Genomic DNA, 143,815 nt, shown 5'->3' on the forward strand with positions numbered 1-143,815 from the left:
ACATGGCAACATCTACTTACTGCTAATAGCTGAGTCAGTCTCTCTCGCTCTTTCTGCTGCAGGTGGTTGCTAGCCAGGGGAGCAAGCTTAGCCAGTGTGTTGTGTTAACTAAGAATGCCAGGAAGTGAACGTCCTGGCAGCAACCCTCAATGTCAGAGGGCAGGTGGAGGATAAACGCCCAGCGTCCCAGCTCCTCAGTTGGGTTAGCTCTTAGACAGAGTCTATATCACCGCTCACAGCTCCCCTCAGGGACTGGGCTCCGGGTGCCTGGTCTGGTAACCCGCCCATATTTGCTCCGCTCACTTTCTGTCTAACTTCCGCACTCCCCTCCCAGTGTTTCCTGGGATCTCTTCCCACAAAAACTACTTGCATTCAAATCTTTATCTCAGGCTCTGCTTCTGGGGGAACTCTAACCCAGAGCAGAGTTTAGGGAAAGCATTAAAAGGTGGTGCAGTGGCCCGAGGCTAGTCACAAAAGGAATCACTGCCTTTCAAGAAACGGGCAGGAGGGAAGGGTACGGTATGGAGAGGACCTGCCAAGAGCTGTGGCCCGAGAGGCACCGTTGACCCAGTGATTGTGCAAGGAGAGAGGGAATAAACTTCCTGACTTCTCCTTCCTCCCACCTTCTGATCTCCTGCTGGTGCCCACTATCGGCCAAACCCAACCAGAAGCCAGAGGGCAAGAGAGCCCATTGGTGTTGCTGCAGTGGTCAGCCTGCTTGACACAGAGCAGCGTGGAGAAGGGCAGAGAGTGTCTGGAGGGGCAAACAGGAGATTTGCAGCACACAGCCTGATTATTTTCCTTTGGGTTTGACCTGCTTGGAAAGCAGAAGTCCAGGATCTGGGAAGAGGCTTTTCCAGGTGTCAGGATGGAGTAAACTAAGGTGCAGGGACTGGAGGGGCTGGGGTGGGTAGGAGCTAGCATTCCTGTTATTCGCTGCTGCATAACAATCTACCCCAAGACTCAGTGGCTTCAAATAACCACCATTGTCTTATCTGTCACAATGTTGTAGGTCAGGAATTCGGGCTGGGCTCAGCGGGGTAATTCTTCTGTTCCATAAGGCATGACTGAAGTCACACGTTCAGCTGTCAGCTGTTCTGGTCTGGAGGGTCCACCATGGCATCACTAATGTGTTTGGTTTCTTGGTAGGGATGGCAGAAAGGCTGCTCCCAGCTGGACTGTCAACTGGAGTGACTACATGGATTCTCTAGTGTGATGGTCTCCAGGTAGTTGGACTTCCCACATGGCGACTCAGGGTTCCCAGAGAGAATGTTTGAGAGGCCTCGATGGAAGCTGCAAGGCTTCTTATGACCTAAGCTCCAAGTCCAGGAATGTCACTTCCACCACGTTCTATCAATCAAATAAGTCACTCAGTCCAGCCCAGGTACAAAAGGAGGAAAATTAAACTTCATCTCACAATGGGAGGAATAGCAAAGAACTTGTGTCACCTTTAATCAACCAGCAAGTCTCCAGGTTGACTAGTGTTTGGGGAATGTGCTGGGAATTGGGGGGACTGACGCTGGAGAGGGACTTGAATGTCACAATGCGGGGTGGGGAGACAGTCATGAGGTGGGGAGTGAAGGTTCTGGAGTCAGATTCAAATTGGAATCCCAGCTCTGCTACTTACAGCACATGCACCAAACAGGCTGTTTCTGTCTCTGAGCCTCAGTGTTCTCATCTGTAAAATAGGAGATCAGTTCCTATTTCATGGTATTGCTGTAAAGATTAAATGAGATGGTGCTTATAAAGCCCTTCTTAGAGTACCTGGCTCCAAGTATATCTCAATAAATGGAGCCATTCTTATTTATCCTGAGTAACACAGAGAGCCAGGCAAGGGTCTTACAAAAAACCTCTCTGGCTTCCACATGTATTGGAAGAATTGTTTTTGACCTGCTCTCTCCCTCACACACAAATACAACCCAAACCAAGTCCAGCTGATTTTATCTCTTAAATGTACCTTGAATCCAGTGTTCCCCATCTCCCCCACTGTCACCACCATCTCCACCCGGACCACTGTGGTTGCCTCCTTCCTGCTTCCTCTGACCCTCTGTAATGCCTTCCCCTCACAGCAGCGAGCCCAGGCTTAACCTGCAACGTGCACACAAGCCACTGGGGATCTTGTTAATATACAGATTCTAGTTCAGTAGGTCTAGGGTGGGGTCTGAGAGTCCGCGGTTCTAATCGGCTCCTAGATGATATCAATGCTGATGATTCCCGGGCCACACTTTCAGTAGCTCGAGAATATTTTTCCAAACAAAAGTTTGATCCTTTCATGCCTCTCTTTTCCCCTTATTGATTTGTTAATTTATTTGTAATATAATGACATGAAATAAAACCACCGTCCCACCCAAGTACTGGAACATGACCAATAACCTGAATGTACCTGTATGCTCCTCCTCCCTCCCTCCTCCCCATCCCTCTCCGTTCACCTGAGATAACCATTCTTACCAAATTTGTGTTTATCTTTCCCTTGCTTTAAAATTTTTTCTACTGATGCGTGTGTCTAAACATGCATATTTTTGGTTTTGCTTTTATTGTACATTCTCAAAGTTGCATCATAATGTATAGTTTTCTGCAACTTATTTTTTCACTCAACGTTGTTTCTGAGATAGAGCTATGTTGTCGTCTGCAGCTGAAGTTCATTCAATTTCACTGCTGTATAATATTCCATGGTGTGAATATGCCACAGTTTATTTGCCCACTCGCCTGTAGATGGCATCTGGGGTGTTTCTAGTGTTTTTATTATTACAACAGCGCTGATGTGAACATTTTTGTACACGTTCTCTGGCTGCGTGGGCAGTTTCTCAAGGAGGGGATTTGTTGTCCCCCCTCCCCTGCTTTCATTCCCCAGCTCCCTGGGGTTTCTCACACTGAATGGCCTCTGCACCTGGGCTGCCCTCTTCCACTCCACCCCCAGCCGCCCAAACGCCCTTCACCCGGTAACCTCCTTCAGGTCCTCAGAGAAGCCTTCCCCGACTTGCAGGCCAGCGCTGGTCCCCATTAAAACTCCCTAATTACACATTAATTACACATTAATTACACATCTGTGTTGTGTGATTATGTGATGAGCATGTGTCTCGCCCAGTAGAGTGCAAGCCCCAGGAGGTTTGTGATGCTCACCGGTTCCCAGCTCCCCGCTCGGGCCTGGCACAGAGCAGGCGCCCGGGCAGCAGCGTGCATGGGCTCCAGGGGCCGGGCAGGAGGCAGAGCCCGGCCAGGCGGCTGGAGCCTGAGCCCACAGGTGGCTCCAACCCCGCGTCGCGGGCGGGAGTTTTCGGGCGGGCCACGGCCCCGAGGGGCCTCGGGTTTGTCCCCGCTGCTGGCCAAGAATTCCAGGAAATGCGCAGCAGGGGACGGCGGGGCGGGGGCTTAGGCGAGGGGGCGGGGCCAGGGGCGGGGCCGGGCCGGGTTAAGAGGAGCGTGGCGGGCCACCAGGGAAGTGGACCCGCCACCGACCCGGCAGGGACTCTGACCTTCTGCGGAGGGAGCAGCGGCGGCGCGCACACTTGGCACCATGACCCAGACGCCAGCCTTCGACAAGCCCAAAGTGAGAGCGGGCGGGGCCTCGGGGTCCGGGGATCTGGTTCCTTGTCTGGCTGGAGGGCTTGGGGCGTCTACACCCCGGGAGCGAATGGGGTGGGGGGCCCTGCAGGCGCTTTCTTCCCTCGCTTCAGCCCCTTGACCGCCTCCAGGCTGCTGAACGAGACACAATGAGGCAGGGAGGGTCCTGAATCCAGGGGCGCCCCTGGCTGGCCTCCGAGTTCTGCTTCTGCCCCTGACTTGGCCCCCTCGGTTTCAGTTTCACCATCCATCAAATGGGCTTCCCAGCACCGCCTGCGCTCAGCAGCTGTGTGAGCCTAGGCATGGGGCTTGACTTCTCTGAACCTCAGCTGTACAATGTGGGCCCAGTGTCCACACCTATAGGCACTTCGTGTTGTGGACAAAGCATCCTGAGCGCTGGGTGAAGGGAAGCAGCTTTATTCTCCAACACTATGATTGTCTTGTAAGCACCAAAGAGCCCAGGTTTGCAGATGTGCCCAGGAACCCTGAGCCAGGCCAGAGAGGGGAGGGTGGGGAGCAGGGCCCCTCTCTCCATGCTGGGGGCAGAGGGGCTGGGTGGGCCTTGGGCCCTGGGAGGGTTCACTCGGGGCTAAGCCACAGCTGCTGGCCTGAGGGATAACTTGTCCCTCCTCCCATCAGCTGTGGTGTCTTGGGAATGGTGGGGTTAGGGAGGGTCCGGGCCCACTTGGCAGGCTTGGGAACACTGGGATTCAGTCCAGGGAGGGGAGGGGCCCAGGAATCCACCCAGCAGAGTGAATCAGCTAGTAGGGTTTGAGACAGCTGGGGGGTGAGGGGAAGGAGTGAGCTTGAGTCAGCCTCAGCTTACCTCTCTGAGAAATAGTGTGAGTGATGATGGCAGATTCTACAGATGTGTTGGTGAGAATCCTGTATGCGTCTGTGAGTTGGGGGGGATGAGGGGGGAGGAGGTAAGGCCTGGCTCTCACTGCTGATGCCCCCACCACAGGGTACATGCCCAGCTACTCCCTGCCAGATGTTTCAAGTGCTGGGGAGCACTCCTGCCCCCACCCCCCATGCCTCCTTCACACCTCGTCTGGATGCCCCATGCCCCATCATTAGTGCCTCTTACCTTTGAAGGCTTTTTTTTTTTAATGCTTTTGGATGCCCTCTGCCCTTGGGCTGGGGAACTGTATGCACTAATTTGATCCTTGCAATACTTTTATAACAGCCCCATGAGGGAGGGACTATTATCCCCATTTTTTTGGCCTCACCCAATCTTCTCATCAGACTCAAGCTGGCAGGTCATTTCCGCTCTCTGGGCCTCAGTTCCCACCCCTAGGAAATGGGCCCCATCTGCTTGTGGGAGTGTCCAGAGGTTAATAGCTGATGCTTGAGAGTGAAGGTAGAGGGTCCCCACTATGGATGTGAAGTGTGATAAATTTCATATTATTGTGAGGAGGAAACGTGCTGGAGCCGGCAGGAAGCCAGAAGGAGCGTGAGTCTCAGCCACATTGACCAGAGCCAGCTCCCTGCCCTCCCACGGGTGGAGCGGATAATAATGAGATCACTAGTTTTGATAGCTGGGGCTTACTGACTTATTGCTCTGTGCCAAGCACCATTCTGAACACATTACCTGCATTCATTCATTTAATCCTAGCTATGACTCTGCGAGGTAGCTGGTGTCATCCCATTGTATGGATGAAGAAACAGAGGCACAGAGAGCTTAACTAGACCCAAGATCACACAGCTAGGAAGTGGCCAATCTGGGGTTTGAGCCCAGGGAGGCTCGCTTAAGAAATGCCGTCCCTCTAACCAGCTTTCCTGAACTGCCTCTGCAGAAGCCTTTGGGGCTGCAGAGATGCCAGAGCTCCAGGTGTGGGCCTCTCTGGGACAGGAGCCTTTGCTGGGCTCTTTGGCTTCTCATGCCTATCACCAGGTGAGGCCCAGGACCTGGCCAGCTTTAAGAAGGCCGAGCAGGGCCGTGCTTTCCAAACCTTCATATGTACTCAAATCACCTGACTTCTGTTAATGTTCAGATGCTGGGTTGGGAGGTCTGGGTGGGGCCTGAGATGCTGCACTAGTGACAAGCTCCCAGAGGATGCTGATGCTCCTGGTCCATGGGCCACACTTATAGCAAGGCCCTAGGCAGCTACAATGTCATTGATTGTGTCATTCCAACACATGCTTCCTGAGCACTTGTTGGGCCCTGGAGGAGGTACAAAGGGCGATGGAGGGGTGGCCCTTATCAGTGTGTTTCCGCAGGAGGCAAGGCTAGAAAATCCCGCAGCACTCAGGAGTTCTTTGTCATGGAGGGCAGTGCTGACTGCATGCCTGTTACTCTAATAACAGCAGTGGCTGTCATCTGAGTGTGTGTGGGTACCAGGCACCTTCCATGATTTATCTCAAAATCCTCTGGACAACTCGACAAGGCCGATATCTCCATCCCCATCTACAGATGAGGAAACTGAGGCCTGGAGAGGTGAAGTGACTTGCCCAAGGCTACACAAACGCTGAGAGCCTCAAAGCTATAGACTGGCGAGTGAGCTGGCCCAGGTTGGAACAGCACCGTCTCTAAACTGTCCCTTCCTGATGCAGAGGAGAGTTGGAGCTGAGTCTCCAATGTAGTTTCTTCTGTGTCATATTTGAATATTTCCTCCGGATCAGGCGCTGTTCTGACTGCTTTGCGTCTGTTAACTTATTTAATGCTCACAACTGCCCTTTGAGCTAGGTCCTATGATCTTCATTTACATATGAGGAAACTGAGGTTCAGAGAGGGGAAGGAACTTGCCAAAGTCACACAGCCAGAAAGCAGCAGAGCTAAACTTGAATCCAGATCTACCTAAAACTGAAGCAGATGCTCTTAACTTTGCTGATTTGCCATTCCACTTTGGGGGTGGGTGTGGGGGGAGGAGATAGAATTAGGGTGGCCTCAGGCTTCAGAGGGCCTGCGATTGGATCCCTGCCTAGCTCTTAGCAGCCCCAAGAGTTCAGGTGGACACTTTCCTGAACCCCAGCTTCCTCCTCTGTAAAATAGGCTGATAAAACCAAGGTCGCGGGGTTCTGTCCGATTGATGTGCTGATTGGCTGGCAAGCAGCAGGCACTCAGGTGCATGCATTTCCTCCCCAGGGCTGCAGTGGGCCTCCTGGGGACTCGGGGAATCCTTTCCACCTGCAGTATCTTGCTCGCCTCTTCCTGCCACAAAACCCGCTGTTAGCACTGCTTTTGGCTTTCAGTGCTTCTCCGTTACCAGAGCTACCTGTCAAAATAAAATGCCCGCCTTAACCCTGTACAACTCACCCAGTGGTTGGGAGGGAGGGGAACAGAGTGAGATTGGGTTTCATGGGTGGGGGGAGGGTGGAGAAGAGCAGGGTTTGTGGTCACACAGCGAGGTGGGGGAGGCTGGCCAGCCTCCTGATTCCTCATCCATTCTCAGGGTGGGCTTGGCCCTCGTGGCAAGCGGCCCTGTGAGCTGGGGGAAACTTGTCTACCTGTCCTGTTGTCCTAGCAGGTGCCCCTGGGGCAGATGAGGGTAGGCCTGTGGCCTGGCTTTGGACAGGAGCAAAGAGTAGGCCGGGGGGACCAAAGTAAGGTTTGAATCTGCACTGACCCAGAGTGTTGAGGGCAGGCTCACTCTCACCCCTTAGGGTTCTGAGGCCCCAGAGCAGCAGGGTGGAGAAAGAGACGGCCTCTGGGGTCCTTGTGACCATCGAGGGAGAACAGCGAGAAATTGAAACTAGCTGAGGCCAGGCTGCCTTGGTCTGAGTGCTGATTCTCCACTTACCAGCTGGGGGAGCTGGAGTGAGTTATTTAACTGCTCTGTGCCTCAATTTCCCCAGGTGTAAAATGGGAATTATACTCGTATTCACCCCCCATAAAACACCAAGTGCAGGCCTGGTTGGGGGTGGGGCACGCCAATGCCAGCTGCTATCTATCACCGTCCTCGTCGTGGTTACTCATCATTCCTTTCGATTTGACCAGCACTGACTCAGCACTGATATGCAGGACGAAGGGAGTGGATCGTGGGGATTGTGACCTCTGGCTTTGGAGTCAAACAGCTCACTGACTGTGGCACTCATTAGTCTGAGCCCTAAGGCAAGTTCTTTCATCTCTCTGAGACTCTGTCTTCTCACCTATAAAATGGGATAACTGTGCTGAGTTCCTAGGCTATTGCCCCACAGGATGTCCCCCTGGCTGAAGACACATGTGCCTTCATGAAACCTCTGGGGAAGCTCACAGCAGTCGAGAGCTCAGTCAGGCCCTGAGGCAGCAGGAGGCACTGAGGGACTGCTGGCCCCTTAACTGCTCTGCACCTCAGAGCTGCAGGAGCCCAGGTGGGGATGAGCACAGAGGACTTCCTGGAGGAGGTGTGGCTGAAACAATTTGTCAGCCCTGAGGCTGCTCTGTCTCCCGATCTCACCCCAAAAGTCAGCGGTAAAGCCATGGTGGCATGAGAGGATTGACCCTGGCACTGCCCAGCTCATTGCCTAGAGCAGGGCTAGGAAGGGAGGGGACATCTGGCTAAAAGTGGGCCCTTGTGGCTTATCCAGGTTCTGACTGCAGGCCCAGGTTCTGGGGGCTGACCAAGCAGCCCTGGCTCCTCTCCCCTGTCGGGTTCTCTGCCAGGCCTAGGGGATAGGTCAGCCTCTTTCTCAGAGCAGGGAGAGACGCAGCTCTGCTGACATAGAACAGGGAGAGGAGAAAACCATCACTTGGTCACTCTTCACATACTGAGCACTTTTTGCCGTGCCAGGCACTGTCCTAGATGCTGAGGGCACAGCATGATGAGTCCCCCTTTTCAGGGAACTAATAGTGGGGGAGACAGACATGGTAAGTAAGTGAATTTAAAAAGTCAGTGGGATGAAAACAAAATGATGTTTGAGGGGTCTAGGGACCCTGGGAGAAGCAGTCTGACTTGGACATGCCTTGGAGGAGGCCAGCCCCGCCCTCAGGCAGTTGTGAGCAGGAGTCAGATCTGGGAGTGTCTGGCCTAGGAGTCTGAGACCTTGGTCCTATCCTGGCTCTGCCACCAACCCCTTGGGTGACCTTGGACCAGTGGATGCACCTCCCTGGGCCTCACCTCTCTGGCTGACATCTCCTGAGAGCAAGACTTAGTGTGTTTCCCATGCCCCCATGTGCCTAGCACTTAGTGGGGGCTTAATCAATATCTGCTGGTAGCTGGGGATGCTTCCTGTTCGGATCTGAGAGGATTTCCTGCAGTTTTATCAGGTGCTCACAGTGAGTGAGTGCAGGGAAGGGGGCATGAGGTTTCCCTCCCGAGAGGTCAGGTGATCAGGTGTGGGCCTGGCGCAAGTACTAGGGAGGCAGTGTGACCTGTGGGCAGGACTTGGGCTCAAGAGTTGGAGAGACATGGGTTCTAACCCAGCTCTGCCACTATCAGTCCCTGTAACCCTCGGCAGGTCACTGAATTTCTCTGTGCTTAGCTTGGCCAGTTCATCTCCCCATCAGCAACATGGGGCTAGTGTGTACCTTGCCCAGGGGTTAAGATTAATGAGATAAAGGGTCTGATAATAGGAGGCAGCTGCTATTATTATTGCTGTATTATTTACATCTGAGCCTAGGCCTGCAGAGAAAGTCTAGTAGGAGCTCAAGAGCTGGGTTCAAATCCTGACTCCATCACTGACTGATTCTGTGTCCTTAGATACCTCTTTGAGCCTCAGTTTCCTCCTCTGTAAAATGGGAGTGAAGTCCCTACTTGATTGATTGTAAGAATGAAATAAGATAATACGTGTAGATGGTCTAGCACATAGTAGATGCTCAATAAGTTGAGCAATAGAGGCCACTGCTATTCTTTTCCCTGAGTGGGGCCAGCAGAACAGGGTCCCCACCCCGGTCTCTGAGCTTATACCCCACTGTCATCTGCGGTAGGCTGACAGATTCCTGCATGGGTAGTTTCAGTTTTCTAGAAAGTTCAGTAGGAAGCCTGCCTGAGCTTGGGCTGCCTGTGGAGGTGGCTCCTGCCTCTGCTCCTCCCCTGAAATGCATCTAGGCAGCTTCTGAGGAAGCCCCAAGGAAGGTGGGACCTACTTTCCTTCTGCCCAGGGGCACTCTTGCTCCTACATCCTGCCTGGCTCTCTGAGCCCGTCCTCCCATGCACGGCTGCGCTGCTGAGCTCGTGCTTACTGAGCACCTGTGTGTCTGATGCTGCCGCGTCCCGGGTGCTTCTCATCTCCGTCTGCCTCCCACCTCAGCTGTCTGTCCTCTGTTCTGGCTTCCCTCCAGCCTGCTCTCCATGCAGCAGCCAGAAAAAGCTTTTAAAACGTGACTCCCCTGTTTAAAACTCTTCAGTAGATCCCTTAACTGTGACCTATGAGATCTCCCTGACTCTCTTTGGCCCCATCTCGCACCACCAACCTCATTCTCTGCCCTCAAGCCAATTCCCTCACTGCTCTCTGATCCAGACACTTAGCACATGCTGTTCCCTCTGCCTGGGACCATTCTCCTTCCCTCCCTCCCTCCCTCCCTCCCTCCCTCCCTCGCTAACCCCTCTGTTTGTCTCCTTCTCAAAGTGATATTTTCTGGCCACACTTTCTAAATCGTGCCGCCTTCTGTGGGTGTTTTCTTTTTCTCATGACATTTTCCCATCACGATTTGTAACAATGATCAGAGAGGTGTGTTTGCTCGCTGGCAGGCGGCATAGGCCACGGCCCGCTGCAATAACAAACGTCCCCAGATCTGTGGGGCCTAAAGCAGCAGAGGTACCCGTCGTTCCTGCTCATACTCCATGTCCATCACAGGTCTTCAGGGGGTTTCCCTTCCTCAGTCATTTAGGGACCCAGGCAGATGGGTGCCCGCCCGCCATCCTGAACATTGCCAGTTGCTGTGCCAGAGTGAAGAGAGGGCTCTGGGGGGTCTTGCATTGGCATCTAATGCTTTGGCCAGAAGTAGCCTCACAGGCCCACCCACCCGCAGGGGGCAAAGCAGCAAGGACAACCGTCCTGGTTCACTGCCTGACTTTCCTACTCTGGGGCTCCGCGGCCAGGGCTGGTTCTCACCTTCTAACCCCTCCTAGCTGCTCAGTGACGTCACACAGCTCTGCTCCCAACTGCAATCTTCCCTGTCGATGTTTAAACATGCTCAAGTCATTCCCACCTTAAAAAGACACAATTCTCTTGACCCACAGACACCTCCAACTCCCACCCAGGCCATTTCTTCCCCTCCAGGGGCAAAATTCTTGAAAGAATAATCGAAACTCTCTCCATTTCTTACCCTACTCCAGTATGGGTTCTCACCCCTCTGGTGAGAACCCCCCTCTGGCCCCTGGAACGGTTCCTCTAGGGCAGTGGTTCTCAACCTTGGCTTCATGTTTTTGTTTTTGAAGTGGATTAAAAAAAATGAAAGTAAAACCAGCCTATGCCTGGGCCCACCTCGGAGGAGTGGGATTTAATTGGCCTGGGGTGGGCCCGGGCATCAGCAACTTTCCGAAGCTTCCCGGGAGCTCCTATCAGGCAGCCAGGTTGAAAACCACTCCTCCGGTGTCCCACTGTCCGGTGGTCTTAGCCCCAGGGACGTGTTTCTGGTCTCCTACTTCTTCACCTCTGGCAGGAAATGACTGTATTAGTTTCCTGTAGCTGCTGTAACAGATTACCACACACTGGGTGGCTTAAAACAGCAAACTTATTTTCTCACAGTTCTGGCAGCCAGAAGTCCAGAATCAGTGTGTCAGCAGGGTCACACTCCTGAGGGCGTTAGGGGAGAATCCACTCGTTGCCTTTTCCAGCTTCTGATGACCCCAGGTGTTCCTTGGCTTGTGGCCACATCACTCCACTCTGCCTCCATGGTCACATTGCTGCTTCCTCTTGTGTGTGTGTGTGTGTGTAATCACATCTTTTGTCACTTAAGGTAATACAGGTTCTGGGGATTAGGACATAGACATCTTTTGGGGGGCTCCCATTCAGCCCTCTACACCGACCGGTGGGCTGCTGCTCCTCATTGAAACCCGATGGCCCCTTGCCTTCTGCAAACCCTACACTCCTGGTGTCCCTCCCACCTCTCTGGCGGCTCTTCTCAGGGCTCCCCTCCTCTGTAACGCCACTGGGTGCTGGCTCTTGTCAAAGCTTCGTCCCAGACCCTTTCCTCGACGCTCTCTCCTGGGTGAGCTCACTCAAGACCACACCCTCCATTATCCATGTTCCTATTATGTCTGCAGCCTCGGTCTCCCTGAGAGCTCCAGACCCTCTCATCTGTTGGCCCCTTGACGTTTGGAGGTCTCAAAGGCATCCCAGGTTAACGTAACTAAGATCAAACTGATCATGCCTCTCCCCATGCCCTCACCTCTCGTGACCCCCTTTGCACTTGGTCTTCTTCCTGGGTTCTCTGTCTCAGAGTATGGGAGTCACTACCCGCTCAGGTCCAGCCTGAAGCATCATCTTGGACACCTCTGTCCACCTGCGTTTCCATATTTGCCTCGCACCCTGGTCCAAGGCACCATCATCACTCATAGGCTTGCCTGCGGGAGGCTCACTGGTCTTGCTGCAAGTCATCCTTTTCAGCTTCAAACCTTGTTGTGGTTTCTCTGCATGCTCAGGATAAAACCTAACTCTTCCTCGAGGCCCTGCCCGGATGGCCCTGCAGCCTCTCCAGCCCCATGACCCTTCCATTCTTTGAACTCATATTTCAGTTCCTCTCGCCCAGCACATTCTCTCCCACCACACAACCTTTGCACACGCTGCTCCCTCTGCCTGGAATGTTCTTCCCGCGTCCTCCTCGCCTCTGCCTCTGCCTCCTTGGCTCCTCATCCTTCAGCTCTTAGCTCAAGCTCTACTTTCTCCAGGAAGTAACTGTTGGCCTGTGAGCTGGGTTAAGTTCTTTGGTTTGTTATCTCTTCCACAGGACTGTGTGTGCTTCCTGAGGGGTTGTCTTAGCTCGTGATTGTATGTTTATCAATGTGACACTGAACATCCCTCTCCCTTGCTGGGCTGTAGACGTCACGGGAGCAGGATCCTTTAGCTTACCTCTACATTCCTAGCACCCAGCAGGGCCTCAACAGTTTGATGAATGAAGGATTCTTGGTTGATGCTTCTGTAGCACTTGCCACATGCTAAGGCTGGTCTAGGCACATGACAGTCATGCACCGCATAATGACATTTCTGTCAAGGATGGACTATATACACGACAGTGGTCCCATAAGATTAGTACCATAGAGCCTAGGTGTGCAATAGGCTACCCCATCTAGGTTTGTGTAAATACACTCTACGATGTTGGCACAACGACAAAATCACCTAGCGACATATTTCTCAGAACGTAGCCTTGCTGACACCTTGATTTTGGACTTCTGGCTGCCAGAACTGTGAGATGTTTCTGTTTTAAGCTACCCAGTGTGATAATTTGTTACAGCAGCTACAGGAAACTAATACATTTGGTTCCTGCCAGAGGTGAAGAAGTAGGAGAGACAGTCCTGGCCCTATGGCCTAGTGGTTAAGTTTGGCACACTCTGCTTCAGCGGCCTGGGTTTGGATCCCAGGTGCAGACCTATACTACTTGGTGGCCATGCTGTGGCAGCGACCCATATACAAAATAGAGGAGGATTGGCACAGATGTTAGCTCAGGGCAAATCTTCATCAGCAAAAAAAAAAAAAGGAGAGCAGAAACACGTCCCTGGGGCTAAGACCACTGGGCACTGGGACCCCAAAGGAGTGGTTATCAACCCAGCTGCCCTAGGACGCTTTGGAAAGTTACCCATGCTTGGGCCTACCCCACGTCAGTAAAGCACAATCGTTGGAGGTGGGCCTGGGCGCACGTGTTTTGTTTTAAATAATCCACTTCTTAACAAAAAGAAAAGACACACACATAGACACAGAACATGAAGCCAAGGTTGAGATCCAGAGGAACGATTCCAGAGCCCAAGGGGGCAGAATCCACAGTGGGTAGGGCAAGAAATAGGTGGACCTAAGTAAATAGAGAAAGTTTAGACTATTCTTCCAAGAATTTTACTCCTGAAGAGGAAGAAGGGGCCTGGGAGGGGGCTGGAGGGTTCTGTGGGTCAAGAGAATTGTCTTTTTAAGGTGGGAATGACTTGACGTATCCCGTCGTTAAGCCACCGTGACTGCACATGCGTTAACTCGGTTCAGCCCCAAGGAGCCCTAGGAGGAAGGCACGGTGTCCTCCCCTTGGACAGATGAGGACACCAAAGCACTGAAAGTGAAGTAACGTTCTCCACGTCACCCAGGGAGCGAGTGGAGGAGCCGGATTCCAGCTCTAACCACAATGCTACCCTGCCTCTCTGGCCAGATCCTCCCCACAGCCATGCAAAGGTTAAGGATACAAAAATGAAGGCTCAGATACGTGAGGTCACCCCTCCAAGGTCGCGCAGCTGGTTGGCGGTTCCCTGGACTGGAAGCTTCACTGTTCCCAATGCTGAGCATTTTTTGAGAACGCAGTCAACACTTGGCTGGGTGGGCACTGAACTCATTTTGTCAGGGAATCCAATGACTAACTTGATTCCAAGTCTGGGTGTGCGTGCCACTCCGTCCTTTGCCAGCTGGATGACTTCCAGAGGGATCTGATGACTCAGATGTCCTGCTGAGTGGAGGGCTTGGTGGCTCTGTCCCTGTGGCGTCCCGTGGACCCGGGCTGGGTTTCCTCTGCAGGAGGCAGGTCATGTAGGTGCTCCCAGGGTGCCCTTGGGCCACCAGCTCCGTGGCCACTCCTTTCCTCCCCAGCCACGGCAGCCACTTTCTTGTCCAGGTCCCCAAGTTCCAGAGAAGGCCCCACCCTGATGGAGATGTCAGTTGCGAGTTTTCTGGATCTCCCCCTGGCCGGGGAACATTTCCTCCGTGACCTGGAACAGGCAGATGGCAGTCATTTTCCCACTGCCTCCCATTGTCTGCTTGCTTCTCTTAACAGCTCATGGAAAACACCTGGCTGTTTCCTGTGGGCCACACATATCCACCTACATTGTGTTTTTAAAGCCTTGCAATTGTTCTTGGATGGGGAGGCGATCTTTGCTGTTGTTTTTCCGTTGAGGAAATAGGCTCAGAGAGATCAAGTGTCATGTCTAAGATCACACAGCCAGAGAAGGGGCAGAGCTGGGAGCTAAGCCTGACAGGTTGTCTCTAAAGCCCCTGTCCTAAGACTCTTGGCTTTGTGTGCCGAGTAGTGGTCGTGGGGCTGAGCACGTGGGAAATGATCACCAAGATGGCCAAGGATCTAGTGCCCTTTCTAGAGCACTGGAAAGATCTGGGTAGCCTAATACTGATTCCTGATAAGCATGCTTAAGTAACACCTGCTTTTGAAAATGGAGCCTGACTTTTAAAATGCATTGTGGGTAATGACTAGTCCAGGAAGTCTGGTCAACCCTTTTTATTCAAGTTAGATTTTGTTTAGCGAGTTGGCTGAGAGCAGGATTGGCCTGCGTGGTGGCTGGGGCTCAGTAGGCCCTACGGGACCAGGCCCGGCCTCCTGTTTAAGACTGCCAGCTGCGGAATTGGGCTGGGGTTAGAATTCCTGTTCTGTCACTTACCAGCTGTGGTGGAGAACGGAGGCACTGGGTTGGGTTCCTGCTTCCATTACTTGCTTGCTGTGTCTAAACCTCACTGGTCTCAGCTGTGAAAGATAGAGATGACAATTAAAGCCACCCCACAGACAAGGATTACACACGATGGTGTGTGAAGAGTTTAGTGGTGTATGTGAGGTGACCTGTAAGTGGTGACTGGTGGTTGTGACGGTTCGTGTTAACACTAACCCTCTGCAAGTTTCTTCAGGCATTCATGGCGGTGGGGGCTCTTCCCTCTCACTTTTCCCTCTGTCTCCTTGCAGGTGGAGCTGCATGTCCACCTAGATGGAGCCATCAAGCCCGAAACCATCTTATACTATGGCAGGTGAGTCCGTGGATAAGAGGCCTTTCTCCCCAGGACTTGGGCGGGGTCCACAGTCTGACCAAGAAGCCTCTGGAGAATGCCAGGGTCGCTGTTCCTTCTGTGTCCCTGTGGAATCAAGCCAGCCCCTGGCCAGAAGGGGAGTCAGTGGGGACAAGGAGGCCTCTGAGCTGGAGACCCACAGCCCCAGTCTTCTGCCTTCTGTGCCTTGGACTCTTGGCCTCCTGCTGCCAAGTGAGCCAGGAGGAGCTTGCCCCACCTTGTGCGTACACATACACACATGTGGAGGCGGTTCCCAGGGCTGAATTTGTCACTGTTTTTTGACTTGGCCCAGAGCCTGCGGCAGGTGACGCACCCACATGGATGCGGGTACCATTTGCTGACCGTCTAGTGCTGGGCTGGGCCTTCTCCTTGAGTCAGCAACTTTAATCCCTCCACACCTGGTGGAGGCGGGTGTTGCGTCTCCATCTCACTGAGGAGAGAGCAGGCTCAGGAGTGAAGGCAGTTGCCCAAGGCCACAGGACAAGGAAATATTTAGTCGAGTGACTGACATCGTCTGACCCCCAAAGCTTTCCCTGCATCGTCACGGTGATAACCTGCTGGGAGGCGTGGAGAAGAGGCTCCCCTCTCTGGGCCCAAACCCCTCATCTTCCAAATGAGAATGCATCTCTTGCCTTGGCTCTCGTGGATGCTGGTGGGCCCAAGGGTCCCCAGCGCCCTCCGGTGAAGGAGGTCCGCCCCTCCCTCCCCTGCCTCAGGGGCTCATGATGGCCCCTGTCTTGCGTCCAGCACTTAAGAGCAGAGACTTGGGGACCAGGTGCGTCTGGATTCGAATCTGGACATTCTGTTTCCTCGCTGTGACCTTCACCTCTGTAGGTTGAGAGTAAGAATAGGGCCTTCCTCAGAGCTGCCCTGGGAGAGGGGGGCCCTCCTGTCACCCCACCCTTCCCTCGGTAGACTGGCCTTCACATAGTCGCCCAACATTCATCTTGTTTGGAGCTGGGGGGACTCCACGTCTTCCTCATTGCCTTGAGCAGTTCAGCTCTGGACCCAGATTTGAACGCTCTGCTCCGTAAACCAGAATCGCCTCCGTGATCCAGACACCTGCTCCTCAGAAGGGAACTGGTGACCCTTGGGAGTTTGCCCCCAACTCCCAGGAACATCTCTTCCGACTCCCTGACAGAGTTCTGCCAAGAATACTTTTCTCCATCTCGTCGTACTTCCAGTGACCTTTTCTTGCTCTAGGAAGCTTCAATTGATTTAATATTTGTTTAACTATATAAGAATATTAGCATTTACTGCGTGCCAAGCATTGCTTTAAGTGCTGTACCCGGGTTAACTTAACTGAATCCTCATGCCAACTTTTGAGGTAGGTACTGTAATTGTCCCCATTTTATAGACAAGGAAACTGAGTCATGATAGGCGAAGTTACTTGTCCTCTAAGCACAGGTGTGACCCCGAGTCCATACCCCTGACCCTTACCCTTACCAGCTAGAGGTTTAGGTGAAGTAATGTAGGAAAAACAGCCGAGGGCCGAGCCCGCTATGATCTACAAATGTCACTTAATGATGATGATATTATTAATTATGACCTATGGCTCTGGCTAACTGGGATGAAGCCACTTGGTTTATCTCTGCCTGTCCTTTGTCCATGTGAAGCCGCCAGCCATTGCTGCAGGCCCCTAACGAGGCCATTAGGGCAGGTTACTGGGCGCCAAGATGGGATCTAATTGCTGTGCTTGTTAGGGGTCAGAGAGCACTCATGAGCGGAGCAAGAAGGCGAGAATGTCGGGGCGGAGCGGAGGGAAGAGGGAAAGGAGATGCCAGTGTGGGGCGGCCGGTCAGATTTCCTATTTTCCATGTCACCTTGGTGTCTCCAGAGCAGTCCAGGCCCTGGAGAAGGAAGGTGGGCGCCAGCTGGAGTTGGATCTCGAGGTCAGCAGGCAGGGGACCTGGGAGGTGGTCAGACTCAGATATGGACACCCGCAAACATGCTGGAGGACGCCCAGGTGGGGGCGGGGGCTGGGAGGGGAAGGAGGGGTGTAGCTGCCCTCTGACTCCTCCACCCCCAGCCAAATCCAGTGGCCCCTTTTCTGCCTCTGACATGGGCCTCAGGTGACTGTTTTCACTCCTTTCTTCCTTCAGCTCCTGTGATTCCACCCTCCCCGGGGCCTTCTCCTGCCTCTTTCTCAGTCTCCTTCACGACCCTGTCAGCTCCTTCTCCAAAGCACGTTCTGAATCTGGTCACTCTGTCTTCTCTGTCACCACCCTGGGCTGAGCCACCAGCGTCCCTCATCTGAACTATTACAGTGGCCTCCTGACTGGTCTCCAGGTGTCCACTCTGGTCTCCCCCCTCTGTCATCCCCACAATACTGTAGTCAGAACAGTTGTCTTAAAACACAATCTGATCAGCTCACTCCACTGTTCAAAACCCCCTCACACTCCCGTCTTGCTCAGAGTCAAAGCCCAAGTCTGCACATGGCCCTTAAGGTCCTACAAAACCCACGTTACCTCTGACCTCTTCTACTACTCCTTGCTCAGTCCACACCAGCTGTTTCTCATACATGCCAGACCTAGTAAACAGGTTGGGTAACTTTCCCAAGGTCACACAGCCTTTATAACAGAGCTGGGATTCAAACCCAGGCTTTACGAGTCTGCTGTCTTTCCCAGGACACATAAGTAGCATCATTTCTTCCTCTCTGTACCCTGCAAAGGAAATACTGAGTTTTACTGACAGGGACGTGGAGGTCCTCAGAGGGGAGAGCTCCTGCCTGGGGTGATATGGCACAGACAGGAGGGAGATGGACTTGGAACTCCAAAGCCTGGGCTTATCCTGCCCACTGGGCTCCTTGTAGGAGCATCACCCATGTGATACTGTGGTACCAGAACTGACTTCCCCATCAAGGCGGGGAGGGGGCAGGGCAGCACCCCAGGGCGTGGCTATGCTGAGCGGGGGAGTAGGGACCATCCAAGAGCTGAGGGTGGCCCCAGAGGAGCCTCAGCTGTGAGAGGCTGTGGTGGCAGCAGGGCTCAGGGCCCTGGAACAAGTCCTTCCTGCCTCAACTTTGGGCCCCGGGTAGGAGCCTTACAGCGCAGCCTGAGCCGCTTCCGGAGGCCAAGTCCCGTGTCACACTGGAGAGAGTCTGTGCTATTTGTCCTTAGTGGGACCACTGCGGTAACTCTCTGTCTTCTGCTCTGGTTTCCCTCCGATCTGTCCCTCACACGGCAGCCAGGAGGAGCTCTTAAAGTAAACTTTTCCATGCTGCTCCACTGCTTAAAATCCTTGAGCGGCTTCCAGGTGCTCTCAGGAGAAAGTCCCAGCTCCTGTGAGGCCCAGTGTCTGGCCCCGCCTGCCCTTTGGCCCATCATCCACCACTGACCCTGCCCTGCCCTGCCCTCCGATTCCCTCAGGAATCCCTGCCTGGAGCCCTTAGCACAGGCTCTTGCCCTGCCAGGAACCTTCCTCCCGGTCCCTTCTTCTCCTTTCCCTTCTAGCTCTTCTGCTTAAACGTTGCCTCCTCCAAGAGGCCTTCCCAGGCCACTCTGTGTGGTGAAAAGATCTTTCTTGGTGGTTTGTTGAGAGAGGTTGGAGAGGAAGAGACTAATGGGAGAAATATTTAGAAAGGAAAATAATTAGGATTTGGGGTCTGGCTGTTGGTGGGCAAGGGAAATGGAGTCTGAGGGAGGCCCTGTCTCTGGTCTGGGCAGCTGGGTGGATGGAGGAAATGTGGAGCCTGGGAGTGGGAGGGATGTGGGGGGAGGGGAAAGGTGACACGAGCTGCCTGCCCTTCTGAGGTGGTCAGACGCCCAGGTCTGTCTGAGTCGCTGCCATCCATCCACTGCCCAGCATATCATAGGCCCTCTCACAGTGGTGTGTAGAGGCAGACAGTTGGAAGCTGTGGACCTCTGGATCCTCGGTTGAAATCCATGACGGGAGATGAGCTCATCTGGGCAGGAAGAGTAAAAGGAAGAGTCTGGGAGACAATGGTCAGAGGAGGAGCCCCACCAGGAGCAGTGGGGTCATGAGAACTGGAGGAAGACCATCGGGAGAATCACGTATAGCCAGTCCAGTGGGCCCAAGGCAGATGTGGCCACGTGGTTGACAATATGGGAGCCAGAGCCTTCATGTCACCTCCTCTGCCTTCCACCCACTGGCTGCCAGAAAGATGTTCAAACTATGGTGTTTAACAACTGGGACAGGCTCTGCAGCGGCCACGGTTACTGGGGACAGCCGCATGAGGGCATCTTTGGGGCAGGGTGGCCAGCAGTGGGCACTGAGCATCTGACCTCTGGGTGCCAGGACCGTACCAGGGCCACCATCTCCCCCACGATGGGGATGGCAGGGATGGGGGACCAGAGAGGAACCATGGTGGGCTGACTGGTAGGCACCAGGGTGACCCCTCGGTGGTGCCTACTGGGCATCATAGGGCCTGGAGCCACCAGAGGGGAAGGGGGCAGACTTTAGGGGCTTAGGGAACAGGTATTCATGCAGGGAAACATCCTCACGTTTTAATAACAGAAGCTATGAAAGGACTCAAACACTATTCAGTCAAACTTCCATTTCTTTGGCGATTTCCTCCTTTCCGTCTTTGGATCTTCTGGATAACTGGATGCTTGAACCTTCTGATTTAATCCTCTGACTTTAACCATCTTCTATTTTTTTATCTTGTCTTTTGTTCTACTTGCTGGAGGATCTTCTCACCTTTATTGTCCATTCCTTTTATTAGATCCTGATGGTTGCTGCCGTGTTCTTTTAAATTTCCAAGAGTTCTTTCTTACCTTCTGAATGTCCCCTTTTTTTTTTTTTTTTTTTTTTGTGAGGAGATCAGCCCTGAGCTAACATCCGCCAATCCTCCTCTTTTTTTGCTGAGGAAGACGGCCCTGGGCTAACATCTGTGCCTATCTTCCTCCACTTTATATGGGACGCCGCCACAGCATGGCTTACCAAGCAGTGCGTCGGTGCGCGCCCGGGATCCGAACCAGCGAACCCCGGGCCGCCGCAGCGGAGCGCGCGCACTTAACCGCTTGCGCCACCGGGCCGGCCCCTGAATGTCCCCTTTTTAAAAAGGGGTGGTGGTGTTTTAAGGATGTACCATCTTCTCGTCCTCTTGAGGGTGTTTGTTTTAGGGTCTTCTGTTCTCTCATCATTCATTTCCCCAGAGTCCCTTTCGTCTCTTGTCCCTCATGGTAGAAGCACTTCTTCAGCGTCGGGCGTTCTTTACCTGTGCCTTTATCTTAAAAGTGGGGAAACTGAGGCCCAGGGTGACCCGTGAATCAGGGAAAAGCCCGGAGGAGCAGCAGAGGCTGGAGCATGCAGGAGGGGGAGCCAGCCCAGCCCCGCGCCTGCTGCCCCGGCCGGGGGCGGGAGGCAGAGATGCTGATGGCAGGAAGGAGGCTCGAGGTCAGAGGACTGTTCTGGGAAAGCCCTTCCCGAGTGATGGCCGAGGTCCAGCTCCATGTGGGAGGCTGTGGGCAGGAAGGGGAGAGAGCCCTGAGGTGATGGCCAAGCCACCCAGCTCTCTCCCGGCACGCTGGGCTAGGCGGGGCTCTCTGATGTGCGGGCCAGAGGGAGGGCAGAGGAGGGCGGTCTGGCGCCAGCGCGTGTCCCGGGCACGGCGTGCTGCAGTTATACCCCTGATAACCCCTGACCTGGCATAGGACCAGCCGGCTCTCCCCACTCCTGGGGCTGAGGAGGAAGTGGTGCACTTTTCCTGGCACCTCCCCTGTCCCCAGGCACCAGGGGTGTGTGTGTGTGTGTGTGTGTGTGTGTGTGTTCACACGCACAAATGAACTTTAATCCCTGTGTGTCCCCCCTGAGATTTGCTGGCTGGTGGTAGTCTTGGGGACAGGAGGTGCTGGAAGGATTCTGGTCCTGGTTCTATATGCCCTGGGCCTCAGTTTTCCCATCTGCCCACTGGGAGGGGCTGGGTGGAGAGATCCCTGTCTCCTGCCTTGCTCTTCCGAGGAGGCTGGGCTCGTGGGTCTGTTGGGTCCTTCCCAGGGGCAGCCCACCACCCTCATTGTTTTGTCTCCAGGAAGAGGGGCGTCCCCCTCCCTGCTGACACAGCTGAGGAGCTGCGGAACATCATCGGCATGGACGAGCCGCTCAGCCTCCCAGAATTCCTGGCCAAGTTCAACTACTACATGCCAGCTATCGCGTGAGTCGCCCACCCCCAGGCCCTGGGCAGCGCTAGTCCCTCTGCCTGTGGGAGGCTGCCAGCCCCAGGCCTGCACCTCAGCCCGTGGGTGGGAGCAGGTGCTCTGAAACCCCAGCTCTGCTTCTCACCAATATACTATTGTGTATATTTGAGCGAATCTCTCTATGCCTTTGGACATCGGTTTTCCTTTCTGGAAAGTAGGTGTGATGGACTGAAATTCCTTCAACTTCTACAGAGAAGTGACAGAATGTGGAGCTGAGAACACAGATCCTAGTATCAGACTCAGCTATCAGAAATAGCTGTGTGGTTGGGCACATTTCCCTTCTCTGGGCCTCAGTTCTCTCATCTCGACAATGGGCTTGTGGTCCTACCTTCCTCCGAGGGCTGGGGTTTGGAACAGACACTGTTCTCAGCAAGCCCCTCTTACTGTGACGACAGTTGCGTCCTTTGTTGACAGCCTGGCACTACTGCTTTCATATTACCCCTCATTCCTTCCATTTTTTAATCACAGAATATCTCTTATGTATAGGAGAATATAATAGACTTAGAGCTCACAGAATTATACTTCTCGTAGTTGTCAGCAGGCTTGCCAAGTGGACACACTCCTCATTTGCAGAGGAGGAAATCAAGGCTCACAGAAGTGAAGGAGCTTGCCTGGGACCACACAGCTGGCAAGGAGTGGAGCCCAGATTCTTGCCCCAGTGCCACCTCGAGCTTCCTGGCACGAGGCAGTTTCCCAAGGCAGGCGAGCATCGGGCCTTGGCAGTCAGTGCTGCAGGAGCTCAGGAGGGGAAAGAGGTCGAGGGGCTGGGAGCAGTCAGGGAAGGCTGCCTGGAGGAGGAAGTGTGGACTGGGCCTTGGGATGGAGAGGGTGTGATATTGTCCGGAGGGTTAGGCCTGAGGAAAGGTTTGGAGGATGGGCCAAGCATGGGTGGTTGGAGGACCAGTGAGGGTGTGTGGGCAGATGGAGGCTGTTGGCTAGATAAGTGGCAGGACAGGTATGAGGAGTCCTGGGGAAGGATGATGTGCGCCAAGGCTGCTGGCTTCTTGCTGGAAGCTTTGGGGCTCAGCCAGGAGGGCACTGCCTGCCCCCATCCTTGGCCCTGGTAAGCAGACACACTGGCACAGGCGTGCTGCCTCCCTGCCGCCTCTCCCCCGACACCCCCACCAGAACGTACATCCAGGCCGGTCCTGTACAGCAGAGGCTCCTCTCCCACGCCACCCCCGAGGTAGCTCCTGTCTCTCTGGACACAAGACAGGAGAGGCCCAGCTTCCTGAAGGCCCGCACTGGCCAGGCCCTTAGACATCATTTCCTTCAGAGCTGCCTGGCCTTGGGGCCACAGCCTGCGAGACTCTGGCCTCCCCACCCCCTTGCCACCATCCACAGGTGTCAGATGAGAGCCCTCATCTCCTGCCACTCACCCCTTTGCTCTCCCCTCTCTCCTCTCATCAGCCTCCTGTGGCCCCTCGGACACTGAGCACACCCCTGACCTCAGGTCCTCTGTGCTTGCTGTGCCCCCTGCCTGGAATGCTGTTCCGGTAGATGTCCCATGGCTTGCTTCCTCTCCTCGTTCACATCTCTGCTCAAATGCCTTCCCTGACTGTACTACTGAAAATCACACTCCCTTCCCACTCACTCTTCTGGACCCCCTCCCCTGCTTTATTGGTATCCACAGAACATTTCACCACCTGACCTACTGTATATTTTATATTTTACTTATTTACTTGCCTGTCTCTCTTGCTAGACTGTAGGCTCCTGAGAGCAGGGATTTTTGTCACCTTGTTTGGGACAGTGCCAGCCACAGTGTGGAATGACTGAGCCTCACAGCTAAGGGGAAGGTCAGGCCACAGGTGTCTGGGAAGGAGAGTGGGCACCAGCTGCCCTGCAGTGGGGCTGAGGCCCAGAGTCCAGGCCCTGACCCCGCCCCCAGGACTTTCCCCGCTGGAGAGGCTGCAGCTGCCTCATCCTCATCGGCACGGGTGCTTCTAATGACCTTCCTCCTGGGAGGCTGGTTCCCCAGCACGGGGCACTTTCTTCCCACTCTGTGCTCTCGGAGCACTTGCACGCCCTCCCTCACACCGCTGTGTCCTAGTAACCATTCCGTTCTCCTCTTCGTTTTGGAAACTTCCAGCGAGGCAGGGCCCACTGTCATTTGATCAACACTCATGGTAGCCCTTGCAGGTTAATCTGTGTCTTGCCTCTGGAGCCAACACGCAGGAGTAGCAACTAAAATACTTTGAGCATTTGTCTGCTGTGCTCCAAGCACTGGCCTGGGTGAGTTTTAAGTGGTTTAACTCATTTGTCCTCACAATAATCCTTTGATGTAGGTGTCAGAGAGGGTGACTAACGGACCAGGAGTCACACAGCAAATAAATGTGGGAACCACATTTAGGGAAACCACTTAGTGGGAAACCACTCAGGCTTTATTAAAAGTCTGAGTCCCAGGTCTCCCTCAACTCAGAGTTCCCTCTGGGTTGTCCATCTGTGTGCTTTTCTCTCTCTTTTTCAGTTTTATTGGGGTATAATTGACAAATAGAAACTGTATATATCTAAGGTGTACAACTTGATGCTTTGATATACATATACACTGAAATGATCACAATCAAGCTGGTTAATATCCGTCACGTCACGTGGTTACCTTGTGTGTGTGGTGAGAACGCTTAAGATCTACCCTCTTAGCAAGTTCAAGTATACACTACAGTATTGTTAACTAGAGTCAGCATGCAGTAGATCTCATGAACTTACTCATCTTGTGTAACTGAAAGTTCATACACTTTGACAAGCCTCTCCCTGTTTCCCTCTCCCTGCAGCCCCTGGCAACCACCACTCTATTCTCCGCTTTTATGAGTTTGACTATTTTAGATTCCATTTATAAGTGAGATCAGACAGTATTTGTCTTTCTGTGTCTGGTTTATTTCACTTAGCATAATGTCCTCCAGGTCCAGCTATGTTGGTGCAAACGGCAGGAAGGGCTGAACAGTGTTCCCACGTGTGTGTGTGTATCATATTTTCTTTATCCATTCATTTGTTAACGGATACTTAGGTTGTTTCTACATCTCAGCCACTGTGAATAATACTGCAGTGAACATGAGAGTGCAGATAACTTCAAGATCCTGATGTCATTTCTTTTGGATATATACCCAAAAGTGGGATTGCTAGAGTGTATGGTAGTTCTTTTTTAAATTTTTTGAGGAACCTCCAGACTGTTTTCCATAGTGGCTACACCAGTTCACTTTCCTACCAACAGTACACAAGGGGTCCCCTTTCTCCACATCCTCACCAACACTTGTTATCTCTTGTCTTTTTGATAATAGCCATTCTGACAGGTGTGAGGTGATATCTCATTGTGGTTGATTTGCATTTCCCTGATGATTGAGCACGGTCTCATATTCCTGTTGGTCACTGGGTGTCTTCTCTTAAGAAATGTCTATTCTCAGGGCCTTTGCCCATTTCTTAATCAGATTATTTAGTTTTTTGCCATTGAGTTCCTTATATATTTTGGATATTAACCCGTTATCAGATAGATGGTTTACAAATATTTTCCCCTAAAGGTTGCCTTTTCACTCTGTCGATTGTTTCCTTTGCTGTGCAGAAGCTTTTTAGTTTCATGCAATCCCACTTGCCTATTTTTGTTTTTGTTGCTACTGTGTGTCCTTTTCTCTTATTTCTATTCCCTCCTGGCCTACATCCATCACTCAACAAATATTTGGCGACCACATCCTGGGTTCTGTCCTGGGCTCAGGGGTCATAGCCACCACAAGACGGATGGGGGGTCCTTGCCTCACATAGGCTACATTCTAGTAGGGGAGATGCAAAATCAGCCAATAAAGAAACCCATGTGATATGTAACGTCACTGGTGATGAGGGCCACTAAGAAAACGAAAGCCCTGGGGGAAAGGGTAGAGAATGGTGGAGGGGCCGCTTTAAGATAAGGTGGTCCGGGAAGGCCTCTCTGAGGAGGTGATGCTGGAGCTGGGATCTAAACGGAGGGAGGCGAAGAAGACAGGACAATTTGGGGGAAAAACATGCAGGCCAGGGGAGCTGCAAACACAGAGGCCCTGACATGGGGACAAGCCTGACTTTCCTGGGACAGAAAGGCGGCTCTGGTGGCCTCATGGAATGAGTGAGCTGGAAGGTGCTAGGGAGGTGGGCAGGGCTGGATTGTCTAGGCCTGTGGGCTGGGCAACGGAGTTGGGGTTCCACTCTAGGTGGTGGGGAGCCATTAGGGTTCAGAGTGGAGGCGCAATATGCTTAGATTTTTAAGAGTTTGCTCTGGCTGCTGGGCGGAGAGCAGGGTTAGAGGCAATTGTGGAGATGGGGGGCCAGTTAGAGAGAAGGTGGTTGGAACCAGTGTGGAAGGGTGAGAACTGGCATATGGTTTGGAAGCAGAGCTGCCAGGACTTGCTGTGCTTCTAGGATCTTCTCCAGAGGCTGCCCAGAGCTTGGGGCTGGGGATGAAGGATTGGGGGCCAGAAGTGGCTTTAATCTGCCAAGGGTTGGGGACAGCCTTGTTGCTCCTACAGCTCCCAAGGAGAGACTATAGACTCTTGGGGAAGGTTGTCCCCAGCTCTTCTCTTCCCTTCCCAGGGGCTCCCGGGAGGCCATCAAGAGGATTGCCTACGAGTTTGTTGAGATGAAGGCCAAGGAGGGCGTGGTGTATGTGGAGGTGCGCTACAGTCCGCATCTGCTGGCCAACTCGAAAGTGGAGCCGATCTTCTGGAACCAGGCTGAGTGAGTGACCCCCTGGAGGAGTTGTGCTGAGGCTGTAGAGAGTGGTCCATCCTGAGACCTGAGGGACAGACTGTCAGGAGGCCCTGACACAAGACTTTGATTTTGCCCCCTACATGGTCCATGCCCTCAGAAAGATGGGCTTAACTCAGTCATGAGAGATGTGGTTCCCGCCCCCCACCTGGGCTTATGTTCTACCTTGGGCAAGAGCATTTGGCTGCGTCTTGCCAGCCCTAGTTCTAGACACAGGCCTGCAGTCTGGCAACATTAATCTGCTTATCCACTGACTTCCAGGGGTCCTGCTCTGACCCTGCAGCTGAAGGGGGTCTGGCCCATTCCTGCCCCCTGCCTGGACCCCAGGGATCTCTAACTGGTATTCCCCAACCACCCTGCCCCACTTCTAGCCATGGCTCTCATACATGTGGACAAGCGAGAATCAGACCAGGCCCCAGCTTAGCAGTGCTCTCCATCTGGGGGGACGGCTGGGTCTAACACCCTCACCCACCCACACACACACACTGGGACATCCTTTCCAGGTCTGCAAGTGCCCAGGCAGTTCCAAGGAAGCTGGAAGGGGGTGTGCTAGGGCTTGGGGCCATCTTCCTCAGTCTTTCCTCCGAGACAGTGGGTTACTAGGGGAGGGGGCTTCTCCTGGAAGACTCCTCTTCCTCCTCTCCCCACCCTCTCCCCAGGCAAGTAAGTCAGAAATAGAGTTCTCGCTCAGGTAACAATTCTGGGTGGATGGCAACTCTCCACTCCTTCTTGGACTCAGGCTAAATCTACAATATGTGGGTCTCAAGGTCGCCCTGGGGGTCATTTTTATTCCAGCCATTCAGAAGAGGAAGAGAGGATTAAGGAGTGTTTGGGGTTTTGAGGCACCAGGCTCAGAAGGGGTACACATCACTTGAGCCCACATTCAGTCACCACAGCTGGGTCTTGTGGCCACACGAATTTGTGGGGGAGACCGGGCAATGTAGTCCAGCAGCTGCCTGGGAAGGAGAGGAGAGGAGGGGTGTGGGTGAGCTTCTGGCAGTCTCTGCTGGAGTGGGAGTGCATCCCCTCGAGGAAGCCCCTTTGCTCCCCTTCTCACAAGACTTGTCATCGGCTTCTGTGCATCCGAGAGTCATGTGACCTGGTCTCACCTTACCAGCCCTCCCCCCTTCCCTCCCCTCCCCTTCTTCTCTTCCCTCCCCCCTTCCCTCCCCCCTTCCCTTCCCTCCCTCCCCCTCCCCTTCCCTTCCTTCCCTCTCCCTCCCCTTCCCTTCCTCCCTTCTCTCCTTCCCTTCCCTCCCCCTTCCCATCTTCCCTTCCCTGCCCCCTTCCCTCCTTCCCTTCCCTCCTTCCCTCCCCCTTCCCTCCTTCTCTCCCCCTTCCCTCCTTCCCTCCCCCTTCCCTCCTTCCCTCCCCTTCCCGCCCCTTCCCTCCTCTCCTTCTCTTCCCTCCCTCTCCCTCCCCTTCCCTTCCCCCTTACCTTCCCTCCCCCTTCCCTCTTTCCCTCCCCTCCCCCTCCTCTCCTCCCTCTCCCCTCCCCCTCCTCTCCTCCCTCTCCCCTCCTTCCCTTCCCTCCTTCCCTCCCCTTCCCTCCTCCTTCCCTCCCCTCCTTGTTCCCTCCCTCCTTCCCCCCTTCCCTTCACTCCTTCCCTTTCTTCCCCTCCCTCCTTCCCTTCCTCCCCCTCCCCCATCCTCTGTGTTAGTCCCAGGGCTGTCCTTTAGACCTTCCTTTGTCTCAGGCCCATCCCTACTCCTCTCCCCACACAGAGGGGACCTCACCCCGGATGAGGTGGTGGCCCTAGTGAGCCAGGGCCTACAGGAGGGAGAGAGAGACTTTGGGGTGAAGGTGCGGTCCATCCTGTGCTGCATGCGCGACCAGCCCAGTGAGTATGACCTTGGCCCTGCCCTGCCCATCTGACAATGACCCCAACCTCCTGGCCTGGCACTGGGGCTGGACCTGGTTCTCCCCCGTGCCCCCACCACCCCATGGTATCCCTGGAGCCCATCAGCAGGCCTTGGGGCTTCCTGAAGCCATCACAGCCTCCCTGGGCAGGCTCAGAACTTCCTGGCAACAGAGACTTCTCTCCCTAGGGAGACAGGGGCCTGACAGTCACGTGACCTGCAGGAGGCTCAAAACCAGAGGAGCCTGAAAAGTAGGAAAAAATCTAAGCCCATGGTCCTCCCTTGAGACCCTGTGGGCCAGGCCTCATCCTAGGTCTGATTTCTGGGATTTCTGAGGGGTCTCCCTTGTGACAGACACTGATCAGATCTCTAGGGCTTGAGCTTCCAAGGGGCAGAGCCTCACTGTGTGACCTTGGGCAAGTCACAGCACCTCTCTGGACCTCAGACACGCATTGTCACGAAGGTGACTGTGCTTACCTCATTCTCCGCTCTGAGGAGTAGTGAGACCCAAAGGAAAGGGCGAATGCCCCCTTTAGGGCCTGCTTGTGCCAGGTGACTTGCCTGTATTTTCTCAGTCCTGGCAGCAGCCCATGCGGTAGGACCACCATTGTTTATCCCCAGTTGACAGATGAGGAAACTGAGGCAGAGAGGCGTGAAGCCTCTTGTTCCTCAATCAGGAAGGCACGAAGTCCAGATTTGAACCCAGGGCCATCTGGTTCCAAAGCCTGTGACTATTCGTTCTTTTTAAACATTTCATGATAACGTTATTGGTTAAGGGTCCATAGTCCATTAGCAATACATTTAGCAACACCAGTGTGAGTTATGTTTTAGATTTAAATGTTAAACGGTATGGGCCTCCACCTCCTCATCTGCTAGGTGGGAGTAAGCCCACCTTGAGGGTTGTCGTGGGGATCAAGTGTGAGAACGCCCATGTGTCCCTTACTGAGCCCACGCCCTGACCCTGGTCCTTTTCACACTGGCATTGGCAGAGACTTGCCATGACCCTGTGTGGTAGTGGGTGGTGTTCCCGAGACGGGGAGAAACAAGGCCCTGGTCAGAGCAGTTTGCTGAGAGCCGTGTAGTTAGGCCATGGCAGTCAGGTTGGAAGACATTGGGCCCTCTGTCTTGAGCTGGCCTCGGGTGGTGGGTAGGGGTGAGTGGGTGGGCCAGCCAGCAGGAGAGCTGGAGGGATGTCTCTCCTCGATGCTGCTGACAGGTGGGCATCTCTCCTGCAGACTGGTCCCCCGAGGTGTTGGAGCTCTGTAAGAAGTACCAGCAGCAGACCGTGGTGGCCATAGACCTGGCTGGAGACGAGACCATTGAAGGAAGCAGCCTCTTCCCAGGACACGTGAAAGCCTACGAGGTGGGTCCTAAGGGGAGGAGAGGCTGGCACTGGGTGAGCTTGTCTCCACCCACAGGAGGGAGAAGTCACACAGACTGGGGAGTGTGAGGCATTCTGGGTTCCCAAGTGTGTCTTAGTTGGGTTTGGCAACTTTAGAAACTGGAAATTTGGTATAAAGACCCCACTTGGTATTGCGAGTCCTGCATTTGAGCTGTTTCTGCCTATGGTGAGCTGTGTGACCTTGCGCAAGATGGTCTCTTCTCTGGGCCTCCGTTTCATCTGCTGGGATAACAAGTTGGAGCAGACATCTCGAAGCCTGATGATGCCCTTCCCGTGAAAGGGTGCAGCATGGGGTTAAGACGGGGGCTCTGGAGTCTCACTGCCCAGGTTCAGAGCTTGGCTCCCCACTTCCCAGCTGTTTGCCCTTGGTCATGTTACTTAATTTTCCTGAGCCTCAGTGTCCCCCGCTGTAAAATAAGGATTATAATAGCTATGAATATTAGATAATATACACAAACCATTTCGTAGAGTGCCTAACACATACCTATCTAATAAATGACAGCTACCATTTACATAACAATAAGAAAATAAAAGACCAGACTTTCCCATCTTGAAGCAGGCCGGCCAGACTGTGGCCATGGTTCAAGCCTGCCCAAACTCCACACCCAAAGTGCAGTGAAGGCAGGGCCCGTGGGGGCCTCCCCGGACTGCCCGCGACCTGGCGCTTGCCCTTGCAGGAAGCTGTGAAGAGTGGCATTCACCGCACAGTCCACGCCGGGGAGGTGGGCTCCGCGGAGGCGGTGAGAGAGGTGAGGACGCTGGGCTGGCCGTGGGGCCCTTCTCCCCGCTTCCTCCCCCACCCCGTACTGGGCTCCACTCTGCTTCTCTGCAGGCTGTGGATATACTTAAGGCGGAGAGGGTGGGGCATGGCTACGACACCCTGGAGGACGAGGCCCTTTACGAGAGGCTGCGGCAGGAAAACATGCACTTTGAGGTGAGGGGGCCAGGGAGGGGGCGTTTAGAGAGGTGGAATGCCAGGAGAGGGTCCCAGGAGCTGAAGGAGCAGGGCAAGCCATGGCGGGAGTGGGCATTAGGGCAGCGAGGTGGTGGAGGAAGGGCAGGACTGCCGTTCGTGGGATTCAGCAGCAAGGCGGCCAGGGTGACCGTGGCAAGAACGGTGCCAGAGCAGGGGGCGCCAGCGCCAGGGCGTAGGGGAGGGGTTGGCATGGCCTGGGAGTGTCCGTGCCAGCCACACGCCTGCTCTCCCAGGTCTGCCCCTGGTCCAGCTACCTCACACGCGCCTGGAAGCCGGACACGGAGCACGCGGTCGTTCGGTGAGGCCTGTTTCCCGGGGCCCCTTTCAGTTTTGTACTAGGAAAGCCAAGGGTGGGAAGGAAATGCCGAGGCTAGGCCTCGGGATGCGAAATCTCTTCAAATCCTTGGGAAGCAGGCAAGGTTAAGGTGACCGACATCACCCAGCTACTAGATAATAGAGCTGGGGGCCTATAGCTCATTCAGCTATAGCAGAATGTCCTGCTACCCCAAGGGAAGCTTCCACACTCTAGATTCTGCCTCCTTGGCATGGGGAAGATGAGTCCCTCCTGCTCACATGGTCTCTGCTCCTGGGACCTATGGGCATTGCCCCGAGCACCATCTTGAAGCTTTCCCCTAGAGGGTCTGTCCCACTCTACCCTGGTCCCACCCTGCAGTCTGTCTAGGAGGCCTTGGCCCTTCTTCAGGCTGTCCTATGACTGAGCCCTGGGCGTGGCATCAGGCCTCAGGAGGGCTAAGCAGCCTTTCTCTGACACAGCATAAGGACAGCAAGAACCTGGGGTGACCATGGTCAGACCAGCACTGGTCCATCTGCCAAGCTTATGAGAAGGGAAAGAGCTCAGGCTCTGACACTCTGATTACAGGAGGTGTAAGTCCTGCTCTAGGAACGTGGAATGTGCAGTACCTCTGAGCTGTCCAAGTGGAAGTTCTTGGAGGCACATGGGGATACAGCCCATGGGCTGGAGAAAAATTCGAGTCATCTGCACAGATATGGTGGTTGAAGGAGAAGGGATGGCCTCAGGAGACAAGGGGCAAGAAGGCCTAGGCTAGAACCCAGAAGGATAGTGACACTTAAGGGACAGGCGGAAGAGACAGGTGGAAGAGAGCCAAGTGTGATGTCCAAGAAATTGATGAAAAAGGTTCTAGGAATAGTCAACAGTGGAAAATTTTGCTACCCGAGTTGAGTGAGGTATGAGCTAGGAAAGGTCCATTGGATTTAACAAGACGGTAGTTGGGGATGGAGCCAAGAACAGTTTCCATGGTGTGTCTCAAGAGCTGGGTCCCAGTGGGATTGACGATGACAGGAGTAGGGTGCAGATAACTCTCCCAGAATGTTGGCCGTGAAGGGGAAGGCTGGCTGGAGGAGGGCGTTGCTTTTGTGGCCTCCCCAAGCCCCCATTCCACCTGGCTCCTCGTCTGCCTTTGCCTGGCTCTGGCCTGGCTGGATGGGTTTGAGTCTGGAGTTGCTAGTTATGTGCTCTTGGACAAGTCACCCGCATTCTCTGGATTTGTTTCTTCCTCTGTACAATGAGGAGATCTTCCAGGTCTATCTAAGGATGCCACGAGGCTCAGAGGAGTGTGGAAGTCGGTGTACAGTGACTGTATACAGAAGAGTAAAGGGAGACTCTTCTCCCTCTCTCCCCCCGCCCTATATCCAGGTTCAAAAATGACCAGGCTAACTACTCGCTCAACACGGATGACCCACTTGTCTTCAAGTCCACCCTGGATACTGATTACCAGATGACCAAACGGGACATGGGCTTTACCGAAGAGGAGTTCAAGAGACTGGTGAGTGGGTGTGAGCCCTGTCAGCCCTGACTCTGGGCCCTGGGAGTGTGCGAGGCCTGCAAGCCCTGTCCAGGGCCTGGAACCTCTGGAGACGAGTGAGTTGGCCTCAACAGGCCAAGCCAGATGGAGAGTTAGACGCCTTCCACAGAGAAGACATCTTTGGCTGACGTCCTGACCTAGGACTAGGTTTTTTATCCTTTGCTTGGGTTGAGTACCCTCAAAGTGTCAACACTCTCCCCAGAAAGGTGTGCCCAGCTATTAAAATTTTGCACACACTTTTCAGGCCATTCACAGATCAGGCTGAGCCCTTGGTTTTAGGGGTTACCATACCCTGAGTCTGTCTGTGCAGGAGTGTCTGGCCCCACACATGCCACCCTCTCAAAGGTTTCTCCAGTTTCCTTCTATCATGAAGGGCCACTATGAGAACACAGAACCTCATGGTGTCTGCTCTGTCACTTGCTGCCGTGTGACCTTGGACAAGTCCTTCTCCCTCTGAGCTTAATTGCCCATATTTAACAAAGAGGATGGGCCATCACTAGATTGCCACGGGTTCCCTTCTGTGTTCTCTGGTTCCATGTTGTCTGCCATGCTGGCCCTTCCAGAATATCAATGCAGCAAAGTCCAGTTTCCTCCCAGAAGATGAGAAGAGGGAGCTTCTTGAGCTGCTCTATAAAGCCTATGGGATGCCATCTTCGGCCACTGCAGGTACATTCTGTCTGAGCTTCAGGGCCGTTCACTTGCCCTGGATCCAGCCTGGCTTTCTGCAGGACTCCTAGCAATATGCCCTCCCTTCCTTTCTTGGGCAGCACCCATGGATATGTGATGACTCCCTGGTTACAGGGCCCTGGCTGGTGACAGCTTCTTGTTAGATGGCTTATTTTCTGTATAATGCTGTCTAGAGGCTAAAGGGGAGACTTTCTGAAGCCTAGTACAAAAAGTCTTGGCCACTTGGGGCATCTTCATGGCCACGCAAAGCCAAGGGCAGGGAGTTGGGCCCAGGTCCCAGCTCTGTTCTGCTCCTTCCTTCCTGTGTGGCCTTGGCAAGGCATTCCTTTGCTCTAAGCCTCAGTCTCCTCATCTGTAGAAGGGGATTCTTCTCTGGTTCTGATGTTCTGTGATTTTTTTTTTCACATCCTGGGTGCTACCAGTTGCCTAATCTTTCTGCTTCTCTGATCTGGCAAGCCGGGAAGAACTGAAGACGTCATGGCTGCCTCTCCGTGCCCTTACCCCGTGGATGGAGTCTTCACAACTCTGTGGGGTCAAGCGACACTCTTACCTGTACTCCTTCCGGGAAGACTATGATTTCCATACTCAGCTACCGATGCTCTTGAAGGCTGTGTCCCTGTCTCTCTACACACGCATACCTCGGCACGGCCACACCTCTCCTCTGATTCTGTGCCCAGCTCAGGGCCAGGGCCTAGATAACTCTGAAACTCTCCTCCTATGGTGACTCATGGCTGGAAGTCTGGTGCTCAATAAAGAAGCCACTGTCTGGTGTCGTGTAGCACATGGTGTGAGGTGCTGTGGTCCTGGGTGAAGTGAGACTAGAGGGAGCCTTGGGGACTCCCAGACTTGGGCAGCCCGCCTGATGGCAGGGCCCCGAGAGCCCCGTGAGGACTGTGACTGGGAGGCCAGAGCTTTCACTGCTGGGGGCTAAGAGGGGCCTACAGCCTCCCCTCCCTCCAGAAGAAATAAGCCTTCTCTTGAAAGTGGTCAGCTTAAATGTTCCCTGAACTCTTAGCCCCTCCTACTCTAAGTTTTAAGGGGAAAACCTTCCTTTTGGGTTCCTGAAGCTGTGGACTGGGGTGAGGGGGGGAGATGGAAGATTCATCAGACACTGGGCCCTAAGGAGTGGCGCCAACCTCTGCGGAACACCAGCATCTTCTCAGGTACTTCATTCCATGGACGCCTGGGGCAGCAATGCGTCCCAGCTAACTGTGGACTTGGGGAAAACAAGGCCCAGCCCCTGGTGTGCTGTTTAAAGGAGAAATCATCATCTTAAACCAGTCACACAAATCATCAGCATTTATTTCCTGGGTCCTAGGTGTCACTTATCTTGGTAGAAAGGGCAAAGAGTTGATAGTTTTGAGCACAAAATCCCTTCCCTAAAAATGATCTGTGAAGCTCCATGAGGGAACCTCAGAGCTGCATAGATGGTCAAAGAGTTTAGCTTACCATGGTTTCCAAAAAAAAAAGTGAATTGTCAGCTCCCTCTCTGCTGAAAAAAAGTTTAAAGTTTTTAAAAAGTTTAAAAGTGTTTTTTAAAAAAAGGATAAGAAGGTCTTGACCCAGACGGTTAGGGTTGAAGAGGGGGCAGAGCTGGGACGTGGTCCCTGCCCAGGACGCCTGTGAGAGGAGCGTTCTCGGGTGGGCTGCTTACCCAGGTGGGCAGGGCCCAGCCCCTGAGTCCCCGTGCCCGCTGAATAAAGAACAGCCTGTGGTTACCGTCTTGAAAGTGTATCAGGCCATGGTGAGGAGATGGTGGAGCGTGGAGCCTGTGGGTGCGGGCAGAGGGCCTTCCCAGGGTAGGGGCCACAACGGCCCCGGGAGTGCCTTTCAGTCTGGGCTGGTTTGCCGGGGACACAGAGCTCAGAGAAGAGGCTGCCGGGCCAGTGCCAGGGCTCCCCATCCGCAGCAGGTGTCTCGTCCAGCTTCCCTGGGCAAGGTCAGACTCAAGACGAGGTGGTCCCGTCGCTGCTCGCAGGCTGGTTGCTAGCTTCCTTGTCTGGGGCGCCCGCCTCTGCCTGTCCTTCTGGAGAGGAGAGGAAGAGGAGCATGTACACAAACATAAAGCATAGAAGGAGGTCTGGAAGGGCCCAGCCAAAGTGGTAACGGTGGATAAGCCTGGGGGAACTGGACTGTGTTGGTGGTAGCCAAAGGGAACCTTAGTCTTGTCTGTAACATTTTAATTCTTACAAAGAAAATGCATGCGGTATTACTAGTATGATTGAAGTCAACTAAAGGCCAGGATGGAGCTAAAGGCATCAGGCGAAGGGTCAGGACATTTGTGCAGGTTCTCCAGAGGTGGAGGGAAATGAAGGCCCAGCATGTAACAGGTGCTCAGCGAACGGAAGTTGTCCTTATAAGACAGAAAAGGGCATCCAACTAGGCCAGCTCAGGAGAGTACCAGGGTGTGGCCTGCATCAGGAGCTGGGAAGGAGGCCGTGGCTGTTTCACTGTGCTGTGTCCCGGCCAGTCCAGCCACTCCCTAGAGGGCTTCTGCCTCTGCAGCCCTAGGCTAAGCCCTTCACATGCACCCCCCTGCACCGAGCTCCATGCGGTCCACACAGCAACCTGGAGGGGTGACCAGGTGCATGACACAGCATGGAGGAGAAAACTGAGGCTCAGAGAGGTGAACTGATTTGCCTGAGATCAAGTGGTGGAGGGAGCCAGTGTCCCTGCCACTAAACATAACTTCTGCCCATGAAGGAGCACTCCTTAGAGGGCTGCCATCGACAGGGCCTCACCTGGCCTCACAGCCGTCCTGGGCAGTGGGTGTTGGTGGTAGTGAGTGATGCAGGCAGAACGCGGACGCCCACCCCAAGGCTCCTTCCTCTCCTGGTTTGGTGCCTGTAGCAAAGGCTCAGTCCTAGAGGGTCCTTCTGGCCCTCCAGAAGCCTGACAAACCAGACTGCACTTCGGGCACATTTCCCAGCTTCTGATGCCCTATGTGGCCCTGAGCCTCCGGCCCTGACCAGCAGGAACCTTCTCGTCAGATTCCCCAGTAATCTGCTCTGCCATTTCCTTCCTGTGGGACCTTGGGGAGGCATTTAATCTCTCTCAGCCTCCGCTTCCTGATCTATGAAGGAAGGATGGTTACACCTCTGCCTGTACTTGGTCCTCTGGTACGTGGGAATGGCTCAGCCAGGGGAATTGCTTCCTCTGTGCCAGTCCCAGCTCCCTCCTGGCCTGGAGCACTTTCCCCTCCAACCAGCACCCTGGTGACTCCCATGGGGCAAGTTTCTGAGCATGATCCCAGAAGGTTTCATGGTCACACACTGCTGGGCAGTGCACTCATATTTCTTCCCACCGTGCCTGTTGTTTATCTCTATCAGACAAAGGAAGGAAACATTTGTTCTCCCCACAGAAGGAACTATCCGGAAAGACACAGGTTTGCACACGACATGCTCGGGGAGTGCTAACGAGCATGACCAGGCCACAGCCCTGGAGGCTGGGCGGCCAAGCCTTTGGGACAGGCCAAGGCTGGGGCCCCCCTTCCCTTGCCCTGGCTGTGCATCAGTTTCCTGAGAGCTTTCAGCATACAGAGCCTCCAGGGCCCCATCCCGGGCCTGCAGGATCAGAATCTCTCTATTTCTGCTCCCTCGGTGAGTCTGTGGGACTGAGCACGGCCCACACCTGCCTGTGCAAACTGCTCACTGCGGGGCCTGCTGGAAGGCTCCTCAGCCTGTCACTCCACCACGAGTACTTTACTTCCTCGCAGCGAGCACTGTTCCTTCCTCAGGTCCCCTTTTTAAATGTCACCCTGGCAGGCAAATGTCACTCACCCAGAGGACCCAAACACTTTAGGGATTTCAAATCGGATGGGGGAAAAGGGTATGAGAGGGGCCTGGGTACACAGACGGGCGGCCACCACTGCTGAGGTGGAGGGAGATAGAAAGCAGTCTACCAGAGCTGCAGGTACAGACAGAGAAGCTCTGAGAGCGAGCCCCCTGGCAGCACGCCCAGGTGGCAGCTGGGCACCCTGGTCATTCAGTCAGTCCCTGAACAGCCATTGATGAGGCACCTCTATCACGTGCCCAATGCCACCAGGCACTGAGGGCACAAGACAGACCCTCGCGGGAGAAGCTCACAGCCCGGAGGAGGGGCGTTGTGTTAACTGGGATTCTTGAGGCGGCCAGAAGAGGCACCACTCCGCGCCTGAGAAGGGGGATACAGTCAGGGAAGGCCTCTCAGCAGAGCAGTCTGGGTCTCCAAGAATGAGGGGAAGTGAGCCAGGCGGGGCAGGGAGGGGGGTGTGGACAGGAAGAACTGGACAGAGAGAGCAGTGTGTGACGGCCCATCGGGGGCTTTTGAGAAATCAAAGTACTTTACTCTGGGTGGATCAGAGGCACCAGGGGAGAAAAACAAGAGGGGAAGTGAGCAGGGTGAGACTCTGTGGAGGCTCATGTGCCTGGGTGAGGAGTTTGGGGGCCACACGACAAGGGAGCGCTGACAGACCACTCGAGCGTGAGCAAGGAAGGCGTGGGGGTGGGGTTCCTCGGGCAGAGTGTCAGGGGCAGCCATGTTCTTGTTCTATGTTAACTTGCTGCGTGACCCTGAGCAGGCCACCCAACTTCTCTGGGCCTGTCTGTCCATCTATAACAGAGGGTTGGGCCATGCCACTACCAAGTCTTCTCTGTTCTGTACTCATAGGTCATTTCTGGCCAGCAAGGGCCAGGGGCTCTGGACTGCGGGGCTACACAGGGAAAAACAGGGTTGTGGCCCTCTTAAGGACAGCCTCAGTGGGGCTGTAAGACAGGGAGGAGACGGCGGTAGCCAGCGTGGGGGAACCTGGGCAGGCTCCCAGGGGAAGGTCCCAGGGCTGACCAGTCGAGTGAGCTGAGCACAGTCCGCTGGAAGGACAGAGGGAGGGGAGAAGGGAGGAGGGCCATCCCGGGCAACACGTGAGGCGGCAGATGCTATTTCCGCCATTCATTCATTCATTCACTCATTCAGTCTGTGGTTTCCAAGCACGTGCTATGCACCAGCAGAACAGAAGGCCCCTGCTCTCCTGGAGCTCATATTTAAACACACGAGACCTTGTCAGAGAGTGAGGAGGGCCATGGGACTGGGGAGGGACGGTTTAGCCATCAGGGAAGCCCCTCTGAGCACCTGTAGGAGCTTGGCTGGAGAGTGAGGCGGCAGCAGCCACAGGACTTGGGGGGAATGTTTTAGCAGAGGAAAGATGTGTTTAACAGAGCAAAGGCGGGTGTGGTTGGAGGGCAGAAGGTGAGGGGAGAGTGGTATCCGGTGAGACCCCAGAGGCAGGCAGGGCCCAGTCACTCAGCAGGGCACTGCAACAAGTTTAGCTTCACTCTGCATGTGATGGGGGATTTTGGGGGCAGAAGCCTGATGGGATAGGACAGTTTAGAGGAATCCAGCTGGCTGTTGTATAGAGCAATATAGGAGGGGTGGGACTGGTGTGGGGGGCCGGGGAAGTGGCTTCTCCAGTCGGCCAGGGATGGGCTGTGAGTGGCCTGAGCCCAGTGGTGGCTGTGGGGATGCGGAGACGTGGAGGGAGCTGGGAGGTACCTTGGAGGAGAACTGACGGGACTTGTGGATGGATGGAGGTGAGGAGAAAGGGAAGAGCCCAGGATGCCCGGCCAGAGGGTCCTTCCAGCCTGAGACACTGGCACCCTCCAGCGTAGAGACTGGCTGGACTCTTCGCCACTGCTCATGGGACTAGGGCCTGATTTAAATGCCGTTTCTTCTCTGAGAGTGAGCAGGCAGTCTAGGAGCCCAGAAGAGGGTCTCCCCCAGGCAGGAGTGCTCGAGACCCGTGGGTTCTGACCTGCCCCCTCGATTGCCAGCTCGCCCATGTCTCCAGCCAGCTTCCTCACGCTCACAGCCTCAGAGTCTCCCTGGATGTCAGGGACCGCGTTCCGACGGCCCGTCCGGTCACAGGAGATGAAGTCCGAGTAGGAGGACTCAACCTCCATCATGCCTGGTGCATCGCTCTTCAGGCCTGTGGGGACAGGACGGGAGGGCAGAGGTGAGTCAGGTGCATTCTGCAGAGAAGACTCAGCTCTGGTCCCCAGCACTGATGTCTTTTGAAAAAATGACAGGTACTGCCTTGATCACTGAAGACAAAACAGAAAGCACAGAAAAGTACAAAGAACAAAATAAGTCACCAGTAATTTCACACCCAGGAAACCAGCATCAACATTGTAAAGAAGATCCTTTGTCTTTTCTCTAAGTAAATTTATTGATAAATATCTGCTTATCAATATCCTGTGCCACGCACTGGCTTAGATGCTGCAAATGCAGCAAAGAACAAGTCAGCGGTGGTCCCTGCCCTCAGGGGGCTTACAGTCTACTGGGGGCAGCATCCGAGTACCTAATACCTCAGTAATTACCATGGTGCTCAGGGCCTCCAGGGAGAAGGCAGGGCGCAGAGTGACTACCCAGGCCTGACCAAGGCGGGGGAGTCAGGAAGTGACGTTTTAGCTGAGCTCTAAGGAAGAATAGGCATTATCTGGACAAGTAGAGGAAGAGCATTACAGAGAGGGGAATAGCATGTGTGAAGGCTCTGAGGAGGGAAGGGCTTGGTGGGATGAAGAAATGAAAGAGCCGGCAGGCTGGGGTATGGTGGGAGAGGGGCAGTGACACTCAGGATGCTGCTGAGCTGGGCAGGGGCCAGATCACATCTGTAACTTGGTCCTGAGGGCTAGGTTAGGCCAGGTCATGAACGATCAGATCTGCATTTTCAAAGATGACTCTGGCATCTGGGTCAAGCAGGGCCCAGAAGAGAGCAAGTTAGGGAGCTCCTGCAGAAATTCAAGTGCAAGAAGATGGTGGGTGGAGGAAGGAGGTGGTGATGGGGGTCAGACAGATTCTAGATTAATTTGGAGGACAAATGCACAGGACTTGGTATTTGATGCAAAAGTGACCTTTCTGACATGAATAAGTAGGTGGACAGAAGTGTGGTTTATAAGATGGGGAGTAACAGAGGAAGAATATTTTGAGGACTGACAGTGGGGTGAAGATTAAGAGTTCTGTCTCACCATGTTAACTCTGAGATGCCTGTGAGCCCTCCAAGGGGAAAGGTGGAGTAGGTACATGGAGATATGGGGCGGGAGCTCAGACGAGAGATGGGGGACGGCACGGGAAGGAAAGGTAGGAAATTAGGAGTTATTGCTACAGAGATGGTGGTTAACAGCCCTGGCAGTTTATAATACAAGCTAGAGAGAAAAGAGAACTATACATATAAAGACAAGCCATATACATAAAAAAATTATTTGGGGATCATACTACACATTGTATTTTATAGCCTGCTCTTTGGAACATTCTAGAACATGTCATTAAAGTTCCCTCTAGATGATTTTGTATATGTGTACTTGGATGTACCATAATTTATTTGGCCAGTCCCCTAGAAATGAACATGGAGACATTTTCCAGTTTCCCCCATTATAGCAGCACTGGGTCTTGATGTAAATCTTTGTGCCTATCTCTTGTTACTTCCTTAGAGTACGTTCCTAGGAGCAGAACTGCTGGGCTAAAGGGAAGGGTGAAATAATTTTTATACACGTTGTTTGACACGTTTCCAAGTTGCCTTCCTGAATGCCACAGTGGTATTTATGATGACAAAAAATTAAGGGGAAAAAACGTAGAAATTTAGTACTGTTCCTCTTTATATTCCCACCAGCAGCACATGAGATTGTCTCTTTATCTGCAGCCTTGCCAACAATACGTATTGCTATAAAAAAGGCTCATCTGCCAGGGGGACACTAGTATGTCTCATTGAGCACCTATGATTTCTTGAAGGCAATCAAATCACGCAGTCACCGCAGAGACTCTGGCTATGTGGCAGACCCTGAGTTAGGAAGTGGGGGGTGGTCTAAGCCACTGGCCTGACTGTAGGTGCTCACAGTCCTCCAAGTGGGGTGGGCCCAGCAAACCCCTGCTCTAGACACACTCAGGCCAATGCCTATGCTCTCTACAGGGTGAGGATATGTACTGCATGTGGTCGGTAACAGCAAGCTGTAGGGAGCCACCCAAATGTCCCTTGGGAGGCTGGGCATTACAAGAATTATTAAGTATTCGTAAAGAAATGCACTAGATGGACCTGTACAGACACAGCAAAATGTAGGTTGCAAAACCACACCTAAAATAAAACCCAGTTTCTGTGGGGAAAGATGGCAGATACAAGAAAAAACCTTGTCAAGGTTCTTCGTGATTAAGGGGAACTTACTTTCAATTAGACTATCTTTTTGTAATAAGCCCAAGTTATTGTGTAATGCTTTCAGAAAGTGACTGACATTGGCAGGGAGTGCTGGAAAGCACCCAGGGTGGGGCTCAGTCAGTGAGAGTTGGAGAGAGAGAGAGAGTGTTTGTGTGAGGGGGGCTGGGCTGAGTCAGTGAGTGGTGTGTGGGTGCATGTGCCTGTGTGTAAGGGGGGACTGGGTGTGTGTGTGTGCATGCGTGTAAGGGGAGGCTGGCCAGTATAGAAGGCTGCGCCCACATCTCCCCACAATACCCAGCACAGAAGAGACACCAAGAGAATAATTTGGGGGCACTCAAAGATCAGAGAGAGAAGACAAGGTGGTGTCCTGCAGCAGAAAGAGAAAAGGAGGAAAGACATGACCTTGTGTTTTGAACCTGGCTCTGCCACGAGGCCACAAGCAAGACTGCCCCTCTCAGGTTCTTCAGGAGTTACCTGACCTGTAAAATAAAGGCAGGGCCAGAATTCTGTCTGAGGCAATCCCCCAAGCTCCAGCAGAGGGCGCGCCCAGCCTATCTTCTCTTGGCTGCCTGCAGAGAAAGATGTTGCCCTAGTTGTGCTCTGGCTCCTTCTCAGCAAAAACCCGAATTCCCAGAAGTTCCAGAGGTGGCTCCTTCTGCTGGTCACAGAAGTTGCACTCCTGCAATCTCCCTCTGGGGCAATTGCTCAAAGCTTCAGAACAGAGGAATGGCCTATTGCAATAATCACATATTGCAATAATCACACAGAATAAAAATTATCACCACAATCCCAACAATAAAAGTAAAGGTAGGGGCGCAATAGTAAAGCCCAGTGGCGCAAGCGGCTAAGTGCGCGTGCTCCGCTGCAGCGGCCCAGGGTTCGCCGGTTCAGATCCAGGGCGCGCACCGACACACTGCTTGGCAAGCTATGCTGTGGCGGCGTCTCATATAAAGTGGAGGAAGATGGGCACGGATGTTAGCCCAGGGCCAGTCCTCCTCAGCAAAAAAAGAGGATTGGCAGATGTTAGCTCAGGGCTGATCTTCCTCACACACACACACACAAAAAATAGTAAAGGTAACATTTACCAAGTGCTTACCTGTTTTCCGTACCTCATTTACTTAATTGCCACAACAGCCCTTTGAGCTCAGTGAGGTGAGTTTATGGCCGTGACTCAGAAAGGTCTCAGGCGGACTCCTGGGCTTCTTGGCCCAGAGTCATCCTCCCCACTACACCCACTGTGGCCAACGGGAAGGAACAGACCTGGGCAGGCCACACGGTCTCCCTAAGCCCTGTCTCTTCGGCTCCTGTCCTCCAACGAGAATGTCGGCTCCATGAGATCAGGGATTTGTGACTGGACTTGCACCAGGCCAGACCGAAAGGCCTCATCCTGGCAGCTGAGCCCACAGGCTCCAGCCTCGTTGAATTAATTTGAATCTGTCTGTCTGTCTATCTTCCTCCCTCGCCTGCTATCTGTGGGGATGATAAAGCACCTCCTTCTCAGACTGCTGAGATGGACCTCTGTACACCATCAACTACCAGGCTGATGCTCGTCTGCCAACTCTAGGATCTGACACCGTGGGATGGATTACAGGCTCCATCTAAAAGGCCAGCTTCCCGCTGGAACAGACACCCTAGGCTCCCACCCTTCCCGTCTGACCTTACGAGCTGCCCAGTGCAGGAAGCTGACCCTACTGGCTCAGAGAGGAAAGTGTGCCAAGCTCAGAGCCCAATCCTGGGCCAAGGCGCTCTGGCTGCCCCGGCCCCACCCCCGAGAGAAAAGCGATTCCAAAGACGGGTCTTGTCTGGGGAGCTCTTGGACCTACACTGCAATCGCAAAATTTCATTTTTCTTCAACATCTGTATCCTTCCCTCACTCTCTGCTCTTTAAAGTCAACAGCAAATGGGGAAATGAAAGAATCCTCACAGTTAGAAACTGCGTCAGAAAATGGTCGTTAATGAGAGTATAAACTGCCAGGACCTCTCTGGAGAGGACTTGACAAGACGCATCAAGAAACCTCAACGTTTTTCATATCCCTGAGCCACTAAGTCAGTTTATAATAATTTATTCTAAAACAATAATCCAAGTTGTGCATGAAAATAAATGTACAAAGATGTTCAACATAGTATTATTTATAATATTATTATAATGTTAATATTTATAATATATATTCTATTATATTATTTATAATAGTAAAAAAGACACCAAAATGAGCTCCTAAATGGACAACAGAGAAATATATACATATTTAATTTATATTAAAATGAAATACCATTCAGGCATCAAAATGTTTATGAATATTTTTAAAAGACATGGGAAAATGTTCACGTATTGTTAAATGAAGAAGAATCTCAGTGATGTAATCACATATATTAATATTATTTGAGTGACTTTTAAATTGTTTTTTTTACAGTGAAACATCCACTTTCTTTTAAAATTATTTCATTTTTCCACATGTGTGCCTGTGGTATAAAACTCAAAAGGTACAAAAGGAAAAAGAGTAAGCTCGGTGGCCTCCCTCTCACCGATACCCTCCCCTCCCCAAGGCAGGGACGTCATGTGTTTCCTCCAGAGAGAGTCTGCAATACAGTCACGCGTCACTTCATGACAGGGATACATTCTGAGAAATGCGTCGTCAGGTGATTCTGTCCCTGTATGAACATCATAGAGTGTACTTACACAAACCTAGATGGTATAGCCTACTACACATAGGCTACGTGGTGCTGACCTTACAGGACCACCATCATATACGCGGTCCATCACTGGCTGAAACATCGTTATGCGGTACATGACTGTATATATATCCCCTCCCTTGCTCCCTCCCTCCCTTTCCTTTTTCTCTTTTTTTAAATAAAAATTTTCGTTTAAAGCAGATGTTTTCCATCTTGCTTTTTTTTTCATTTAAAAGTATATCCTGGAAACAATTCCAGATCACCCTGAGGCCACTGCTGCACTGATTATATCAAAACACTAGAAATAAACCCAAAGTCTTTATAGAACTAAATCTTTAAAATAAATTTATTGGCTGCATGCTACTCTGTTGTCTCACTGCTGTAAACTGATTTAATTATTTCCCTATTGATGGACTTTGGGGTTGTTTCCATAAAAGTAGAATTGCCACATTAAAAGACTTGTGAATTTTTTTATTGTAACAGATATTGCCACATTCTCCTCCACAGAGGTTATTTAATTCCCATTGGACATATATGAGGAGCACTTTGTTCTACTATATTCTTATCAACACTGTCTTTTTTTTTTTTTCCTATTCAAAAGGTAAAAACAGTATCTGATTATTTTAGTTTGTATTGCTCTTGCAAGTGAAGTTGAGTATCTTTCCATGTGTATTTCCTTTTCTGTGCAATTTGTTCAAATCCCTTCACCCATTTTTCTATCAGATTGTAGTTCTTTTTCTTATTGATTTGTTGGAGTTCTTTATATATTAAGGAAATTAGTCTTTTGCCTTAAGAAAAGTTACAAGTATTTTTTACTCGTCATTTGTTCTTTGACTTTATTTCTGGCATTTCTCCCCAGGCACACATTTTTTTCTGTTCATGTAGTCAAACTGATCCAATAAAAATTGGCATATTTTATTTCATGGTTTATAGGTTCTGGATCATACTTAGAAATGTCTTCCCCACTCTGAAATTAGTAAAGAATTCTCCCTGTTTATTTCTCGTACTTTTATGGCTTTATTTTTCACATTTAAATCTTTGATTAAACTGGAATTTATTTGCTACAAGGTAGGAGTTAGAGATCCACCTTAATTTATTTTTTCCACTTAACTCAAAACCATTTGTAGAATAATCAGACTGAAAGGGATCCCAGAGCTCATCTAGACAAGCCTCTCATTCATAGCTGGGGAAGCCGAGGTTCAGAAAGGGAAAGTGACTTGCCCAAAGTTCTTGAATCCTCGTCTAGAGCTCTTTCTTTCGTCTTGGGAGTCCCCAGTGACATTACATCTCTACAGGGTGTGTGTGGTGTGGCAGAAGGTCCCCAGTGCAGGCATCCAGCCCAGCATCTGAGTTCACTAGACGTAAGAGGCATGCAATTAATAAATCACAAGCATGGTCCATTTTTGTTGGGTGACTTGTCAATAAAACTGTCCTTTTGACATTGTCATTAAACGCCTTTGTTTTTACTCCATGTTGAATGGGGCACAGAAGGCCCAAACTTATACTTCCTTCTTTAGTGCTCTACAATGCTGAGCGGAATTCAAGTTCCACAACAATGGCTGCCCTGATTGGCGTGTGCACTGCCATATCCAAGAGGCCTAGCACACAGCTGAAGCTCAATGAATATCTGATGAATGAGTGACTAAAAGCAGTTTCTCCCCTGGAATAGAAGATTCCAAGGTAGAAAAAGCAAAGGGGTGTGCAGCCCTGCATCATAACAGTGGCCAAAGGCCTGGCTCAATCAGACCCCCGATGAGTCCCTTTCTCCTCATCTGAATAATGAAGGTTGAAATATGATCTCTGAGTCTCTTCCAGTCCTGACACTGCACTCATTCATTCAGTGTTTATGGAGCACCTTCTACATGCCAGGCATCGTGCCAGGAATGGGGTACACACTGGAGACTAAAAGTCACTTACAATCTGATAAGAGAAAAAGACATTGAACAGTAAATGAATCTAGCATCACAGACTGTGAAAAGGGCTATGGAAGAAGAGAACAGGGTTCTCTGCGTGTGAATGGTTCAGTCAAAGGTTGCACGGTCAGGGAAGGCCTCCTTGAAGAGGTGATCTTGGGCTGAGCTCTACAGAGAAGTTGGATAGAGGGGAGACCAGGCAGAGCCACCAGCCAATCAGGGTCTACAGCAATGCAGTAGCTTCCGTCTCAGCTCGAGCCCCCTGGGGTGCTAGAGTGATGCTCTTTCACTCCTTCTCATCCTCAGAAGGTCTCAGTGCCTTCCCGGGGTCTAGATGCTTGTGAGGGGTTTAACCCTGAATGCCTTGGACAGAAGGGAGGAGCCCTTGTACTCAGCTTTCCAGACCCCTGGTGCCCAGGGTCAGAGGCAGCGGTTCCTGCAGGTGCTTGCTCTGGGCACTGTCAGGTGTCCCCACAGGAAGCCACCTTCTCCCTTGGTCTTTACTTCTCCCCTCACTTTGTAAACTGAAGAGGCCCCGGGCTCTGCCAAGAGCTACACGGTCTGTTCCAAGTTTGCAGCTATTAGCCCTCATTGCTCAGGCAGATTCCATTACAGCTCCAAATCGTTTCCCAAATATACCAGAAAGGTCATTTCCTGTTTTCTTTTCTTTTTTTTTAAATTAAATATTTGCAGAAACCACACAAAAAGAAAGCAGACCGTTTTTCAGAGGACACAGAGCACAGAGTAGGACTTGGTCCCATGGGAGAGGCCTCCTGAGGGTGGGGAAAATGCTCTCTAAGGCTTCTCTGAGGGAAGAAAGGGCTGTGGAAACCTGATGGAAATACCAGGCCTATTGAGCTGGCATTCTTCAAATTCAAAGGCAAGCGGCTTTTCTCTGTGATGGGCAGCCAGAACCAGAGAAGCACTGCGGCCAGCAGAAAAGTCAGGGCCCCAGACTGAGCACATTCTCAGAACCTGGGACAGGGCAGGGTGGCTGGTTCTAGCCACGTGCAGCCTGCTGGGGACCAGCACCCAGCTCACCTAGGGCCTCAGGGACACACCCAGATTGGAGTCACCAGAGAGGAGCCCGTCCCCTGCCAGGGCAGTGCCTGATGCCCTTCAAGGAGCGGCCTCCAGGGAGGCTTCGTTTGGAGGCAGTCAGGCAGGGCCCCGGCCTCTGCACCCTGAGGGCCAGCGCCACACAGCCCTGGGTGCAGGCAGTGGAGAGACTGACTTTGGGAGGCTGCTGGGTGTGGAGGAAAGGGCAGGGTGTTGGAGTCACGCAAGGTCCTCAGTGACTTCCGGGTTGCCAGTCCCCATGAACACCTTCTCAGATCACTCTCCTCCAGGACCTCCAAACACCACACCCTCTCGGCCTCCCTCCAACCTCTGAGGCCACTTCTCAACTCCTCCAAACAGGTGCCTCCTTTGTTACAGACTGCTGTGTTAGAGGGTCCCCTTCTTTCTGTTTGCTCCCTGGGGGTCCTTACCCTTTCCCCTAATAGTACGTGTTGATGATGCCCAAAGAGCCCCAGGCCTCTCTTAAGAGCTCTAGACTTGCCAGTCCACCTGCCCACTTAACTCCCTTGGACTTCTCACCAGCATTTCAAACTTCAGATGTCAAGTCACAAGCCTGCTCCCTCCAGCCTCCCCCAGCTCAGTGAAGGCACACTCCGTCGCGACTGCTCAAGCTGGAAACCTGGAGCCGTCCTGGATTCCGCTCCTTTTCCACCACTCATGTACAATCTGTCAACAGGGCCTGTCATTTCTACTTGCAAAACAGAGCTTGAGTTTTCCCACCTCCCCCGTCCACATGCACCACGCGGTCTCCATCGTTTCTCACCTGCACCCCTGGTGGAGCCTCCTCACCGCATCCCTGCCTCCCCCTTGCCCTTGGCCCAAGGCCTGTTTTCTGCACAAGCAGCCAGGGTGAGGTTCACAAATCAGACATTGGACCTTGTGATTCCCCTGCTTCATTCGACTTTCCATGTTTTTCTATTCCACATCTGGCAAAATCCAAACTCTGTGCACCAGCCCCCGAAGTCCTGCAGTGATCCGGCCCTGCCTTCCTCTGGGTCCTTTTGTCTCATTTCTACTCTCTCCTTGGTCCATTTTGTTCTTTAACTTCTCAAACTAGCTAAGCTCTTCCTGACCTCAGGGCCGTCATGAGACTGTTCCCTTTGCCTAGAACATTCTCTGTCATTCTGCTCTTTAAGTGGATTCCTGGCCCTGCCTTTTCCAATTTTCCTGCTCTAGGACCCTGACATGGGGGCCCTGTAGGCATGAAGCCCCCCAAGTCCCTCTGTCCACCACTACTCCATGTCGAGAAGGCCTGGCAGAGCCGCCTGGAGTCTTGCATGGTGCGGTGGACACAGCACAGGACTTTGGGGTCGCTGAGCTTCTGCCCCTACAGCTGGGCAACTCACCTGACCACAGATTCCTCTCCTGTAAAATGCGGGTATAGCAACTGCCTTGAAAGGTAGTGTGGGGGAATAATCAGAGTCAGCATTTACGGAGGCCTTACTGCATGCCAGACTGTGCTAAACATCTCACAGGTATTATCTCATTTAATTTTACAGCAACTCTGTGAAGTAGAAAGCATTCTTATTGCTGTTCTGCAGAAGAGGAAGCTGAGGCACAGAGAGGTTAAGGAGCTCGCCCAAGGTCACACAGCCACCAGGCGCGGAGCAGGGTCGAGCCTGTACTGTTAGGCTGGAAAGTGTGGAAATGCACTAGCATCATGCCTGGCACATAGTAAGGGTTTGTTAAAAACTATCCATTCCCTTTTCTCCCCTTTTTCTCCTCTATCCCCAACCTCACAGTAAGGCATTTCTGAAGAAAGGACAAGAAAGCAATGAAGTCTCAAGAAAACATTCTACGATGCTGGCTAAAACATACACCCAGATGTGTTTTACGCATGCTTAACAAAACTCTAGTCAGAATTTTCAGCTGGATGCAAAAATATTCAGAATCTTTTCAGTGATATTGGGTTGATACTCTGAATTCTGCCACCAAATTCTATTTTTTGTGATCTAACTTCACAGCAACAGTAAAAATAATTGTTTTGGGGTACAAATTGTAAAACTCCCACCCCCTCAGCAGCTGTATCTCACCCTGAGGCAGGGCCATGTTGGTTCCTCATGTCGGGCTGGGGCTGGGGACTGGAGCTGTGATACTAACTCTTCAATCCATGAAAGTCTGTGCTTCTACGGAGGTCTTGGAAAGAGGCAGAATAATCCAGCTGGATGACTGCTTGGGACCAGGCATGCTGGGTCTCCCCAGGCCTCCTGCTGTTTACACATTATCTGAACTTGGTGAGGACTCAGCAAGGTTCCCAGAAACTGGCAGTCCCCGTCATACTACGGAGGGAAGGCAGGAAGGGAAAGTGAGATCACTTCCAAGCAGGCCAGCCAAAGGTCCAGGGGCTGAACTGAGCTCCAGCTCTGCTGATGCCAGGCTGGGAGCCTCCGGGCAAGTTGTTCCCCCTCAAACCTCAGGGATCTCAAGTGTGGAATGAAGGGGTAAACTGTGCATCTCGGTGGTGGTTCTGCAATATGTCTGCAAATTCTTTGGCATCCCTCCTATCAAGAGTGGAATCTAATTTGCAAGCTCTTGAATGTGTTGGCCCTAGTGACTTGCTTCTAACCAACAAAATGCAACAGAGTGATGCTATGGGACTTCCAAGATGAGGTTAGAAAAGGTGACATGGCTTCCACCTGGTTCTCCCTTGGGACACTTGTCTTTGGAACTTTGAGGTGCATGTAGGAAATGTGAAGCTGCCATGCTGCGAGGTAACCCAAACCAGCCCCGTGAAGTGACCACACAGAGAGTCCTGAGACAGCAGAGAGAGAGAGGCAGCTGGCAGTCCCTAGCTTTGCTGGCCCCTGGCCACTCCAGCATCAGCCACTATGTAACACCACATGAGAGATCCAGGCCAGAACTGACTAGCCAAGTTGTTCCCAAATCCCTGCCTACAGAAACCATGAAAGATAATAAATTACTGCTGTTGTTTTAAACCACTAGGTATTGGGGGTGTGATGTGTTATGCAGCAACGGATAATCACAGTGATCTCTAATGTTACTTCCAGCCCTGCAATCCCTCTAGAATTCTATAAAAAGCATGCCCAAAATCCACTGTGGAGGATGAAAAGAAGGTATTATCTCTTAATATTAATTAATTCATCCAATAAAATTTTACTGATCAATGTGTACCAGGCTTGGGACTAGATGCCATGGATACGAAAATAGTAAGACACCACTGTGCCCTTGAGAGAAGTTCATGGTCTAGTTAGGGAGAGCAACTCATAAACTTTTTTTTTTTTCCCCCCCCCAAAGCCCCAGTAGATAGTTGTATGTCATGGCTGCACATCCTTCTAGTTGCTGTATGTGGGACGTGGCCTCAGCATGGCCGGAGAAGCAGTGCGTCGGTGCGCACCCGGGATCTGAACCCGGGCCACCAGCAGAGGAGCGCGCGCACTTAACCGCTAAGCCACGGGGCCGGCCCAAAAAAATGGTCCAGCAACTTGAATGTTATTTCATTTCTTTTTTTTAATTTTTTATTTATTTATTTATTTTTCCCCCAAAGCCCCAGTAGACAGTTGTATGTCATGGTTGCACATCCTTCTAGTTGCTGTATGTGGGACACGGCCTCAGCATGGCCAGAGAAGCGGTTCCTCGGTGCGCACCGGGGATCCGAACCCGGGCCCCCAGCAGCGGAGTGCGCACACTTAACCGCTAAGCCACGAGGCTGGCCCATAAACTTTTAATTCTTAACCAAGTAGTGGTGGGACACATATCAGAATTACCAGAATCACTGGGTGACAGTTTCAAACTATATCCCCTCACCTTCCTCGGGGATTCTAATAATGCCAGGTCAGGGGATGGGGGGCGTGCTTTCTAGCTGATGATCACTGCCCTCGTCAGCCTCTGTTACTAATGGGGGGGGGGGTGTCAGAGCCGACACACGTGGTGAGAGAGAAAATAACTTAGGGACCACTTCTGAATATGAATCTTTAAAATAAGAATCTCTAAAAAGCTTGGTAGTTAAGAGTTACAACAAAAATATGTATAAGGCAGCGTGGGGCTCAGGAGTCCAGTCGTTTACACACAGTTACTAACTTTAAGGAAGTTACTCTCTCCCCTTCTTTATATTTATCCTTATATTTATACTCACCGGGCACTGGAGATTCTGCAATGAACAAAACAGACTCTGCCCTCACGAAGCTCACATTCTAGTGGAGCAACTCGTACTAACAAATAAATAGAATAAATATCAGGTGGCAAAAAGCACTACAGGGATAGAAAGTGAGAGGCGAGTGCGGTTTTCTAGAGTGGACAAGGAGCCTCTCTGATAGAGGTGATGCTGGTGCAGAGACTTGAAGGAAGGGAGGAGGGAGGGAGGCCAATTTTCAGAGCCTTCTCCCGAGCGTGGGGTGAGTGAGCCTCCGGGGCGGTGAGGGCGTCTCGTCACAAGTCACTCACAGGCACAGACACTGGAGGCCCAGAGGCAGTGCCAAAAGGGCTTGCGGCTCTCCTGTCTTAAGCTGGAGGAGGAACAAAGTTCTCTTCCATTCTTTCTGCCTTCTGATAGAAGCAGAGTTCAGAACCCACAAAACACAACATAGGAAAATGCTAATTCAACAACAGCCTCCCTGGGAACCTGGAAGAGCCGCATGTTGGTGAGCCAGGAGCCACCTCATTGGAGCAGAGAGCGCAGACGCACCTGTGCCTTTGGCCCACATTAACACAGTTTGCACAAGATTCCCAGTACCCCTCCACCCCTCGCTTCCAGGCACTGAGTCTGCACGGGACAGCCCGCCCCCAGCCCAAGTGTTCTGTGGAATCCTAGTGGCCCAGGACAGAGGCCCCTCAGCCGGCACATCCTCTTCCCTCAGCCAGCAGAAAAGATAAGAGCTCCCTGTCTTGCCACAATGCAGCTGCTGATGCATTTGTTCAGTATCTGCCTTCCCAACCAGCTTCAAAAGGACAGGTGCCCTGACTTTCCTGTTTGTCACTGTATCCCCAGCACACAGCACAGTTCCTCACACATGGAAGATGCTCAATAAATATACTGATATGAAGGAATTAATGAACAAACAAACAAAATAAGAACTTAAGAACATCTGCACTGTCACATCAGTGACTAAAATAACCGTCTAAGGCCTGGCCCCTGACCAGATAAACAACAATGGTGGTAATGAAATAAAAATAGCTACCATTTATGGGGTATATATACTACGTTATCACATGTGGTAACAAATGCTTTCCATGTAGCCTCTTATTTACGCTTCACAGTGGCCCTGTGTAATTAGATCCTTTCACACACAGCCAGGATTCACACCCAGGCCTGGCTGGCTCCTGGGCCCAAGGCCTCAAAGGCGGCGCCTCTCTTTGGCTCAGGGAAGCAGACGACATGGGAGCCCCAGGAAGAGGTGGGCTTAAACGGGCTAAAGTGGCAGGAGGAGACCGACTGGAAGAAGGAAGGGAGGCTCTCCTTGGTCTTCATTTACACCTGTCTCCCAGTCACCTGGCCTGTCAGAGCTCTGCTCGAGCAGCATTCTCTAGAATTACAGAATGTTCCTTCATTCCTTCAGTCACCCATTCAACACTCACTAAGTACATATTCTTTCCAGCAACGGCACTGAAGGTGTTCTGAGAAGGACTGCATTCTCTAACCCTCACAATGGAGAGGTCATGGCTCAGAGAAGTGACGTGAGTCACCCAAGTCCTCCAACCAGTTAGTGGCTGAATCAGGACCTGAATCTGCATTTCCTCCTTCCCGATTCAGTGCATGTTCTTTAGGACGGTGCATCCTAGTGATGGCTTTGTCTTGATGTGGATGATACCGCATCCGTCTCATCCCCATCAGAGAACTGTTCTGTTACCAAATCCCCTGCCCTCTGGCTTCTTTCAGTGCAAATGACTATCATCAAATTAGGTCACACACTGTAATAAAGGGGAGGAGGAGCTTTCAGAGTGATTTACTGAGCACCGCCCACAGCGCCTGCTGCATACACAGTGCCTCCTAAACATTTTCTAGAAGAACGAATGAATGAGCCAGGGGAGATATACAGCAGATCTGCTAACATGAACAGTTGAAGAGCATGCAATTCTAAGTCCTCCTAGTGCCTAACAGGATCCTATGCTGCTGTCTCTTGAATTTCAGAGAGTGATGGGCATCTACATGAGCGTCCTTCACATCGACAACTACAGCAGGGCAGAGAGAAACCAAGCCAGGGATTCCGATGACAGAAAAATGATCCTGTGCTGAACTACCATTGGTTCTGACGTCAGTGGAGAAATGCAGCCCCGTGAAACCATCATCGTTTTACAGCTGCTCGCTGAGAAGAGCCTATCTGACAGGCGATGTTGACAAGCGGAAATTACTCACCAAAAACTCGGCTTTGCCTATGTCAACCCCAAATTCAGGCATATCAAAGACATGCTTGTAGCTTCTTAGCTAATAAACCCATTTATAAAATACATTAGAGTTAAATTTCATTTGTCTGATTATTCCTCAGGGAATGACTCACTCCAGATCACCAAGATTCCCACACTGTTACTCGTTTAATATCAAAACCTTATCTGGAGACAGAAAGTAGATCAGTGGTTGCCTAGGACTGGGGAGGGCTGGGGGCCTGGGAGGGTGACGAGTAAAGGGTGCAGGGTTTCTTTCTGGGGTAAAGAAAATGTCCTAAAATTGATTATCGTGATAGATGCACAACTCTGTGACTATACTGAAGGCCACTGAACTGTACAATTTAAATGGGTGAATTGCATGGTATGTGAATTATATCCCAATAAAGCTGTTAAAAAAAAAACCTTATCTGAATGATAACGGATAGAAATTCTTCCCATGTATTGCAATAATGCATTAATGTCTTACCCACTAACTTTTTCTTAATAATTTAAGATCACTGCTGTGAGCACAGTTTTTTGTGTCTGCTATAACAGAGCAATGTTCTCAGTATTACAATATACAACAGGGCAGTTTGCCCTACACTAAACAAACCCATATTTTTTCTGCTTACTTTTTTTTTTCTAAAAGTGCCCTTTACTTTCATCCTTGATAGTTAAGCTCATGTGCTTGGGTCATGTATAACTTACTGACTTACTGGCTGTGTCATCTCTGGTGAGTTACTAGATCGCTCTGTGCCTCAGTTTCTCCATATGTACCATAAGAGGGATGTGAGGATGAGAGAAGATAACGCACATAAAGCATTTAATGCTGTTCTTGGCAGTGGTAAGCCAGACTAAAGTTTAGCCACCAATGCTCTTCTCACTGCCATCAGTGTAGCTGCCTGGAGCAGCCCTTCTGAGCTATGGACTCAGAAACCAGAAAGCTTGCATAGTGTGTTCAGTACCCCTGGTGTGTTCAGTGAGATGAAATGGGCTGGGGATGCAATTTCATGATTGGACTTTGGGACATCCCATGCGATGGCTCTGAGCTTCAGTGATATTAGGTAATTTGTCCTAGTTCACCTCTAAACAGAAAAACCTAGAGGTTTCTTGGGTGAGGTATCCCAAGATCCTGGCATCTGGGAGGCTGATACCCAATGAGACACAGTGCCCCACAACACTTTAGGCTCTCTCTAAACCATTAGTTTTTAAAATTGAGAGGTTACAGGCACATTTTAGAATCTGAGGAAAGCTATGGACACTGTGCCCAGAAAAGTATATATATATACGTATACACAAAAAACTGTACCCATGATTACAGGGGAATCTTGCATTCCAGAAGCCAACCATAAACCCCTGGTTAAAAACCCCAGCTCTAGACTTCATATAACCCCAGCATCTTCAAGGTTTGGTGGCTCTGGGCCCCAGTGCTCTCACAGCAGTAGGAATGGAAGGCCCTCTGGAGGCTTGCCCTCCTAAATTGGCCTTGGCCAGATAAACAGTCCTGGGAGCTGACTGCCGCATCCTAGTCACTGCAAACATCTGCATCCAAGGGGATTCCCAGGGGCACTGAGTCAGAACAGGACACAAGCCTGGTGGCTTGGGAAGCCACTGTAGGGCAAGGCCCAGAAGACTTGCTGATAAGCACCTGGGGAGTTCCAACCCCCAGGGAAGGGCAGCTGCCCACCAGACAACACTCTGCCAACAGAGAATGGGAATCTTAGGAGAGATGCTAGAGGCAGGCTAGGCTAGAGGGAATTCAAAGCAGCTGAAAATCCCCCAAATTCCCAGGACTACCAGGACTTGGACAGAGAAATAAAGGCTGGCGATTCTGCCCTAACTGCAAGGAGACAGAGCTGAAACGGGGTGGGCAGGTTGTGGGTAGAGGAAGTGGGCGGATCATGGATCAGAGGCTGTTAAAAATCAACTTATGCCAGAAATGTTTAGATACTATAAAAATACGACCACTGACCCAAGGTGGCCGTACGTCCCGGCAGGCCACTCGTGTTCTATGAACTGCAACTTTCTTCCAACTGGAAGGGACCTACACCATCTCTCCTCATCAGACAACTGGGCTCTGCTTGTTTCCGTGGGCTGGGTTTTGCTTGCTTCTGCTCCTCTATCACAATATCAAAATTCCTGTAATGTACCCTAGTCTTTATGAAAATAGCTTTACAACAAACAAACGGTGGACAGGAAAATTGGCATCATGCCCAAATTCGCTAATAACTCCTGTGTATGATCCCATCTGCTTCAGAGGATGGCTGAAGAAAGCCATTCTCTGTTAAGGCATCAGAGGTAAACTATCTTTCTGATGCTATAAAGAAAGTGTCTGTAAATGGAATCATCACTGAGAAATTGCAGCGAGACGGTATATAACTTCTGAAAAGGGCCATCCTGCCTTTTCTTCATGAGGCAGGAACCTATTCCTATTGGAACCTATTTCTTTAATTTCTTGAAACGGAAATAAAGGCATTTAGGCAAACACGCCCGGTGCTGTGGTAGAGGGGTATGAACAATGCAACTACCCACCTGTCTTAGTTTCTTTTTCCTGCTCGCATCTCTTCAGATTTTCCACTGTTGACTAATCAATGTGGAAATTCTAAGGAACCAGAAGAAAAACAAAAATTAGAGCCAGATATACTCCAGGGCTGTAAACTGAAACAATCTTTTGGGAAGACAAGAATATCTACTAACATATTAAAAGTGCACATCCTTTGGGTGAGTCAAATATCTAGGATTTATACCATAGATATGTTCACATAAGTAAAAGGATGTTCAGTAAAACATATTGTGCAATAGCAAAAAAAAAAGAAGAAACAACTTAATTGTCCGCTAACAGGAAAAGAGTTTTAAATTATGGTGTATCAATACAATGAGAAACTATACAGCCACTACAAAGAATGAGGGAGATTTTGTTATACTGACATGGAGAAATGGACATACTCTGTTCTTTAAAAATAATGTAAAATTGTATACATTATAACTTTTTAATAAAAAATTTGAACATGATTGTTTATGCTTAGGAAAAAAGTACAGCATTTGTGTACATACACATTTTTTTTCTATCCACATGGGGAAGGCAGAGAGCAAACTACAAACAGTGGTTCTCTCTGGGACTCAGAAACTGAGGGAAAAAGGAATGAAAAACTTTCAGTTTTTACATTAACTATTTCTGTTTTGGTTGGAAACTTTTAAAGAGGCATACATAACTTTCATAATCATTATACATGCTATCCAAAGTTCTAAAATATCAAGAGTAAGGGCAAAAGACATGTTCAAAGACTGAGCAAGTTTACCATTACTTCAAGAACATTCTCCAACAGAAAGGAAACTGAACACAGAAAATAAGTGAGACTTTAGAATCAACAGTGAGCAAAGAAATTAGTAAGTATATTGGTAAATTTAAAGAAGTATTGACTGAGTGAAACAAAGCTAAATGGGGAAATAAAAACAAATTTGACAATATTTGACTATATTACATATTTGACCATAACAACACTGAAGATGGAAGAGAGATCAGAGTTAAAACTTTCTAAGGTCCTTGATTATTCAGGACAAACAGAGAAATATTGTTTTACTTTAGACAATCCATCCGTGATACATATTAAAATTTTAAGGGTAAAAACAACAAAATATAGAAATAGAATGCATAAGTTCCAAACCAGTTAGCATGCTCCTGTGTAGACAAGACTAATTACCTAAAAATGTCAATCCCGGGCCAGCCTGGCAGCGTAGCGGTTAAGTTCGTGCGCTCGGCTTTGGTGGCCCAAGGTTCATGGGTTCAGATCCTGGGTGCGGACCTACACACCTCCTAACAAGCCATGCTACGGCAGGCGTCCCACATATAAAATAGAGGAAGATGGGCACGTATGTTAGCTCAGGGCTAATCTTTCTCACCAAAATAAATAAATGAATAAATACATAAATAAATAGGTCAATCCTTCCCAAATTACTACAAAATTTCAATTAAATTTCAGTAAGAATACCAATAGTTTTTTTGGAGGGGGGAAACATAAAAAATTATTTTAAAGTTCATATGCAATAATAAATATCCAAGAAAATTAGCCAAGAAATAGTAAAGAAAGTTATAAAAAATAAACACTTAGGGAATTTGTCTTAAAGATAACAAAAATTTATTATAAAGACATTATAATAAAAAGATATGATATTAACATAAGAATAGACAAACAGGTCTGCGGATGAGAAGAGCAAGTTCAGAAACAGATACAATAAAGGAACTTATTTATGAAATAATATTTATGAATATTTTGAATATTTATGAATATGAAATAATTATGAAATCCCAAAGATGGGATTTCAATGTAAAATAGAAAAGATGGCTTATGAAATAAATGGTGCTGGCATATCTAGAACAAAGCTTCACCACTACTTCTCACTATGTATAAACATAAATTCCAAAGGGATTAAAGGTTCAGGTTTAAATTAATTAAAACCAGAAGAATATTAGAAGAACATTTAGGAAAATATTCATATAACTTTGAGGTGGGGGAATTATTCCTTAACAAGGCAAGAAATCCAGACACTATGAAGAGAAAAGTAGGAAAAATTTAATAAACAAATAATAGATTAGGAAAAATATTTGAAACACATATGGAATCCGTAATATAGAAATGTACAAAGAGCCCCTATAACTTGTTGAGAAAAAGGCAAACAATTCATAAGAAAAATGGGTGAAGGAAATTCACAGAAGAGCCAGCCCCGACGGTTTAGTGGTTCAAGTTCCATGCTCTCCCCCTTGACGGCCCAGGTTCGCTTCCTGGTCTCGGAACCACACCACCCGTCTGTCAGTTGCCACGCTGTAGTGGAGGCTCACACAGAATTACTAGAACTTACATCTAGGATATACATCTATGCATTGGGACTCTGGGGAGAAGGAAAAAAATAAATTCACAGAAGAGGAAAATGAAAAGTCCAATTAACGTGAAACAGTGTTCAATCTCACTAGTAGTAAAGAACATACAAAGTAAGCAACTATGAGATACCATTTTCCCCCATCGGCTTGGTCACAAAATAAAATAATAGAGATAGATGGAGGCACGGACGGAGGGAGAGATGGAGGGTGGGAGGGAAGAAGGGAAAGAATATCTCATATTGGTAAAGATTTAGGGAAATGGAAGTACTCATATACTGCTGGGGAGAATGTAAACTACTAGAACTCTTTGTAAAGTAGGATGGTCTTATTTATTAAAATGTTAAATATATATAATCTTTTGACCCAGCAATACTATTTTTTTAAATGTAATCTATAAAAATAAAAGCACCAATAAAGAAGGATATGTATATAAAGACATCTAAATACAAGATTTTTAGTGGGAAAAAAACAGGTAACAACTTGAATATCTGTCAAAGGAGAAATGGCTGAATATATTGTGGTACCTCTATATCTTTTGAGTGAATTAGATTTATACCTACCCATGATGTATTATCTAGTGGGAAAAATAAATTGCAAAATAATAGACAAAGTATGATCTTACTTCTGACAAAACAAATAACCACATACATACACAAACCCTATATCCATTTAAACAGGAGCTTAGAGAAAGGTAAGGAAGGATATACACCAAACATTACACTGGTTATCTCAGAAGGATGGAAGTGGGGAGTGGGGGGAGGGGAGAGATTATAATTTTTTCTTTATACATCTTCAAATTGTTTAATTAGTTACAAGGAGCACATGTATTACTTTAGGGAAAATTAATGAAGAAAATAAAAAGAATAACAAAGAAACAAGCATATGAGAGCACAGAAAGAACTCTGGTAAACTGTGTTATATACTAGCCATTTATTTTTACATGGGGTAGTTAACTGCACCTATTGGCACTTTCTTTTTTGGTCAAAATAGAATAGGTCTTCCAATCTATCATTTTAACAGCTGGAAGACAAATTTAAAAAAAAAAATGCTTCAAGGAGGGAAAAAAACTGCACTTTATTTCCTAAGCATTTATGCCTTTTATTTAAAAAGGGAAAAAAGTCTTACTTAAAAAAAAAAGAGAATTTCTCCCTTTAAAATCTAAAAGAAAGCCTAAAGCTTTGGCTTGAAACTGCCCTGTTTAGGTGGCGTGTGGGCTGGTTCTGCGCTGTTGACTGTTTTTCGTGGCTCGGTGCCCTCGACTGCCTTCCTCCCCCAAACTCAATTACACATACTCCTGGGAGCACACCGTCTGCTGGGAACCAAGGCCCTGCAAACCACAGCATCTCTGCTCACAAGGCTCTTGGTCTCCAAGCAGATGCTTTGGCTTCTACATCAAATGGGTCCTGGAATCTAAAGTGAAATGGATTGTTTTGAAAACCATTCTGATGGAAGGAGACAGGAGAGGAAACAGTTTATCCCAGTGGATGAAATAAAAGAGAAGAGGAATAGCATTCACAACAAGCTCTTGAAGGAGAGCTATCTATGCTTAATCTGCCATTTCAGAGTGACCTGGAGATCACTCTGCCCTTCCCTGGTGGAATGCTTTGCTTTTAACTTTTGTTGTTTTATTTCACTGATAATAAATATTTCATTGAAATAATAATGATACCTCACATTTCTACAGCACTTCGTATTGCACTTCATATTTTACAAAGCACTTTAAGATACCTTATTTGATCTTCACAATGACCCTGGAATCAGATCAGTATCATTCCCATTTACAGATGCAAATGAGGCCCAGAGAAGTTATGGATCTTTTTAGGTCACACAGCAAGTTACTAACAGAGCTGCAATACAAACTCAGGTCTCCAAACCCCAAGGCCAGCAGGGAGCTCAGGTTTGAAATCACAGAGAGAAAGAGAAACTACAGGCAAGCCAAGGAACAAAGACAGGCTCTTGGGAGTAACAGATTCTTCCTGCCCCTTATGAAAAAATTACAGACTAGGAGTAATATTCTATGCCACCTCAGAGAGATACTTTGTTCATATACTGGAATATAGCTGCTGAATAAGGGAAGGAAATCCCCTTTACAGAAATCCCATGCTCTGCTGTCTGCCCGCCACAACCTTCAATGCTGCCAGACCTCTAAGGCCCCGGGGGACAGAGCACCTCTTTCATTTCTACGCCCTCAGGCCCAGCCCTGGGTCTGGCACAGACTAGAAGCCACTAAGTTTCTACCTCCAATACAATTTCAAACCCGTCTACTTCTTCCATCACCACACCATCCTCTAGTCCCCCCAACATCAATCATCTGTCCCCTAACGACTGCGACTGCATCCTTCACTCTGCCCCCCTCCTGCCTCCTGATCCATTCTCCACACAGCAAGCATTGCCCACAAGGGCCTACATCATCAGGCCCCTGCCTAATTCTCCTAACCCTAACCTTCACCCATTTCTCTTCCTCGCCCCTCTATGCCAGAGCCACACTGGTCTCCTTTCAGTTTCTCCAACATTCCACACGCTTTCCTGCCTTGGGCCCTTTCACACGTGTACCTCTCTCTACCTGGATTCTTCTTTCCCAATCCACAGCACCCCTCTTCCCCCACTCCTGCCTTAGCTCTTGGCATAACTGACTGCTCATCTCGGTTTAAACAGCACCTCTTCAAGCAAGCCTGCCCTGACCACACTCTCCTCCTCATCCATCACTCACCCTATTTCATAATACTACTATGTGTTCTTGTAAGCTTCATGTGAGGGAGGACCATACTTGTTTTATGTAACACTGTCCACTTATCAACTTGCCCAGTGCCTGGCAGATATAAGGTGCTCAATGAACACTGGCTGAATACATGAAAAATTTATTGACATGAATTGAAGGCTCGCATCAAATGCTACTGTCCCTCCACTTTCCAAGGATTTCCATAGCACTGTTCCTCTCTTGGGGCACATAATCACATGTGTTAGAGTTATCTAAGTCTTTCTCCTATCAGATTGTGAGCTACTTATACATCTTATTTACCTTGGTATTCCCCATAGCACCTCGCATAATACCTAACACATACAGGGTTCTTAATAGTGGATGAATTCATGCATATATACAGGAAAGTACAAATGAAGGCTGCAGCCTCTAACCAACCACAGATAGTGGTTTCTCCTACCCAGGAGACTGTAGCCCAGAAAATGAGCACCTTTGAGATATGAAAACAAAAAAGAGACTCTGCCCAGGGAGAAATTAAAATTAGAGCTAAACTTGAAATGCAGTGGTAGTGTGCGGGTGAGGGGATGGGGGACAAGCTTGTATTGCCAATGAAAGCTTACACAGGCAGAAACTTTCTGGTGCCAAACTGGAAAAGTGTATCAGAGACCTAAAAAAATTCATGCTCTTTGACCTAGCCATGCCCTATTAAAAAATCAGAGCAGTGAAATCACCAAGTGATGATTTATTTTAAGTATATTTTTCTGTACTGTCTAGCTTTCCTTCCATGAACATGTTGTAATTTTGTAATCAGAAAAAAAAAACCACACAATAAATGTTATAAAAACAAACCAACAGAGGGCTGGCCCAGTGGCGCAACTGGTTAAGCGCGCGCGCTCCGCTTCGGCAGCCCGGGGTTCGCCGGTTTGGATCCTGGGCGCACATCGACGCACTGCTTGGCAAGCCATGCTGTGGCAGCGTCCCATATAAAGTGGAGGAAGATGGGCATGGATGTTAGCCCAGGGCCAGTCTTCCTCAGCAAAAAAAGAGGAGGATTGGTAGATGTTAGCACAGGGCTGATCTTCCTCACACACACAAAAAAAAACCCAGAAAATCCAGTGGTGATTTTAGACAACAAAATCATCCATCCCTGTTTTCTTACTACACTTAGGATTGCAGAGTCAGGGTCCTCTAAGGTGGGGCACTGCATTTTGTGAAGAGTTCCTTTCTTCTGTCTGAAGCCATGGGGGACAGGAAGGTGCCAGAAGTGAAAGCTTCAGCAGGGAGCAGCTCTCACTTCTCCCTCATACAAACGCTGGCAAGACCGTGAGTCAGCAAACGGAGGGAAATGTGGAGGGAATTGGCCTCTGGATGCTGACCCACTGTAACTATTCATTCACCTGCCTGTCTGCCCTGGTGCCCTGAGAACCCCGCAAGACCAGAGGCTGTCTCGTAATCGGCCTGCGCCTCCAGCCTCGTGCTTAGTCCTAGTCGGCCCTCAGGACAGTTGACTGAACGTCAGAGACCACATCTATAAACTGCTAAACATAATGACTGACCCGGGCCCCAGGGACACAGTAAGAACGCATTAGCTACCAAATACTTCATCTCTTTAGTGCCCTGAAGGTCCATTATTCAGTTTGGAAAAGCCAAGTTGAAGACCAGTAATTTCTCGGAAGATTCAAGAGAGTTCTTTTAAATAAAATTAGGAAATGCCGGCTTCCTCCAGGAAGAGCTGACGCATTTTCATCTGCGATTTGAAATCACTCGGCATCATGCAGCTGACTGCAACTTCCAAAGTCATCACCCTTTGAAGGAGCGGGACTCAAAGTTTTCATAAGGGATTTCTGAAAGATTGCCAGGAGGCAGTGAGCTCAGCCGAGGGTCATGATTAATGACATGTTTCCAAGAATTTTAGATTTTCCACATCTGTCTCCACTTAGGAATTACTTCTGGCCCCTCGTGAAAACACTCAGCAGAGTTAATTGGGCGAGCTCAGCTTCTTGTCACACTCAGAAAGTAACACCTGCCACCAGCTTCTTCCTTAAGTGGCTGGGCCAGGGTCCTCTGGTCCCAGAAGAATAGCACCCACTTCTGCTTTCGGCCTCAGCACCTGACTGCATTACAGGAAACAGCGCTGATGCGTGGTTTAGAGAGCCAGCAGGGTAGCTCCAGGGCCCATCACGGGTTTTCAACATTGATGAGTTGAGATGACTTCAGGTTCCTCATACAAACGCCAACCTAGGACTGGGAGGCTGGTGCCCGCGCACGTTGGCCAACGTTCTCCTTCTGGAAACCATAAAGTGGCTAATCCCAAGCATGTATTTTTGTGCCAACTAAAGTGCGTTATGAGCGCTATCCTATTTCATCCTTGTGGTACCCCTGTGAGGTAGGTATAACCATGACTCCCACTCTACAGCAGACAAGCAGGTTCTCTGAGGGGACGTAATCCATCCAAGATGTCTCAGCTAAGAGGTGGTGAGGGCAGAGCTCTTATCTGCTACCCTCCCCAACTTCTCATTGAACCCTAGATAGTCTAAAGTGACAGGGACAGGGGACACCAACCACCCCAGGAGTCACAAATGCAAATGCCCACAGGGGCCAAGGGGCAGGCAGGAGACTAGAGAGCAGACTGGGCAAGTGAATGGCGCTGATGGTAATAAACTGGAGGACACACCAGCATAAAGGCATTCGAACTCAAACAGAAATAAAACCAAAATCAGGTACCTTCCTTCCTTCCAGAATATCAGCTCCTCACCATCACCTTAGGAAGAGGGGTGACTTTTTTAATTAGTTGAAGTCTCGAGATCCTGGGGCACTGGGGTGAGGCAGAGGTGAGCCCTTGGCCTTCCCACTGCCTGTGACCATGGGTGGTTTCATGGCAGCAACGGTCCACCACCTAGGGGGCTCTGAGAACCCTCCTTATTAATTAACCATGATCTTAATTCAAACAAACAGTTCTAAATACTGCATCTTCCTGAGGGTTAGGGTCTCTGACAGCCTTAAAGATAAAAATCCCTTAAACTGCCAAGACCTGGAACCTTGGAAACTCAAAATCCAAGATCTGACAACTTCATTCGCTTTTCTTGGTACTTCGGCTCTGGCCATCCTTTCCCTGCAGCAGCGGAGGCCGCGTCTAAGTGAGATGAGGATGGAAGGGGGGCAAATAAAGAGATTTTCCCTTCCTTTTCTCCCTCTCTTTTGCCAAGTTAAGAACTAGGATGGTGGGCTTTAAGTTAAAGTTGAGTATGATGTGTCTCCTCTGTCTCTAAGTGCCAGGCTTTCTACCAGGCAATGCGGTGACAGTGACGGACGAGACAGACTCACAAGGGAGGGTGCATACAGTCTAGCGGAGACACAGTGAACCAAAGTTATGCCAGTAATTATGGAAGCACAGTTCAGGTAAATACGAGGAAGGAGTTCAACATAATATGGGAACACAGAGTGCAGACTTAGACTCAGTGAGTGGGGTTAGGGAATAATGATACCGACCACCTCGTGTTACGTAAAAGACTGAGCATAATGTGGGGCCTGGCACTTAGGAGGTGCTCAATAATGTTAATTCTTTTTTCTCCTCCCTCCCTGTTGTGTGTATGCATGCACGCACACACACACACACATCACACAGACTTTCTCTTTCTTCAGAGACACCAAACCTACAAAGCTATAAAAACTCAGAAGTAATTTAATATTGCCTGTTTTATGATGAGAACAGGCCTCCCCAAGATGCGTCTCTTTGGCATGTGGAATATTTTGGGCTAAAGGCAATCGAGACCCTGCGGCTGGAGAAACTTTTACCTCTCCCTTAAAGAATTTAAATTGGGGGCCTTGCCCATAATAAGAGTAATTACCAGAAATAACTTTTTATGACCTATCTGTATGGCAGGGCAAACCTCTAATTACTGAACATCTGCTCTTCTTATCGTCCTGTGAGTTACCCTCCTCCCCTCTGAAGCCTCAGGCCCCCATTCCATTCCTTAGCTCAGGATGGCATATACACCTCATTTTACCTTTCTGTCTCTGAACATGTATGTGGGGTTCCTGTATGTACACAATTAAATTTGATTTTCTCCTATTAATCCGTCTCATGTCAATTTAATTCTTAGACCAGCCAGAAGACCCTAGAGGGTAGAGAAAATTTTTTCCTCCTCCACAATGTCCTCTTTAATTGTCCTACAGGCACCAGTTTTTAGCTACTACGGGATACTGAAAACCAAGGGCTCTTTGCTCCTCAAGCCCTGAGGATTCTCCTCAAAGGGGAAAGAGATACAGATGGTTCAAACTTTCAAGATGAATTTGGAAATATAGTGATCATTTAGTTTTGCCCCCTCATTTAGGTACAAAAAGGAAACTGAGGCCCAGAGAGTGTGAAACACTTGCTCAGGGTCACACAGTATCCTTGGGTGGCCCTTCTACTATAGGGTGGTTCTTTATATTTTAAAGCTAAAGTCTTTCCCCTTTAACTATGATTTTTCAACTGTTTTTACGCTAGTAGGGGAGGTGGATCACACACAGCAGCTGGAAGCCATGTATCTCAAGCCACCTGAGAACCCTCAGCCTAGGTGCCCACTGGTACCAGTTCAAAATCCTGAAAAGAGACCACAACAAATAAAATGCTCAAGAGCTTACATGTTCTATTTTCTAGGCATAAACAGCAAATTTTAAAAAGAAAGCAATAAGATCACAAAGCCAAAGTTAAAGATTTCCAACACTTCTTTCCAAATTGGAGTTCGCCACACAGCTACTGTTGCATTGGGGTGTACGTGATAACTTCATGAAATCTAATCATATCTGTACCTTAAATTTAAAATATTAATCTTGTATTTGTGATGGGAAGGTTATAGGGAATTTTCACTTTCAAGAGAAATTTCTCTCAAGAATATTTAAAATTTTTTGTTCCACCTTTGTAAGCAGAAAAAAAATAAAGGTTTTACAAACACCAATTTCTAAGGGAGGATTTATTTCTTTGTCTATATTTGGGGCAAGGAGCTGCTTTTAAAGCTCTAGATAATCTCTCAAAGTTCTCCTGGTAAAAAAGTAAAACATCATGTGAACAGAGCCCATCTGTGAGACTTGAGGCTCAGTCCCAGCCCCAGGCAGTTTCAGACAAAGTCATAATTTCCAGAACAATAATATATCATAATATAAAAATAGACACTTGGTGACCAACAAACTGGAAAGCAAGCTCTCCGGAGAGCTCTGCCTCTCCCTGGGGGTGGGGCGGCGGTGGAGAATCAAGTTCTACTTACAAGAGCAAAGAGTTTCTTCAAAGTCCAGTGGTCCTCAGTCAGAAGCGAAGGTAGAATTTAAGAAACCAGGATTCAAAACGCCTCCCTTTTGAGGCTAAACTAGATTAGCAGACAGGCCCGCGGGTGCAGTCCACAAGATTCTCTCTCGCCCTTTATCTCTCCCGCTCCCTCCGTCTCCTAAATGAAATGCACTTCGAGGTTTCAGTGGGTGTTTCCCACGTCTCAGGCCAAGTAAGTCCCCATTTGTTGTAACCCAATGCTCAGCTTGATGATGTCAACCACTCAGCTCCCTTGCTCAGTTTCCACCTCTCCGTCCACAGGAGAGATCCATTTCCTTTGCACAACGAGCCAGGGGGGCTGTAACTGCATCCCAGGCCGTCACATTTGCCTAACATCCTTCCTTCAATTTTCAACACTGCAGCCTCAGTGACAAAAGGCTTCCTATCCACGCACTGGGCCGGGGCTCCCGACGTAAATCCCTCTGCCTCTTAGTCATGCTGACTGTGTGCTATCTAGTTTGCTTTGCTGTGTTTTACTTTACTTCTTTGGTGTATAATATACTAGTTAGGGTGGAGATCTGCACCGTGACCCCCCCACCCCCCACCCCCATTTCTTTCTTCTTGCCCAATTTTCCAAGTTGTTTAATTTCTCCATAAAGTTTCCTAGGTGCACACTGGGCACAGTGTGTGAGTCTGCCCTTCACTTAGGGGAGATGACACAGGCTCATGCGAAAGGTTGGGAAAGAGCATTGGTCTGTTGCCTGGGGAACCGGGCTCTGGTCTTGTTCACACTCCTAACTGAATGAATGGCCTTAGGCAAGTCACCTCTTTCTCTGGACCTCGGTTTCCCCATCAATAAAGTGATGGCTTGGTATCTTCCACTTCTGAAATTCAGTCACTGAGGAGCTTATCCACAAACTCAACATAAGGAATTTTACTACAAGCTGGCTGACTACACGCTTCAGGGAGGAAAGCACCCTGGAGGTGTCAGAGGCCACTGCTCAAGATGCCAGGCTCAGCCGAGCTCTTTCAACCCCCTTTCTGGTGGAGCTAAACTGTTTCCCTAGCAGAAGACCCCCAAAAATTCACTGAACGAGTCCTGGGGGACATGAAAAGAGGCAGCGTATACTACTAGATAAAGAAGCAAGAGAATTTAACCATCCTTAGGGACTAACGTGGAACAGCAGTGGTTACAAGAGATAATAATACAGTTACTCGTTGCTTAACAATGGGGATACAGTCCGAGAAATGCATCGTTAGCTGATTTTGTCGTCGTGTGAACATCACAGAGTGTACTTACACAAACCTAGATAGTATAGCCTCCTACACATCTAGGCTACATGGTACTCATCTCATGGGACCACCGTTGTATACACGGTCCGTCGTTGACTGAAACGTCCTTGGGCCGCACATGACTGTAATCTCTTGCATTTGCAGACTGCTTGTTGGGGAAGACATAAAAGCTCTCTACTTTTATGTACAGTGAGTAGCAATGTGACACGTACAGTGATCACGAGCATCAATCTGAAAGCCAGAGATGTGGATCTGAGGCCTGTATGACTTGACTGCTCTGAACTTTTTTTTTTTTAACTGTAAAATGAAATAAATACTAGGGCTTCCATTGTAGGACTGTGAGAATTAAATAACACATCTAAGGGAACTGAAAGTATTTGGCACATACTAAGAGTTGACAGATGGTTGCTCTCATTGTCTTCTTTGATTCTCATTTTAGGAGAATTAGGTACCCAGGAGTTGCACTATTAATTGCCTTTTCCTGGATGGGAAAATGAAACACAGAGAAGTTAAGTGACATGCCCAAGGTCACACAGCTCAAGATGAAAGGGCCAGATTTGGGAACTGAGTCTTTTAACTCCTACGTAGGCCAGCACACATGCCACACACATGCCAGTGCTGCTACCAAAATACTGTGGCCTGAAGCAAGGCTGGGCTTCAATCGCCCCTCCCCCAAAGAGGCAGATCAGATTTGTCTTAAAACTACTTGGATGGGAAGTTGGGATTGGAGCTCTATTGGGGCAGAAGAAGCTATTTATAGGTAGGGGTAGGGCTGTGGTAGTTTCTGACTTAACAAGAATTTTAATTAGTTCTCAGAGAACTTTGATGCTAATCAGGAAAGGCCCAAGCAAACAGGCTACATTCTAGGAGGGACTTTGCCAGTCTGAAGGCTTTCCCACAAGTTGCTGTGGGACTGTAGTGGAATAAAAAGAACCCCAGCTGGGTGAACCACAGAGAGCAGCAGTCAACAGCTTGGAGAGACCTGGGTCTCCTTCTCTCCCTGGACCATCTAGCTGTGTGTGACCTTGGGCAAGTTAACGTCTTTGGGCTTTGGTTTCCCAATGTAAAACGAGAATAATCACCGCATTTACCCTACAGGGTTCTTTGTGTGGATTAAGAGCTTGGCACTTACACGGAGTTCAAAAATACATGTAAAAATAAGCTAAAACATCCTAAAGTAAAGACATTATTTTCCAGTTCTGACTCAGTGTCACCATCCTCTGCCCTGAGGATGATGTGACAATGAATGAATAAGGTCTAGAATGCCGGGAAGCCAGAAGGGCCTGGTATTTCTCCGGAACGTCAGGATAAGGGAGCAACGGAAGGCGACTGAGAGCTGTCAGGCGCGCTCTACCTGGAGCTGAGGCCGTTGTTTGGCTGTACTTTTATTCCAGAAGCCTGGGTGGGCGTCAGGAAATGAAGCTGGGCTCCTGACAGGTCAGTTTACTGACATCACCCTGAGTGCTTTGAATCATGCTTTGTTACTTGAATAAAAATAACAATAAGTAGCCCATTCATAAAAACAAAGATATGTGTTTTCTTCCACAACACGTATTTTGTAACACTTGCCTTGCAGACTGAATAACTGTACATCTGTGACAGAATCCATGAGGAGAGAACAGGGAACACCAGCACACTCCTTTTGTCTTCTGACAATGGTAGACACACTTTGCGGACGGGGGCCGCACTCGGGGCTGAGCACACCAGAAACACACTTTGTGTTTTTGTGTGTGCGTGTGTGAGGAAAATTAGCCCTGAGCTAACATTTGTTGCCAATCTTCCTCTTTTTGCTGAGGAAGATTGGCCCTGGGCTAACATCCGTGCCCATCTTCCTCTACTTTATATGGGACACCGCCACAGCACAGCTTGATAAGAGGTGCGCAGGTCTGCACCCAGGATCCGAACCCACGAACCCCGGGCCACCGCAGTGGAGCGTGCAAACTTAACCACTACGCCACTGGGCCGGCCCCAGAAACACAATTTATGTTATCCTTACAATAATCGGGTGCAGAGAGATTATTAGTATTCTCATCTTTTGGTTGTGGAAACTGTTGCAGCAGAGGAACCTGCTCCAAGGTTCCCTGGAGTAAGTGACGGGGTCTGTGCTCCAAGCTGGGACTATCTGGGCCAGGCCTGAATTCCAAAGTCCCTTCCTCTATCGCCTTTTAAAGGGTTTCCTGCAGGAAACTTGGCAGTTCTTCACAGCCAGCAGTATCAGCTCCATTGAAGGAAAAAGGAAACTCTGGCTGCTTCAGAGTGCAGAGCTGGTCTGAAGGGCTCAGAAAGCCCCTTTGCCACAAAGCTGCCCTAATTCCCACCCCCTCATCCCCAGTCTGGAAGGGGTGTCTCTTTCTGAATTTCGTTAGTACTTTACCTGTTCCTCTCTAAAGAAATTTATCCTTTTCTCCTTTGAGGCACATTTATTTCTGGGCAGATCTTATTCTGCTGCTAGAAAGTGAGCTTCTTAAGAAAAAGTTCTGTGTCTAGTTTACAAGCATTATGTACATATGAGACGCTTATTAAAATAAGGAAATCTATAAACAACAAAACTTTTATTGAATGTTTACCATATGCCACATAATATTCTAACTGCTTTACATAAATTACCTCATTTCATCCCTACAAGCATCTGTATGAGGTAGATATAATTATTATCTCCACCTGACACACAAGGAAATTCCAGACACAACCGAGTAACTTGTTCAGCTAGTAACTGACAGGTGTCTGTCGAAAGGAGTGCATGAATGAATAAATTCTAGCCACCACTACCCACCTGCCAGTCCAAACAGCTGCTGCAAAATGCAACTAGCTTTTCACCCTATCAAAGGTGGACTCCAGGTGTCACGCCTCTTCAAACTCACTTATTCGCTATGCCGAACAGCTAGAAGGTCCCCATTTTTTCTAGACGTTAATTAATTTAGAAGCATATTGACGGAGACAAATAAAAGTAGGTTTTGTTTACTTTCCAATTATAATCATAACTGCTTATTGTAAAAAAATAGGAAAATACAGAAAAGCAGAAAAAAAGGGAGGAAAATCATCTATCATCCTACCACCCAGAAATAACCAGTTAACCTCCTGGGGTATGGACCCAGAAAGAACCACACCTACACTCAAAACAATGTTTTGAAATCTCAGACACAAGTTATATTTTGGGGGAGGAATCACCCCACAAAAGGCGATAAAGAAATGTTTGATACGTTATTTTTGGTTTTGGAGTACACCTGGCTGCTTTTTCTACGGAGTTTGATGTTCTGAGGCTCCACTTCCCAGTCCCCCTTGGACTGTTGCTGATGTGCCTGATGGAGATCTGGCAGGAGAAGAGAAGCCTGATCACACTGAGTAAGCATCTAGAAAATGGGTGGGTGTGCAGGATACCACACTGCCCCTCTCTGCTTTCTTTGGCCTTCTTGAGACCTGCTCCCCAGCAGCAGGAGATAAGTTTCAGATTGGGGCAATTATGGGAGAGATGGATCTCCACTCTGTGTTAATTTTAAACAATCTTACACTTGTTGATTTTTACAGCTGAAGAGAGCATGTGGTCTCCTCATTTTCAAGGTGAGGAATGCCAGGCCCAGAAAAGGCACGGGATTTCCTGACACGGCACAGCCTGGTGCTCTGCCAGTAGGAATACCTTCTATTGGTTCCAGGCTCTCCCTTGCCACTGCACCCTGAAATACAAATCTGATCGGCCCTTCCTTTTTGTTTTGGTTAACTCCTATTCAGCCATCAGATCTCAGATCGAATGTCACTTCCTTAGGGAGGCCTTCCCTCTGAGACAAGTTAGCTCCCCCTGCTGTATGAGTCCCATGACACCCTCTCTTTCTCCTCTCTCTCCTTAACATACGTTATTGTAGTACATCTTATACGTGTTTCTCTGCCAGACTGTAAGCTCCACGAGGTCAACAACACGTCTCCCTTGTTCACTGGTACAGAATAGGAAACCTAATAAATATCTTCTATACACACACACACACCCCCTGGGTAGTTTGGGCTGGGGTATGTTTAAAAAAAGTACCATGTCTTCTAAACTACAAACCATGCTTTCCCTCTTGCGGGTAGGATCATTAGAGAACAACGGATTTCATTTCAAATAATTTCTAGAAGATAGCAAAAGTTCACAGAAGCACGATGACAGACAGAGGCTGAAGTCCAGCCCACAGCGACAAGAAAGCAGCAGAGGAAACGGGCGACAGACGGCTGTGTGGAACCCGGGGAGGCGCTGGGCTTGGAGACGGCAGGAATGAAGAGGACCACGGTAGACGGCTGAAAATCAGGGGATGCAGTGAAGGCCCTGTGCCAGCAGCTCCCCACCCACCCCTGCAGCACACAGACGGTCAGGAAGCTCTGCAGAACCCCAGGCAAAGACACGAGGCTCTTTAAATAAACGGAAAGATGTGCCTGGGATGATCCAGGGCTTCTAGTAAGTGACCAAGCATCTTTATTCTGATTTCTGAAGGGCCCTCAGTCTAACTGCCACTCAGGTGGCCTAAAGCAAAGTACACCCTTCAGCATGGTATGGAGAGCTTCCAGCAGCTTCCCAGGCAGCGGTGAGGCCTATGGGGCAGACAACCAATTCCAGAGGAAACCAAGGCCTATCTCCTAGAAGAAGTAGTTTGTTATTGATTACGAATGGCAAAAAAAACATCAGAGGGCATCTGAGGAAAACCAACGCATGACAAAGACTGAAATAAAGAGAAAATTGATCCTACAATGGAAAAGAAAACTCAGACAAATGAGAAGCTTTTGAAAAACATTGTGTCTTCAGAGAGATTCTGAAGATACTGTGTTCATAAAACATAAGCTGACAAAATTGGGCTCTTAGAAATTAACAAGATGAATACTGAAATTAATAATTCAGTAGAAGGGCTAGAAAATAAGAAAAGGAAATCTTCCAAAACATAGGGAAAAATATTCAAAGGATGAAAAAGGATCTTGATATAGAACAATCCAGGAAGTTCAATGTCAGACTAAATAGAAATTCCTGAAAAAGAATAGAAAGAAAAAAAAGTACAAGAGGAAATTGTCTAAGAAATAATGAGGAAGACTGCCCAGCGCTGAAGGAAGGCTGCATCTTCAAACTGAAAAGTTAAAAAGTGCTGAGAAGGATGAAAAGAGACCATACCTAGATATAGTCTCCTAACCTTTCAGAATTCAAAAGGAAAAGATCCTTCAGGTTCCTAGAGAGACAAACAGACTCTTTCAAAAGAAAAGAATAAGACTGGTATCAGACTTCTTACCAGCAATCTGGGTGCCTGAAGACAACGGAGCAATGCTTTCTAAGGGAAAAGTTCTAAAGGAAAATGATTTGGAACCCAGAATTTATACCCAATAAAGACATTTTCAGACATGCAAGGACTACGAACAATTTCTCTCTCACGCAGTTTTTCTCAGTAAACTCCTGTGAGAATATACTTCACCTGAATGAGGGTTTAAACTAAGAAGTAGGATTTGAAAAACAGGGATCTAACAAGAAACGTGAGAGGAACGCCCAGGATCATGATGAAGGCGGCCTGGGACCTCGATGGACTCACAGGCCTAGAGAGCGCCAGTCTGACTACAGCAAGAGGGCGGAAGGCTCCAGGAAAACAGAACTGATGGATGCCTTAATGGGTTTACCGAAAACTGTACTGCAAGTCCACGAGAATGCCTGGAAAGACAGCAATAAGGAACAAGGAACACTGAGCATATTAAAGAAGTTATCATTAAATCCAGGAAACACAGTTATACAGAAAGGAAAAATAATTAGAACATTACTGGCTCAGTGGTAAACAATATTTACAATGCCATAACACTGTAAAACACTGAAGACTGACAACTAAAAACTGGGATACTGGGAGGAAAGGGTAAAGAGAAGGAGAGTGAGTGGAGCTGTGGTGTTTCTAAAAAGGCTACAGCCTCACATGTCATCCCAGGAGGTGAGTAGGTGACACCTAACACTGACGAATAAAGAAAGAGCAGTATGGTAGTGGGTGGTCTTTGTCTGGATCTGATTTGAACACAAAAATACGAGTTAACTGGAGATCTTTGCTAACAATAAGGGATTATTAATTACTCTATGTGTGATAATGGTAGTGTAGTTATACATATAAAAAAGGAGTCCTAGGGGCCGGCCCGGTGGTGCAAGTGGTTAAGTGCACGCGCTCCGCTGCGGCGGCCCGGGGTTCGCCAGTTCGGATCCCGGGTGTGCACCGACGCACTGCTTGTTAAGTCATGCTGTGGCGGCGTCCCATATAAAGTAGAGGAAGATGGGTATGGATGCTAGCCCAGGGCCAGTCTTCCTCAGCAAAGAAGAGGAGGATTGGCATCAGATGTTAGCTCAGGGCTGGTCTTTCTCACAACAACAACAAAAAAAAGGAGTCCTTATTCTCTTAGAGATACATGCTAAAGTAGTTATTGACGAAATGATATGTCCAGAATTTATTCCGGAATTATCTAGTAGCAGGGGGAAAATGGCTGCAGGTACAGACGACACAAGATTGGGTCATGATTTTTGAAGCAGGGTAAGGGTGGTACACAAGGATTCATTATACTCTTCTCTTTAGTTTTGTGTATGTTTGAAAATTTCCACAATAAAAAAGCTTTTAAAGAGATCGCTGTATAAACATATTATTTAAGCTATATGGAGAAAAGTGCTAAAATAAACAGCTAACAGGATCAAAAGTGTATGCTTTTGGGAGCAGGACAGGAAGGAGGGGAAAAGAGGTTGGGGCAGGGGACAGCTGTTTTTCAGTGTAAGTTTTTAATGATATGTGACTTTAAAAAGAACAAAGCAAAACAATGTGCATGTGCCATTTTAACAAAAACAAAATTAATTTTAAAAAAGAAATGGAGGTAATACTATTAGAAAAATGGAGGTAACAACAGAAGAGCTAAAAGCAGAAAAACTAAATGGTTGCCCCAGGGTGAGGGGGTAAGTAGGAGACTGATGCCTTTCTGGGCTTGAAGATATTTTTTTAATGATGTTCATGTATTACTTTTATTTTAAAAATGTTATCTATATTATCAGTTATTGCCATCAGCTTTTAGCAGGGCCTTTTGCTAATGCTGACATCTACAAACTGAATCTGTTTCTCCGAATCCTAAATCCCGCCCGAGTATCTCCACGTTACATGTAGTAATAACTACTACTGCCATTTAACTATTGTCTGCCATTTGTCAGTGATTTATAGCTGTTATTTCTAATCTTTACAACGCTCCTGCAAGGCAAGTATTGATAGGCCCATTTTACAGATGAAAAAATGGAGGCTGAGAGACGTGAGCCCTTTGCTTGAGGTCACAGAGCACAAGGCCAGGCTTGTGGGACTCTTTCCACTACCCCCTCTCTCTCCTACAGTCCACTAGTTTGGTACAGGCCAGAAAGTACTTTCACATAAATTTCCACATCGACTCCATGAAACAGGAGAGGCAAGGTTACCCTCACTTGACAGACGAAGAAACTAAAGCTAAGAAAACTTAGGCAACTTCCTCAAGAATCCAGGTTTCCTGATCCTTAATCTAGTACTTTCAATCATTCCTTATCATCTGTCCCCTCAAAAACAAAATGTCAAGTTATTCATAACCTCCTCATGGGCATTTGACATAAGAGTCACTGTAAATGAATGCAGCCGAAGCAGTAATTTTAAAAAGAGACTTATTTTTTCCCAAAGGAAATATAGTAATAAACCGTGGAATGTCCTCAGCTGTTCTAATGTCAGCATTTGCTTGAGTCCTCAAAGGCGCTCTGCAACTGTCAGCAGCCTGCCGCCTGGCACACAGCACGTCAGCGGCTGGCACAGGCGGCTTGCGGCAGTTCCGACAACCAGTGCCACTCTCTTTAGCTCCAAAAGAAAGGAATGAGCCGTGCGTGCTTCTGGCCTGAAAACGTAATGTCTGTCTCTTCTAAAATCTACTTTAGTCAGTGGCCACGTGCTCCAGGGCTTTTTACAGCGCCAGGAATCCTAGATCCGTGCTACTCTAGAGCAGCTGCAAGTCTGTAAGGGCTGCACAACAGGCTGGGTGTGGTGGGAGCCAAAAGAGGGAAACTGAAGGGCCTTTGGCCCCCCGGTCATCTCAAGCCCCGGGCAGCTGACGGCTCTGCCTGCAAGAGGAGCAGCCCAAGAGCTGGCACAAGTGCCATGAGCCTGGTGTGAGATGCTGCTTGCCGGGCTGTCCTGGAATCTGAACAATGGCAAAGCAGCAGCTAGAGGGAAGAAGCTGTTTACTTGAGTTCTAACTATTTATAGCACCAGCAATCTGCACATATTTGGATAACAAATCTCTGGGCTTCAAGTGAGCGGGGCTTTGCTCCTGGACAATTTCACCAAACACATTCCCTCCTCACGCCACCCCCAGACCCCCTCGCTAACACATGTTGCCCTCAGGATGTTTTATTTAAGTTGCTGAGTTTAAAAAGATTATAAAAACAAATCATATTTTAAGAACAAGTGACTTTTAATCCATTTGTCTAAGAGTTTAAACTACATAGTATCATTTTCTTTAGGGCTTGAATCAGAGATTCAATTCTAATACATGTGTAGTCTATAAAAAATACAACTGAAATAAAAACAGCACCTGAATGAGGTCTGTAATTTAACATGTACTATATCGTTGTAATGGTGCTGAACTCCGCAGAAGACCTACAAAGAGAACGTTTCTTATGACACAGTTTACGTAGGATGATAAAAGGCTTTAAGGAACAGATCCTCAAACAATATCTAATTATATACACATTCCAAACAAACAAGAGAGGTCTTATTACCTACCGGTTCTGGGGCAGAAGCAGTTGTAGTGTCCAGTGCCCAGCAATGCTCCCTTCTTCTCCCTGCCCCCGACAACAGGAAAGGGGTTTGTAACAAAAAGATGTGCAGAGCCTTCTGCACAGTTTTAACTCACAGACGGTATGATACGCTTGCCAACAACTCCGTGTGGAAAAACCAGCCTACCTCTAAAAGCTGCCTTGTTTTTACAGCAAAAGGGATGCTGATCAGCCAACTCCTCTTAGCCCAGCATTGCCTAATTCCAAAGAGGAAAAGTGGTTGTTAACCAACATGTATATTGGCTAAAATGTTGGCAGCTTCTAGCCCTATCACACAAAGCAGATAGGAGCTGGCAGAGAGAAAAAGGGTAGTAAGTGAGAAGAAAGGTTAATAGTGTAAGGGGTGATGCTGGACAATTAATTTCGGGAGAGGAAACAGACGGGATTCCTCAAAGGAACAAACTTCTTTTCTTATCTTTTCCCCCTGCTAATGAAGCTCATCAGAAGACAAACACAAACTTTCAATAACCCCACTTTTTAAAACCAGGAGAAAAGTGCTGGTGAGGGTGAAGGAAAGAAACGCATCTATACACAGAGGGAATGTAATTTATTTTAGAAAATTTTTGCAAGTCAGTTTGTCAATACTATATTGACCAAAATGTTTAATGCATGTAATCTTTCATCCCACCATTCCACTTCTAGGAATTTAAAGAATATCCTCATCATTCAGACCTTAGCTAAAATGTCACCTCTTGAGAAGGCTTCCCCAACCCCCCCACCCTAAGGTACCCACCCATCTACCTATCACATCACTTTCTTTTAATCGTCTGCACAGCACTACTATTTTCTTATTCAATTATTTGATTACTGTCTGTCTTTCACTGCTGCTTCCCCCTTCCCACATTAAAACGTCAGCTTTAGGGGCCCGCCCAGTGGCACAGCGGTTAAGTGCATGAGCTCCGCTAGGGGGGCCCGGGGTTTGCAGGTTCGGATCCTGGGTGCGCATTGACATACCACTTGTCCAGCCATGCTGTGGCAGCGTCCCATATAAAGCAGAGGAAGATGGGCACAAATGTTAGCCCAGGGCCAATCTGCCTCAGCAAAAAAGAGGAGGATTGGCACAGGATGTTAGCTCAGTCTTCCTCACCAAAAAAAAAAAAAAAGTCAGCTTTATAAGAGCAGGGACTTTGTCTGAAACACCGTTCTTCCTATGTGTTGGATGCTAGCCAGGGCTATTACATGCACCATCTCTTTTAATCCTCACAGCCATATGAGGTTTCTGTTATCATCCCATTTTACAGGTGAGCACACTGAGGCACAGTTTAAGTCCAGTGAGTGGCCAGCAAGTGGCAGTGGGAATATGAACACTGGTGTGTATGACTACAAAGCCCACGCTCTTAACTACTTCTCTCAAAACAAATCACAAGTTTCAGTGCGCACACTTTTTGATCAAGCAATTCTAGTTTTGGAAATTCATCACATGGCGATAGTCGGACAAAAACACATAGTTAGATACATCCTTATTTACTGCAGATTGCTTACAGCAGTAAATATCGGAAATATATTCAGGTAAGCCACCAGTTAGCTCTAAGCCTCAAGTTTATTTTTTGGCCAACGGGGGCCCCCATCTCAGACCCTCTGCGAGGATTTAACCAGACAACGCACACAGGACCTGGCTCGTAGTCAGTGTGTTGTTGTTGTTGCTATATGTATTTAAATCTCAAAAAGGATACAATATACCAAATGGTTAACAGAGGCTATTTCTGGACAGCGGGATTACAGGGGGGGTTCATTAACCAAATTGTGTACTTCCACGTTCTTCTAATTTTTATAAAATGCATATTAATGTTATACTCATCAAAAATAAATACATTACTATTTTTTTCAAAAAAAGAAGATAAAGAAAATAAAACTGGAGGAACTTAGAGGAGAAAACTCAGTTTATGGGACAGTGAGAGAAACTAGTTTAGTAGACTTCAAAATAAAAATGTTCCTCCTCTTTTGTTCTATGTAAGAACAAGATCTTCAATGTGTTTACAGGTCCTATCCCACTGCCAGGGCCCACATTCACAGTGAAATGAAGGAGATTCTTAATAAGAATAAAGACATACAGAATTTATTAAGATGGCTTCATGAAATTTGAGAAGACGTTAGAACACGTACACAAAAAGAAAAAATATTCTTTATAACTACATCTGCACTCTGAAGAGAAAGGCTCCTGTCAAATAAAACGCTGCTGATCACCTTTTTGGGTTCAGCCCTGCAAAAAGTAACAGAAATAAAAGCTGAGGGTTGCTAAGTAGCTCTGCAAATAAAGAACGAATTCCAGGGGAAATCTGTGAGGAATCAAAGGAGAGGAGCAAGGAGCCAGGACGATGGATTTTCTGCTATGTGACCCCTTTCTGAGACTTCCAAATCATCAGCAAAGTTGAAAATAACAGTTACGGGCCGGCCCCGTGGCTTAGCGGTTAAGTGCGTGCGCTCTGCTGCTGGCGGCCCGGGTTCGGATCCCGGGCGTGCACTGACGCACCGCTCCTCCGGCCATGCTGAGGCCACGTCCCACATACAGCAACTAGAAGGATGTGCAGCTATGACATACAACTATCTACTGGGGCTTGGGGGGAAAAAGAAATTGGAAAAAAGAAAATAACAGTTACAAATGCTTTGGGGGAGTGTCTTCTTTGTTCTTGATGGAAACCAAGGAAGGGACTGAGTTTCAGTTCTGAGCTGACAGGCTGAGAAACACAGGAAGAGGAGGCAGAGATGACCAGGTGAACATAAGCCACACCTTCACTCCCAAGGCATCTACAGCATCTTGGGGAAACTCGACTTCTACAGGGCATGAAATAAGGGGCCAAGCTGATCTGATCTATTTCTTAAAGTGCTAAGACATCTGAGTTGTATATAGTTTATTTATCATGTGGGATCAAGGAACAAATCGGTACGTGTGCGTGAAAATAAGTTGTCTAGACTACTCCACACCATTGAAAAGCTTTTCCCAACTTGTGCCATGATTCCTACTCATTTTAGGTCACCTATTCCTTTGAGAATGTGATGAAAGCTAAGATCTTGCTCTTCAGAAAATGCATATCTTCAAATGAATGTAATTCCAAGGGGTCTGTGGAACCCCTGAAGGCCATCTCTGGGTCCGTTAGAGGTCCACAGACCAAGTTCACGATCTCTTGCTCTCAGGAAACTGCAACAGTGATGACAGACACTGCTTGTTGATGATGGGTATCACAAGCCACCTTGCAGTTTATGCAGAAGGCATAAAAACACTGCCAACGTTCATTCATTTATAAACATTTGTTGGATCACACCGGATCCTGACGGGATAAAGATAAAGGCAATATGATCCCTGTACTCACAGAGTTACAGTCAACTGACGGAAGGAAACAAGAAAACAGACCTCTACAACAGGATGAGACAAGTCAGACTGTACACTTCAGACTAACCTCACCCCTTCACTTCCTTTTTGGCTCCAGGACTTACTGGCCACCAATGAAACAACAGGCGGAAATGATTGACATGAATACTGAGCACAAGCAGAGGAAAGCGACAAGGGGCCAGGACAGTCGTGCCATTTTAAATAGCCAGCCTGCTTCTCTGTGGATTTTTGATTTTGTTTTGCATCTGCATAAAAATATCTCAAAAACAAAACAAAGAAACACCAAACCCAGAGCTCTTTTCTCTAATAAACAGTGACCACAGATTTTCTTTTAAAATGCCACTTTAAGAAAAAGGAATTAACAAACTAAAAGATTGTTCTGAAAAACTCATCCATGCAAGAGAAGCCTGCAATCCACATCACTAGTTTGCATTGTTAGATCAGCAAATGCTTATTGAGCTCTGAAATAATAACACTGTCTCATATTTGCATTGCATGGGGGACTGGCACATAGATGGTCTCATTTCTTCTGCGACACATATCTCCTTGTAAGTGCTTACATTCTCATTTAATAGAAGTAGAAATGGAGGCAAAGAAGGGGAAAGCGACTTGCCTAGGGTCATTTATAGCTTGTAAGTCCTGCAGCCAAAATCAGAATACAAACTGACCTACCTTTTCCTAAGCTCACAGGGAAAAACGATAGTAATGAACTAGACAGGAAGGTCAGGCGAGGTAGCAGCAGGGAAAGAGAGTGGAGGGAATGTGTTCATGCAGCACTGCTAAAGCATGGGTGTTGAAATAGATGGACTTGAGCAAAAATCTTGACTCCATCCTCCACTTACTAGCTGTGCGACCTCAGGCAAATCACTTAACCTCTATGAATTCTGGCATCTCATTTGTAAAATGAAGAACATAATAGTGTCTATCTCATTGGAATGTAGGGAGGTGGAGGGAAGGAGGTCGTGTGAAGCGGAGGGGTGCTAATTCAACTTTCACAAGGGGAGTCAAGAGATACAAAGTGAGTAGATTAGGACTGCCATTTCAGCAAATATGATGGACTAAATATCACAAAACCCTCCTCCCAAAACGCCTCAAATGATGGGTGCCATCACCGTAGCAAATATGTCAAACGCGTGGCTGAGCTTAAAAAAGCCACCATGGGAAATTTTCTGAGGCCAAATAAGAAGCACAAATCCAGTGAGATAAGCAAGCACCAGGGCCTTTAAAGACATCTGCAGTTCTAATAACACAGAGCCATTTACCCAAGTTAACTGTCTACAAAGACAAATGAAGGAAAAAAATACATATATGTGTGTATATATCTTATTTCGAATTTTGGAGGTAACCACCACAATTACCAAAAACCATTACAGTAAAAAGCAAGTGGCTTTCAGGAGAAAGACTGGGTAAGTGGAAGGGAGATTTTACTTTTTTCTTTATATCTTTTGGTTCTACCTGGATGTTTATTTTTGTGTACATGTATTACTTTTATAATTTCTGTTAAATTGGCAAGGAAAGAAGGTTGGTGGAACTCTGCCATTACCAGCTATAATAAATAGTAATGGAATGAATAACATAAAAATAAATTTCAGAAGGAAAAAAAAAATCAGTCTTACGATGACTAGAATAGGTATTCTGCTTTAAATGTGCCTTATCTAAGATTTCTTTTTAATGATGATACCCAGCCTTATGGAGATATGGGGAAATGTGAGAATGGAAAATGGTACAACATCCTAACAGGCAATTTGACAATACATAAGCCTTAAAAATTTATATGCATGGGGGTATATGGGACTCTCTGTACTTTCTGCTCAATTTTGCTTGAACCTAAAAGTGGTCTAAAACATAAAGTTTACTAATTTTAAAAAGTCTACATGCCCTTTGACCCAGTCATTTCACTTTTAAGAATTTATCCTAGAGAAATCCTTATGGATGTGTGTAAGGACTTAACTCAAGGTTGTTCACGTCAGCACCGCTTAGAATAACCCTAAAAGTCCACAGTGAAGGAGTGCCTAACTAAACTTTGGTACATCTCTAGAATGGAGTATTATGTAGTCATAATAAGTGATGCTACAGAAGAATAGCTAATGACATGAAAAAAACAGTCTCATTTTAATGTTAAGGTTATACAGTAGGGGCTCATGTTTGTAAAAGGGAAAATAGTATTTGCATAAAAAAATGGATGAAACTATTTAGCCAGTAACACTGCAGGTAATTTTTATTTTCTTCTTTTAGTTTATTGGTATTTTAAATTTTTCATGCAAGGCATTATTTTTGTAATAAAAATATAGTTTTAATTCTATAAAAAGAAATATAAAGTTATTTTTATGTTCCTTTGGATAACATATACCAAGCACTACAAATATGTACATAACTGACTTATAAGTAAGAGAGACATTTTATAGCAGTTATAATAGGGGAAAAATGCAAACAATCAAATATCAAACACACTGGCCACTATAAATGGTGGAGAGAGACAGGAGCCACATTCTGCCAGCTGAGCGTGGTCTCCAGGGCCCTGCTCCTGCCCTCTACTCCCCTGGCCTGGCCCAGAAGGTGCATTGCCAGCCTGTGCCTGGCACAGGGGGAAGGCCTGGGGCCATGACATGTGGAAGACGCAGAAGAAACACAAGCCCAAAAAGACCTGTACGAGGAGTGGGGAGAGGAGCCCTTGAAGCCGCACCTGAAAGTGGGAAGAAATGAAGGCACGCTCTCTTCAGGCACCTCAGCCACGATTCAGTCCACCTGATGACAGGAATGATCACGACAAGCAGAGTGACAGAGAAAGGAAAAGGAGGAAGAAAGGAAAAAAGTAGGTCCCAGGGGGGAAAAAAAGGAAAATAAAATAGAAGAAAAAGGAGGATTTTTAGGAAAGCAAGATGGAGACAACAGAGTATGAGGCAGGATCCCCTAAGAGGGAAATGTCCTAAGCAGCCTCTGAGCTCCTTAGCCAGAGCCCTCCTTCAAAAGCTTGGATGAGACAATCACAGAGAAAGGACCCCAGAGCTTTCCTCTCATCTCCCGTGACAGCTCCTGGTAGCTCAATGATAATTATACATCCAGTGGATTCTAGTACAATGAAAGATTAGATCAAGAACAAGGCTATCAGTCCACAAAAGTAAAGGTAACTTCAAACTAATGTGCATCAATGCCATGATTTATAAGAAACAGAGACTATTTATTAAAGAGCAGCAGAGGCTCAGATGAAAATTCTTAGCCAGGAAAAAATTCCAGGCCTGAAGCAGAGCAGTCTTCAAAAGAGAGCAGACTTGCAAAAGATAAAAGGGATCCTCCCCTCGCCCTTGGGCAGGGCAAACGCTGTTGGCCAGAGATAAGAAGACTCTGTAGATACTTATGTGGAAGTTCTTAAAAGTCCCAATAAGGAAAACAAAAAGAAAGATGATATACTTGAAGATAAATTTAAACAACAAATTAGAAAGAGAACAAAAGCAGGCTGGCTGCTTCTTTTAGAGGAACTAGAAGAAGCTGACCGAAAGCTTCTTAATAATCAGTGTGATTTTGAAAGAAAAAAATCAAATGGGACAATAACACGGGGACTTCTCCATCCAGTGGACCCCATGATAGCAGAACCAAGGCTACTGCCTTGTAAAACCAGGAATAAAACCAGAAGACTTCAGTGTGGACTGAATATATTACATGGGTTCAAGGAAGAGAAGAACAAAGTTATACCTGAATCATGATCTCTACAATTCTTATGCACCCAATTACTAACTCAAATTCCTGTGCCTGATACACAGTAAGCCAATCACTGAGACATCATGCTTGGAGATGTAGAAAGGTTTATTCGAATTGGCCAAAACGGGAAGGTGGGAGGATGGGTTCTCTCAAATTTGCCTTAACAAGAGAAGAAAGCAGGGGATTTTATAGAGCTAAGAGGCTTGGCAGGAGAAGTTGCAGAGAAACAAAGGGGTAATCCGTGTTTCTTTCACCCCAGATAAGCCCCTGGGCAACCTGACTTCTGGGCGTTAATGGCAGCTGGGGGCTGGTTATCTGGTGATCATAATTTCCTTGAAGGCATTCTTTTTCTTCTGCAAAACAAGCTCATAATCCTTGTGAGTACTGAGTCACTCCTCAGGTTAAACAAGAAAACAGCAAATTGACGAGATTAACTTCTTTTCATCTATGTCTGTGCTGGAAACAAGGTTGAAAGGTAATCATGTTCTTACTGAATTTTTACAGTAACTCTCAAGTACGTGGCTTCAACTCCGTATTTGCAGATATCAGCAAGGATGATTCTGACTTAATTGACTTAACTTAACAGGAAAGACTGATCTTCCAAGTATCTTCAGCATCCATTACATTCTGGCCATATTCCAAGATCATCCATATGTTATAGCAGAGTTCACTGGACTTCTAACAATTGAATCCTCTATGAGCTGGAGACACCATCATCTGAAGCAGAGGACTAGAAAGGAAATTTAACAGAGCAAAAGGCAAAAAAATAAAATAAATTTTAATTACAGAAATAGAGCCAATAGGCTCTTTGGACTCTAGTAATCAAGACAGGCTCGCAGCACTGAAGGCACTAATAAACACCGGCACTCCAGTTGAAGTTCTTGACTGAAGGGGCTGGACTGTCCCAAAGGAACCTTGATGAAGACATCATATTACTCAGGGAGCTGCAAGAGGCCCATGAACGTCTGAGCACCAACTGCCTGTCCCAGTCTCTTAGGATCCTCTTATACAGAGAGTATCTCCCTGAACAAGTAACTGATCATCTTAAAGCACTAGCACAGCAAGTAACTCCTGTTGCAACTACTCAACTCTGCCGCTGTAGTGCAAAAGCAACCAGAGACAATGTGTAAACAAACAAAACTTGGCTGTATTACAATAAAACTTTATATACAAAAACAAGTGGCAGGCCATATTTGGCCTGCAGGCCATAGTTAGCAGATCCCTGCTTTAGAGGATGGGATGCTGATAGTCAATGACATGCAATGTTGAAAGAGTTTTTAAAATAATCACCTATGGTCATCTGAAGTGAAGTCCATATTGAAGGCAAAGCTATTTCAAACTCAGTAGTTGCTGCTATAGACCAATGAGGGGCATGAGGAATATAAAGATCATGAATTGGGCTAACTGCATCTAACGCCACTGGAGACCCTAAAGAAAATTGTAAGCTCATGTTATATGGCTGTTCTAGGGCACAGTTTCTGATGTCCAATATCTGATGCCATCTTCTAATATCTTTGTGCTGAAGAAATGAGTAAAGGCAGCAGTGGTGTTTTCTCTAAAACAATCCCCCTCAGTGTGGTTGGGCATTTCTCATGGAAACACTCCCTCATTGCTTTGTTTCCATCTGAGTGACATTCAAGCCCAGATCTATCAACTTCCTGGGGACTTTGTACCTGTCTGCTTAAATCAGCTAGAAAGGATTTTGTTATTTGCTACTAAGAATCCTGACTATTATAGTACCCAACACAGTACATTATGATTACTTGTTATAGTTCTGTCTCCCTTGGTAAATGGTGAATATTTTATTCAACTCTGTAGCTCCAGCACCTAGCACAATGTCTGGCAAAACAGAAAGCATTTAATAAATGAGTATAGATGAATAGACAGATTAGAAAAAAAATGCAAACACATGAAAACTACTGCATTAGAGTGGTGAGATGAGTAATTTTTAAATGATGTTTTAACGTATTTTCTTAAGTGCCTAGGTCAAAGTTAGTATCATTCATCCAAGACCAAGTAGCATAGGGGTATTCATATCAGGGACCACAAGTCCTAATGAAGAAAAATGATTGCTAATTCTCTTTATTTCCATTGATAAGTTTGCCCACAGTCAAAATTAATCTCTCTGTCTGCCTGAGAAAGGTGAGGTGCTTACACCTTACACCAAAAATAACTCCTGGTGGATCTACAGATTTAAAATGCAAAAATATCAAACCATATAAGTATGAAAGTAGAAAAGTAGAAAGTAGAAAAATACACGGTACAACATTTTATAGCCTTACAGTAATGGGGAAGGCCTTTCCAAGTACGACATAAAACCCAGAAGTAAGTCATTAAAGAAAATATTGATAAATTTGACTGTGTATAAATAAAAATATTCTGCATGGCAAAAATCATGATCAGCAAAGTAAAAATCAAATGTCAGACTGGAAAAAATTAGATTTCATATCACAGCCTAATTCCTTAATCTATAAAGAGCTTCTAGAAATTGATAAGACAAAGGCCAACAACACAAGGGGAAAATAAGCTCAGAATATGAAGGGAATTTACAGAAAAGGAAATACATATGGTTCTGAATCTATGAAAAGTACTCAACCTTAGTTGATACTCTATTTTTCCTCAACATGTATACCCTGTTTATTGCGCTTCACTTTACTGAGCGTTGAGGATGCCACTTCAACACGACAAAGGCCACATGTGACAAGCCCACAGCTAACACCACACTGAACAGTGAAAACCTGAAAGCTTTTCCTCTAAGATCAGGAACGAGACAAGGATACCCCACTCCTGCCACTTCTATTCAACATAATACTGAAAGCCTCAGCCAGAGCAAAAAGATAAGAAAAAGAAGTGAAAGGTATCCAACTGGAAAAGAAGAAGTAAAATCGTCTCTGTCTGCAGACGACATGATCCTATACAGAGAAAACCCTACAGACTCCACCAAAAAATTTAGAACTAATAAATCAATTCAGTAAAGTGGTAGGATACAAAAATCAGTTGCATTTTTATACATTAACAATAAACTATCTGAAAGAGAAATTAAGAAAACAACCCCATTTACAATAGCGTCGAAACCAATAAAATATTTAGGAATAAATTTAACTAAGGAGGTGTAAGACCTCTACACTGAAAACTGTAAGAAACTGATGAAAGAAACTGGGGAAGACACAAATAAATGGAAAGATATTCCGTGTTCATGGATTGGAAGAATTAATATTGTTAAAATTTGGATATGACACCAAAAGCAAAGGCAATAAAAGCAAAAATAAACAAGTGAAACTACATCAAACTAAAAAGCTTCTGCACAGCAAAGGAAACCATCGACAGAGTGAAAAGGTAACCTATCAAATAGGAGAAAACATTTACAAACCATATATCTGACAAGGGGCTGATATACATCCAAAACATATAATGAACTTATATAACTCAATAGCAAAAAAAACAAATAATCCATTTAAAAATGGGCAATGTACCTGAATAGACATTTTTCCAAAGAAGACATACAAATGGCCAACAGGTACATGAAAAAGTGCTCAACATCACTGATCATCAGGAAAATGCATATTAAAACCACACTGAGGTATCACCTCACACCTGTTAGAATAGCTTTTATCAAAAAGACAACAGATAACAAGTGTTGGTGAGGATATGGAAAAAAGAGAACCGTTGTACACTGTTGGTGGGAATGCAAATTGGTACAATCACTATGGATAACAGTATGGAAGTTCCTCAAAAAAATTAAAAATAGAACTACCATATGATCTAACAACCCTACTTCTGGATACAGTCATGCACCTCATACGACAGTTTGGTCAACAACGGACCACATATAGGATGGTGGTCCCATAAGATTAGTACCGTATAGCTTAGGTGTGTAGGAGGCTATACCATCTAGGTTTGTGTAAGTACATTCTATGATGTTCGCAGTGACAAAATCGCCTAATGACACATTTCTCAGAGTGTACCCCCGTCGCTAAGAGATGCATGACTGTACACATCCAAAGGAAAAGAAATCAGTGTCTCAAAAAGATATCTGCACCCCCATGTTCATTACAGCATTATTCACAATAGCTAAGATATAGAAACAACCTAAATGTCCGTCAATGGGTGAATAGATAAAGAATATGTGATATACATATATAGACACACATAGACACACACACACATACACACATATATATATACATACATACATACACACAAACACACAATGGAATTCGGCCAAGAAAAAGAAGTAAATCCTGCCATTTGAAACAACATGGATGAATCTAGAGGACATTATGCTAAGTGAAATTAGCCAGACACAGAAAGATAAATACTCTATGATCTCACTTATATGTGGAACCTAAAAAAAAAAAAAATTGAACTCACAGAAACAGTAGAGTGGTGGTTATGAAGCCGGGTACCTGAGGGTTACTGTAGATATTCAATAAGAACATGATTGCTTTTCGACCTTGTTCCCATATAGACATAGATGAATCTTGTCAATTTGCTGTCTTCTTGTTTAACTTGAGGGGTGACTCAGGGGTCTCGAGGACTTGTGAGAAGAGCGAGAATGCCTTCAGGGAGGTTGCGATCACTGGATGGCCGACCCCCAGCGGCTGCTGAAGCCCAGAAGTCAGACTGCCCGGGAGCTTATGGGGAGCGACCCCTTCCTTTCTCTGAAGCTCCACCTGCCAAGCCTCTTAGCTCTATAAAACCCCCTGCTTTCTGCTCTTGTTAAGGCGGATTTGAGCAAACCCATGCTCCCACCTTCTCGTTTTGGCAAATTCAAGTAAATTTTTCTCCATCTCCAAGCACCGATGTCTCAGTGTTTGGCTTACTATGCATCGGGCACACGAACTTGAGATTAAGAGGTTTGGAATCAGTTACCAGGGGCTTGAGAGTAGGAGAGACGGGGAGATGCTGGTCAAAGGGTACGAGACTTCAGTTATAACATGATTAAGCTCTAGAGATCTAACGTACAGCATGGCGACTATTTTATGTTGTATACTTGAAATTTTTTTTTTTTTTAAGATTTTATTTATTTATTTTTCCCCCCTAAAGCCCCAGTAGATAGTTGTATGTTATAGCTGCACATCCTTCTAGTTGCTGTATGTGGGACGCGGCCTCAGCATGGCCGGAGAAGCAGTGCGTTGGTGCGCGCCCGGGATCCGAAGCCGGGCCGCCAGTAGAGGAGCGTGAGCACTTAACCGCTAAGCCACGGGGCCGGCCCATGTATACTTGATATTTGCTGAGAGTAAACCTCAAGCATTCTTACCACACACACAGACACACACACGTGACTATTTGAGGTGATAGATGTGTTAATTAACCTGACTGTGGTAATTATTTCACAAAGTATATGTATATCAAATCATAACGCTGTACACTTTAAATATATACCATTTTAATTGTCAATTATACCTCGATAAAGCAGAAATTAAAAATTAAAATAAAAAGTTTTTTTGACATATGAGAGACAATAAACAAAATAATCTGTACACACACACATACACACACAAAACAGGTGGGCATTTGAAACCGGCAGTTAGCCATTGATGATGAGGCAGCTAGTAACTACGGGGGATCAGAATTGGCCACCTCAAAATATGTCTCTGCCTGAAAGACACTAACTAACCAAAGGGGTTTGGGATGGGAGGCCTGCCCCTAGAACAGGCCATTACCAGAGACATCTCCAGGTATCTAGGAGGGACCTTGCTAAGCCCATTCTTAGGTCTGGTTACCCTTTATAAGTGACATTTACATTTGTAAAGGAAATCTCCATTTGTAAAGGTATCTTCTTGCCAGTACCAGGAAGAAGGCGGGGGGGGGGGGGGGGGGGGGGGGGGGGGGGGGGGATGATGGCCTTACCTAGAAACTTATCAGAACGGAAGAAGAGGACTTAAATCTGCATGATAAACTTACTCACTGTTAACTGTGCTGTTTGGGCAATATGCTCTCTGACTCCCACTAGGTTCCTACTGATGACATCTCCCTGGAGCCTGGGTCACCACGGTAATGGGTGTTTGAGCTATTTTTTTCACGAATTGGAACCCCTTGTCCACTTCAGGCCGGACTGAGACCACCAACCCAACAACTGGGCCCACAGAGACATGTGTCCCATAAGCGACTTTTGATGTCAAGATGTTGGAACTCCACCCTCAGGGCATGCTAATGCCCCCAGTCTGTGAACATGCGTCCTACAAAGAGGCATGAAGCTTGACTACGCTTGCGCAGATCATCAATTACCTCTTCTCTCCTCACCTCCAATCATTTCAGACCACCATGCCCCCTACCCCATAAATACCCCTGAGTCCCTATTTTCGAGGAAGCGGATTTGAGATTCATTCTCCCGTTTCCATACTTGGCTGCCTTGTGATTAATAAACCCTCTCTTGGTGCAATCTCATCTTGGTGATAGGCTTTCTGGGCGGCGGGCAAAAACGGACCTGGTGCAATAACACATACTAAGATGAAAGAAATACTTTCAGAGTTTGAGCAGGATTCTTTTCAGATGAAATCCTCAAGTATTACTAAAAAACTGTGGATGAGTTTAAACTATGTGGGCCTAAACTACTCTGTAATTTACCCAAAACCGACAGGGTGGTATCTCTGAATTTAAGACACAGAAAGATACAAGGCAGTTTGGATATTGAGAAGTACTTAGGTTAAGGCCAATGTGTACAAAAACATTTATAAACTTATATAAAGCCTATCGAGCTTGGAAGCTTTGGAAAAACAAATAAAGAATTTGGTGAGAAACAAACTTCCTGTAAACATATTTCAAAATGTTTTGGCAGTAAACTGTTTTTAAGCACTATTCCTTACAGTTTTTTAAAAGGAAAAAAAGGGAGGTAGAGAACAGACCTGGATCTCTCACTACATTTTTGTTTGCTTATTTGTTTTTAATAGAAACAAAAACATTTCCTAATTAGAAACACTGAGGATAATTCTATCCATATCTTTTCTTTCTTTAGGAATAACAACAAAAACAGCACAGTAACACGTTAAATGATTTCTTCACCATGCCAAAAATCCAGATATTAAATTGTCAGAACACTTAAATGATATAAGCTTCAGTAGATCCCTAAAACCCAAAACTGTAACAATACTTTTAATACCCTGCTCAGAAAAGGAAAATGTCACATGTACTGTAGGTAACAAAAATAAACCAGTAAGGTGATTCTTTTCCTGTGTTTCGTCAATGAAGTTGGCTGAAGCACTGCCTCCGTACCAGGCATGCTTTCGGGAGGCTTTCTTCAAAATGCAGGCGGCCTGGGAGTGTTTCCAGAAAGACCTTGAAAAACCACAGTCTTCTGTGCTCTGTGTAGACACTTCGGTTCCTACAAAGCACTCAGGAGTTTGTCCTCTGCTAAAAACATCTTAGGAAAACCCAGATCCCGGTCCCTTCCCAAGCTGGGTTCCCTCCACCCCCCTGCAAACAACCACCTATTCCAGTTCTTTCCACAGTGCCCCTCCCCACCCCGAGGGGTTCTAAGCTACAATTAGCATCAAGTCTGGGCCCTGCTCAAAACCCATCCCTCCCATTGCTCTTAGCATCAAGTTAAAAGTCCTTACTCATAATGGGGTGCTGGTTACATGGGTATATGCACTTGTCATGAGCATTTCACTGTATGCAAAATTTACCTCAGTTTAAAAAAATGTTTTCAGTTAATAAACTGATCCACAATGCTCTGCATGATCCGGCTCTGCCAGCTTCTCCAGATTTATCTTGTACCAACCTTCCCCCCACTTGACTGTCCTTCGGTCACACTGGAACTTATTGCAGTTCCTCCACAAGCAAACTCTTTCCCAGCCCAAGGCCAGAATCTCCAGCCATCCCTGACCCACCCTACCCCCTTTCTTCCAGTTAACTCCTATTCATCCAGCTAGTCTCAGCTTGGGTGCCTTTTCCTCCAAGAAGCCTTCCTTCCTCCCTTCGTCCTTATGCAGAAGCGTGTGCTCCCACGTGTAGACCAAGGCCCTTCTCTGCTCCCTTAGCACCCTCTGCTTGTGCCACCACAGCACTTATTACACACACACATTAGACTATAAGGTTCATGACAGCAGGCACCATGTCTTTATTATTCACTGTTGGAGCCCGAGCACCTGGCAGAGCACAGATGATCAGTATATATGCATTTAATGAATGTCAAATGAAGGCATAAAGATATTAATCATTCTGATCCACAACCTTCCTTCCCCATTTTGCTGACTCTAATGTGCTGCCTGAATTCTGTGTCTGTCATCTCAAATCCAACTGTTAAGGCATCATAGCTCTGGCTCTAACTCCGCTCAGGTTTCCCATCTCAGAAGAAGAAATTTTCAAGGTTCAACAGAATTTAAGTCAAGGTGACAACACATGTTTAGTCAATTACCATGTACATTTCAGGCACTTGTCTACTCTCTCAGCCAAAAGAACTGGTATGTCTAGACAGTTTTTGTTTTGTTTTGTTTTGTTTTTTAATTTTTTGTTTATTGCAGTAACATTGGTTAGACGTGAGATGTTCGGCTACATGGCCCTGGCCACTCTGGGGCAGCACAGATTTTGGCCTTTCCTATGACAGAATCAATGACGTGACACCTTCAAGCTTTCAATTTTAGAAAGTAACAAAAAAAAGTAACCCAACTGAATTCCTTAAAAATCTCTCCTTTGCAAGGCTGTTATGAGGGATGGGTAGGAAAATGAGAAGGATGAGTCAGTGTGAGTCAGTGTCAAGAAGAAAACTCGGCTTCTGGTAAACAGTTTGCTCTTTTACAGACAGGATTAGGATTACCCGACTCCCATCACTAAAAATACACAAATAACAGGTGGTATACGTTATATAAGTAGTTCCAAAACAGAGATTCAGATCTTCGATTCCGAAAAGGAAACAGCTAATCAGAGATGGGCCAGACCCTCCCCAGGGCCTGTTTCTTTGTGGAGAAGCCCCAAGACTAAGTACGCATTTCCTTTAAGACAATTAAGATCCTAAATACTTCCACTGCTCACTCAAGTGACCTAAAGGAATGACTGGGCTTCCCCTACAATAACTACCACTGAATGAGCACCTACTGTGTGCCAACAACTGGGCCTGGCACTTCATATCATTCATCTTTAAACTCAGAACAATCCTGTAAGATGAGTATTACTATCCGTGTTTTATAGATAAGGAACCGGAGCTCACAGAAGTTAAGTGATTTACCCAAAATTGCACAGTGGCAGTTGCAGGATATGAACTCAGATCCGACTTGGAAGTGCTTGTTTCCCTGTACCCCAAACTCAATTCAGAAATATGTATGAATCACCACGTGCAAGGCAATGTACCCGGTGCCACAGGGGATACAAGGGAATAAGAGGCCACTCCAATTATCAAGAAAGGAAAGTGAGAAGAAAATGAGATTATCTGGGAGAGAGTCATCTCTCTATTTCCAGAATCTTGAACAAGGCCTGGCACATAAGAAATGCCCAGGAAATTATTACTGAAATATATGTGGAAGATAAGGAAAGCAAGCAATCAAATGTAACACAAGGCAGTCTGTGATTAGTGTCACCGGAGAGAACATGCTATGAGGGTTTAGATTATCTCCTGACGCAGGGCTCCGAGGAAGATGCATGAACAGCATGGCATTTGAGATAAGAGTGACAAGGGACTTTGACAGGCGACAGTGAAAAGTAATGAGATTGGTGGATTATAGGGAGCAATACAGTTGGGATAAACCCTTCAGCACCTCCAGCAAAACAGGGAGAGATGAAGCTGGAAAGGCAAATTGTGTGGACCCTGAGTCTGCTTCAAGTGCCTTTATATGGAAAAGCACAAGAATTACAAATATTTCCAAGTTGATTCAGATCAATACAAAAGGAGACATATTTAATGGTTAAATCAAGAACTGACACATAGCCTTTCTAGAACAAACTGGTAGTGGTGGTAGTAGGGGGTATAATTGAATAAATGAATGTATGTATACAAATCTAGAACATACGTGGTTATATAACAAAAGGAACATTACAGATAAATTCTACCACATTCATTACCTCAACACTAAATCATTATAGCACGGGTTCTGTAAGTGTATATATTTTTTTTAATTTAACCTATAGCTCCTTCATTGGGGGACTAGTTAGGTCAATGACCCTCAACAGGCAGTCGATAGACGGCTTTCTGGAAATGGGGGAGGAGGGGAGGGCATTTTGGGTTGTCACAATATTTGATTGCCTCCTCGCTCAAATGGGTATTTAGCAGGTAGGGACCAGGATGTTAAATGTCCAGCAAATTGTGAGGCAGTCTTATAGAAACAAAAATTGTCCTTACCCTGCCTGACTTTCAAATACCAAGATATTCATGTAAGTGGAAAATCTGTTTATAATGATCTGAGCCTGGAACTTAACTCCTTTTTACATGTAAAGAAGTAATTCTGCATGGTTTTAGAGGCAATGTATTTTCCAAGAATGCATAGAAAAGGAAAGATGTAAATACCATGGAAAAAGAAGATGATGCTTTGTTTTGTATTTAGGGGTGAATTATCATGTCTGTAACATACTTTCAAATAGTTCCTGAAAAACCGAAACACACACATATGTGGATAAAGCAGATGCAGCAAAATGTTAACACTGTTTGAGCTAGGTATTTGATACAGATGCTCACTGTACTCTTTAATTTTTTTCCGTATGTTTGAAATTTTTCATAATAAAAGCTGGGGGAAAAAATCCATCTGGCCCTCATTAAGTAAGAGGTCATAACTGAGCCTAAGAGTGCAGACTTGAGAGCTCTGTGACCTTAGGAAGGTTACTTTCCCTGCCTGTGCCTCAGTTTCCCCATCTGTAACAAGAGGATAATAACAGTACCTACCTCACAGAGCTGTTATAAGGATTAAAAATGCTAATAAATGGAAGCTGCTTAGAACAGAGCCTGGCACAGAGTAGGCACTACTAAGTCATAGCTATTATCATCACACCTCAGTAAACAGTCGCCCACCCATGCACCTGCCCATCTCTCCATCCTGAGTTATCTGAAGAAGCAGAAAGGTTGGAAATTCTTCACCAAGAGTCATTTTTTCATTACTTTCTTTGAATCAGATCCTTTCCCTCAGTCCCCCTTCTTGAATGCAGACTGAGTACATTTTTTTCTTAGACCTCTCCTGACCTTCTTCTCTCCCCATCCCACCTGAACACCTTCCTGCCTCCTAATTCTTACTAATCCTTCAGGACTCAGGCCAAGCATCAGCTCCTCTGTGAGCCTTGCCAGGCTCAGCCATCACTTGGCTGTCCTCCTCTGCAGTCCTCCCAGACACTTGGTATAAGACTGCCTTGGAGTGTCTATTACCTTTCAATTTGCAGATCTCTCTCTAAACAGACTTTAAAACTCTTTGAGAACAAGGGCTATACCTTTCTTTGCTATAAACTTTCTTAGGCTTCTCACAGCCTCTCACAGAGGAGATAACGATGAAATCTTTCTTTGATCTAGGGTGGCTGCATTTGCTCTCTGAACAACTTGCCCTTGTTTTTAATGCTGCCTCAGAAAACTCAATCCAAAGGCTTTGCCCCAAACAGAACACTTCACTTGACACTTTCTTCCGTGCTAACATGAAGTCGAGGGTGGTCCCAAAGAGTTCCGAGCTGCAAGTGCTATGTTCAGGAGCCAGGGCACACTCAAGTACTCATCTGGGCGTCACCTGGTGCTTCCTCCTGGACACACCCAAAGCCCAGCACCAGCTGCGTCTTCCTTTCTCTCCCAGCAAACCCATCATTCTGCCTGAATTCCCTACTGGGAGGACCAGTGTGATTAGTGGATGATATTCTGAAGGTGACGGGACCAGAGTCCTTTTCCTGAAGTGGTCTCCAAGAGAAATGTATACACGTGGGGGCAAAGCAAGGAAAAGAGAAGCATCACTCCAGACTGAGACTTTGGTTCCAGCACCAGAGCAGAACTCCAGTGAGCTAAGCTGGACCATGTTGTTGATGGTGTTTCCTCGCTTAGAACCTTCCAATACCTCCCACTGTGCCTAGACTGAGATCGAAACTCCTCATCACAGTCTACAAAGCGGGGGGAGACCCAGGCCCTTTCCCTAGTCTGAAACTGTACCACTCTCTCACTGCCTATCCTCCAGCATCACAGCCCTATCTGCTCTCTGAACAGTACAAACTCAACTCTACCTCAGGGCCTTTGTGCCTGTGGCTTCCAGTCGTGGTTCTACTACTTACTAGCTGTGTGACCACAGAAAAGTTACTCAATCACTTTTTTTTTTTTTTGTGAGGAAGACCAGCTCTGAGCTAACATCTATTGTCAATTCTCCTCCTTTTGTTTTCCCCAAAGCCCCAGTAGATAGTTGTATGTCATAGCTGCACATCCTTCTAGTTGCTGTATGTGGGACGCGGCCTCAGCATGGCCAGAGAAGTGGTGCGTTGGTGCGCGCCCGGGATCCGAACCTGGGCCGCCAGTAGCGGAGCACGTGCACTTAACTGCTAAGCCACGGGGCCAGCCCTACTCAATCACTTTGAAACTCAGTTTCCTCATCCATAAAATTCAGTCACTCGGAAAATATTTATCAAGTGCCTACTACATGCATGTCCTGTTCTAGGCACCGGAGACAAAGCAGTGACAAGAACAGACAAGGTTCCCACTCTCCTCAGCTCACCTTCACCGGACAAACGGCAATTAAACAAATTAATAAATAATTTCAGACAGTAGCAAATACTATGAGGAAAATTTAACAGAGTAATGGGACAGACGAATGCAAGTGGGGAGAGCAGGCTACATTAGAGTGGCCAGGGATGGCAGCCTTGAGGAGGTGACATTTGAGCTGAGATCTATTATTAAGTGAAACCAGGTAAAGAGTACATGGAATCTCTCTATTATTTCTTACAACTGCATATGAACCTACAATGATCTCAAAAAGTTAAAAAAAATATCACTCAGGCTGTTACGTGGAGATTTATATACTCACATACATACATAATATGTACACATACATAAAATATTTTTTTAACTTTAATAATGTGTTTTATTTAACCTAGTATTTCCAAAACATTATCATTTCAACATGTAATCAATATAAAAATTATTGGGACCGACCCAGTGGCATAGTGGTTAAGTTCGCGCACTCCGCTTTGGTGGCCCGGGGTGTGCAGTTCAGGGCATGGACCTACACACCGCTCGTCAAGCCATGTGGTGGCGGCGTCCTACCAAAAAATAGAGGAAGATTGGCACACGTGTTAGCTCAGGAACAATCTTCCTCAAGCAAAAAGAGGAAGACTGGCAAAGGTGTTAGCTCAGGGCCAATCTTATCAAAAAAAAATAAAATATTAATGACATACTCTTTCTTTGTCCTAAGTCTCTGAAATCCACTGTGCACAACACATCTCAATTCAGACTAGTCACACTTCAAGTGTTCAACAGCCACGTGTGGCTAATGGCTACCATATCAAACAGCACAACTATAGAGGTCTACCTAAGGCCTTTGATCATGGGCATTTAAATTTGACCCTCTTTCTCTGTTTTTCTTTCTTTTGTTTCCCCCCAGTTTTATTGAGATATAATTGACATATGACACTGCATTAGTTTTAGGTGTACAACCACAAATCTTGTAATGGGCTAAGAAGGGAATCGGCAGACCCGGGAGGAGGCTGCTGCTGTCTCAGGGCTCAGAGGCTGCAGCAGGGAGCAGGGTGCATTTTGCTGCTATGGCAATGTAACCAATGGACTGGGCGTGGACAGGAGAGTGAGCGAGATCAAGGAAGGTTTTTAGTTGAAGCAACTGGGTATTTATTTAAATCATATCTACCTAACAGTGCTTCTGTGAGACTTAAATGAACCAATATATGTAAAACACCCAACACGATGCTAAGTACATAGTAAATGCTCAATACGTGTTGAAATGAAAGAAAAAAGCTGATCCTCAAGGACCAGCACGTAAAAAACTAAGGTACATTCTACTGGATCAAGTCCCCCAATTCCTTCACAATCCAAAACTGCTCCAAATTTCATTTTTCAATGATTACCAAGGAAGATCAAGAAGTACATTTAGACTCCTTTCTAACTTCCTTTTCACTCAAAAGAGACATAAACATGTGTCACAGAGAAGTAAAGAATTCCCATCATTATAAAAATTCTAAGTTTTTCCCATCAACTCTCTCAATTTAGAAGTTTAAATTAGATTTAAATTAGAAGTACATATCTTCTACTACAACATTGGCTAGATGGCTACTTGAGATGATTTGTGCTGGATCCTTTGAAAAGAAGCATCAACAAAATATACTGGAATCCCAGGGAAAAGAATCAAGAAGAGAGACTGTGTAATAAAACACTTAAATAGAACAGTCCATGGGAAATAAAGCTAAGAGATCATACATCATTGGAGCCAAACAGTGACATTAGGATATTGCCCTTTTTGAGATAAAGCTGCATTTTGTATTTATTTGTTTTGTTATTTGAGAGTATAGAATGCGAGTTGAGTTTGTTTGAATGAAGAAGTTTATAAAAGTACAAGATGCTATAAATCACAAATGGGAAGAAGGCCAAATTTTTACTAGCTAAAACAACAAAAATCAAATTTTTAAAAAGTCAAACCTAATGACAAGTGGTAGTTTGAAAAGAGAAAATTTTCCTGAGAATTTAAGTTTAGGACACTGACTCTCTGACCCGGATTTACATAACTCTCATACCCAGGAGACGTGACGGCTGACTGTCCTGTCCAAACAAACACAGCAGACATTTATTATAACCATCAGCGACAGTCCACTTCTCTTCCCACAGTATCTACTAGTTCTTATCTCAGACAGATATGTGTGTGTGTGGTTTGGATGAATGTTCTACATAACTAGAATTATTTGCAGTACTGAGTAGAAAGCAAAGTCTTTAAAACTTAGTCTTCATTTAAAAGAAAAGAAAACTGATTTTTTAAAGAATTCTGGCTTTGAGAAAGCTATTTTTAATTAAGAGTAGAGCAAAGTGTTACAAGAAAAATACAGACAAACGAAGATACTGTTTATATTTCAAAGATGGTGAAACAGATTCTGCTACAAGATTTTTCCAATACTAATCTCCAGCAAACAGTTCCTTAGGAAAACTATTTTTATCCCTTTATCAACTTGGTTGATAAGTATTTCATTTCCAGTGCATATATGGACAAGCCAAATAAAGCAAAACTGTTTTCATGCTTTAGAAACAAACATTTTGCAAATGGAAACAAAGCTTATTCTACAATGTTTATTTGCTAGGCTGACAAATGACTCTGGGGCCCACTAATATCACGAAGTCTGAGAACAAGAGTCCATACGAGGAATAGGCTTGACTCCCAAAAAACTCCAGAAGCACAGTCCTCCAGACCAGAACACCGCTTCGGAAAACTGTGATTAATGTTAATTAATCCAGAACACATTTACATGTATTATTTTACTGTCTTGTGTGGTATATAAGATGCTATATTGTTCCCATTGTTCAGATGAAGAAACTGCAGCTCCGAAAGGTTGATGTTCAAGGTCACCAAGTTAGTAAGTGCCATGGCCACCAAACTTAGCTCCCTCAAGCTATGCAGTAGTGACAGTAACGGCAGTGACGGTAATGCGGCGGCAGTGGCAGGCTTTAAGTTGTACTCACCATGTGCTGGACATTGCTCTTTGCACTGTTCATATGTCAACTCTTGCAACCCTCACAACAACCCTGTGAGGGAGGCAGGCACGTCTGTCTCTGGGCCAGCAGCCTCCTCCTTCTCCATCCTGCCCACCCATACATGCTCTGCTTCTTTCCCCACAAAACCAAAACGGGCATCCCAAAGTCCTCATGTTCTCTCTACCAAAATCAAAATTGGCTCTACAATGTTGATAATTGTTGAAGCTGGATGACGGGTAATGAGGGTTTCTTTATACCATTCTCTGTACCTTTGTTTATGTTTGAAAATTACCTTATAAACACTTAACATTTTTTGCTTTAACATGGAATCTGACCTATTGAAGAGGCTAGAAGACTAGCCTCCACTAGCAATGAATTCAAAGGAAGTGTGATGGAAGATGGCTATATAATAATAGAAGAAAGTGAAACCTTGAGTCATTCATTCATTCCATGAAAATAAATTGAGCATCCATTATGTTAGGATATGTAGAGGTCCAATGAAGGACTCCGGTCCTCAACAAGCTACGAATGTAGCAGCAGTTACAAAATGAATGCAAAAATAATTATAGAAGAGGACTATTTATGAGAAATGCTTTAAAAAGAAAAGTTCAAAGTGTTACATGAAAAAGAAGTCACATGAGGACAAATTCCATTATACTGAACTTTGTGGGACAGTCCAAACTTTCTGGTCTATTAATCACTATTATCTAAAATCAGCGAGTGGCCCACAAGAAGAAATGGAGCTAAATCCAAAAGCAAAATTAGGGCTGGAATGCCCATATGTTCCTTTTAAGTATTAAAATAATGGTTTCCAGACTGAAATTCAGGCCTCTCAGTGAAGAGGGGCAGAATTCCTCTGAAGTCCTTGGATCAAAACATACTGATTGGAGAAGATTTAGCTGTAAGGAGCTCACCAGAGCACCACTTACAACACTAAAAACTGAGAAACAATGTAAATGTCCAACAACAGAGTTTGGTAATATTTTTCATCTCAATTGATGCACAGTAATCCATACATAACAATTTAAAAAGAAATAAAATAGAAGCTCTCTTCCTGATAGGATTAGGACTCATAATGGTAGAATTCATTAAAAAAAAAAAACAGAGAGGAATCATTACCTAATGTACGTTCATTTACCAAATACTTGATAAAGGACCAAAGTTTTTTTTTGAGAATACATTCTAGCAATTAAAGTTCCTGCATGAACCATACTCATGATGCACGTCTTTGAGTTCCAGTTTTTACCAGGAAGACATTTGTAAAGTAGTCTAAAGGCAAAATTCTACATTTTGATGAGTTTTTTTCCTCAATCTTTTCAGAGGTCTTTTATCTTTATCAGGTCTTTCAAACACATTCAACTTATTTATTTATTTATTTTGCTGGGGAAGATTCGCCCTGAGCTAACAACTGTTGCCAATCTTCCTCTTTTTGTATGTGGGTCACTGTCACAGCGTGGCCACCGACAGACGAGTGGTGTTGGTCCACGCCAGGGAACCAAACCGGGGCTGCCGAAGCGGAGTGCACCAAACTTAACCACTAGGCCACCAAGGCTGGCCTCACGTTATTTTTTGTTATTGAGGTAACATTGGTTTATAAACATTGTATAAATTTCAGGTGTACATCATTATATTTCAATTTCTGTGCAGACAACCAATTTTTTCACAAAGGCGACGTCTTTTTTTCCTTTTTGTCCTCATATTTCTTTAGTTAACATAACATTTAGTTATTCTGTAATTACAATAACAAGTAAAACTGGTATAAACAGGCTTGGGAACAAGCCCAGCTGACTCTTGTTGATCACCATCAACACGGCAAATACTGACAATGTGTTTAACATGGGCCAGGCACTGCTCTAAGCACTCTCTATATATTGTCCTTTAATACTCACAGTCTAGGCACCACTGTGACCATCACTTTACTAATAAGGAAACTGAGGCAAAGTAAAGCAACATGCCTGAGGTCACACGACCAGTAAAGGGCAGAGTGAGAATTCTAACGCAGGCAGTCTGGTTCCAAGTCAGTGACTTTAATCACTATAAAACCCAACGGGTTGGGCCAGCCCCGTGGCTTAGCGGTTAAGTGCACGCGCTCCCCTACTGGCGGCCCGGGTTCGGATCCCGGGCGCGCACTGACGCACCACTTCTCCAGCCATGCTGAGGCTGCGTCCCACAGACAGCAACTAGCAGGGTGTGCAACTATGACATACAACTATCTACTGGGGCTTTGGGGAAAAAAAGGAGGAGGATTGGCAACAGATGTTAGCTCCGAGCCGGTCTTCCTCAGCAAAAAGAGGAGGATTGGCACGGATGTTAGCTCAGGGCTGATCTTCCTCACAAAAAAAAAAAAAAAAACCCAACGGGTGAGAGCTGCAGTGTGCTGGCACTCTAGAGCAGCACCATCCAATAGAAGTTTCTGCAATAACGGAAATGTTTTATATCTGCGCTGTCCAATACAGTAATCACTAGTCACACGTGGCTATGAAGATTGAGAACTGAATTTTTAATTTAATTTTAATTAAAATTTAAAAAGCCACATGTGGCTAGTGACCAGCATACTAGACAGCATAGTAGGGAGCTGTCTACTAGCTAAGAACATTCAGAGGGCCATGGGAATTAAACACTAAGTTCTATACTGAAAATGGACAGGATCTGTTAATCTAGCATCCATTAAGTGGAAATTGGTTAAGAAGCTTCTATATACTAACTGACATGAAAGGATACTCATGATGTGGTTAAATGGAAAATATCAATTATAAAACATTATATAAACTATGATCTCATTATTTGATTAAAAAATCATGAATAGAAAGAGAGTAAACATACACAAAACTGTGGTTCCCTCCAAATGGAGGTTATAGGGGACACTGTTGGCTGCCTTCTGGGGTGGGCACTGCATGCTGTCAGACCTATAGCCATGTTCCCTTTCTTCCATAGCAACAGAATCCCTCTATTGTTGGGAACAGCAATGTGTCCAGCTAAGAAACCACATTCACCAGCCTCCCTCACAGATAAGACTGGACAATGCAATGTAAACTGAACATGTTGGCTGGGACTTTCAATACTTTAAAGGGTGTCCTTTGCCCTCCCTTTCTTACTTCTTCCTGCCTAAAGGAAGGACTGTTTGTCTAGAGAGCCAGAAGCCCACGTGTGACCACATGATGACCACGAGAGTGCCCGCAGTGTGATAAGGATGGTGAAGCAGAAAGAGAGAAAGATCTAGACTGCCTGTTGGCACTGTGGAACTGCCATGCCAGCAACAGACTGCCTACTTTGGATTTAATGTTTTTTGAAAGAAAAATAATTTGTCTTATTTAAAGCACTGTTATCAGCAGCCAACACAATTCCTAGCCAACCAATCTACTCAGCGTCCATTCCTCCTACTCACAGAAAAACATCCTTCCTCACAGAAACACAATTCTGTTCCTGATTGGCGTAAAGATAATCTCATCTCCCTTGTAAATGCATGTAGTGAGGTGTTCAAGAACCAGACCTAAGCCAATAAGGCATGGCATTGCCCTGGTGACAGGAATTGGTTCAGGAATGGGCACATGACTCAACCCAGACCAATGAGATTCTAGGATTAGTATTCTGGAGGCTTCTGAGAAAAATGCTCACTCTTAGGAGAACAGAGGAACAGAGAACCGTTCTACACCTTTGGTGGGTGCCATACAGGCATCTGGGGCCCACAACTGCTGCAGCTATTTTGCTGCTGGCCTGAGGATGAAGCCAACACCCTGGGGAGGGCACAACCAAGAGAATCTTAGGGTAAGAAGTGGATTAAGAAAAGTGGATTAAGTTAATCTTGAAGTCTGTCCTACCTCTGGGACAAGTACAAGTTATGCGAGCCAAAAAATATCCACACTACAGAGATGTCATCTTAGAGGCAATGGAATGGATGCTAAGAGTTATTTAAATATTATGAGGAAGGCAAGTAAGTCAGGTCTTCACAGCAGACATGCAAAGTTGGGCACTGGGTCTTCAAAATATTTCTATGCCTGATAAAGAAGTTATTATACACTATGTCCCCAAATATTGAGTTATTTTAGAAGAGGTTTCTGTATAGGCTTTTGCAAAAAAACGTTACTAAATAAGTGTCCATGTTTCAAAGGCATCATAATAATCACAACAGTTAACATTGATCTGTCAAGTGTACCAACTACTTGCCAGGCCTTGTGTTGAGCCCTTTATGTCATGCAATCCTCCCAAGAGACAAGGAACTCTCCTTACAGCCATCTCACAAATGAGGAAACGCTGAAGCTTAGAAAGAAAGGTTAAGTAACTTGTGCCATGAAAGTAGAAAGTGCTTGGGCCAAGATTTGAACTCATGTCCAAAGGACTCCAGAGCCTCCTAACCATGACTTTGTTCTCTCTGCACTATTTTAACAATGTTTTGGTCAACGACAGACTGCATATATGACAGTGGTCCCATAAGATCAGTATCATAGGGGCCGGCCTGCTGGCGTAGCGGGTAAGTTCACGTGCTGCATTGCAGTGGCCCAGGGTTCGCAGGTTCAGATCCCAGGCGCAGACAGATGCACTGCTTCTCAAGCCATGCTGTGGCGGCATCCCATATAAAGTAGAGGCAGATGAGCACAGATGTTAGCCCAGGGCCAATCTTCCTCAGCAAAAAGAGGAGGATTGGCAACAGATGTTAGCTCAGGGCTGATCTTCCTCACAAAACAAAAAAAGATCAGTATCATATAGCCCGGGTGTGTAGTAGGCTATACCATCTAGGTTTATGTAAGTATACTCTATGATGTTCACATAATGATGAAATCAGCTAACACATTTCTCAGAACATATTCCCCTCCTTAAGCGACACATGACTGTATTTCAAAATGTTCTGTTCTCTTGACCTTCCAAGTATACTATACTCATCAGACCACAAGTCTCCATTTTTTCGTTTGGAAAATATGGTCACCACATTTACTATGTATCACAAACAATATGCAGAGATCATCAAGAACCACTGAAGGTTAGACCTTATGCACACAAGAAAGCAATATAATTACATATGTTTAACTGATGCTGAAAATTAGGATCAGACCACCAACTTTTCCAAGTTTCCTTTGGTGGTAAGTAGAAGCACACAGTAGGTAGGCTTGTAGAATTGGGAATGAGAGAAAAGAAGATAACTCTCATTTATTAAGCCCCTTCTAGTGGTCAAGTTCTACAATGGTTAACTCTCAAAAGACTTCATAACGCATTTTACAGATAAGGAAACCAAGAATAAAGACCTTGCCTAAGGTTACCCTGATCTGCCTGAAACCCAAGTTCTTGTTCTTTCCACTATACAACTCTGCATTCCTATGAGTTCTAGTACTTTCCAAATATTGGCTAAGAGAGAACAATGACTCTGAGGCTATAGGAAAGCTATGCCATTTTCTTAGCCTCCGTGGAAACACCATTTTAATTGTTTAAATTACTTTCAATCATGGTGCCTTCAGCTTTAATAAATTATCCATTAAAAAATAACCTAAATTGAAAAGATCTAATGCCTCAAATTGTAACTTAAAAACCACAAGGAAACAGTTATTATGTTTCTGATAAACTAATTTAAAATAATACACATAGGCTGGCCCCGTGGTTTAGCGGTTAAGTGCGTGCGCTCCGCTGCTGGCGGCCCGGGTTTGGATCCCGGGCGCGCACCGACGCGCTGCTTCTCCGGCCATGCTGAGGCCGCGTCCCACATGCAGGAACTAGAAGGATGTGCAGCTATGACATACAACTATCTACTGGGGCTTTGGGGGGAAAAATAAATAAATAAATAAATCTTTAAAATAATACATATAGTATTGATTTTCTTAGGTATTAAATACAATCAGTAAGGAGTAGAATGCTAAGCTTTGGTACAAATAATCAAATAGAAACACAGTCTAGTCTTAAAAGTACACTGGCCATGGAGACTCACTTATAAAAAACAATCACCCAGATCTGCCTCATGTACAACTAAATGTTATCATATTAAAATGTTTATGAAAACTCAGAGTTACATTTTTAAATGACATATGTATATGATACTGTCATTCTCTAGCAGCTGAGATCCCCAAATAGAGAATGTCATAGCATAGAATTAAGAAGGCTTTATTATTAGTTTGTTAAAAATAAAAACTAAATTAAAAACAAAAAAAGGCTTTATGTGAACAACATTTTGTACAGTTTCTTTGTTCACGAGGTATTGATCACCTGCTTATGCATCTCCTCCAAATCTTTCTATTTTCAGAACCACCCCAACTAGGTGCTAATCTCTTACCTTGTAGCTATTAGCTGTCTCAAACCAAAGGAGACTGTTAATCATTCTTTCAATAAGGAGGGTGTGCCACCAGTCCATACAGGAGCAAAGGCAGCAGCTGAAAAAGGAAACTGAGCACGGCTTGAGGTAGGAGGAGGCTTAACTATTCAACACTGGAAAACATATTTCGGAAATAATAATAGCAGCTAATATTTACTGAGTGGTTCTCCCAGCCAGACACTGTGTTAAGTGCTTTAACTACACAGTCAATCCTTACAACAACTCCATGCAGTAGGTATTATTATTAAGGAACTTAGCATACATTTATTCAGAATATTTCCAGGATATAGTAAAGCCTTGAAATCTGGCTCCCCTACTTACTGGTTGGTTCTGAGCAACTTATACTTTCTGAACCCCAGTTTCCACAACTTTAGTACACTGTAGTCCAACATGTGCATTTCCTAGTCCCTCATCTCTGGTGTCAGTAAACATCCCACCTGCTCATTATACTTAATGGGTGATGGGTCCTAAACCAATCCTTGTAAAGGCAGGAACAATATTAGGGCTACCTTTGTTACCATCGTGTGCATGGGAGGTCTGGCTGCCCCCACCCCACTCCCACACCCAGAAGCCAACCAAAGGGCTGAGTCAGTTTCTCTACCTGCCCAATCCTGACTTCTTTCCCCTTCCCAACCACCTCATACCGACGAGGCTCCAGTATGCCTTTTATTTTTTTTTTTAATTTTATTTATTTATTTTCCCCCATAGCCCCAGTAGATAGTTGTATGTCATAGCTGCACATCCTTCTAGTTGCTGTATGTGGGACGCGACCTCAGCATGGCCGAAGAAGCGGTGCAGCGGTGCGCGCCCAGGATCCGAACCCGGGCCGCCAGCAGTGGAGCGCGCGCACCCAACTGCTAAAGTCACCGGGCCAGCCCCAGTATGCCTTTTAATGATGCTGGTGCTGGGTGGAATCATATACACTGCCTCAAGGGTAACAGAGAATCAAAAACATCAGTATATGTGAAAATCCCTAGAGAGTTCACATTTCCTCATGTATTGAAGTCAACTTGAATACTAGACGATTAGGTCATTGCGGATAATGTAATTCTGGTTAACTGGCAGTCACCCAAAAAGCTTCCAAAGGAAATCCTAAAAGGGATCGATATACTGTAGTATTTTATACTGTACTATTTTATAAGTAGCAGATTTGAACATAATTGAATCCTTAGCTGAGAAACCTGCTATATCTCAGGGTGGTCATCTGAATACTGGAACAATACGGTTTTGACCATGACTCCAATAAGAAATACATTTTATATCATGGCTCAGACATACATAAAAAGAGCTGAAACAAAAGTTTTACAAAACAAAGCTTATTCTTACTATATGAGATGTGCTCTTATTTTTTTTCTGTTCTTTCTATTGTTTCTTCACTTAAAAAAATATGCTAGACCCTCTCTCCTAAATAATTGTTCAACCTACTAATGTGTAATAACCTACAGTTAGAAAAACACTGATATAGGCATCCCCCCCACTGTGGTCACAAACCACTGCGTGGTTTTGCCAATACATAAGACCAACCCAGAAAGGCAATGTTGTGAGCAACCAGTGTTGGACAGAGCATACAGATTCTGTCTTCTTTTTTTTAAAATATATTAAGCCGAGCTGTTAATTGAGGGATTTTTCTCCAACTATCAGAGGAGAGAATGTATGACAACGTGCAAAGACTTTCTTTTATCAAGACAGTGGGATTTAACAGAGCACATGACTTGGCATCAGAAAACCTGCACTAATTTTGCAACCCCTAAGGAAATAACAGATCTAGGCAATGATCATTAATAGCTGCTAAAACCATTCTGTGAAAGACTGATGAGAAACTTATAATGGATGGATCATGCAAACAATACCTGTATGCAATGATCAATCTTAATATCACGCAGAGAGAAAACTAGACTTGACTGCCTCCTGATGTGGTACACACCACCACCTATTAAGTATAATGGCCAAAAAAAAAAAAAGGAATAGAGGAACACATAAAGGGATGCAATCAGTCAAATCCAGAATGTGAGAAGTTGTACAGAACAAATAACCTAATTTTTCAACAAATAAAGAGAGGAAGAAAAAAAAAGAGGAGAAATTGACATAGATTAAGAGACTTAAGACACAATCAATCAGATGTAATAGGTGGACCTTGTTTGGATCCTAAATCAAATGAACTAATGGGAAAAAACATCTATGAGATAGTTGAAGAAACTGAATACCAAATGGACATTAGGTAATATTTAGGAATTACTACAGTTCATTTTCTTAGGTGTGATAATGGTATTGTGATTATAGAGAAAAAAGAGACAGTCCCTATTTCCTGGGTATGCATATTGAAGTATGTATGAATGAAATGATATGCTGTCTAGGATTTACCTCAAGATAATCCAAGATGGGGAGGGAGTGGGGGAGTCCAGATGAAATAAAACTGACCATATGTTGATCACTATTGAAGCTGGGGCATGGGTATAAGGTATTTATTATACTCTCCTTCGTACTTTTGTATATGTTTAGAATTTTCCATAATAAGAAGCTATAATACAAAAAGAAAATAAGAAAACCTGGCTTCAAACTCCAGGGTTTATTAGATGTAGGAGCTGAGAGGTCTCTTCAATCCTCTGATATCAATTTTCTCATCTGAAAATGGGAATGGTAATCTCTACCTCATTTTTGTTGAGAGGAATGAAATGAGATCATGGATTCACATCTTTTGGAAATCCAGCTCTTATGAACTGCAAAACTCTTACCAGTGTTAGCACAACAGTTAGTTCCCTCTCTCTGCAATACTCCAGAAGCAGAGAGAGATTACAGGTTTGTGGGGATAGAAACAGGTAATGGGCTGAATCTATTCAGACTTTTAAGAATTTCTGTTTTGTAGTAACTCCTTATTAAGACACCGTTTACTTTATATTGGCCCTTTTCTCCCAAAAGGACAGTGTCAAAGATATTTGCAATAAACTGAAATTTTCTAACTGGAGTTGTTTACATTTCTTGTTTACTTTCCAATTATTCATATTTCCCCTACTAAAGGTAGAAAGTAAATTTACAGGAGACTGTATTGTTGAGATAAAACCTCACACAATTAGGAATCAATGTAATCTAAATAGGACTTTGTTTAAAATATTCCAGGTGCTCCTAGAAGAATAGATATGGATCTTTCAGCACTAATGCTTCATCTCAAATAAAAGAAAATTAACAGAGGTCAAGTCTAAGTAACACAAAGGGAAACTTGGCACACTCTGGCTTCAGCTTACAGAGTGAGTTAAAGGGAGCCAGAGTGATCTTTCTATAATGCAAATCTGATTAGGTCATTTCCCTTCCATTCAATGGCTTCCCTCTGCTTTCAGGAAAAAGTCCAAACTCCTGAACAAAGGCTCAGGTGGCTCTCCAGCCTTATTTCCACTGTCCTTCCCTAGTCTAAGCCCCTCCAGGACTGATGCCCCTTCTCATTATACTCAGGGAAGGCTTCACCTTCCGCCCGTCTCTCCCTTACCTGTTAGTTGTCAAGTCCTGTGAATTCTGCATTGTCTCTGAAATCTGCCCTCTTGGGGCCGGCCCCGTGGCTTAGCGGTTAAGTGTGCGTGCTCTGCTACTGGCAGCCCGGGTTCGGATCCCAGGCGCGCACAGACACACTGCTTCTCCAGCCATGCTGAGGCGGCGTCGCACATACAGCAACTAGAAGGATGTGCAACTATGACATACAACTATCTACTGGGGCTTTGCGGAAAAAAAAAAAAAAGGAGCATTGGCAATAGATGTTAGCTCAGGGCCGGTCTTCCTCAGCAAAAAGAGGAGGATTGGCATGTATGTTAGCTCAGGGCTGATCTTCCTTACAACAACAACAACAAAAAAATCTGCCCTCTCCATTCCACTCCTGCTGCCACTGCCCTAGATCAGGCCTTTTTTACCTTTACTCCTCCATCTCCCAAAACAGAACATATCCTTATTTCTTTTTCTGACCATGACAGCAATTCATGCTCATAAAAAAAGAAAAATAGGGCAATAAGGAAAGGAATAAAAGTCTCCCCACGATCTCATGACACAGACATAAAGAACTTATCTTTCTACCACACTCATGTTCATGGCAGCATTATTCACAATAACCAAAGTGGAGACGCAACCCAAATGTCCATCTGTGGAACAGATAAAGGAAATGCTTTTATACATATAAAGTACATACAAACTGTGTATACGTCTACATGCAATGGAATATTATTCAGCCTTAAAAAGGAAGGAAATTCTGACACATGCTACAACACAGATGAACCTTGAGGACATGAAGCTAAGTGAAATAAGCCAATCACAAAAAGACAAATATTGTAAGATTCCACTTACATGAAGTATCTAGAGTAGTCAAATTCATAGAAACAGAAACTAGAACGGTGGTTGCCAGGAGCTAGAGGGAGGGGGAAATGGGGAGTTGTTGTTTAATGGGCATAAAGTTTCAGGTTTGCAAGATGAAAAAGTTCTGGAGATTGATTGCACAACAATGTTAATATCCTTAACACTACTGAACTGTACACTTAAAAATGATTATGATGATAAATTTTATGTTATGGATATTTTACCACAAATAAAAATAAAAAAATTTGGGGGCCCAGCCCAGTGGTGGTGTAGTGGTTAAGTTTTCACGCTCTGCTTCGGCAGCCCAGGGTTCACAGGTTCCATCCTGGGCATGCACCAACGCACTGCTTATCAAGCCATGCTGTGGTAGGCGTCCCACATATAAAGTGGAGGAAGATGGGCACGGATGTTAGCCCAGGGCCAGTCTTCCTCAGCAAAAAGAGGAGGATTGGGAACAGATGTTAGCTCAGGGCTAATCTTCCTGACAGACACAAAAATAAATAAAAATAAAATAAAATAATTTTTTAAAGAATTAATCTTTCTATGGGGCCGGCCCCGTAGCGTAGCAGTTAAGTGCACGCACTCCGCTGCTGGAGGCCCAGGTTCAGATGCCCGGCGTGCACCAACGCACCGCTTGTCAGGACATGCTGTGGTGGCGTCTCACATAAAGTGGAGGAAGATCAGCACGGATGTTAGCCCACGGCCAGTCTTCCTCAGCCAAAAGAGGAAGATTGGCATGGATGTTAGCTCAGGGCTGATCTTCTTCACAAAAAAAAAAAAAAAATAGAATTAATCTTTCTAGACATTTTTCCCATAAATACATAGGTATACACTTAAAAAAACAAAATAGAAACATACTGTACTGTAATCGGTTTTTCACATCTAACCATAGATGTAAACATCTTTCATCTTTCTCATATATAGCTCCCACCTCATTCTTTTAATGGCTGATAGTACCCATCATATGATTGCACCATAATTTAACTGTTTTCAGTTTTTCAATATTATAAAAACATCACAGTCAATATCTTCGCATATTTTCTCGTTATGTCTTATGATAGACGTCTCTTTTTTTACGTATTCTTTTTCTAGTATGGAGTACCCTGATTTTCCCAAGGGAAAAATACCTCCTCTTCACCCAAACACCCACCCTGCCCCCTGCCACCCCTACTCCAGCCAATTCTTATTCTATGTGGCTACCTGGGCACATTTATTTTAAAGTTTATTCCTAGGTATTTATTTCTCATGTTGCTATTGTCATTTCTCCCACAATTACATTTTCTGACTATTACTGCTTACATAAAGCTATTGCTTTTTGTCTATCTTGTAGCTGCTTGTTCACTTAACCTTATTATATCTAATTATTTTTAATTTAATTCTCTTGAATTTTCTCAGCAGATAATCAGATCATAGGTAGATAATCATATCATCTAGGTAGGAGGAGCAAAAGCTCTGGGATCAGGCAGACCTGGATTCAAATCCTGTGTGACACTGGGTAAGCATCTTACCTCAATTTCTTCATCCATAAGCTAGAAACTATAACAGAGGCAATCTCTCATGGTAGTTGTAAAGATCACATTATTAACTGAGACTAGTGCATGAAAAGTGCTTAACACGGTATTAGTTCAATAAATGTCTGCCATCTGATGATACTGAAAATATAACTCTCTCTCCACACTTACACCTTTCCTTTATTTTTTCTTGTTGCACTACACTGGTGCATTCTTTTTCAGCATTTACCTTGCTTCCCACTTCTCCAAAAAAGTAGAAGCCACCGGACTCCTTTTTTTTTTTTTTTTAAATTTTATTTATTTATTTTTTCCCCCAAAGCCCCAGTAGATAGTTGTATGTCATAGCTGCACATCCTTCTAGTTGCTGTACGTGGGACACGGCCTCAGCATGGCGGAAGAAGCGGTGCGTTGGTGCACACCCGGGATCTGAACCCAGGCCGCCAGCAGCGGAGCATGCGCACTTAACCGCTAAGCCACGGGGCCGGCCCAACCGGACTCCTTTTAAAGGACCTGTGCTGTGGATCTTACCACTCTCAGATTCTCAAGCAAGTTGTGCCACTGATTTTCCCCTTCATCTCCTGTATTTTCTCGGCCTCTCCTGGCTCTTTGCCATCAGCATTGAAATCTGCTCACGTCTCTCTCTTGCTTAAGACTTCACCTTATTCCCCAATCGCTCTCCAGCCTTCTCTCTTCCCTTTCACAGCCAAACTTCTTCAAGCTGCCTACACTTTGTCTTTAGTTTCTCACATCCCACTCTCTCCTCATCCCACTGATATATTACATTGAACCTTTAGAAGCTGCCAATATTATAGATGCCGCCTCCACCATTTCACCAAATCTGCTCAATTAGGTCCCCAGTGACCTCCATATTTATTCATCCAAAGGGCACATTTTAACGTTTAACTTATTTTACTTGAAATCTCTGCAGCATCCAGCACAGCTGACCCTTCCTTGGGCTTTCACTACTACGCTCTCCTAATTTTCCTCTTGCTTCTCGGGCCATTTCTTCTTGGTGTAGTCTAAGTGAATGGTTCGTCCAAGAGTATGCAACACAGTGGCCCTGATGATCTGGGCCTTTTTTATCTCTCTGGATGGTCTCCTCCAATACTGATTAAGTTCAAGGTGCACTGAACTGCTTTTGTCTTTCAAATATTGATTTAAATTTCGGTAGTAACTGGACTGCTTTAGTCTCCATGAATGTACCTTTGAATGTGTTTGGAATACGTGCCATGAAGGCAGGAACCTGATTCCTTACTACCTACACAGTGCCTGGCACGTAGTAGATGCTCAATAAATATTTTCTGAATCACCATAAATGAATGACTGCAATGGGAAAAACAGATTGGAGGAGTGACGAGACCAAGAGAGAACAAAAACAACTCTGATCTTTCTGAAGCCATCTCTCTGACCAAACACACACAACAAACACTCACTGCCTGTTTAAAATCCTTTGATGGCTTCCACTGCCCCCAAGATAAAGTCCAAACTCCTCAAAACTTACAAGGAGATAGAAGTAAAGTCTTTCAGAAGTGGCACCTGCTTATCTCTCAAACACATCTAGCCAGACTACTTCCACTTCTCAGAATGTGTCTCCAGCCAGCCTATGAAATCCTTGCAGATGCCCAAAAAGCTTGCACTCTCTCCCCAGGGCGGTGCACATGCCGGGCTCTCTGCCTAGAACATTGTGCACTTCACCAGCCTCATCTTCATTACAAAGGCAGCCTTCACGTCTCATTTTGGAAATCATCTTCTTTTAGAATCTCTCTTTGACCATCCTCCCCCACTTCGTCTCCAGAAATCTGGGTTAACTGCCTTCTCTTTGCATTCACAGTCCCCTGTATGTCCAAAATCATAGCTCGAATCACAATGAATTCCTATTTATGCCATAAAACTGTGGAGTTCCCTGAGGACAAGAAGTCTCATTCACTTTTTTACCCCTGGCGATCAGCCCAGGCCCTGGCACACAATACATGCTCAGTGATGGACCTCCTTGTAGCAATAGTAATAATAAATGCTCTCAAGTATTACCTACCTTCAAGAGCTTTCAATATAAATTTACTCTGTAATAACCTTATAAGACACGTGCTATCGTTATTCCGATTTTGAAGATGGCAAAACTAACGCACAAATAAGTCAATCCTCCCTGGCCCCCGAAGTCATAGAGACATACATTTTCCGCAGTTTTGAGTTATTCCCCGACCCCCAAATAAAAAGGGCTCTTTTTTTCTCTTTTAAAGAAACTTTCGGATCAGGCCAATGGCCCCCACATATAATAATCAGTACAAAGCTCACTCCACGCCAGCGCCGCGCAGGGTTAAAGGGCACGAGGGGCCCCGCCCGGGCGCGGCAGAGGGGATAAAGGTCCGACCCCAGCCTCCTTCCCGGGGGTCCCCCGCGGCCCGGCCCCTGGCCCCCTGCGGCGAGTGGACGCCGGCACCGGCGCGGTTGGGCCGCGACTGCCCGCCAGGCCCCTGCTCACCTGCCGTCCCGCCGCCTCGCCGAGCCGGGCCGCCGGCCCGCAGCGCCTCCCCCGGGCTGCTTGGCGCCGGCAGCGCGCAGCGGAGCCCGTTGCCTTGGCGACCGGAGCTGCTGCGCTCCCGCGGCTCGCGCTACGGCGGCTCGGAGGGGACCTGGAGGGTTCGCGTGCTCTCCCGCAGCCCCCGAGCGGGCGGAGAAGGGAAAGGGAGTGGGAGTCAGGGTCCTGAGCGATGAGGGACTCGGGTGGGGTTTAGCAGCCTGGAACTTGGCCGCGGGGGAAGGGAGAAGGACGGGAATTCTGGGAGTAAGGAGGACAGGAAGGCCGGGGGTGGGGTGGGGGGAAGGACTGGTGCCTCGGATGCTGCTTGTGCCTCAGTCTATCCTTCTGTAACCTGAGATGCGACCGTTCCGGGAGAAGACGCGGCGTAGGCAGAAGCTTGCTAGACTGGGATTATTTAAAGAAAACTGATGTGGGAGGGGTGGCAGATGCCCCTCTCTTTAATCTCCGAAGGGGTGGTGTGGCAAAGAATGAGTATACTTGTTTCTTTGGGCTCAAGGTGAGAATTAATCACCAGATTTAATTTCACTATGGGAAATAATTTATTTTAACTTGTGAGGAGCAATTATACTTCTTGGAATAATCCTGCAGATATACTGGAACATGAGCACAAGGGATATTCATTGCTCCATTGTAAAGCAAAGGGTTGAGACCAATCTAAATGTCCATCAGTAGGGGACTGAGTAAATAAATCATGGTACATCCATAAAATGGATTACTGTAATAAGAATTAAGAGGGACCAAGGTAGATATAGATGTAGATACAGTTTAAATATACACCCATCTTCAAGCTAGGCATACAGCAATAGTCTCCTAACTGGTCCTGTCTTTGCTTCTAGTCTTACCTGCAACGCTCCCCCAACCCTGCCCCAGTCTATTCTCCACCCAGCAGCCAAAATGATCCTTTTAAAATATAAGCATGATCATGTCCTTCCCTGGCTCAAAACCTTTCAGTGTGCCCAACAAAACAGAGTTAACACGGTCACCAACAAGCCCCTAAGAGAACTACCCCCCTGGGTACCAGTCCAACCTCATCTCTCACCGTTTTCCCACTTATCTATGCCCTAGCCGCCCTGGCCTTGTGGTTTTTAAGTTAAGCATGCTTCTGTCTCAGGGCCTTTCCGTTTGCTGTTCTATCTTGGGACCACTCTTCCTCCAGATATCCCTATGGTTTGTGTTGGGGAAGAGGGAGAATTCACCTCCGCCCTTTCCCTTAAGGTTCTTATGGCTGGCCAGATAATTAAAAGACAGGTTAGCAGGAGAAAATATTACCAAGTTTAATAACATGTACACATGGGAGAAACCCAGGAAACTGAGTCTCTCAGCAAATGGCAGAGGTTCTCGTCTTTTTTTTAAATTTTTTTTTGTGAGGAAGATCAGCCTTGAGCTAACATCTGATGCCAATCCTCCTCTTTTTTTGCCGGGGAAGATTGGCCCTGAGCTAACATCTGTGCCCATCTTCCTCTACTTTATATGGGACACCGCCACAGCCTGGCATAACAAGCGGTGCATTGCTGCATGCCCAGGCTCCAAACCCCGGGCTGCCGAAGCCAAGCGTGTGCACTTAACTGCTTGAGCCACTGGGCCAGCCCTTGAGGTTCTCATCTTAAATACTATCTTCAGCTAGAGACAAAGGAGGATGTTGGGGGGGGGCGGGCGGAGACAGAAATCGCAGTAATCAAGGGTATGCAGATTTAAGTCCTCTCCTTCCGTCCTGATAAGAGTTTCTAGAGATAAGGTCATCCCCCCCCCTCTCGTCTTCCCAGTACACAGAGGGAGATACCTTTACAAATGTAAATGTTTGTTTGACAACCCTTTTACAGGGCCACCTAGAGAATGTGGCCAGGGAGAGACAGAATTCTTGACAAGATGGGCTTGTTGGTGCCTTTCCTATTGTAACATTCATTTTAGATTATAGTACAGCCATCATATGGTAGTAACTCCTTCCTGAAACAGGCCATATTAAATTCTTTAGGCGGTTTGGGGGAGGTCACACGTCCACCAGGGAAAATAATCAAGGTAAAGAGACATATTTCAGGGTGCTCAATTTTGATCTCCCATTTGCTTCCTCGCTTTCTTCCTATCTCTGCTCAAATGTCAGGTCATCAAAAAGAAGACCTGCCCTGACTCCTCTATTTAAAATAACAGACCCCATTGACCCTGTATTCTCCTCTCCTGCTTTATTTTTCTTCACAGCTCTTGTCAGTATCTGACATTATATTATATATTTGTTTGTTTATTGCTTCTCTCTTTTCATTAGAGCATAAACTCTTTTGAGGGCAGGCATTTTGTTTTGTTCCTTGCTGTTTTCTCATCACTGGGAACTGTGTCTGGCGCATAGTAAAAGCTTGATAAACATTTATTGAATGAATAAGTAAGTGAAAACAATGTGCAACACCATGTGGTTGGAATGCTACCCCATGTAAAAAGGGAGTGATAGATAATACATATAATTCCGGCATGTGCATATATGAACTTTGGAAAGAGAGCTGGGAGATGAGGGGGATAAGATAATACATTTTCCTTTTATGTTATGTTCTTTTACACAGTATTTTTTAAAACCAAGTACACATATTATCTTTTCGAACAATATATAGGAGTGTAAAGGATCAGAATTTGCCACCCTAAAATATCCCACTTTGGCACAAGGATTATTTCTAGCTGAAAGCATTTGAGAAGTAGTCATAGAAAAGCTCTCTGCCCTCCCCCATAAGTTTCCATTTGTGAAGGTGTCCTGCCTCTCCTCTGTACCAGGAAGGGCAGAAGTTAATCACAGGAGATAATTCTAGACTCTTATCAGTGAGAGGAATCTACGTAACAAACCTTACTAAAACAATCTTTAACTTGGGTTAGTTTCTCCGGTATATTTACCTTCCCACAGTCTGCCACCTCTAAAAGCCTAAACCCCTTTCCATTATCTTACCACTTCTCTACAAATTTAAAATTTATCGTCCTTTGTGAAATGGTATAAAAGCCTCCACGCCTAGCTGGTGTAGGGGAAGAAGACAATTCCTCTACCCTTTAGGTCTTTCTGGCTGGTCTAAGAATTTAATTGACATGAGACGGAATAATAGGAGAAAATCAAACAAAGCTTTATACTGTATACATGCAAGAAACCCAGGAAAACCGAGTATCTCACCAGAATGGCCAAAGCCACCACCTTAAATACCATTTTCAGCTAAAGACAAAGGAGGATGTTGGGTGTAGTGGTTTGGGGCTTCAGAGGAGAGGAAGGCAATTCACATGCAGATGGAAAAGCAAATGTTTGGTAGACAGAACTTTGATAAGAATGAGTTTAGTAAGGCCCTTCACAGTCTACCAATGCCCAGAGTTATCTATGGTGATGGCCTCTCCTGGAGACAGGCCTTCTATCTTAAATTCTTTTAGGCAGGGGAGGGTCAAAGTTTCTTTCAAAGTCTCTTGTCCTTAAAAATAATCAAGCCAGAGAGACACATTTGGGGTGGCCAATTCTGATCCCCACACTGGCCTAGTCACTGAACGTGAGAGGGTAGAGGAAAATTGTTCCTCCACTACAGGCGAAAAAGCAACGTAGTTTTGATAATCGAAATGTAAATATGGGAGAGGCTGTTTTGGGTGGCAGTGACCCCCCACCCTAGAGGAGATGTTGCTGAAGGTTCTTGCATGGGTGGGAAATTGGAGTAGATGATCTCAAAGATCTGCTCTCCCCAACGTCTGCCACCTAGACGAGGCACACTTAATCACTTAAGGTCAAAATCAGTGCAAGATGGGCAGGATCCCACATTTGGGAGGACTAATGCTTGCAGGTCAAAAAATGAACAACTTTTCAGCTGCCAGCTAGACCCAAAGTTCCTCACTGGACATAAACAGTACTTCCAGAATATAAACACGTACCAGACAAGGCCACACTGTAGTTGGAACAAGGCCAAGACAAGGCCATTCCAGAACCACAAATATGACCCAACATCCTCCTCTTCTGACTAACATGAGTGGTCCTGCTGCTTTTCCAGTGACAATTGTGTCCCTGCTTTAATTCTGCTACCTCCTGGACAAAAATGATTAAGATAACTAATCATTGAATTACCCCTGCTTTTTGACTGTATCCGATTCAAAACTGTTCCCCACCTCCTTAAACCCTCCTAAGAGATACCCAGCACAAACCCACATTCTAAAATAAGCTCTTCCCAATTTCTTCTTACTGAAATACCTCATGGCTTCTCCGGTGTGCATTCTCCCTTGCTGAACAAGCTAAATAAATCTAACTCTTTTTGACTACAGGTATATTCCTGGTGGAATTTGATCATGGGCTTTATCAGTCTTAGCTTTCTTTTGCCCAGTCCAGCAATACCCAGACAGGAAGAAGCAAGGATTTTAAGGGCCACCTGGAAAGTTCAGTGATCCTGAAGCAAACTGACTTGGGCAAGTATTTTGAGGGAGGAGGGTGGGATGAAGAAGGGCTGAGGTAGTGTTGGGGCCCAGGGCAAGCCACCCCAAAATATCCCACAATAGCATGTTGATTATTTTGAATTGAAGTTACCTGAGAAACAAAAACGGCATTTCAACCCCCCGTCTCTGTTCCCCCTGAAAGCAGGAAATACATCTCCCATGTGAAAGGTGCTCCCCCTGCATCCTTATCAGCAGAGCTGGAGAATTCTAGCCAAGAAGCCTTCATAGACAAACCTTGCTAAGTTACTATCTCAAGCCTAAACTCTGCTTAAATTCCACACTAATTACATACCACAAACCTAGTTTCTTTGTCCTGTCAATTCTTCACAAATTTACTGTTTCTTTGTGTAAAAGATATATATACTGCCTGCTTTGTTCGCTCTCCAAGCATCATTTCTTTATGATCTCCAATACGTATGTATTAAACTGGGTTTTTCTCCTGTTAATCTGATCTTGTGTCAATTTTACTTTTAGTCCAGCCATAAGAACACAGGGAGGGAAGAAAGGGGATTTTCCCTGGCCTGACAGTAGGAATTAGAAAAGTTTGTTAATTCTTCCTCTGCCATCAACCCTTTCTGTGGCCTTGGGCAAACCATTTCACTTTGAGCCTTTTTCCATTTCTGTAATAGAAGAGATTGGGAGATATCTCTAAGGCTTCTTCCAGCCTAAATAGTCTAGGATTCTGAACTCTACAGGTTCTTATCTTCCCAGGCAAATGTTTCCCTACATTAGTCATTTGTATAACATTGTCATCATTGTTGCCATATCTGCATACCACCTGTACTGTTATGTACATAAATAAATCATTTTTTTCTTTAAATGGACTCTCAATTTTTACTTAAATTTACATCACTGCTTAAATGGAAAACCAGGGGCCGGCTGGGTGGCGCAGTGGTTAAGTTTGCACCCACATGCTCCCATGTGCTCCGCTGTGGTGGCCCGGAGTTCGCAGGTTCGGATCCCAGGCGCGGACCTACACATGGCTCATTGAGCCATGCTGTGGCCGTGTCCCACATATGAAATGGAGGAAGATTGGCAACAGATGTTAGCTCAGGGCCAATCTTCCTCACACACACACAAAATAATAAAATAAAATAGATGGAATACCAGCATTGCTTGGTAGAAATGGAAGAACTTCTGCAAACACACACACACACAACCCTAAAACAAAGCAATGTTATTTAACTGTAGCTGTGGTTGCCTTTTGGAGACAGCTAGAAAATGAAACTTCATTTTGTTGAAAAGGGAGATAAAACATGTGTTCAGAAAATGTTAAATGTAGACTAGTCTCAAACAACTTTTCTCTTTGGTTTGAAACAGGACTTCTCACTCACTCTGCCTTTCAATGTTATCTAATGTCATGTTCATGCACCCTGAGATCTTTCCTTTATGCCGAATGGCATATATATCCTACATTTTAGGTGATGAATAAATGCAAAGCAATAAGATATATTGGAGGTATGAGGAAGCTGTTTGGTTTAAAACTAATTCAGCCTGACCTTTTTTTTCCAGAAGGGCCTGACATGGCCTGTTGAGCATGTATTGTACATCTGCTTTAAACATTTACAATGTCCCAAAGACGAGAATGATGCCCTTCAAGAAAGGGATGTTGCCTCTCCCTATATCAGCATTTCTTTATAGATAAGCATTTCTTCCCAGAGACCAAGGATTAATTACTGACCTACTGTGCTCATCCCGTGACCACTGACCTGCTGTGTCAGCAAAGCATCTAGTGACTGTAGTCAAAGGGATATTCCTGTCATATGTAATGCATGTTCCTTGTTCTGATACCATCTATAACCATTCCGTACATCTTGCTTCTTCGAGGAGCTTCCTTCCTTGGTTAAGGTCACTTTGGTCTATAGTCCTTAAAACTGGCTCATATAATAAACTCATCCTGATTTTGATTTATAGATTGATTATGGATTATTTGAATCCACATAGGAAACAATGCCCGTCTTTTCCTGATGAACTTGGACTCACCCTTCAGTTCTCAGATTAAATATAAATTCCTCAGAAAGGCCTCCCAGGACTACCCCCCAAGGAAATTACTTTCCCCTTTTTTTTTTTTGTGAGGAGGACCAGCCCTGAGCTAACATCCAATGCCAATCCTCCTCTTTTTTTGCTGAGGAAGACTGGCCCTGGGCTAACATCCGTGCCCATCTTCCTCCACTTTATATGGGACGCCGCCACGGCATGGCTTGACAAGCCGTGCGTCGGTGCACACCCGGGATCCGAACCGGCGAACCCCGGGCCGCCACAGCGGAACGTGTGCACTTAACCGCTTGCGCCACCGGGCCGGCCCCAACTTTCCCCTTTCAGAGTAGGCATTAAATACACTTTTATTGACAGAATACTCCCTCAAAACTACTTTTTCATGGTACTCATCACAATATGTTATGGTGCATTTCTGTTTGTTGTCAGTCTCTTCTTAACTAGGCCATAAATTCTTGTGCACTTCTGTACCCCAGATCTTGACACATAATGGGCTCCCAGTGAATACAAATGAGGTGAAGGAACAAAGCTTTCACAGTTTCCACAGCCCCGTGCCGGTTAGCCCCGCCTCCGCCCTCAGCCCTGGCTGGTTTAGCCCCGCCTTCCCCGCCGCCCCGGGCCGGTTAGCCCCGCCTTCTCCTCAGCCCTGGCTGGTTTAGCCCCGCCTTCTCCTCTGCCCCGGGCTGGTTTAGCCCCGCCTTCCCCTCAGCCCTGGCTGGCTTAGGCCCGCCTTCCCCTCAGCCCTGGCTGGCTTAGCCCCGCCTCCGCCCTCAGCCCTGGCTGGCTTAGCCCCGCCTTCCCCTCAGCCCCGGGCCGGTTAGCCCCGCCTTCTCCTCAGCCCTGGCTGGTTTAGCCCCGCCTTCTCCTCTGCCCCGGGCTGGTTTAGCCCCGCCTCCTCCCTCAGCTCGGCGCTGATTTAGCCCCGCCTTCCCCCTCGGCCCGGGACTGGTTTAGCTCCGCCTTCCCCTTCTACCAATGACAGCTGCCCTCTCGGTAGCGGCCGAGGGCGTGGGCGGGGACACGCGATGACGCGTTTCCGGCCTGAGAAACTCTGGCGTTTCTGAGGAGACGCCTCAGCTGGCAGATACCACCCGGCTGGAAGCCTCGGGACCGGCCGCGTCCATCGCAGAGTCGCCATGGGGGCTGTGCTGGGCGTCTTCTCCTTCGCCAGCTGGGTGAGCTGGGGCTGTGGTGTCTCCGTCGGACCTGTGGTTTGGGGGAGGGCGATAAGGAGCCCGAAGCGCAGACCCACTCGGCCTCGGCTCCAGAGGCCCGGGGGCGGGGAAGGCCGCCCCTGGGCTGCAGAGGGTGTCCGGGGGCCCAGGCCGAAGTCCGCGATGTCCCCCCGTCGGGATCAGGCGGCTCGCCTTCCGGGTTTGTTGAGAAACGCAGGAGCCCGGCCGCCATTGTTTACAGTTTCGATTGCCCCGCCCCCGCCAGCCTTCCGGCCTTGGAATTCCTTGGCAGCGGGCGGAGCACCGAGGAGTGAGCTCCCGACGGGGGCTCCGGTTCATTTCGAAGCACCTTCCTAGGGTGGCGTCATTTAATTTTGGGTGGCTTAAGTAATATTTTTACTCCATAGCACGGGATTTGCCAAAGCTGCAGAGTATGTGGCAGAGCTGGGATTTTAAGCGAGGCCCATCTGCAGTTCTGAGGCCCGGGAAAGGCGGCCTTGTGCATTATTATTCAGAATTGAAAGCCATGGTCTGAACGTTTTGAACCCTTGTACAAGTCACTTATCTCTGGCTTCCCGTAGGATGGGGATAATCAACCCAGTATTCCTCGCCTCGATAGCTGTTGTGAGGATAAAGTGAATAACTGTGTTGAATCACTTTGTAGATTGTAAACGCCGTGTTTTAAAAAGGAGATTTTAGGATCTATAGAGGAGAATATGTTGAGTTCCCTCATATACTCGCTCCAGAGGAGCATGATTCCTTGAAATCATTTTCTTGTCTTCTCATTCCCCAGCTGATTTAATTGACCAAAGACGGCATCTCAGCTCATTCCACTACTATATCTTAGGGACAGAATGTATTTTCCATCCTTTAAGGTTGTTGCTCTTAAACCAAAAGGGCATTTGGTCATTTACGGGTTCCTTGAGAGCAGTGGCTTTCCAATTTTTTTGACCTTGACCCAAAGTAAGAAATACGTTTACATAGTTGGTTTAATACACTCAAGTGTTATGAAATAATTCTTACCTTTACCATCTGCTTTACAGTTTTTCTATCACATTAAAAAAGAAATCCTAGTCAGTTGATTTTTGCCATCCACTAGGGGGTCAAACTCACTATTTATAAAATAGATTTAGAAAAAATACAGTTAAGAAGCTCGTTATTAAGGGATGAATTTGTAATTAGAAACAAATATGTCTTTCCTATCCTAATAACCTGAAACACACTTTGGCTTTGATGTAAAGCTAAGGTCTGAATTGAAGCCATCAAAGTATTTCTTTCTATAAATCGCTTTTATATTTTATGAATCCCTTTTGTTCCATAGGAACAGCAAGGAGTTCAGTGTACCAATGAATGAAATGAATGAGGGGGAGAATAATAGGAAATGAAGTCAGAAAGGTAGCAGGGAGCCAAATCGTGTAGATAACACATTGTATGGTCTTGTACTTTGGCTTTTACTCTTAAGTGATACGGGGATCCCTTACAGAAAAGAGGAATCGTATGATCTGGCTTGTGTTTACACAAGGTTGCTGTATGGAGAACAGATGGTAGAAAAGAAAGGGTGAAGCAATGTAGGGGAGAAGAAACTTTTCTTCCACCCTCTGTGGGGTTAGGGGTTGGGGGCCTGCAAATTAAACTGACAAAAGACAGATTAGCAAGAGAAAAAAAGAGTTTATGTACACAGGCAACACACATACACATGGCAGTGCTCAGTGATGAATAACTCAAAGGGTTGGGTAGAATATAGGGCTTATTATATATCTAACTTGATGGGGGAAAGGAGAGGGGAGAAAAGGGCTTCTATAGGAAGAACAAATAGGTTTCTTTAGGAAAGACAAATGGGTTTTTAGGAGAACAAACAGCAGATAAGAAAGCTTGTGATAATGCTTGTTTATCTAGGTGCAGAGGTCTTTTTGTCTTCTTCATGGCCATAAAACTCCCCTGGAGAGAGCATTTATGGCAGCCTCATATCCTAGACGTTACTGCTTTTAGTCACATGAGGAAAGCTCCAAGAACGCCTTTTTTCCTGTATCTGTTGAATCTCAAATGTCTTCATCTTAAAATAATCTTTATACCAATTCTGGGTTCTGAATGGGTCACTACAGCAGTGAGCCAGGAGCTACTGCGTTTAATCCAGGTGAGAGATGATAGTAGTGGCTTGGACCACCGTGATAGCTAAGGATGCTATGAAAGTGGTCAGATTTCTGGATATACTTTGAGAGTAGAGCTGATGTGCTGACAGATTGGATGAGGGTTTTGGAAGAAAAGGCTCAAGATGACTACAAGGTTTTTGGCCTGAGCAAGAGTAAGAATAGAGTTGTCATTTACTGAGGTAGGGAAGTGACATAACATATAGTAAGATAGGTTTGTTCCGCAGATCAAGTACCTACTGTGTAAAGGTGCAAGAGATAGAACACTGGGTGGCCCCCCTCAAGATATTTACATTCTCATGACAGTTATAGACCAAGTGAGTAGGTGTATTAGTTTGCTAGGGCTGGATAACAAAATACCGGAAACAACAGAAATTTATAGTTTCACATTTCTGAAGGCTAGAAGTCAGAGATTAAGGTGTCAGCAGGGTTCATTCCTTCTGAGGGTGGTGCGGGAGAATCTGTTCCAGCCTCCCCTAGCTCCTGGTGGTTTGCTAGCAATCTTTGGTGTTCCTTAGCTTGTGGATCTCTGCCTTCATCTTAACATGGTGTACTCCCTGTGTTGCGTGTCTGTATCCAAATTTCTCCCTTTTATGACACCTGTCATATTGGATTGGGTGCCCACTCTTCTCCAGTATAACATCATTTTAACTAATTAAATCTGTGATGACCCTATTTCCAAATAAAGTCACATTCTGAGATATGGGGATTAGGACGTCAACATGAATTTTAGGCGGGGGGACACAGTTCAATTCATAGCAAACAGTAGGGAATTATTGTGAGATTATTTAGTTGGACAGAAGAAAAAAATAGCTAAGGAAGTCGAGAGTGAGAGAGTGCAGACAGAATAAACCTGAAGCAATTATTGTCATTGTTTTTGGCTATAAAATATCTGTATTTCTGTCTGTGGCCAGATACAGACTTTTATTATGGTCTTTTGGCCCAGATTGTAGTTAAGAATTGGAGACTGACGCTGGGTGGTCAATATCCCATGCCGGTTGCAATTACAAATGTTAATGGCTGCCATGATATGCCGAGCCCCTGTTAATGTCAGGCATTCTGCTAGGTGCTGTCTGTTCTTGACACTGTCTCATTCTTCACACAGTAACTCTGTTTGGGTAGCTGGTGTTATGCTCATTTTTATAGCTGAGAAATCTGGGCTTTTAAGAAGCTTAGCAGCTTCCTCCAAAGCACACAAAACCATGGTAAAGTCCACACAAGATACCATCTATGAAAAGTAAGGATTGTTACTTAAGTAAAGATTGTTACTGTACTATATGACCAGAATCCCCAGTTGTTTACATTTGCTGCTTTGGCTGATAATTCTGAATTAGTCTCTCCTTGTAATGTGACTTGATAATGTCACCTGTCAAAGCGGTTCAAGCAGTTTCCTAATCAAGCATATATAAGAACAACTCAAATTATATCCTCTCTCATCTGGAATGCTCATTGGGAGATTTTGGCTGACCAAAGATCCAAGTTACTCTTTTCTTTTTAAATTGAGGTAAAATTCGCGTAACATAAAATTAGCCATTTTAAAGTATATAATTCAGTGGCATTTAGTACGTTCACAGTGTTGTGCTGTCATCACACCTATCTAGTTCCAGAACATTTTCATCACCTCAGAGGGAAACAGGATACCCGTTTAAGCACTTACTCCTCACTCCTCTCTCTCCATCCTCTGGAAACCAGTAATCTGCTTTCTGTCTCTGTATTTACCTGTCCTGGATATTTCATATAAATGAAATCACATGATATGTGCCCTTTTGTGTCTGGCTTCTTTGACTTAGCGTGATGTTTTCGAGGTTCACCTATGTTGTACCATGTACCAGTACTTCATTTTTATGGCTGAATAATATTTCATGGTGTGGCTATGCTACACTTTACTTATCCATTCATCACTTGATAAACATTTGGGTTGTTTCTGCCTTTCTGCAATTGTAAATAGTGCCACTTTGAACATTCATGTACAAGCTTTTGTTTTAATCCTGTTTCAGTTCTTTGGGTGTATGTTTAGGAGTGGAATGGCTGGGTCATATGGTAATGCTATGTTTAACTTTTTGAGGAATCTCCAGGTTACTCTCAGTGGAGCTAAATGGCTCTTGCTATCATTATTTATAAGGGTTTCCATGTAATGTTGCTTTATGCTGTAATATCAGATTTGTTAACTAGAATTCTCAGTAAACAGCAAGTGGAGTTAGGTTTGTATTTTTCTCAATATCAAGGTATATTGTTTTTAAATAAAATATGTTCTCTATGGATATAACCAATTTATTGGGCTTTTATTATATTTTAGGTGCTGTGTTGAGTGCTCATTTAGTACAGCAATGTCTGAGGGAGGAAAATTCTGTTCGAGTCTATTTTACAGATGGAGAAATTGGCTTAGATTATGTAACTTGCTGAGATAAAGTGGCAGAAATAATATTGACTCCAGAGCCCCTGCTTTTAACCACTTCCTCCAGCTGTAATGCTCTCAGTTAAAACTGTCGAAGCCTGGTTTGCCTCATCTGCTGTTCTGCGACACCCATGTCTTGAAGGAGTCCACTGAAGGAGGTCTCAAATGGCCATGATGTGGTTGTTACAGGTTCCGTGCCTTTGCGGTGGTGCGTCATGTTTGCTGTGTAGTTGCTGTCCCAACACTAAGAATTCCACTGTGACTCGCCTCATCTATGCTTTCATTCTCCTCCTGGGCACTCTTGTCTCCTGTATCATGCTGTGGGGCGGCATGGAAAATCAGCTGAAGAAGGTAAGTAGAAGTAACAATACCCTTAAAATGTACTGGTTATTTTTATTATTTTTGTATTTTGCAAAATTTTCGTTGTAATTAATGTTCTTACTTATTTCTTCACTGTTATGAAACTCAGTCAAGTTCATTGTAATTGTTGGGTTTTTAAATTACTTTTGGGTAGAGTCAAGACACAGAATATGAAGGTATTAGTCCTTTTCCAGAAATAAAGGTAGTCAGAATGAATATCTTCAGCTCTAGTCTAACAACTGAGAGAAAACAGAGTGGCCCTAAAACGTTTTCTTTCCCTGTATGTTTAAGATTTAAAACATTTACTACTAGACTAGCCCTTCACCTTTGGAAGGAGTGAATTGTAGCATGAAAATTCATGAGAAAATGGGAAACAACCTCATCAGCAGAAAAGAACAAAGAAGAAAGCGTTTCACTTTTATTTTCAAAATGTAAGTTGTTGGGCCAGCCCCGTGGCTTAGCGGTTAGGTGTGCGCGCTCCGCTACTGGCGGCCCGGGTTCCGGATCCCAGACGCACGCCGACGCACCGCTTCTCCAGCCATGCTGAGGCCGCGTCCCACATGCAGCAACTAGAAGGATGTGCAGCTATGACATACAACTATCTACTGGGGCTTTGGGGGGAAAATAAATAAATAAATAAAATTATAAAAAAAAAAATGCAAGTTGTTTATGCTTTTTGGTGACCAGGTTTTAAGTGAATTGGAAGGCAAAGAGAAAAATCCCACAGGACAGCCTTGGAGTTGTTGAAGTAGTCAGTTTTATAAATTCAGCTTTTCCTGTGGTGGGATAGAATCTCTGTTTACATGTGGCTCTTCCTGTAGCACTGAAATTATTTTTTCAGATTCCTGGATTCTGTGAAGGGGGATTTAAAATCAAGGTGGCTGATATAATGACAGATAAAGATTGTGATGTGCTGGTCGGTTATAAAGCTGTGTATCGGATCACCTTTGCCTTGGCCATCTTTTTTTTTGTCTTCTTTCTGCTCATGTTAAAAGTGAAAACAAGTAAAGATCCCAGAGCAGCAGTACACAATGGGTATGTAAGATCTATTTGTTATTGTTAACTTGATATGTTATGGTGTGAATCCTCCCCTTCAGCAGTTCATGTTGCCATTTGGTGGAAGCAGTAGAGTATGTAAATCAGCGGGCCAGGGGTATTTCTGACCTATTATACATATGAGGTTGTTTCAGTGTCATTTTCAGTTGGAGTCCTGTAGCTTGGACGATGTGGAGGGGATGAGGAGAGTCTTGTCTTTTTTTGTTAATACCTTTGCTTGAAGTTCCTAGATTTTTATTGAACAGCTGAGAAGCAGTTCAAGCACTGTGCTGGGCACTATACACACATTTTTTTTTCCCTTTTATTGTTAAAAGATAGTCGTATACCTGATATATCTAAACAGTATACAGTAATATACACAGTGAATACATTTGGGCCACTGACTTACATATTCTGTTGCTTCCCATTCTTGACCCCCTTTTACATATTTTTCTAATTCTCGTTTGAAGACCGAAGGGAGTTTTGTAAACTTTATATGTATTATATTCCCCTCTGTACAGATGCAATAACTGCATTTCAGAGAGGTTAAATAAATTGTCTGAGATGTCTCGGCCAGTGAGGGTTGGAGCTAGGATTGAAACTCAGGTTGAGGGGCCAGCCCGGTGGCGCAAGCGGTGCGTGTGCTCCACTGCCACGGTGCTCCACTGCCGCGGCCGAGGGTTCGCCGGTTCGGATCCTGGGCTAGCACTGACGCACCGCTTGTGAAGCCATACTGTGGCGGCGTCCCATATAAAGTGGAGGAAAATGGGCATGGATGTTAGCCCAGGGCCAGTCTTCCTCAGTAAAAAGAGGAGGATTGGCAGATGTTAGCTCAGGGCTGATCCTCCTCACAAAAAAAAAAAAGAAACTCAGGTTAGTCTGGCTCCAAAGCCTGATTCTTTCCACTCTGCCATACAAGACAGGCTTTACAGATCATGGACTGAAAGCCAGATTTGGTCCTGGCTTTGCCAGTGGTGAACTGTGTGATTGTGGGCAAGGCACTTAAGTCCTGTGTTATAAAGGAAGGATTAGGTGATACCTTTTCCCCCAGATCTAATAGTTAATTGCCCTATGTTTAGCTAGCATTATTAGTTTAGAACTCTCCAGAATTCTGGAAAAATTCCTATTTTTAAGTTCTAAAAGTAGGGAAACTCTGAAGTTATGAATGTAAATGGTTTGTTCTCTGTGCTAATATTTCTCCTTAAATTGTGTTAAATATTGTGTGAAGTAGCTTCATGTCAAATGAGGAAATAAGCCCAGACAATCAGGTTGGAGGCTACTAAAGCTTTATTTTTGCATTTCAGAAATTCATTTTTCTCAGTATAAGGATAAAAATTAGCATTTCATAAATGCACTTTTATATTTTAATAGGTTTTGGTTCTTCAAAATTGCAGCCATTGTTGGTATCATGGTTGGATCTTTCTATATCCCTGGGGGCCATTTCACTACAGGTATGGCTCACTATTAAGGGGGTTAATTATAATATATACAGTCTCTACAAATTATTGAACTAAAGCTACATTTTTCATTACTGATTTTGCAAAACTGGCAATTAAATGAGGTGGTGCCCAGTTATATGATTTGGTACTAATATTAAGACGTTGATTGATTAAAGCCAGGAGGCATTCAGCCCACTTCTCAGCTGTTCTGGAACCATATGTTAATCATTTGCCAGTATTTTAATAGTTTACCTTCTCATTTGGCAATACTGAGTTAATTGGAGAGCTTGTCAACATAAGGACTTGTAACTCATGTGCTCCACTATCTCTGTCTTAACCTGCTTTCCTAACATGGCATCAAGTGACATCTGTGAATTTCCACTGTGATTTTTTTCCCCCTGTAAAGTAAAGGAAAAGGCTTTATAGTACCATTTGGAATGTCAGATCCTAGGCTCGTCTTGGCACAAGCTAGAACAAGTTTTAAAAGGTCTGAAACCCAACAGAATACTTCTCAGAGGAAGCGTTTGAGTTTGTAATTGAAATAATCTTGCTATACTGCTGGAGACAGAATATGTCCTTACCACCTCTCTCTTACTTGAACTGAAATCTTTTTAGGATGTTGGACAGTAACATTCTGAAATATTACTCCTATGGTAAATAACAACTTTGTTCTTTTGGTTTGTAGCCTGGTTTGTTATTGGCATGGTAGGGGCCTTCTTCTTTATCCTCATCCAGCTCGTGCTGTTGGTAGACTTTGCTCACTCTTGGAATGAATCCTGGGTAAATCGAATGGAAGAAGGAAACCCAAGGTTGTGGTATGCTGGTAGGTATCTAAACACACCAGTGAGAGCCATATTGCATTATGCTACATTAAACAGGGAGTGCGATAAAAATCTACGCTGATTTAAAGGTATAAACTCCCAGTGTAGAGCTGATTTTTTAAAAACTACAATTTCCTAGTTGAGTCAATTCTGAATTATATATGTTACTAGAACGGAGTAGAGTAGCACAGATAATATAAGTCATTGGATTCTCCCAGTTCGTTTATTTTGATATTTGTAATGTAACTACATGTGTTCAGATAGGGAAAATATGTTGTATTTAGTGGCATAGTCCTGGTTTTGATTACCTTGTTTCCGTGGACAGGGGCCTCAGATGGAACATCTACATATGGAACCTCTGCTCACATACCTCAGGCAGATGGGAGTGAACCGTCCTTACTGCTTTATTCAGAGTCTTACCCCACACCTCTTATAAAAGCTCTCTGGTAGAAAAAGGGCGTTTGAAATTTCTAGGTTGGGAGTAGGATTTATAGCCTGTAATTATGGGGAGGGACTTTGGAGCCCACTACTTATTAGACATAGCCATACCTCATTTTAAAGAATAATAGTTGTTGAGATTCCTTGCCCCTCCTCCCCATAAAAGTAATAGATGCTCTGTGTCGAGAACTTAAAAAACCGAAAATCACAAAAGAAAAGAAATTCCCCCATAATCCAGCTCTCCAGTGGTTATTACTTACTGTTAACGTATTAGTCTGTATTCTTCCAGCCTTTTTTTCTATATGTACATGTGTTTTCTATGTACAGAAAAAAAGTGATTGAAAAATGTGTGTAATATATTTGTGTTTTATTTATTTTTTAAATGTATAATACATTCAAATAGTTTATAGTCTGACTTTTATAAAACTAAGAAATAGCTTGTGAATATGTTTGGCTACAGTACAGCAATAAATACCTAATATATCTTTGCGCACATTTCTCATGATTTTGTTAGAATAAATTCCCAGAAGTAGAAGGGTCAGAGTATGGATATTTTAAATGCTTTTAGTACATATTATCGAATTGCCCAGTTTTCTTTTCATCTTATTTATTGAGCTTGCTTCTTTTTAAATTATAAAAAAAATGTAAAATAATACTATGTTCAGCATAAACACAAATGATAGAACTTTATAAAGAATAAAACATGCAAATCTCCACCCACCTGCAACCCACTTTCCTCTCCAGATGTGACCACTATCACTGGACCTTTATTTATACACATATACATATATGGTTTTGTATTTAAATATAAATAGGTTCGTACTATGTATTCTTCTATGATTTGCTCTTTTCAGTTACTATATGATTAATATCCTTCCATGCCAGTGAATATAGGTATGTCTTATTCATTTAACAGTTGCATGGTATTTCATTCTGTGCAATTCCATGGTGTTCCATGGCTTGGCATACTATAATTTATTTGACCATTGCCGTATTGTTAGTCACTTAAATTGTTTGTAATGATTATTTATTTCAGCAAAAGATTTAAAAAATTGTCTTTATCGTTATGGGTTGAGAATCCTGAAACTTGTCCTTTACTTCTTTCTGACTAATACAATTTTATTTTTTACCTATTTGCTTCTGTTTTATGTAATTCATTTTGGATTCCTCAGCTCTAGACGAATTTAATAATGAATGAATTGCAGATTGGCCATACTTTGGAGTAGCTAAAAGTAGAGAAATCTTGTATATTCAGATGGAAAAACATTAAGAACTGTGCTAGTAACTTAATATACAGTATACGTAATTTAATTTTACATATGCAAAATCCATTGAAGTTGAGATAAGTAGAAACTAGTTTTCTCAAACAAGACTGTTCTTTGAATTAAACACAAATTGGGCTGGCCGGGTGGCGCAAGAGGTTATGTGCGTGTGCTCCGCTGCAGCGGCCCGGGGTTTGCTGGTTCGGATCCTGGGCGCGCACTGATGCACCACTTGTCAAGCCATGCTGTGGCGGCGTCCCATATAAAGTGGAGGAAGATGGGCATGGGTGTTAGCCCAGGGCCATTCTTCCTCAGCAAAAAGAGCAGGATTGACAGATGTTAGCTCAGGGCTGATCTTCCTCACAAAAAAATAAAAAAAAATAAACACAAGTTCATTGAGCTCAACATGCTACAGTTGGTCTGAGTATGTTACATGCTCTGTTTGATGTTTTCTGTTTTTCAGAGTTACATAGCTAATTGTTGATTATCCATGTAAATAGAAAGGAGCATTACTTTAAATATTTGAAAATAGCAAATGAGCCGCTTTCTCACGATGATGTGGTCTCATTGTTTGTGATAGGAAATGGTTTTTTTTAGCCAGCTGCTACAGGGGAAAAACTGCCATAAAAAGATGCCTGTCTATTCTGTTTTCCACCAGCACTATCCCTGGCATTTAGCTTCCTGTGAACTGGGCTATTTTGAGGGCCCAGGAGCCTTCTAAGTTCCTAATAAAAGCTTATAATGCACATTATTTAGCATGTGGTTAGAGTTTACTCTAGCTGGAATGATCATATGTGTGGTTTTCCAACCCGTGAAATCAAGTTAGGTAATCTAGGAAGTGAATTCAGTTGCATGGTGGATTTTGGAATTTCACGTTGAGCCAACTCTAACACAATCTGAAACTTCAACCTTGGGGCCTCTATTATTTTGCTGTAAATTATTGACCATCATAAAAATGAAATAATGCCTCTTTATTTTTATATAGAGTAGAAGAAAATTGCTCTTCAGTATAAAAGTTTGTTATAATTGTGGGCATTCATATCAGTTTCCCTTTTTCCAGCTTTACTGTCTTTCACAAGCATCTTCTATATCTTGTCAATCGTCTTTGTTGGGCTGCTCTATACATATTACACCAGACCAGATGGCTGCACAGAAAACAAGTTCTTCATCAGTATTAATCTCATCCTTTGTGTTGTGGTTTCTGTTATATCAATCCATCCAAAAATTCAGGTATGGTGGTTTTTTGCTTCCTCCTGTGACAGATTTTTAATTAATGCTGAGTTTGAAACCTAGGTATTTTATGTGAATTTATATCCAAGTTTATCTACTTAAACATTTTTCCATATTATGATAAAGTCTTCATAATTATAACTTAGTAACTATAAAATGTGCCATTGAGTGCCTGTATCATAATTAAGTGAATAATTTCCCTATGAAAAAAAACCCATAGGTAACTTAAGAATTTATAGTTCTTAGAAAATTGTTTACATCATGAGCATGATTCTTATGAATCATTAGCCAAGATATTTAGGGGAATTAAACTAGAAAAAATAATTGATTTTAGTATTTAAAAACAACACTCATGCTCTTGAGTTTTAAGCTTTTAAAAATTCATAGAGTTTTAGATACGAAATATGAATAGAACATCTAGACATCATCCCTCCTTTTGAAAGTGAGAAAACTGGGGACTGGCCTGGGGGCGTAGTGGTTAAGTTCGTGTGCTGTGCTTTGGTGGCCTGGAGTTCACAGGTTCAGATCTCAGGTGTGGACCTACATACCGCCCATCAAGCCATGCTGTGGAGGTGTCCTGCATACAAAATAGAGGAAGGTTGGCAACAGATGTTAGCTCAGGGCCAATCTTCCTCTCACACACACACACACACACACACACACCCCAAAAGTGAGAAAACCAACGTTCCAGAGAGATGATGGGTCACCTAGGTAGTGGCAGAGCTGAGCTTAGACTCCACTACACCCGGGGACTAGTAAGTTAAAGCCTTTGTGTAATACACAGGAATTTCCAGGATTATGAAATGCCTCGAGAACCGTAGTACATGCTTCTTCTTTCTTGGTTCTTGTGCAAGCTAGGTCAGACTGAAAGGTTCCTTGTCATCTTTCAACAGTCAAGCAGAATCAGAAGGTTCTCAGTTAATAACAATTCTGTGGGCCCTAGGGAAGTATACTGCTTTTTAGCAAGTCAGCCTTGCAATTCCTGTGGTATTGTTTTCCTTTTGATTCCATAGGAACACCAGCCTCGTTCTGGCCTCCTGCAGTCTTCCGTCATCACCCTCTACACCATGTACCTCACGTGGTCCGCCATGTGCAATGAACCTGGTAAGGGAATGTTGATAGCACATTCATTTGATGAAAAGAAAGTAGGAAATTACTCCTTTGATGGGTGCAAAAACTAGAGCTAGAGCAAATGTGATATAAGTGAACAAACAAAAACGTCACTTAAATGTACAGTGTTCACTGTATGTTTGTAGATATTTACCTTTTGAGTTTTATTCCCCATGTCTGTTCATAGCTATTCATAGCTGACAGCCTGAAGGACCACAGTCTTTCTGATAGTCTAGGCTTTTCCCTGGACTAAGTCAAACTAGTTAAGAGCTGGACAAGGCTACATTGTTTTGGCCTTTTGTAGAATTGTTTTACTTTAATTTTGTTTTGGTGTTATAGCCTCTAGAAGAAATAGCCCTAGGAAGTCTCTTTCTGTAGTTATTATAGGATTACTTCTCAATAGGGTATTCTGTGGACTCCTTTATTTTTTTTTGTGAGGAAGATCAGCCCTGAGCTAACACCTGCCAATCCTCCTCTCTTTGCTGAGGAAGACTGGCCCTGGGCTAACATCCATGCCCATCTTCCTCCACTTTATATGGGATGCCGCCACAGCATGGCTTGACAAGTGGTGCGTCAGTGTGCGCCCGGGATCCAAACCGGTGAACCCCGGGCCGCGGCAGCGGAGCGCACGCACTTAACCGCTTGCGCCACTGGGCTGGCCCCTGTGGACTCCTTTTAAGGGAACACAATTGTTGCAGACCCTCCAATGATGATTCAACTTATTTTTATTGTATTCCTATGTAACTAAAAACTAAACTAGGGGTAAACTCCTTGTGCTTAGCCTTTGCACAACTATAGAACCAAAATGACTTGCCAGTTAAACTTCAAAACCAGTAAAATCAAGATTGACATTTATGAAATTTGACAAACACTTTGTTGTTGTTTTCTTTTTTTCTAAAACTAAGTCATTGGTTGTAACAGAAATATGTCAGTAACTGCCAAGTTTCAGGTTCTTTGAAGTATAGCATTCCTATGTTTTATGTCATGACTGAATGATTTGTAAGCACACCCCTCAAATCCTTTCTTGGAACAAGATGAGTTATAACCAAGGATAATAAAAAGTTTCCCATTTTCAGATCGTTCCTGCAACCCTACCCTGTGGAGCATCATTACACACATGACTGCACCAACCTTGGCTCCTGGAAATTCAACTGCTCCGGTCCCTACCTCTACTCCACCATCAAAGAGTGGGCATTTTCTGGATACAGACAATTTTATTGGGCTGATAGTCTTCGTTCTCTGCCTTTTGTATTCTAGGTAAGTTAGAAAGTACTTAGGACAAGATTCTCATGAAAGTTAATATTAGAGTGAAGAAACTGTTTTGCTTTCAAAAAGCAATGTGAAGAATAAAAAAAAAAAACAATTTAACTCTCCTTATTGAAAGTCCTTGACTTCCCTATATAGTTACCCAGCTATATACGTTTCTTTCTTTCTTTCTTTCTTTCTTTTTTTTGGTGAGGAAGATTGGCCCTGAGCTAACATCTGCCAATCCTCCGCTTTTTGCTGAGGAATACTGGCCCTGGGCTAACATCCGTGCCCAGCTTCCTCTACTTTATGTGGGACGCTGCTACAGCATGGCTTGCCAAGCGGTGCGTCAGTGCGCGCCCGGGATCCGAACCGGCGAACCCCGGACTGCGGTAGCGGAGCGCACGCACTTAACCGCTTGCGCCACCAGGTTGGCCCCCAACCCAGCTATATATGTTTCTTCAAGTTCAGTTAAATCCTCTCATCAAGTAATTCTTCCCAACATTACAGATACCTTGTCCTCTGTGTAGGAGGATAATATCTTCACCTGACCCCAGATTAGCTGGAATAGTGGCTCTAAAAATTGGTTGGCTTATTTTTTTTTTAAATCTTTATTTCCTGATCATTGTAAATAATATTTGAACAACTACAGAATTATATACATCTAATGTTAAAGTCTCTAGTTAATGCAAGACCCCAGATATAGCCTGTGTTAGTAGTTTGCATTCATCCTTCTATTGATTTGTATTGATATTTACCATATAATAGCATACATTGCTTTAATAATTTAAAAATATGAAATAATAGAAATGGGCAAGTATATATTTATATAAACTAATAACACAAGTGAGAAAAGTATAAAGTAGGAAATGAAAGTATCCTCTCTCCAAATTTACTTCTTCTGTGGTTAACACTTTGTTACGTCTTACTTCAAGCTTTTTTCCTTTGCTTGTACTTACTCTCTGTCTATTGCTCTAGCTGTATCTGTAAAGATAGATGTAATTTTGTGTATAATTATACATGACTTTATATATAGTTACATGCATAATTTTACTTATATTGATATATAATTTTAAAAAATAAATTAGGAACATACTATATAAATACACATGCTATTCTAAAATAGGAATTTGTCATTATAATTTGGACAGCTTTCCACAACATTATCTATAGATTTACCTGTTTTTTTTTTTTTATGATTGCTTAAAATAGAGGTTGGCAAACTACAGCCCTTAGGCTGGCTGCCTATTTTTGTAAATAAAGTTTTATTAGAACACAGTTAGGCTCATTTGTTTTTGTATTGTCTATGACTGTTTTTGTTTGTTTTGCTTTTGGCCTAACTTTTTTCTTTTTGAGGTATAATTCACATATCATAAAATTCACCCTTTTAAAAATGTACAATTTGTAGTATTTTAGTATATTCACAGGGTTGTGCAACTATCACCACAATCAATTTTAGAACATTTCATTTACCCAGAAAGAAACGTCATACTCATTAACAGTCACTCCCCATTCCCCCTCACTCAAGCTCCTTGGCAGACGCTAATCTCCTTTCTGTTTCTGTAGACTTGCTTATTTGAACATTTCATGTACATGGAATCATACAATATATGGTCTTTTGTGACTGGCTTCTTTCACTTAGCATAATGTTTTCTAGGTTTATCCATGTCATAGCATCTGTCAGTACTTCATTCCTTTCTCTTGTTGGAAATAATATTCCATTGTGTGAATATACCACGTTTTGTTGATGGACATGTGGGTTGTTTCCACTGGGGCTCTTGTGAATAATGCTGCTATGGATATGTGTGTACAAGTTTTTTGTGTGGGTGTACATTTTCAGTTCTCTTGGAGATATTCCTAGGAGAGGAATTGCTGGATTATATGGTACCTCTATGTCTGCCTTTTTGAGGAACTGCCAGAGTGTTTCCCAAAGTGGCTATGTCGTGTTACAATCCCAATCTTTTGCCTTTTTTTTTTGGTGAAGAAGATTAGCCCTGAGCTAACATCCACCGCCAATCCTCCTCTTTTTGCCAAGGAAGATTGGCCCTGGGCTAACATCTGTGCCCATCTTCCTCTACTTTATATGTGGAACGCTGCCACAGCATGGCTTGATAAGCAGTGCGTAGGTCTGCACCCAGGATCTGAACCCCAGGCTGCCAAAGCAGAGCGTGTGAACTTAACCACTATGCCACCAGGCCGGCCCTCTTTTGCCTATTTTTATATTGGGTTATTTGTCTTTTTATTATTTTTATATATTTTTTTTTGGTGAGGAAGATTGGCCCTGAGCTAACATCTGTTACCAATCTTCCTCTTTTTGCTGAGGAAGATGAGCCCTGAGCTAATATCTGTGCCCATCTTCCTCTATTTTGTATATGGGATGCCACCACAGCATGGCTTGCTGAGTGGTGTGTAGGTCCATGCCCGGGATCTGAACCCGCAAAGCCTGGGCCGCCAAAGTGAGCACGTGAACGTAACCTCTAACCCACCGGGCTGGCCCCTTGTCTTTTTATTATTTTTGAATATGGTTTGTGGTAAGGAGTCCAACTTCATTCTGTTGTATGTGGATATCCAGTTGTCCCAGCACCATTTGTTGAAAAGACTTCTTTCTCCATTGAATTGTCCTGGTATCCTTGTCAAAAATCAACTGACCTTGAATGTAATGATTTATTTCTGTACTTGTAATTCTATTTCATTGATCTGTATGTCTGTCCTTATGCCAGTACCACACCGTTTTGATTACTGTATCTTTGTACTAAGTTTTAAAATTGGGAACTGTGAGTCACCCAAATTTGTTCTTTTTCAAGATTGTTTTGGCTGTTTTGAGTCCCTGCATTTCCGTGTAAATTTAGGTTGTCAATTTCTCCAAAAAACGGTAATCGGGGTTTTGATAGGGATTGCTTTGACTCGACACATCAACTTGGAGAGTATTACCATCTCCACAACGTTAAGGCATCCAGTCCATGAACACGAGATGTCTCGTTTAGCTCCTCTCTAACTTCCTGCAGTGGTTTATAGTTGTTACTGTACAAGTCTTAAACTTCTTTTGTTAAATTTCTAAATATTTTATTCTTTTTGACGGTATTGTAAATGAGATTGTTTTCTTAATTTAACTTTTAGGTTGTTCATTGCTAGTGTATGGAAATAGAATTGATTTTTGTATATTGATCTGGTATCCTGCAAGTTCATTTATTGATTCTGATAGTGTATGTGTATTTCTTTTTTTTTTTTTTTAATTTTTAAAAAAATTTTATTTGTTTATTTTTCCCCCAAAGCCCCAGTAGATAGTTGTACGTCATAGTTGCACATCTTTCTAGTTGCTGTATGTGGGACGTGGCCTCAGCATGGCCGGAGAAGCGGTGCGTCGGTGCGCGCTGGCGATCCGAACCCGGGCTGCCCAGCAGCGGAGTGCACGCACTTAACTGCTAAGCCACGGGGCTGGCCCAAGTGTGTGTATTTCTTAAGCTTTTCTATATACAGGGTCAAGTCATCTACAAATAGAGATCATTTTACTTCTTTTCCAATCTGGATTTTTTTTCTTGTCTAATTGCTCTGGCTTGAACCTCCAGTGCAATGTTGAATAGAAATTGTGACAGTGGAATACTTGTCTTGTTCTGATCTTAGGGGTAAAGCTTTTAGTATTTCACTGTTAAATATGATGTTAGCTCTGGGTTTTTCATAGATGCCTTTTATCAAGTTGAGGAAGTTCTCCTCTATTCCTAGTTTGAGTGTTGTTATCATGAAAAGGCATTAGATTTTTGTCAAAAATCGTTTGTGTTTGTTGAGATGATCATGTGGTTTTTGTCTTTTATTTCTATGTACTTTTTTATTCAGTCATTTAACAGACTTTTAGTGAGCATGTGCCATGTGCTGGAAATGCATAGATGATTAAGGTCATTGTTGTTAAGGAGTTCTTTGAATAGCAAGAAAGACAAGAATGAGAAGTGCTATGGCAGAGGGAGGCATGTGGAACTGTGGAAATTTAACCCAGCCTAGTGATGAGGTGATGTCAGGGAAGGCTTTTTAGAGGACATGGCACATAGACGATTGAAGAATGAGTAAGTTAGCTGGGAGAAGGTTGATGGGTGGTACATTCCGTGCATAGAAGAGGCACTTGTGAAGTCATGGAAGCAGACATGGAGAGTATAGTGTGTTTTGGGACACTCCTAAGCAGTTAAAGCATCAAGTAGCAGCTGAGGTGGGAGTGTTGTCTGTCTTGTGATAACAGGCAGCAGTTCGGAACTTTAAGCAGGGTCCTTGGGAAGGCCTTCAGTCCCCACAGTAGGAGCAGTTCAGAAGTAACCTTCGTGTGTATGGGCCAATGGCAGCAGTCCGTCTTCATGGTCCTTTTCTGATTTGTCTTCTTTCTGATGGCTTTCCAGCATCCGCAATTCTAACAACAGTCAAGTAAGTAAGCTGACCCTGTCAGGAAGTGACAGTGTGATCCTCCGTGATACTACCACCAGTGGTGCCGGCGAGGAAGAAGATGGGCGGCCTCGGCGGGCTGTGGACAACGAGACAGAGGGAGTGCAGTACAGCTACTCCGTCTTCCACCTCATGCTCTGCTTGGCTTCCTTGTACATCATGATGACCCTGACCAACTGGTACAGGTGGGAGGCACAGACAAAACTGATGGAAGACCACGTAGCCCCCTTGGGCTGCCTGTAAAATCCCCATCCCTTGTCTTGAACTCACAATCCCCTTTTCTTACCCACATGGTGAAGTTGTGTTCAGTGCTGACTTTTCTGAAATACTTTTGACTTTTTCTCCTCTTACATTTAAAATCCAGTTGGAATTCTTGCAGTGCAAATCATGGGGAGCTCTTTCAGACTTGAGTTACTTAGAGAGAAAACCATGACATAAAGCGATCTGACCTGTCTTTATTCTAGTTTTTGTCTGGCCTAGAGATGGCCGTATGCGGTATTCTGATCAAAGTAACGGTGTGGTAAGGAAGGCAAGTTGCAGGGAGGCCGTTTCAATCTAGACTTTTGCCGTTATCTAGAATAGCCGAATGTTCTTGAAGAACTTTGCCCGAGGAATAGAGTAGACAGGGTTCTTCATGCTGGCAAGAAGATAAAAGCCATTTGAGAGGCAGAGTCCCCTGCTCATAAAAGTTAAAATGGCAGTTTCCTCAGGTCCCTTCTAGAATTTTACTAGGGAGTAGTGTCAGCCAGGTTTCACTGGGGAATTTCTTGGCTTCGCTAGGGGGCTGCTAGATGCTGATATCAAGCTCCTTTATCTGCTTTTCCTGTTTTCTTAGCCCTGACGCAAAGTTCCAGAGCATGACCAGCAAGTGGCCAGCTGTATGGGTCAAGATCAGCTCCAGCTGGGTCTGTCTCCTCCTCCACGTCTGGACCCTTGTGGCTCCACTCGTCCTCACCAGTCGAGACTTCAGCTAAACCTCGCTTGGCGTGCCCAGGACACTGCTGAAATCCATGAAGGTCTCCTTCATGGATCTTGCTGAAAGTCCATATCCCTTTTGCTTCAACTAAAATATTAAGTGAATGCTTTGCAGATGTCGCCATATTCAGGTTTATATCAGAGGGCAAGATTGAATAATGCTTAATGCAGGATCTGAACTTGTCATTTATATATATATTATGTTTATTTGTAAGGATATAGCACAAAGGAAACATTTTTGCATTTTAAAGTGAACGACAGCTGTGCTGTGAAGAGAGTTCTGTATTAAGACCTGTAGGTTCCTGCAACTCTGATTTAAAATGTAAGGTAGAAAAATGTTGGATATTTGAGGCAACTGTTAATATATTTCTATTGCGGTATCCTTAAAAAGCAAAAGTAATGATAATGGTGATGCATTTCTATGACGGTTTTCCTCTGTGAAAGTCTTATTTGTGTGATACAAACGCTATTGAGTCTTTAGCCTCTTAAGAGGTGTAGCATCGTAGTACGTAGGGGAAGGAGTATGTGTGTGGGTCTTTCCTCAGAACAGGGGTTGCTGATATAGCTACTGCTTCTACATCGTGAGTTTTTTCATTTACTTTTTTTATAGTACAACATTGATGCTGCTTGATTCGAGTCTGTGGCTTTGCCAGAAAGGTTAATTTCTGTAACTACTTTGTAGGTTTGGTTAAAATGAAGATTCACTTGGGAAAACAGTGCACCTTTAGGCTATGTCATTATCTTGTTATGAGTATGTAAAAGTAAAATGCATGTGAATTTATTATATTTGCACTATTTGATTAAAACAGAAAGACTTAAGCTTTTAAGGCCCTTTCTTTAACAGCTTTTATGAGTTAGCAGCCATCCTATATTTGTTAGACTTATATGGGCAGTCAGGTTTATCAAGCATCTAGCAGAATGCTCCTATTCCTTCTAAAACTTGAGGTCTGACTGGTGAGTAAAGTCTTGAACTCATTCAAAAGTTGTACTAAATATCTTCTCTGGGTAAGACACTTGGGTAGATGAGAGACAAGGCAGGCACTGTCAGGAAACTTTCAGGAGAGGTAGCACGCAAGGAGGTAGAACGGTTTGTTCTTTCAACACAGATTTCCTGAGTGTTCTGTACCAGGTCTTGTCAGGTTCTGGGATAGAACTTTAAACATGACAGGCACTGGCTCTGCCATCTTAGACTTAAGGAGGGTGCAAATGAGCCGGCAGGTGGTACAGTTGGTATAATTAGTGCTGTGATTTAGGAATTGCAGAGCACTCAAAGGAGAGGTGCCTGGGGTCGGGTAGGGGTGTCGTCGTAGGCTTTCTGGGAAAAGTGATGTCTAAGCCAAGAAATGTTAGGAGTTAGCTGAGAGAGAAATGGGGAAGTGGGATGGTATTGCTGAAGGGTAGACAAAACTGTATGTTAGAGGCAGGGAGGTTAAAAAAAAAAAAAACTCATTCAGTAAAGCTAGAATGGGGAGAAGTGGGCAGGGACTAGGTTATGAAGGGCTTTGTAAACCACACTAAAGAGTTTGGACCTTACATGGAGGGCAGCAGGGAATGTATTCAGTGACATGAAAAATGGTGTCTTCATTCACTGTGGCTGATATATAGAGGATGGTTTAGAAAGATGAGACCAGGGGCAGTCCATATAAGATCTGATACAAAGAAGTAAAAGTGAAGATGGGGAGAAATTGACAGCTGAGAGCTACTTAGTAATTAAAACCTTAAAATTGGCAAATTGATTAGTTATGGAGGAGAGGTGGATTCCTGAGTGATGCTGGTTGAATCACGTGGGAGGATGGTGGTTCCATTTATTTAGGGGAGAAAGAGAAAAAGGAACATGTTGTGCTAGAAGAATGATGGAGATGGTCCCTAAGCAAGGCTGAGAGCCTTTTTCTATCAGCCAACCTGGTTAGCTAATATTTATTGAGTACATACTCTGCTTTATGACCTTGGGCAAACGACTAGCTGTCTGAGCCTCAGTGTTTTCTTTGTTTGAACAAAAGATAGTACCTCGTACATAAGATTGTTTAGAGAGTAAAGTTAACTTTGGAAAGTGCTTTTAACCCATTTTAAGCACTCTGGTTGTAGCTGCTAATCTCGATAGGGGCTTAAAGTAAGAGTGGACAGTATTTGAAGGTCAGAGGTGTTCAGCCAAAATCTGATGGAGGCTAGATCTGAGGTGTTCTTAACAGAATGAAACAGATGGAACATGGAGGGGACAGGCTCAGCGTAGGTGGAGGTGGAGGGGAAGGAAGCAGGGCTTGATATGAATTGTTGGAACCACCATCTTTTAAACCAGTGCTTTATGTCAGGGTATAGAGATAAAGTTGCAAGGGATTTGAGGGGCTGATAGGGGTGGTTTAGCCCTTTGCTTTGCCAGAGTTAAGCCAACACCGCATTTTCCTTAATAGGGCCAGCCAGATTTAGACCTTCCAAGATTCTACACGTCAAAAACATTCCAGTGCGCCATCCCCCATCTTCTGTAATTCTAAATAAAAGCAATACTAAACTGTAAAATAAGTGTAACGAAGTCCAATAAAGTATTTTTATCATGATGATAACTTTGATATTAATTTGAAATAATATATTTCCATTAAAAATTAGGGGGCACTGTCCTTACTGTGCTTGGTTGTACCCTAAGAATGAGTTAAGTTGGCCTATTGCTAGAAGTTAAGTGAATTATACACACGTGTGCTGTATTACACACATGCATAAATAATGTCAGCCTTTTGAGTAAGCCCAGGATCATACCTCAAAGCAGGGGAGGATTCTGAATCATCAGACCTCACGGTGCTGTCTCATTCCAGATGAGTCACCTGGTGTTTCATCACCATGAACAGGGCTCTCTGTCCCCCACGATTGCAGATTGAGAGTCCTGGCTTTGAGGTTAGCAGTACGCTCTAGGAATTCATTAAAGGCAACAGCAGTGGCCACCACTTTTACTTAGTTACAGCTGGGAGAACGCTTGTAGGCCCCTGCTGGTGGTTTACTTTCTAGGTTGGTCTTGCACGGTTCTTAGTGGGTTGCGAAATAAAACTTTCTCTTGACATTCAAAGATACTGCCGAAGAATGGCCATGGACCTGGTTATCAGCGCTTTAGATGTTTTGGACCAAACCATAACTCAAGCCAGGACAGCTTTTTTGTCCATTACAAGTCCTTGCTTGATTGTGTTTTTCTTTTGATACATTCAAGCTAAAGTGTGTATTAAATAATGTGAGTCATGCATTTGATCTCTGCAGATGGATGGCAGCTACCATGCTTATGTTTATTAATGGGAGCTGCTGTTTGTCTCCTTACTCTTTTTGTGTTGGTCTATCCATTCTGTTACCTAGGAGCCCAAATCAGACAGCCCACTCACGCAGTGGTGTCCTGATTACTGCTTGGTGACTCAAGCCACAGGGTGCTGATATCCTCATTAGCTATTAGAATATTAGCTACTATTAGAAATAGCTACATGTACCAAGCAATGAACAGACATTGTCTACACCCCTGTAAGGTAGTGATTATTTTCCCCCTTTTACAGATCAAACCGAGGCTTAGAGAAGTTAGTGACTTGCCCACAGTTACTCAGTAAGAGGCAAAGCAGAGAAACAAACCCAGGGCTTGACTTACGAGTTCTTTTTTCAATTAGACCCCATTGTCTTTTGGCCCTTAAGGATACAGCAGACAACCTAAACTAGAAACTGCTTGGAGACACATAGGGGAGTCAACTGGCTCTCTAAACTACCCATCACAAACACAGGAAAGTTAGTAATCCCTGAAGGCAGTAACTAGTATCTTATTAGGTCACTGTATCCCTAATTATTAGGTAAGAGGGTAAACATTTGGTTAAAAAGATTTTTTTCCAGAAAAACAATTTTGTTATTAAAGGATTTTGTTACTCACCAGCTTTACATGTAATAATGTGAAACATTTGCTGCCACTGATTATAGGTGTGCTAAACCAGTGCTATGTGAGGAGTGGGCATTGGGGAAA

General features: G+C 45.7%; 3 protein-coding genes across 11 annotated transcripts; 2 read left to right on the top strand and 1 right to left on the bottom strand.

The window, feature by feature from the left end:
• Nucleotides 1-3,399: 3,399 nt before the first annotated feature.
• Nucleotides 3,400-33,840, top strand: ADA (adenosine deaminase). Its single transcript, XM_058562637.1, has 12 exons — nt 3,400-3,547; nt 15,296-15,357; nt 21,389-21,511; nt 26,100-26,243; nt 27,999-28,114; nt 29,369-29,496; nt 30,213-30,284; nt 30,368-30,469; nt 30,745-30,809; nt 32,187-32,316; nt 32,919-33,021; nt 33,499-33,840. The coding sequence occupies exons 1-12, from the start codon at nt 3,515-3,517 to the stop codon at nt 33,510-33,512; spliced, it is 1,092 nt and encodes a 363-aa protein (XP_058418620.1). The 5' UTR covers nt 3,400-3,514; the 3' UTR covers nt 33,513-33,840.
• Nucleotides 33,841-34,326: 486 nt separating this feature from the next.
• Nucleotides 34,327-113,341, bottom strand: PKIG (cAMP-dependent protein kinase inhibitor gamma). 9 transcript variants are annotated; one of them, XM_058562641.1, is made up of 6 exons: nt 87,504-87,539; nt 83,717-83,862; nt 76,056-76,114; nt 55,732-55,801; nt 38,828-39,001; nt 34,327-35,068 (listed from the first exon to the last, which is right to left on the bottom strand). In XM_058562641.1, the coding sequence occupies exons 5-6, from the start codon at nt 38,976-38,978 to the stop codon at nt 34,989-34,991; spliced, it is 231 nt and encodes a 76-aa protein (XP_058418624.1). In that variant the 5' UTR covers nt 38,979-39,001; nt 55,732-55,801; nt 76,056-76,114; nt 83,717-83,862; nt 87,504-87,539; the 3' UTR covers nt 34,327-34,988. The 9 variants fall into 9 exon arrangements, with proteins under 9 accessions (XP_058418624.1, XP_058418630.1, XP_058418625.1 ...); XM_058562647.1 differs by lacking the exon at nt 55,732-55,801 and having other exon boundaries at nt 87,504-87,541; XM_058562642.1 differs by lacking the exon at nt 76,056-76,114.
• A 7,500-nt stretch (nt 113,342-120,841) lies between these two features.
• Nucleotides 120,842-142,394, top strand: SERINC3 (serine incorporator 3). The gene is made up of 10 exons (XM_058562649.1): nt 120,842-120,963; nt 125,695-125,856; nt 126,707-126,900; nt 128,272-128,351; nt 129,025-129,162; nt 131,921-132,090; nt 133,104-133,194; nt 134,277-134,457; nt 138,825-139,052; nt 139,703-142,394. Exons 1-10 carry the CDS (start codon nt 120,925-120,927, stop codon nt 139,839-139,841), a joined length of 1,422 nt encoding a protein of 473 aa, XP_058418632.1. The 5' UTR covers nt 120,842-120,924; the 3' UTR covers nt 139,842-142,394.
• Nucleotides 142,395-143,815: the final 1,421 nt, after the last annotated feature.

The sequence above is a fragment of the Diceros bicornis genome, chromosome 19 (genome assembly GCF_020826845.1).
Source record: "Diceros bicornis minor isolate mBicDic1 chromosome 19, mDicBic1.mat.cur, whole genome shotgun sequence".
NCBI lineage: Eukaryota > Metazoa > Chordata > Mammalia > Perissodactyla > Rhinocerotidae > Diceros > Diceros bicornis.

Coding starts and splice junctions, on each gene's coding strand:
- ADA (XM_058562637.1), top strand. CDS start 3,515: ATGACCCAGACGCCAGCCTTCGACAAGCCCAAA. Junction 26,244..27,998: donor ATCTTCTGGAACCAGGCTGA/GTGAGTGACCCC, acceptor CTCCCCACACAG/AGGGGACCTCACCCCGGATG. Junction 30,470..30,744: donor AGGAAAACATGCACTTTGAG/GTGAGGGGGCCA, acceptor CTGCTCTCCCAG/GTCTGCCCCTGGTCCAGCTA.
- PKIG (XM_058562638.1), bottom strand. CDS start 83,780: ATGATCTTGGAATATGGCCAGAATGTAATGGATGCTGAAGATACTTGG. Junction 39,002..83,716: donor TTGGAAGATCAGTCTTTCCT/GTTAAGTTAAGT, acceptor CTGTCCCCACAG/GCCTGAAGAGCGATGCACCA. Junction 35,069..38,827: donor GCTGGCAATCGAGGGGGCAG/GTCAGAACCCAC, acceptor TCTCCTCTCCAG/AAGGACAGGCAGAGGCGGGC.
- SERINC3 (XM_058562649.1), top strand. CDS start 120,925: ATGGGGGCTGTGCTGGGCGTCTTCTCCTTCGCCAGCTGG. Junction 126,901..128,271: donor AGAGCAGCAGTACACAATGG/GTATGTAAGATC, acceptor ATATTTTAATAG/GTTTTGGTTCTTCAAAATTG. Junction 134,458..138,824: donor CTCTGCCTTTTGTATTCTAG/GTAAGTTAGAAA, acceptor ATGGCTTTCCAG/CATCCGCAATTCTAACAACA.